Genomic DNA, 122032 nt, shown 5'->3' on the forward strand with positions numbered 1-122032 from the left:
GCCCAGCTTGCTCAAGGCCTCATCCAGCCTGGCCCTGAACACCTCCAGGGAGGAGGCAGCCACAGCCTCCCTGGGCAACCTGTGCCAGTCTCTCCCCACCTTCACTCTCAACAATTTCTTCCTCATTTCCAGTCTCAATCTCCCCTCTTCCAGCTCAAAGCCATTGCCCCTCATCCTGGCACTCCCAGCCCTTGTCCAAAGTCCCTCCCCAGCTCTCCTGGAGTCCTTTCTGGAAGCTGCTCTGAGGTCTTCCTTCTCTTCTCCAGGCTGAACAGCCACAACTCTCCCAGCCTGTTCCCACAGGGGAGGTTCTCCAGCCCTCTGTGATCACCTTGGTGGCCTCCTCTGGACCCTCTCCAGCAGCTCCAGGTCCTTGCCCCTGGAGGCAGTGGTGCAGGAGGGCTCTCAGCAGAGCAGCACCCACCTTGAACTCTTCGTCACCATGTGACAGCTCTCAGAGCCTGCAAGCTGCAGAGGAGCTCCCAGGCTGCCCAAGCTGAGTGAGATGCTTCTAAAGCAGCAGGAAGGGATCAGATTGGGAGGAGTTGATAGGTGATGAGCTGCTGTCAGCCCAAACTGCTCCACACTGTGAGACACAGGACTGCCACCAGCACCTTCACTGCTACCATCCATCAGCATCTCCTTAAACCCAGCAGGCTGCACTCAGCCATTGTATTTCTCCCACTTTCCCCTCTGGAAGCTTCAAGCATCTCCCGGTGACATTGTGCTACACCCCCTTCCTCTCCCTGCCCTTTCATTTCTCTCATCAAAGCTCCTTTTCATCTCCCACCTCCTTGCTGCAGGGGTTGTGTTCCCATCAGCAGCCCGCAGAGCCTCGCTCTGTGCTGGGAAGTGATCTGCACCCAGGCGTAGGTGGGGAGCAGGCACCAGCCTGGAGCCCTCCCCACAGGCAGTAAACGCCTGCAGGAGGGCAGCTCAAAGGCTCCTGAGCCTCAGGAGCTCCCCATGACACCCACAGTCAGCAGAGCAGAGCAGGGTGAGTGCAGGGCTGTGTCTGTCAGGCAGGCACAGGCAGAAACAAAGAGGGGATCCTGCCCCTGGACTCTGCTCTGCTGAGACCTCACCTCCAATCCAGCCTCCAGTTCTGGCTACAAGGATGCCCCAAGGGCTGGAGCAGCTCTGCTGTGAGGCCAGGCTGAGGGAGCTGGGGGTGTGCAGCCTGGAGAGGAGAAGGCTCCAGGGGGACCTCAGTGAGGAGCAGTGATGCCAAAGGAAGAAAGGAGGATGAAGCTCTGCTGGGCTTGCCAGGCAGGCACAGCCAGAGGCTATCCCAGCTTCCAGGTGTGCTGCTCCCACCATCAGGGAGCAAAGGCAGTGCAGGGTGAAAGCAAGACTCAGGAGAGGGAGAAGAGAGAACAGCTTGAGTGAGGCAACATTTTCAGTCTCCTTGGCAAGAGCAGAGCCATCCCTTCACTCCAGACCAGTTGGGGTTGTGTCTCTGGTTTCTTCCAAAGGTCAGAACATCAGTGCAGGGCTGTGGGGGTCTGTGCATCTCTGCAGCTCCCTGACAGGAGGTGGGAGCCAGGTGGGGGTTGGTCTCTGCTCCCTAGTAACAAGTGACAGGACAAGAGGAAAGGGCCTCAGGTTGCACCAGGGGAGGTTCAGGTTGGACAGCAGGAGAAACTTCTTGACTGAAAGGGTTCTCAAAGCCTGGCACAGGCTGCCCAGAGAGGTGGTGGAGTCCCCATCCCTGGAGGTGTTTGAAAGAGGCAGAGCTGTGGTGCTGAGGGCCATGGTTAGCTCCAGCCTTGGTAGGGTTAGAGGATGGTTGGACTGGACGATCTGAAAGGGCTTTTGCCACCCAAACCATTCTACATGTGCTTGAAACAACTCCTCTCAGGGAGCTGTAGAGAGCAATGAGGTCTCCCTCAGCCTCCTCTTCCCTAGGCTGAACACCCCCAGCTCCCTCAGCTGCTTCTCCCCAGCCCTGCTCTTCACCAACTCCTAAGTGTGGATAGAACAATCCACTTCTTTCTTTTGAACAGAAAAACCCCAACAGGCTGAGGACAGCAGAACCTCAGCTGTGAGCCCTGGGTGTTTATAGGATGTGTCATACCCAGCTGCAGCCATCCAGAGTGGAAGATGCCAGTCTGGCTAACTGGTGAGGGGCTGGCAGCATGCAGGCTCTGCTGCCCTGGTTGCCCTCCAGTCTGTGCGTCTACAGTGCCAGCTTGTTTGGTGACCTGAGCCACAGAGCAGGCAACAGCTCCTCTGCTGCATGCCATCAGCTTGGCTCTACTGTGATTCTAAAGCTGACAAATGGCAGCAAACCATGAAATGGAGCAGGGCAAGGCTGCTGCCCAGGCCAGGCACTGCCCTGGGTGCTCCCTTTGGCTGGAGGGAGGTGGAGGTGGTGAGAAACACCACTGGTACCTGGGGCTGGCTGATGGTCATGATGGGACCATGCCAACATTTGGAGGCTGTACTGGATTTAAGCCTGGGTGCCAGCTCAACTCTTCTTGGATGTTAGCATTCCCTTTCTCCTACCTAAAATCCACTGAAGCTAACAACTGGGCCCCCACACCAGCACAGTACTTGAGCACAGGCTGAAGGCCCACTGAAAGAAACCAGGATCATAGAATCACAATTTGGCTGAAAAGCTCTTTCAGATCTTCAACTCCAACCATCCTCTAACTCTGCCAAGGCTGGGGCACAAGCCCTCTGGGCAGCCTGCCCCAGGGCTCTGAGACCCTCACAGTAAAGGAGGTTGAGGTGGAACTGCCTATGGTCAGGTTCATGCCCACTGCCTCTTGTCCTGCCACCAGGAGGACTTCTGCCCTGTACCATCAGAGTGGCTGCCCAGGTTCTGTCCTGCAAATGCCTCAAGCCAAAGAAAGCCCAGAACAGCTTCTCTTGTAACTGAGAAGCTGGGCTGCACTCCGTGCCCCAGGGAGGGTTTGCTTTCTTAGGTCTCCTGTGCCTTGGAGATCCCCGGGTCTGACACTTCCCCTTTTGCCCTTCTGGAGAGGTGTGCAGCCCAGGCACCCAGCACGGGGCCAGCCTGGGGCATGCCCAGAGACCTTCCTGCTTCCCACTGCACACAGGGGGAAAGACCTCTGCAGAAAGCAGGAAGAAGGCCTTTGCTGGAGCAGCTTCCTGCAGAAAGTCAAAGGCAAAGTCAGAGCAGCCAGCCCAGGCACAGGTAGCTGCAGCAGGGGGGCAGTGTCAGGCTCGGCCCCTGCGCTGCGACCGGAGCGCTCCACCTGCTAATCCCTGCGTGAGCAACCGGAGCTGGCACCAGCGGCAGCCACTTGTCTGACCTCGGCACTTGGAAGCGATGGGCAGAGCAGCAAAAATCTGCGGTGCAAGGGCTGGCTGCCCTGGCTACAGGGGGCTCGCTGTCAGCAAAGGGAGCCAGGAGGAGAAGCCAACCCAGACAACAGCTCTGCGGAGAGCTCCTCCCGCAGCCCTCCAGGCTCAGCAACAGCCCTGTGGGATCAGCAACAGTGCTGCGGGATCCGCAACAGCCTGCCGGGATACGCATCAGCCTGCCGGGATCCACAACAGCCCTGCCGGGATCCGCAACAGCCCTGCTGGAATCCGCAACGGCCCTGTGGGACCCGCAACAGCCCTGCCCAGACCCGCAACAGCCCTGCCGGGATCCGCAACAGCCATGCGGGATCCGCAACAGCCCTGCCCAGACCCGCAACAGCCCTGCCGGGATCCACAACAGCCCTGCCGGGATCCGCCACAGCCCTGCCGGATCCGCAACAGCCCTGTGGGATCAACAACAGCCCTGCCCGGATCTGCAACAGCCCGTCGGGATCAACAACAGCCCTGCCCGGATCCACAAAAGCCCTGCGGGATCCGCAACAGCCCTGCCGGGATCCACAACAGCCCTGCCCAGACCCGCAACAGCCCTGGCAGGATCCGCAACAGCCCTGCGGGATCCGCAACAGCCCTGTCGGGATCCGCAACAGCCCTGCCCAGACCCACAACAGCCCTGCCCGGATCCGCAACAGCCCTGCCGGGATCCGCAACAGCCCTGCCGGATCCGCAACAGCCCTGCGGGATCCACAACAGCCCTGCCGGGACCCGCAACAGCCCTGCCAGGATCCGCAACAGCCCTGCGGGATCCGCAACAGCCCTGCCTGGATCCGCAACGGCCCTGCCCGGATCCGCAACAGACCTGTGGAATCAGCAACAGCCCTGCCCAGACCCGCAACAGCCCTGCCGAGATCCGCAACAGTCATGCGGGATCCGCAACAGCCCTGTGGGATCAGCAACAGCCCTGCCCAGACCCGCAACAGCCCTGCCGGGATCCACAACAGCCCTGCCGGGATCCGCAACAGCCCTGCCGGAATCCGCAACGGCCCTGTGGGACCCGCAACAGCCCTGCCCAGACCCGCAACAGCCCTGCCGGGATCCGCAACAGCCATGCGGGATCCGCAACAGCCCTGCCCAGACCCGCAACAGCCCTGCCGGGATCCACAACAGCCCTGCCGGGATCCGCCACAGCCCTGCCGGATCCGCAACAGCCCTGTGGGATCAACAACAGCCCTGCCCGGATCTGCAACAGCCCGTCGGGATCAACAACAGCCCTGCCCGGATCCACAAAAGCCCTGCGGGATCCGCAACAGCCCTGCCGGGATCCACAACAGCCCTGCCCAGACCCGCAACAGCCCTGGCCGGATCCGCAACAGCCCTGCGGGATCCGCAACAGCCCTGTCGGGATCCGCAACAGCCCTGCCCAGACCCACAACAGCCCTGCCGGGATCCGCAACAGCCCTGCCGGGATCCGCAACAGCCCTGCCGGATCCGCAACAGCACTGCCGGATCCGCAACAGCACTGCGGGATCCACAACAGCCCTGCCGGGATCCGCAACAGCCCTGCCAGGATCCGCAACAGCACTGCGGGATCCGCAACAGCCCCGCCGGGATCCGCAACAGCCCTGCGGGATCCGCAACAGCCCTGCCTGGATCCGCAACGGCCCTGCCCGGATCCGCAACGGCCCTGCCGGTATCCGCAACTGCACTGCGGGATCCGCAACAGCCCTGCCGGGATCCGCAACAGCCCTGCCGGATCCGCAACAGCACTGCGGGATCCGCAACAGCTCTGCCGGGATCCGCAACAGCCCTGCCGGGATCCGCAACAGCACTGCGGGATCCGCAACAGCCCTGCTGGGATCCGCAACAGCCCTGCCCAGACCCGCAACAGCCCTGCCGGGATCCGCAACAGCCCTGCTGGGATCCGCAACAGCCCTGCCCAGACCCGCAACAGCCCTGCCAGGATCCGCAACAGCACTGCGGGATCTGCAACAGCCCTGCCGGGATCCGCAACAGCACTGCGGGATCCGCAACAGCCCTGCCGGGATCTGCAACAGCCCTGCCGGGATCCGCAACAGCACTGCGGGATCCGCAACAGCCCTGCCTGGATCCGCAACGGCCCTGCCAGGATCGGCAACAGCCCTGCCCGGATCCGCAACGGCCCTGCCGGGATCCGCAACGGCCCTGTGGGATCCGCAACAGCCCTGCCAGTATCCGCAACAGTCCTGTGGGATCCCCAACAGCCCTGCCGGGATCCGCAACAGCCCTGCCGTAATCCGCAACAGCCCTGCCGTGATCCGCAACAGCCCTGCCGGGATCCGCAACAGCCCTGCCCGGATCCGCAACAGTCCTGTGGGATCAGCAACAGCCCTGCCCAGACCCGCAACAGCCCTGCCGAGATCCGCAACAGTCATGCGGGATCCGCAACAGCCCTGTGGGATCAGCAACAGCCCTGCCCAGACCCGCAACAGCCCTGCCGGGATCCACAACAGCCCTGCCGGGATCCGCAACAGCCCTGCCGGAATCCGCAACGGCCCTGTGGGACCCGCAACAGCCCTGCCCAGACCCGCAACAGCCCTGCCGGGATCCGCAACAGCCATGCGGGATCCGCAACAGCCCTGCCCAGACCCGCAACAGCCCTGCCGGGATCCACAACAGCCCTGCCGGGATCCGCCACAGCCCTGCCGGATCCGCAACAGCCCTGCCCGGATCTGCAACAGCCCGTCAGGATCAACAACAGCCCTGCCGGGATCCGCAACAGCCCTGCCGGGATCCGCAACAGCCCTGCACAGACCTGCAACAGCCCTGCCGGGATCCGCAACAGCCCTGCCGGGATCCGCAACAGCCCTGCCCGGATCCACAACAGCCCTGCCGGGATCCGCAACAGCCATGCGGGATCCGCAACAGCCCTGCCCAGACCTGCAACAGCCCTGCCGGGATCCACAACAGCCCTGCCGGGATCCGCCACAGCCCTGACGGATCCGCAAGAGCCCTGCGGGATCCGCAACAGCCCGTCAGGATAAACAACAGCCCTGCCCGGATCTGCAACAGCCCGTCGGGATCAACAACAGCCCTCTGGGGATCCGCAACAGCCCTGCTGAGATCCACAACAGCCCTCCCAGACCCGCAACAGCCCTGCCCGGATCCACAAGAGCCCTGCCGGGATCAGCAACAGACCTGCCCGGATCCACAACAGCCCTGCCGGGATCCACAACAGCCCTGCCAGGATCCGCAACAGCCCTGCCCGGATCCACAAGAGCCCTGCCGGGATCGGCAACAGACCTGCCGGGATCGGCAACAGACCTGCCCGGATCCACAACAGCCCTGCCGGGATCCACAACAGCCCTGCCAGGATCCGCAACAGCCCTGGCCGGATCCACAACAGCCCTGCCGGGATCCGCAACAGCCCTGCCCGGATCCGCAACAGCCCTGCCGGATCCGCAACAGCCCTGCCGGATCCGCAACAGCCCTGCGGGGTTCGCAACAGCCCTGCGGGATCCGCAACAGCCCTGCCGGGATCCGCAACAGCCCTGCCTGGATCCGCAAGAGCCCTGCCGGTATCCACAACAGCCCTTCCCGATCAGCAACAGCCCTGTCCGGATCCGCAACAGCCCTGCCCGGATCCGCAACAGCCCTGCCTGCATTCGCAACAGCCATGCCAGGATCCGCAACAGCCCTGCCGGGATTCGCAACAGCCCTGCCCAGACCCGCAACAGCCCTGCCGGGATCCGGAACAGCCCTCGGGGGATCCGCAACAGCCCTGCTGAGATCCACAACAGCCCTCCCAGACCCACAACAGCCCTGCCCGGATCCACAAGAGCCCTGCCGGGATCGGCAACAGACCTGCCCGGATCCACAACAGCCCTGCCGGGATCCACAACAGCCCTGCCAGGATCCGCAACAGCCCTGCCACGGCTCCCTGGTGCCTGCAGCCTGTTTGATGGCCTGACCAAGAGCAAAAAGCTTTTGTTCCACCCTAGCTCACACCTGTGCATGCAGTGCCTCTGATCTCAGGCTGGGATCCACTTGGCTGGAGAGCAGCCCTGGGGAAAGGCACCTCGGGGGCCTGGTGGGCACCAAGCTCAGCATGAGTGAGCAGTGAGCTGCAGGGGCACAGAGAGCCAGCAGGGTGCTGGGCTGTAGCCCCAAGGGCATCACCAGCAGGGAGGAAGTAGTCATTGTGCCACCCAGTGCTGGGCAGCCCACAGCTGGAGCACTGCCTGCAGTGTCCCCAGTGAACAGGAGAGCTGTGGCCAGGCTGGGAAGTGGCCAGAGAAGGGCCAGGAGAGTGCTCAGAGGCCTGGCAGCCCTGCCTGGGAGGAGAGGCTGAGAGAGCTGGAGGTGTGCAGCTGGAGAGGAGAAGGCTGAGTGGAGACCTTATTGCCATGGCGCACAGAGGGTGGCTGCCAGGAGGATGGAGACAGGGACAGCAGAGCCAGCACAGCCAACCTTGTCAAATGCTGGGAGCACAAACCACCTCCCCAGTAGTGTGAGTGGAAGAAACCCTTGCCAGTCACCTGCATGAAGCCTCTGCCCTGCCAGGGTACTTCTTGGAAGCCTCTGGTACAATCCAGTTCTAAGCTTCCTAACTGTTCCCTCTTTTGCATCAGTGGATTTGCTCCAGCACCCAGAGCTGCATCACATCTGCAAGCACCAGGGGGGGCTCAGATGCCCTCTGAGCCACACAGCTCAATAACATTAACAAACCCAGGGGCTGAGCCCCACACCTTGGCCTCAGAAACCATCCCAGAATGAGGGTGGAAGCACTGCAGAGCTGAGAGGTTTACAGAATCACAGCAGCTCTTTTGTTAGAGGAGACCTCCAAGCTCCTGCAGTCCAACCCTCACCCCAGCACTGCAGGGTCACCACCAGATCAGGTCCCTCAGCACCAGCTCCACACACTGCTGAACACCCCCGGGGATGGGGACTCCAGCACTGCCCTGGACAGCCTGTGCCAGTGTCTGAGAACCCTTCCAGTGCAGAAATGTTTCCTGACATCCAGCCTGAAGCTGCCCTGGCACAGCTTGCACCCATATCCTCTGGTCCTGTTGTTTGCCACCAGGGAGAAGAGGCTGAGTCCCCTCCCTGCTACAACCTCCCTTCAGGGAGCTGCAGAGAGCAATGAGGTCTCCCTCAGTCTCCTCTTCTCCACACTAAACACCCCCAGCTCCCTCAGCTGCTCCTCCCCAGCCCTGTTCTCCAGACCCTTCCCCAGCCTCATTGCCCTTCTCTGGGCACACTCCAGCCCCTCAATGTCCTTCCCATAGCGAGGGCCCCAGAACTGAGCCCAGGACTCAAGGTGCTCCCAGCCACTCACTGCACTGGCTGCTCTTCCCTCTGTGTATCTGGACCCTGAGTGGAAATCCAGCCAGAAATCCCTCTGGATTCAGCCCGATGGAGCTGAGCCCAGGGCTGCCCTGCGTGCTTGTAGCAGCCTCTCTGGGTGTGTGTTCACAGTGACAGCCAAAGGCATCTTCCTATGGCTCCCTTAACTGCTTATTGATCCCCAGGAGCCTCAGAATGGATTTCTGTGGCCAGCTCCCCCCCTGCCCAGCCCGGGAGGTCCCCTCTGTGCCATAAAGCAGACAGCTCACTTAGAGCTTTATTTACTGCCCCACAGCAATTAAGGCATCCTGCCTCCATTTATAGCCAGCACACACAGCTCCTCCTAACACAGCCCAGGCCCCAGCCACTCTTGGGCGCTTTTCTTTCCAGGTGTAAAAAAAAAAAAAAAAACAACAACAAACTAAGAGCAACAAAAAAAGGCATTTTGAGGGGGGGGTCTCTAGCCCAAATTCAAACATCATCTGCGATCAGCACATGGAGCATGGAATCCATTTCCCTCTCTCTGGGCTGGAAAGCATCTGTCTGCCCTGAGACTGGATCCTGCAGGAGGGATGAGGGTGAAAAGGAGGTTGGAGGCAGGTGGGGGTTGGTCTCTCCTCCCCACTCTCAGGTGATAGGAGGAGAGGAAATGGCCTGGAACTGTGCCAGGGGAGGATTAGGTTGGAGATGAGGAAAAATTTCTTTGCTGCAAGAAAAGAAGGCTCCAGGGAAACCTTATAATGGCCTTCCAGTACCTGAAGGGGGCTACAAAGAAGCTGGGAAGGGTCTTTGGGCAAGGGCTGGGCATGACAGGACAAGGGACAATGGCTTTGAGCTGGGAGAGGGGAGATTGAGACTGGAGAGGAGGAAGAAATTCTTTCCAGTGAGGGTGGTGAGACACTGGCACAGGTTGCCCAGGGAGACTGGCTGCTTCCTCCCTGAGGTGTTCAAGGCCAGGTTGGATGAGGCCTTGGGCAACCTGGGCTGGTGGGAGGTGTCCCTGCCATGGCAGGGGTTGGAGCTGGATGGTCTCCAATGTCCCGTCCAACCCAACCCATCCTGTGATTCTCTGAGGTGGGAGCACTGGGATGGGCAGTGTGCCAGTGTAGATTGGGAGCACTGGGACAGCCACTGCAGTCCTGTGGTGGTACAGCAGGTTGATGGCATAGACTCACAAACCACAGCACATCCAGGGGCCCTCTGCCCTAGCACTGAAATGAGTTTCCCCAAGGAAACCTTCCCATGTTTTCCAGCAGCTCTCAGTTTGCTCAGAGATGATCTGCTTTATACATCTGCACCATAGGTTTGCACAGAGCTGACCTTTGAGAGCTGCCCCCTGCTCTCCTTGGCTGTTACACACAGACTGGAGACGAAGGATTTCCAACCAGTGGCTCCAAGATGACCTGTGGCTAAAATACAGGCCTGGGGAATGGAGAAAGCAGAAGGGCTCAGAAAGTCAGGGGCTAGGGAGAAAGGAGCCTGCAAGGTCACTCTGCAGCAGCCTCACGAGATGCTTTCCCCCAGCCCTGCTCTTTGCTCGTCGTGATGCAGGCAGAAGCTCTGCTGACCTCTTTCAGAATCACAGAATGCATTGGGTTGGAAGGGACCTTTAAAGGTCATCTTGTCCAACTCCCCCTGTAGCAGGCAGGGACATGCCCACCTAGATCAGGTTGCTCAGAGCCCCATCTAGCCTGTCCTTGGATGTCTCCAGGGAGGGAGCCTCCACCACCTCCCTGGGCAGCCTGTTGCAGTTTCCCACCAGCCTGTTGCAGTTTCCCACCAGCCTCACAGTGAAGAGCTCTGCAAGGTGTGCTGAGGTCCCCAAGGACAAACCCCAGAGGTGCAGTGGTGACTTCAGTGCCAGCAGCCTAGAAACCACTGACCACTTTGGGGCTGCTCAGCAGAAATGCTGCAGGAATTGGGAAAACATTCTCCAGGCCTAATGGGCCTTGAATAGAAGCTGCAGGTAGCTTGAGAACTCTGGTATTAAGCCTCTATTAAAGCAGCTCAGAACCACCTTGAGCTTCCAACTGCCAGCTGATGACTCGTGGCAGAGAATTTCGCCGTGCAGGGTATTAACATTTAAAACATCACGAGAGCCTCAAACGTCCTGACGCTGTCTCATGACCTTTAAGTCAACCAGATTCAGGTTTCTTTTCCTTTGACTCTTGCTGCACTTTTGGGATGGAAAGAAAAGACTTTGCTAGGCCCAGGGAGCAGTGCAGGGAGCCATCACCATCCAGTTCTTCCCACATTTACATTTCTGGCCCCCTAAGCTCAGCTCTGGTAAGTGCCAGCTGGTTTTTAAAGAGTTCTTTTTCATGCAGATGCATTGTGATAACCTTTGGGTTTAAGGCAGTTCGGGGAAGATCTTACAGTAAGGTTGGGGTCAGCCTCCCTTTGAAGCTCAGCCTGACTTGAACCAGCAGTAAGCAGGTCCTGAAGTCTGCCCAGCTGACTCATGAAGGAAATCTCTTTCCATTGAGCCAGGAGTGGTGCTGCACAAGGTACAGGGAAAGTTGAGCACTAAGATTCAGAGGGAGAAATCAGAGAGTTCCCTGATGCTGAGGTCCAAAGCACAGCCCCACACCTCCCCAGGGCCCTGGGCACAGGACACCCAAGCACTCCTCACTCAAATCTTTTGCCATCTTTTTGCCTTTGGTAACACATTGCCCTGAAGAACCAAGCCCAGGGGCAGAGGAAGCCTTGTGTCCAACTGCTGAAATTTGTTGGCTGAAATCAAACTTCAGAGCCAGGGGTCTGAGGGCTGCACTATAACACAGAGCAAAGACCCTTTCCTGCTTTGCTTCTGCATCGCCAAGTTGTGTTTTAGCTAAAGCCCCATTTCTGCCCACCACCATGGCTGGAAACAAGCCAGGGGGCAGGCTCTGGTGCTGCTCTCCCCATCTTCCTCACCATCACAACACCCCTGGTGCTGCTCTCTTCATCTTCCACACCATCACAACACCCCTGGTGCTGCTCTCTCCATCTTCCTCACCATCACAACACCCCTGGTGCTGCTCTCTCCTTCTTCCTCACCATCACAATACCCCTGGTGCTGCTCTCCCCATCTTCCTTACCATCACAACATCCCTTGTCGCTCCACGCCCTTGGCTGTACCTGCAGCCACGAGCAGGCAGGGACCCCTGACTTCTCCACCTTCAGACTGCAGCCAGGCACAGAAACCCATCCCACGGCTCTCTGCCCAGCCGCCCCCTGCACTGCTCTCCGCTGCCGCCCCCCGCAGCAGGGCTGGCTGCAGCCGCAGGCGTGCAGCCGCTGGGAGCCAGCTCAGCAACACCCAAGCAGCTCAGCTGGCTCACTCTGTCTGTCCCTACAGATAAATATACACAGGGCAGAGTCAGCTCCTCTCGGGAGCCCTCCAGCTCCTGTTACTGGAGCTCCCCAGCGCGCCGCGGCACGCTTGCAGCCGGCAGCCTGGCACGGCACGCAGCAGATGGCCATGACTTGGCACAGGGCTGCTGCCAGCCCCCAGCTCCTTGCCTCACATGACGTGCACCGTGCCACCTGGGCCTCCTGGGTACCTGCAGGGCAGGACACTGCACAAGCTGGGGCAGGGGCTAGCACAAAATTGTCCCCAGAGTCCCCAGCTGGCGATATCCTCACTCCTCTGTCTGCCACGCATGGTACTGCTCCTGCTCGTGAGGAAGGGGCTCGGGGAGCTGTGGGCACAAACTGGCAGGGGAATACACCTTGAGTAACACTGAATGGCAGAGGGACCACAGGACCTCAGGCAAACCCTCAAAAGTCTTGCTTGCACCCAGTAATTACCTGCTTGTGCTCGTCCTTGCTGATGCAGCTTCACCCTGCTGCATAGCTGCCCAGAGCTCCCAGGAAGTATCTGCTGCCACTGTCTGCCCCTCAGGTAAGGGCACAAGGGACAGAAAACATCAGCGTGAGCCATGTGGCCAGAGCTGCTGGAGGAGCAGGCAGCAATAGCAGGGGCAGAAAGCAGGTCCTGCAGCTGGCTGGCCTCCCCAGGAGGGGCACAGCCACCAGCCATCACCCCGTGGGGCTGGGGACCGGCTGGGGAGCCAGGTCCTGCAGCCTGGCTGCAGGGAGCTGAAGCAGGAGAGAAGGTGGGAGCAGAGGTCCGTTGGGTCGTTTCCCCCACTGGGGTGTTTGTTTCCCTCACTGATGAAAGGGTTTGCAGCATCAGCAGTAAAGCTGAGGGGTTTGTGCCGAGGGCAGTAGCCAGGCAGTTGCAGGAGAGCCCCCGGGGTAGCAGCACAGGAGGGGCTGGGTGATGCCTTGGTTTGGGAATTACTGCAGGACTCCCGAGAGCCTCAAGTGCTCCCCTCGGAGCCTGCTCCCAGCCCGGCTCAGAGCAGCTCCATAAAAGAGGAGAGGCAGCAGCGCTCCAACTTCCTGGGGCTCGGGAATCTTCCTGGCTCAGGTTACGGCCGTGTGTCCTTGGCTCCTCTCTGTACAGTCACAAACACTGTAAGGAGAGCCAAGGGAAAAGGCAGCCTCTGTCCCCTGGCACAACCCAGCATGCCAGCTCCTGGGGCTTGAGACCTGTTGCCTTTGACCTGAGCAGCCTGTTTGCACAGCCCTGCTCTCTGGGGATGCTCCCTGGCTTGCTGCTCAGGACCAGAGGAGCTGTGCTGCCTCCCAACGCCTCCCATTGCTCCTAGGCTGCTCCCCAACATGGCCCTGAGGAGTCAGTGGCCAGGTCCCCCCAAAATGACTCCAGATGAACCAGTATCAAGGAATGAATGGTGCTGGCTGAATGCCACAGGATCACAGAACGATGAGGCTTGGAAGGGACCTCTAGAGATCACCAAGCTCAACCCCTCTGCCAAAGCAGGGTGACCCAGAGCAGACTGCAGGAGATGGAATTCGGGCCAGCCTGAGAGATGGAAGCAGAGGGGGAGGCTGGCAGGGAGCAATGCTGCTGCAGGACAGGGCTGACTCTGGGGATGCCTGTCATGACCAGAACAGCTCCTGCAGCATGGGGAGGATGCTCCTGAGCACTGCCACTGCACAAATGAACAATGATCACAATACCTGGGGGGTGGGGAGGAGGGGATCTGCCATCTGACCCAGCCACAGCTGCAAAGACCAAAGAGTCAGCAGCCCGTGTCCGCCAGCCGCTGCCCTCAGCTTACACTTGGCCATGCGGCAGGCAGGGGCTGGCTGGGGTGAAGGCTGCTGCTGAGCTAACCAGAGGTGTGCTGGCTCCAGCACCCACAGCGCTCCACTCCTTACTGGTGAAGCTGTTCACAAGCAGGAACCACAGATCCACAGAATGGGTTGGGTTTGAAGGGACCTTCAAGAGCATCAAGAGTTCCAACCCCCTGCCATGGGCAGGGACACCTCCAACTAGAGCAGGTTGCTCAGAGCCACATCAGGTGTGACCTTAAACACCCCCAGGGATGGGGCCTCAGTAAGTCAGCTGTGGACCCAGCAGCAGCAGGGTGTCAGCTGGCACTTAAAGCACAACCTGAGGCAAGGTGTGCTGTGGCTCATGCAGAGCACTGCCCTCCTTCCCCTGCTTTGCCACTTTCTGGCAGGCTTGGGATCAGCTTTCTGTGATCTTAGTGACCAGGATGGATTCATCCCAAGTGATGTGGTATCAGGACATGACACTGCCCCAAGGCCCTAATTTCCAGGGAACTAATAAGTAGCATGAATGATTCATAGACTGGTGGATTAGGGCTTAAAGCTCATCCAGTTCCAACCCCTGCCATGGGCAGGGACACCTCCCACCAGCCCAGCTTGCTCAAGGCCTCATCCAAGTTGGCCTTGAACACCTCCAGGGAGGAGGCATCCACAGCCTCCCTGGGCAACCTCCAGACCGTGCCTCCAGCAAGCACCTCCAGCTCTCCTGCTAGAAGAATCAAAGGCTTTCTGGGGAAGGCAGCCTGCAGTTTTCCCTGCAGCCCAATGGGATCCCAGTAACCTAATTCCTGCTCTACCCTGGTATGGGCTCTCCCCTCCCACCAGCCCTGTGGTAAATACAGGTAATCATCTCACCCTGATAGCTCCTCTTGTTCTCTGGTCACTCAGTCATCTCCCTGGGACTCAGGTGAGCCTTTCAAACCCTGCAGCAAATGCAGAGTGCTGCCTTTATTTGAAAATCACCCAAAAGCTTTCTCCTCTCCCCCTGCTACACAGACATTTCTTTTAGCTTCAGAAATACCCTGGCACAGGGACAGACCTTGCTGCTGGCCATGCCCTTCTCTCAGGCCACTGACAGGCTTCCTGTGCAGGAGAAATCACAGGGCCCTGTGAACCCCTCAGCCAAGGCTGCTGCAGGGGGAGGTGGCAGCACCCACCCCAGCAAAGCCTCCACCTCTATGCTGGTGGCACTGCTAGCAAAACATGGCCAGAAATCTTCCATTTCCCATCTCAAGGCATCCTTTGGATGGGATTAAAAAAAAAAAACAAAAACCAAAAACACAGAAACCAAATAACAGAAGAACAGGGCCCCTCCAGAATGCCAGCTCCCTTCTGCCTGCTAAGCACCATTCCTAGGGTGGCAGAAACTGCTGCAGAGGATGGGGAGACACTGGAACAGGCTGCCCAGGAAGGTCATGGATGCCCTTCATGTAAGCTCAGAGATTCACAGAATGGGTTGGGTTGGAAGGGGCCTTAAAGCTCATCCAGCTCCAACCCCCTGCCATGGGCAGGGACACCTCCCACCAGCCCAGCTTGCTCAAGGCCTCATCCCACCTAGAAGGGTTGGACCTAGAGGTCCTTTCTAACCTGGCACTCTGTGATGATTTATTTCTTTCTTTCCTGTCACTGAGTCATCATCTTCCTGGAGCTGGAGGTGCAGGAACCTCCTGGAGGAAGGAGGTTAAGAGCAGACCTGGAGAGGCAGCAAGGAGCAAGGCCAGGACAGGCAAATGACTGCTGATGGGCAGCAGCAGAGTGTAGTGGACTGGCAGTGCAGGACCTGGGCAACACTCAAACAGGATTCAGCTGTGCTGCTGAGCTGTGCCACCTGGGAAGGGGAGGGAGAAGGGACCTGCCAGAGCAAGGGCTGCCCCTCAGAGCTGGGGTCATGGGGAGGAAAGGGTGCTCCTCACTGGGGGGGCTGGGTGACAGGTGAGAGGGGGGTGCTAAAGGCCACCAGGCAGATGGTCAAACTGTGATTAGAAAGTCACTGCAGCCATAAATCTCAGGGACCTGAACTGGAGACAGGCAAGCCCCAGATGGCTTGGAAAGTCTGCCTGGCAGAGCCCAGCACGTCGCAGCAGGCATCTGCCCCTCGCTGCCTCCTCTGCAGGCTGAACCACCTTCAGCTACCTCCTCACAGCCAGAGTTCAACCAGGGACACCTGATCCCAAACCCACTCCAATCCATGACCCAAAGAGCAAAACCTCCACCCCACACCCCACCAGCAGTATTCTCCATCCCCAGCACAGGACTCCTGCTGCACTGCTGGGGTTGGTTGCAATGCCCCAGCCCCGATGCTCCCTCTTGACAGGGATGCTGCAGGCACCATACAGGGTGCCACAGAGGGTGCAGCACCATGCAGAGGTGCAGCAGCAAAACTGGGTGGAGGAAGGTTCCCCCACAATCACAAGCACTATTTCTGGATATGCTGAGGAGCTGCTTAGGGCTGGATTTGCAGGTGAGCACGGGAGTGCATTGTCTGTCCCCGCTTTGGAAGGGGATCCAGAGCAGAGAAAGGGCATGGGCTGGGGAGAGGACAGGATTTATATAGAGATCCAGGGGGAAAACCAATGTCTGCAAACACCAGGAACCTGACACCAGGCAGCAGTACCAGCTCCTGCTGCCGATCCAGGACAACAGCTCACCAAGCCCACGGGCAGCAGAGCCCACACTGCTGCCCAGAAAACACCCGTGACACCCACAGAAAGGCACCTTGCCCATGCCCAGCTTCCACCCCCCGCCTCAGCCTGCCGTGGGCCTCCCATGCCCCCGCAGCCCTTCCCAACGCTGCCAGAGAGTCCTTGAGCACACAGGTGCCATCGCTCCCCCAGGCCACCGGCCAAGCCGGGCAGGGCTGGCAGCGTGGGTGGGCTGAGGGCCAGCGATAAAATTAGAACCTGCCTCCCTGCCAGCCTCTTCTGCAAGCTGCAGGTACCAGCTGAGCCCAGTTGCTACCCAGACTGTAACTCTTCTTGTGCCCATTTTGCAGTTTCTAGAAAGCTGGGGGCTTGCACAGTGCTTCCTTTTCTGATCAGCCGGCTCCAGCTGCCGAGGGCACAGCTGGCAGGCTGTTGTGGGCACGAGCAGGCTGCTGTGGGCACTGGCAGGTTGCTGTGGGCACAGGCAGGCTGCTGTGGGCACTGGCAGGCTGTTGCTGTGGGCACGGGCAGGTTGCTGTGGGCACAGGCAGGCTGCTGTGGGCACTGGCAGGTTGCTGTGGGCACGAGCAAGCTGCTGTGGGCACTGGCAGGTTGCTGTGGGCACGGGCAGGCTGCTGTGGGCACAGGCAGGCTGCTATAGGTACTGGCAGGTTGCTGTGGGCACGGGTGGGCTGCTGTGGGCACGGGCAGGCTGCTGTGGGTACTGGCAGGTTGCTGTGAGCACGGGCAGGCTGCTGTGGGTACTGGGAGGTTGCTGTGGGCACGGGCAGGTTGCTTTATCTTTTTGTGGGGTCCTTCGGGACAGCCTGGCTCGCACCCTGCAGTTCCCTGCGCGGCTGCCACGTTGCCTGCCAAGCAGCCCTGCGGAGCCGCAGCCTCCCCGCTGCACCTAGCCCCCTTCCCTCCGCCGCAGCTGCTGCCCTCTTCCTCCAGCAGTTATTGTTATTATTTATGCTCCTAAGCATCCTTTAAGTTTGTGCCGGAGGAGAGGATCAGAGGAGAAAGCCTTTTAAGGATTTCTGCCAGCGCTGGGAAGCAAATCCCCCCCTCCCCCCAGCCAACAGAGCTGCCGGGGGATTTGAGTGCAGACAAGTGGCTAAAGCCAAAAAGGGCAGCGGAGGGGAGGGGGAGCTGGGGGCACGCTCTGAAACCAGAACCCCCCTGCGGGGCACAGCTCCTTCCTCTGCTTTAGGAAACGGAGCCCTCCTGCCATTTCCCTCCGAAGGTGACTAGTAACCTCTTCATTAGGGTCGGCGTTGGCAGGGCACCGATGGTACAGCTGGCAGGGACCACCGGGGCTGCGGCTGGGCAGGGAGCGCGGCTGTGCTGCCCGGGGGGAAACAGATACCGCGGCTCGCAACGGCGGCTCTGCGGCGGGACCCCTGCCCCGGCCCTGCTCTGATGGGTATCATGGACTTTAAGGCAGATCCCAGTGCAGTATCGATCAAATTGCTGCTCACTGTCCACCCCGAGGAGGCAGCCAGCAAGCAGAAAAGGCCGAGAGAGGGGCAGACGGAAGGCAGCCAGAGCCCAGGTAACGTCCAGCTGCCGTCAGGGGGAGGGAGGGGAGGGCTGCAGGTGCAGCGTCGGCTGCCCGGGAGACACCCAAAGTCGTATGGGCTGGAGAAGACCTTCAACAGCATCCAGTCCAACCAGTCTCTAACTGCCACAGCCGGGGCTAAATCATGGCACTCAGCACCACATCTCTGCCTCTTAAACACCTCCAGGGATGGGGATTCAGCCACCTCCCTGGGCAGCCTGTGCCAGGCTTGGAGAACCCTTTCAGCGAAGAAGTTTCTTCTGCTGTCCAACCTAAACTTCCCCTGGTGCAACCTGAGGCCATCTCCTCTCACCCTGTCACTTGTTACTGGAGAGAAGAGACCAACCCCCACCTGGCTCCAGCCTCCTCCCTGGGAGCTTTCAAGCAGGGTCTGGGCTTTTGCCCCCCACTCTCTTTTTCCTCTTCCTACTTTGCAGACACGATGCAAAACCTCAGCCTTCAAACCTTTCCTGTAGGAGCCCAGCGTGCCTGCCCTGGGCCTCCTGCTGCAGGACTGCCCTCGCCTGCACAGTGCTGCAGGTCCTCTGTTGCCCACTGCCTGCCTCTGCTGCCCACAGCCCAGGCCACAGGAGGGTGGCACACACACAGACACGAATCTGGGGACCAGGTCTGCACTTTGCTGTGCCCTGCAGTGGCCCCGAGCTGCCTCCACAGGCTGAGCTGTGCAGCAGGAGCAGGGGCAGAGCTTGGCAGTTGCAGCTCATCAGCCACTACTAGAGCAGAGTGCAGGGGCAGAGCTGTTTTGTTTGAGGTGTGCCTGGGCTTTGTCTCCCAGGGTGACTACCCTGAGCTATTTGTAGCTGCAGTTGGGGATAGTCTCCCTGGCCCAACTCCTACCCTTCAAGGGATCTTCCAGAAAGCTAAGCTTGCAACTGTGACACCCTCCTTGCAGAGGTGACAGTAGAGAAAGGAACATTCTTGCTCTAAAACCTTGGCTAAAGCCTAGATTTTCAGCCAGCCAGTCCCAGACTAAGGAAGGCAGGCCAAGGTAGCACAGGAGCTCTGTTCATGCTGTTTCTGACACAGCCTCCAGCATCCACCCAAACACAGAGAGCCCTCTCAAAGCAGCTCAGACCTGGACTATTGCACTTTCCTCCTCCTGGTACTTCATACGCTAGCAACAGGGGCTGCAACGAACTCTGCAGGTGGGACAGGCAGGTGGATCCCAATGAGGTCCAAGTTCAGCTGGAACGTTATGTGAGAGGGTTCAGGGTGCTCAGCCTCCAGTCAGTGCCAGAACCTCCCCCCAGGCCAGCCTGCCAATCTCAGCTTTATGTTTTGTAGGTTTGCAGGATGATGGAAAGGGAAACAGCAGATCACAGTCACCTCAGGGGAGAGACCTCCAAGGTATGTCACCTTCTGACTCGAGGGATCAGCTAACCAAGGCACACAGAACCCATCTGCAAGCTTTTGGCTCCCAGCTGTGCCTCCCTGAAACAAGCCAGCCCTTTGTGGGGCTCCAGTGGGCACAGGTGAAGGGTCTTGGGCCATCTGCCATGGGGAGCACCCCCTCCATGCTCTCCTCTGTGACCTGGATGCACTCTGGTGGCACTTCGAAGCCCAGGCACAGCACCTGCAGGGGGTCTCCTGCACGCTGCCATGAGGCTTGCTCAAGTCCCAGGTGCAGAGAGCTCTCATGTTTCACAGCCAGCTGATGGCAGGGGAAATTCACTTCCCCAAACTGTTCTGGTTGCAGGCAGAGCTTCCAGAGACTCCCCCAGCACTCACACAGCTTCAGCAGGGGCTGGGGTGCACAAGAATCCATTGGGTTTCAACCCACCTCTCCATGAGTCCCTTCTCCACCTCCCCCCACTCAGAGAGTGCTGAGTGCAAGGCAGTTGTGGTTGCTCCAAGAAGGATGTGGCTGCTTGTCCTGAGTGTTCCCATGCTGGTTCCTGGCTGCTCTGCCCTGAACCAGCTTAGAATGAACATCTGAAGAGCTCACCCCGCCTGCCAGAGCAGCTCCCAGGCAAGGGAATCAGAGCATCCTGACCTCGTGTCTAGCAAAGAAAGGGGCAGAGGTAAAGCAAGGCAAGAGGTGATGGTACCACACAGTGGGTCCTGGCTGTACCAGAGAGGAGCTTTGCTTCCTCAGGCCAAGCACCAGCAGCACACAGAAGCCACAGCTGTGCTCAGTACTGTGCTGGATAGGAGCCCTGGACCATGGCAGCTGTGGGCTCAGGATTTTGTGTCAGTCCTGACTCACTGCTGAGGGAAGACTCAAGTTTAATCCCCCTCTGTGCCAGGCACTGAGATGTTTTCCTTTGTGCAACCAGGCCTTCAAGTCTCCAAGGACCCCTGCAAGCAGGCACAAGCTCTTCCTCCATACTCCAGCAAAGGTAAGTGGTGACCCAAGGCACATTGGTTCTTCAGAGCAGGTTTCTTCAAGGAGCTCCCACTTCAGTTTTTTCCATAACAGAATAACCTCAGAACACCCTAAAAAAGATAAAAAGCCCCAAAGCTTAATCATTTGGTGATCCTGAGCATGCAGGATTCAGAATGCCAGGGGAGCCTGGAGCCTTTCAGTGTGGATGCATGGAGCTGGGTCCTGGAGCAGCTGGGTTCCCACCATCCCCCTGCCCACCAGGACATGGCATCAGGAAGCATGCCAGGAACAAACAGAATGGGAGGGCCTGGTAGGGACCTTTGGAGGTCACTGAGTCCAACCCCCATGCCATGGCAGGGTCACCTAAAGCAGCCCACACAGGAACATGTCCAGGTGCATTCTCAGTGTCTCCAGAGATGGAGACTCCTGCCAACGACAGAGGTTCACAGAATGCATTGAGTGGGAAGGGACCCTCCAAGGGCATCTTCTCCAACTCCCTGCACTCAGCAGGGACACCTCCAGCTAGAGCAGGCTGCCCAGGGACACACCCAGGCTAATCTTGGATGTCTCCAGCGATGGAGTCTCAGCACCTTCCTGGGCAGCCTGTTCCAGTCTCTCCCCAGCCTCACTGTGCAGAACTCCCTCCTGATGTCCAACCTAACTCTGCCCTGCTCCAGCTCCAACCACTGCCCCTCGCCCTATCCCCACAGCCCCTTCTGAACAGTCCCTCCCCAGCCTGCCTGCAGCTCCCCTGCAGATACTGAAATGCAGCTCTGAGGTCTCCCTGGAGCCTTCTCTTCTCCAGGCTGAACAGCCACAACTCTCTCAGCCTCATCTTGAGAAACAAAAAAGGGACTCCTAAAAATATCAAAATCTGCAAGCACTCAGCCTGTCAGCACAGAGCCATCCCTTTGGCAACCAGCTTCAGCCTTCCTTCCAGATCAGTGACCAAATCCAGCAGGCACCTCTGCTCCTGCCACCCCCACAGCACTGAGCCAGGCTCTGCAGTTCAAAGCCACCTCACACCTCTGCAGGTTTTTGTGCCCTCTGCTTGTGGCCTCTAAAGGACAGCAAATTTTGCAGCCCCAAGGTGCTTCAAGCTGCTTGATTCCAAAGCAACCTGTGTGACCCCAGCTGGGCAGCCATGAGCACACTGAAGTCCTCCAGGAAGCCTTGGTGGTTGCAGAGCCTCTGAAATGGTTGCCCAGACACAGCCTCCTTCCACCACCTCAGCTCACCCTCCTGAGGCACTCCCCAAACCCTTCCTTGAACTGTTCTCCACGAACCTTCAAACCCAAGAGCCTTGCAGGCTCCCACATGGGGTTGTGCTGGAGCACCACAGCCTGCAGAGCACAAGTCCTGTGGCACACCTGCCCCACAGCCATCTCTGCCAGGGCATTGCCTCTTCCTGGCAATGGCCTTGCCAGAACTGTCACTGGCACAGCTCTGAGCCTTTTCCTGCTTGGTTCCAGGAAGCAGCAGTGCAAGGAAGGGATTCTCTGTTGGCTGAGCTCCTTCAGGAGCCACTGCTTGTGGTGACAAACCTCAGCTGCCACACAGCCCTGGCTGAGGACCTCTGCTCATTTCATTTCTGAGCTGCTGTCACCTCTCAGGCTATACCAAGCTGTCCTTTGGTTCTGGAGAGTTCCAAATGATGCTGGAGCTGCCCCCACACCTTCTGCTGCACACTTTCTCTACAGGCTGCTTTTTTTTCCCCAGAAACCCAAGAACTTTGGCACCTTTGCACTCACCAGGGCTGCTGCTGCTTTTGCAATGCCTTGGCAGGCCCCCCCTGCACTTCTTCTCCACGTCCTGCTTAGTTTCCCCTTTCTTAAGGAGTTCCTTCACTGTTCTTTGCAGGAACCCAAGTGACAGTGGAGATCCATCCCAAGGACAGTCCCCCACAACTCTTTAAGAAACTCTCCTTTGGAAAAGGTACAGCCTGGGCTGGAATTCCTGGCAGTGTGAGCCAAGGGGGGTGGGGGGGAAGGGAGGGAGGGGGCACAGCCTTCCCTTTGCAGAGGCAGGGAAGGGAAGAAGCCCAGGAGCTGGAGGAGGTGCTGCAGGCAGGAGTGGGGGTGATGTCTCTAACCATGCTGGGGTTGTTGCAGGTCCCAGGAGGCTGTCCAGTCTGAGCACTCAGGACAACAAAGGTGAGACTCTGCTCTGCCACAGCCTGTCCCCAGCCCAGCCCCTGGCCAGGAGGATGCTCCCAGGCTCCCTCCTCCCTCCGGAGGCTCCAGGCTCTTGAGAGGATGCCACAACCTCTGCTCACTCTCCCTGCCAGGCATATGCTGCTGCACTCTGCCCTCACCTGGGACCTGGGGTGGAAAATCCTTTGGCTCCTGGGGCAGGGGGAGGTCTCCTCTTCCTCCAGCCCTGGGCTGGAGTGGCTGGTGACAGTCTGGGGGCTGCAGCTCTCCTCAGAAATCCTCCAGCTGCTGCAGAGGTCTCTGCAGGGTTATCATCTAACAGCTCTGGAGCTCATCTCTCTTCTTCCATGCCTGGGGGGTTTGGCCACATGGTGGGCAGGGGTCAGATGTCCCCAGCCCTCAGGCTAGAACAAGAGATGCCTGACTGCTGGGGAATGTGGCCCCTGCAGAGCCAAAGCACATCAGGGAGGGCACTCAGAAGGCACTGCAGTCCAGCAGCTTTGCCACAGCCCTCTCCTCTTGGCACCCACGTTCCTAAGGGTGTGACACCCATGTCCAAATGCAAGGGCACAGGCAAGGAAAAGCCTCAGTTCCAGCCCTTTCCACCCAGTCCTGCTCCCCAGAATCACTGCTTTGTCTTTTTTTCACTCCTGCCAACAAGGGCTCACCTCACACTCCCTCTGCACTCTCCACTTTGCCAGGTTTCCAAAGGACTGAGGCCCTACGGCCACCAGGAGGAAAAGACCTGCATGGCAAGTACCAGTGCATGGCAAGTACCAGTGCATGGCAAGTACCAGCTGCATGGCAAGTACCAGTACATGGCAAGTACCAGCTGCATGGCAAATACCAGCTGCATGGCAAGTACCAGTACATGGCAAGTACCAGCTGCATGGCAAGTACCAGTGCATGGCAAGTACCAGCTGTATGGCAAGTACCAGTGCATGGCAAGTACCAGCTGCATGGCAAGTACCAGTGCATGGCAAGTACCAGTGCATGGCAAGTACCAGCTGCCCCCTTGCCCACACTGCTGGCACAGTGGGGCACAAGCCAGTTTCCTCTCTGGAAACCCTGGAAGCAGTCCTAGAAGCAGGGCTTGCCCTGCTGCAAACCCAGACTGAAGCACAGGGGCAAAGGGTTTAACTGTGAGCCTGGAGAGGCCACAGCTTGAGCCCTGGGGGCACTTCTGGGTGCCAGAGGACAGGAAAGGTGCTGGAGGGTGTCCTGAGAAGGGCAATGAGGCTGGTGAGGGGTTTGGAGGGCATGGAGTACAAGGAGCAGCTGAGGGAGCTGGGGGTGTGCAGCCTGGAGAAGAGGAGGATGAGGCAGACCTCATTGCTCTCTCCAGCTCCTGAGAGGAGGCTGCAGCCAGGTGGGGGTAGGGCTCTGCTCCCCAGTCTCAGGTGACAGAAGGAGAGGAAATGTCCTGAAATTGTGCCAGGGGAGGGTTAGGTTGGAGAGGAGAAGAAACTTCTTGGCTGAAAGGGTTCTCAAAGCCTGGCACAGGCTGCCCTGGGAGGTGGCTGAATGCCCATCCCTGGAGGTGTTTTCAAGAGGCAGAGCTGTGGTGCTGAGGGCCATGGTCAGCCCCAACCCTGGCAGAGTTGGATAATGGCTGGACTGGCTGATCTGAAAGGGCTCTTCCAACCAAAAGGATTCCAAAACACTTTTGCAGGTCAGGAAGAGACTTTCTGGCCACCTCCCCAGTGGGATGAGGCTGCCAGCAAAGGGGCCAGAGCTCATTGGGGGTAGATGGAGGAGGCAGGTGATAAATATGGGTTTCAGGAACACTGCTGCTTCCCAGCTAGGATAGAATCCCCTCAGATCCCCAGTGCTTCCTGCTCCCCCTGAGCAGGCTGTGGGGGGACACCTTGCTGGCTCAGCAATGAGCCAGAATGCAGCCAGGCAAAGCCTCTGTGCCCCACGTGCAGCCCAGGGCCCTGCACTGCTTGTCAGCTCTGCAGCACCCTTGGGTTGCCTCTCCCAGCACTCAGCAGTCACACAGCAGCATTTTCACTTTGTCATCTCCTTCCAGCCCCTTTTTTTCCAGCGAGATGTCAAACCCAGAGGTAGCAGAAGAGCCTCCCTAGCCCGGAGTGGCTGCAGCAGCAGGTGGCATGGGCAGAGCTCAGCTGTGTCGGAGCAGCAGGGGCCGGGGGAGCTGTCCCCAACACCCTCAGGGCTGGGACAGAGCTGGGCTCAGGGCTGGGACAGCTCCTCCGAAGGCTGCCTCCGGTGGTGCCTGATACATACGGGCACATTATTAACCCTCTGCTCCCAGCACCAAGACACAAGGCCGAGGGGTAAGGCACAGCAGCTGCAGCTCCACTGACTGCTTCCCATCACCCCCCGGCTGCTGGAGTTCCTGCAGGACCCTTCCCCACGCAGAACTCACCCTCCCAGCAGCACTGCTGGAGACATCCAGCTACTTGCTGGCGTTTTTGTCAGTCCTGTTCTTGCCAGAGCACAGATTTTCCCTTCTACCTCCTGCATGGCATCCTGGGATTTTCTATGCTGTTGGAGAGGCAGGGGCACATCCCACCCCAGGACTGCCCAGATTATGCCAGACCAGACAGGAGGGCTCCTGCTTTCCAGGCAGCTGGCAGGGACCTTCCCCGACGGTGCTGGTGCCCTCTGCTCCCTGGGCAGCCTCTGATGGATGCCTCTGCAGGGCAGGCAGGAGCCCTGCAATGTGCTCTGTTCCAGTGTGCAGCCAGGAAAAGCTCCCCGCTGCCCTCACTGAGACACTGACAGCTTCTTTCTCCCCAGCATATCCATGGGACAGATCCTCTTTGAAATCCCTGCCAGTGGATCTGCAGCAATTTGAGAAGCTGGATGCCTATGCATTAAAAGTAAGTCTTGCTTTGGCCTCTGTCCCCTCCCAGCTCCCCTGGAAATCTGGCTGCCAGCTCTGACCCCAGCTCAGGGCTGAGGCTCAGGGCAAGAGCCTCAAAGGCTCCTAAACAAGTGGGAAGCCATCAGCAGCAGAGATCCCAGCCCGGGAGGGAAGCTCTGACCAGATAAAGCACACTCAGAACATGGAACTTTGTGCTCCTTTGGGTTAGTGAAGCTGGAGCCAGCAGCCTCCCACTAGAAGGGGTCTCAGTGGAAGAAGGAGGAAGCAGGGAGGAAATGAGACCTACCCCAGCAACCTCCTGAGCAGTGCTCCCTCCTCACCCACAGGTGGACGTGAGGAGCAGCGTGGAGGAGCTGGTGAAGGCCCTGCTGAAGCAAGCCCACAGCGACCTGGAGAAGGTCCGAGCCATCTGGACGTGGATTTGCCACCACATAGGTGGGTTGAGGCCTGCGGCTGAGGGGGGCAGGCTGCTGCTGGCACCCCTGGCATGCTTCTGTGGCAGTCTCCTGCCTCTCTTGGGGGACAGCTCCAGGTCGGGGGGCAGGGGGGGGAGGCTTTCTGGCTGTGTTTATCCAGAGATGGGTTCGGAGGTTCTCTCCACATCTCTGCTGCTGCAGCCCAGGCCCTGCAGCCCTTCTGTGTCCATTATTTCATGAGTCACAGAGCTGTTTGGGTTGGGAAAGCTCCCTGAGACCATCCAGTCCAACCAGCAACCAGCCCCACCATGGCCACAGGGTCTGGAAGCCCTCCAGGGATGGGGACTCCACCACCTCCCTGGGCAGCCTCTGCCAATCCCTCACCACTCTTTCTGTAAGGGCATTTTCCTCATCTCCACTCTCAGCCACATGATGAATCTGCTCCTTCTGCCCAACTCATCCAAAGTTATAACCCTCAGCAAGTGAAGCATGGAGCCAGGCTGCCAAGGCTTGGGTGTCCTATTCAGAGCCATGCAGCACCACCACACCTTCCAGCTCCACCACACCTTCCATCCCCACCACTGTCCTGAGTCCACCACTCCCCCCATCCTGCCCTCCCCAGCAGCCCCTCCATGCTGGTGCCTTTGCTCTGGGAGGGTCTTGGCACAGTGCAGGTACCACAGGGAACCATCAAGCAGCTTTGTTGCCCTTCTCTGGACCTGCTCCAGCCCCTCAGTGTCTTTCTTGGAGTGAGGACCCAGAGCTGAGCCCAGTATTTGAGGTGTGGCCTCACCAGTGCCCAGTCCAGGGGCACAATCCCTGCCCTGGTCCAGACCTCTCCCAGTGCTCTGCAGCTCTGCTGGTGGCCCTGGGACAGCCCAGATGAGGAGCAGCAGCTTTCCCCTGCAGCCAGCTGGGAGCAGCTGAGGCTCTCACACAAGAGAAGCAGTTGCAGCACTTGATCCAAGCACAGACACTGCCTGCTGCCAGCTGATTTTTCCCTTCCACAGCATTACAGGGGGGAGGAATCAGCTGACACAGCATCTCTTTGGGCTTTGTCAGAAAATTCTGTTTCTATCTTAAGGAAGAGGTTGTGGCCACGACAAGCTTGGTCAGTCTTGAATTAACCCTCCAGGGCAGTTCCTCAAGCCCTGGCTGAAGGAAGCCTGCCCTACAGCCCTCCTGCACCCACTCACAGCAATGAAGGTTTCCTATCTTCCAGCTCCCCATGACTCACCTGCACCAAATCCTGACAGGTACTTCCCCACAGGCTCCTTCCCAGGTGCATGTCACAGCAGTTGGTGTAAAGAGTGCACAAAGCTCAGAGGGTTCCCTTGTGGGGAACAGGAGCTGGAATCCTGCAGGCTGTTGGACTCCATCCCTGGCAGTGTTTAAAACAGGCAGAGATTTGAGAACCCTTTCAGGGTCTGGTTCAGTTTTGAAGCCCTCCTCCAAGAATGATATTGAGGTCCTGGAGAGGGTCCAGAGAAGGGCAGCAAAGCTGGGGAAGGGTCTGGAGAACAGGGCTGGGAAGGAGCAGCTGAGGGAGCTGGGGGTGTGCAGCCTGGAGACGAGGAGGCTGAGGGAGACCTCATTGCTTTCTACAGCTCCTGAGAGGAGGCTGCAACCAGGTGGGGGTTGGACTCTGCTCCCAAGGAACAAATGATAGAAGGAGAGGAAATTACCTCAAACTGCAGCAGCAGAGACTTAGGTGGGAGATTAGCAGAAACTTCTTCCTTGAAAAAGTTCTCCAAGCCTGGCACAGGCTGCCCAGGGAGGTGGCTGAATCCCCATCCCTGGAGGTGTTTCCCAGAGGCAGAGCTGTGGTGCTGAGGGCCATGGTTAGCCCCAGCCTTGGCAGAGTTGGAGACTGGCTGGACTGGATGATCTCTTAGGTCTTGTCCACCCCCAGCAGCTAAGTGGTAGTCTGCAGTGCAGAGCTCCCTGGTCTCTGGCAGCTCTCCAGATGTGGCTTCCCTACCGCAGAGCACTCCTTGTGCAGCCTCAGTTCCTCTCCAAAAGCAGAGTTTTCCTCACACCTGGATTCAACTGCTGGATCTCACCCCTGGCTGAGGGCAAGTGGTGATGAGAGAGGGGCCTGGTCCTTCTGCCCCTCCAGCCACCCAGGACACCCCTGTGCCACACGCTGCAGCTGCCCTCCCTGCCGGGCGCTGGCAGAGCTGAGCCCCGAGCCCAGCTGCTGCCCCGGGCTGTGGGATGAGCTTCTGTCTGTGTTCCCTCCCCAGAATACGACGTGGTGGGCTACCACAACAAGAGCCAGCTGGCCAGCAGGCCCCTGGATGTGCTTCAGGCAGGGAAGGGCATCTGTGAGGGGTACGCAGGGCTCTTCGAGCACATGTGCAGGTGAGTGAGGCTCAGCACCTCCGGGGCCAGGGGCAGCTCACAGCCACTGCCCCTCTGCCTGTGCTGGCTGCCTTTGCACTGACTGATGTGGCCTCAAGCAGGGTACGGAGCTTTAGCTTTCAAACCACGCTGTGGAACACCAGCAAGTCCTAGGAAGGTCAATTTTGCTTCCTCCTCCACTCCTCCGCCCCCCTGCCCAGCATCATTTGCATTGTGCCATCTGCTGAGCTTCACTGCATTACCATAATGGCAGCTGAGAACACTCAGCTAATTCGGTTAGAGGCAGCCAGGGTCCTCCTCTGAGGAGCTGCAAGTGAAGGTTAAAAGCATGGCAAGACTTCCAGCCTGCTCCCATGCAAGACAGAGGCACTGGCTCAGAAGGAGCTTTTCCCAAAGCCTCTGGAGATGCCCTCTCCCCTTCACTGCAGCAGCATCCCGGGGGCACTGCCTCACACTTGCTGCTCTGTTTGCTGCAGTCAGTCTCAAGGTTCATCACCACTGAGGCCACTGCCCAAGGAAACCCTCAAGCAGCACAGCAAGTATTAGGAGGGTGGGGAGGCACTGGAACAGGTTGTGAATGCCTCCTCTCTGGAGGTGTTGGAGGCCAGGTTGGATGGTGCCTTGAGCAGCCTGGTCTAAGGGGAAGCCCATGGCAGGGGATTGGAACTGGATGGTCTTCAAGCTCCCTTCCAGTTCAAACCATTCTGTGAATCCATGAATGCAGTAGCTGAAAACAAGGAAGGTGCCTGGCAGGTTTGGGAACAGCCACACATAGCAGGCTGATCTCAGAGCAGAACTCTGAACCTAATGACTCAGGGACACAAGGCTGGAAGGGGCTTCCTAGCTCCAGAGAGCAATGGTGGACTCTAAAGCAAGGCTTGCAAGGTGTTCTCCCAGGGAGCACCTCCTCAGCAGTCACAGATCACAGATGGCATTGGGCTGGAAGGGTCCCTTCAAGGGCATCTTCTCCAATCCCTGCAGTCACAGGGACACCTCCAGCCAGAGCAGGCTGCCCAGGGACACATCCAGGTTGAGCTTGGATGTCTGCAGGGATGGAGCCTCAACCACCTCCCTGGACAGCCTGTTCCAGTGTCTCCCCACCCTCACTGTGCTGAACTTCCTCCTGCTGTCCAACCTAACCCTGCCCTGCTCCAGTTCCAAGCCATGGCTCTAAGCCCACTGGCACACTCAGACACTCCCTGGCACACTCAGACACCCCCTGGCACTCAGCTCCAAGGAGGCCCCTGAGGAGCTGATGGATCTGATCCACCTGATCCCAGAACTGATGTTCTGCTGAGCTTGCTCCTCCTGTGGCCCTCCCATCAAGGTATGCTGAGAGCTGTTACACACAAGTCCCTGCTGCACCTCATTGTTTGCTTCCAGTCTTGCAGGCATCCAGTGCATGAAGCTGTTTGGCTACTCCAAGGGGAATGGGTACAAGATGGGGCAGACCTTCACAGGGGACTCTGACCATGCCTGGAACGCTGTCTACCTGGATGGGAGGTGGCATCTGCTTGACAGCACCTGGGGCAGTGGCTCTGTGGATGATTCTTTCACCAAGTTCACCTTCAGGTAAAAACCTTTCACCTGTACAGCACCAAGGCAGAAGGAAAGCTGAGGGGTTTGCACACTAGTGGGAAATCTGATGTCCCCCAGCAAGACCTGAGGCCCTGGGCAAGGTCTCTGTGCTGCCTGCTTGAGGGGTGAGCAGCAGGCTGCATAACTCTTGAAGCTATCACATCTTCAGCTCATGCAGTGCTGGGTGCCACTTGAGTCCTGGCTGCCAGCTGCCTGGCTGAGGAGGCCTCCACACCTCCAACCAAGAGGCTCCTTCCTCAGGAGCCCAAGGCTGCAGGGGGTAGTGCAATACCCTGGTGGTATCCAAGAGCTCTCCATATGCTGCTCAGGGAGGTAGCTGAGGCCCCAGCCTTGGGGATACTCAAGGTCAAGCTCAGTGAGGCTGTGAGCAACCTGCCCCAGTGGAAGATGTCCCTGCTGACTGCAGGGGGCTGAACTGGGTGAGCTTTGGAGGTCCCTTCCAACCCAACCCATTCCGTCAGTCTGTGATTCTGCTTGCCCTGGAAGAGCAAAGCTCAAGTTCCTTCTCTGCCAGGAGAACTTCAACCTCCATCTCAGTTTCCCAGCAGCCCAAAACATTCCAACTTGCTCCTGCTGAAAGCAGCACCCCACAGTCCTGGAAGGATGAACCACTGGCCATCCCTCACTCTGCTTTCATCCCTCCCAGGTACAATGAGTTCTATTTCCTGACCCACCCAGCCCTGTTCATCAACAATCACTTCCCAGACAACAGCAACTGGCAGCTTCTGAAGCCAGCCCTGACCCTGAAGGACTTTGAGAACAACTTTCTGCACAACAGCAACTTCTACACCTTAGGCCTGCTGGCTGCACGCCCCCAGACAGCTGTAATCCAAACAGGTACCACCCTGCACCCCCAGACAGCTGTCATGCACACAGGTACCACCCTGCACTCCCGACAACTGGCACCCAAACAGGTACCACCCTGCACCCCCAGACAGCTGTCATCCAAACAGGTACCACCCTGCACCCCCAGACAGCTGGCACCCAAACAGGTACCACCCTGCACCCCCAGACAGCTGTTACCCAGACAGGTACCACCCTGCACCCCCAGACAGCTGTCATCCAAACAGGTACCACCCTGCACCCCCAGACAGCTGGCACCCAGACAGGTACCACCCTGCACCCCCAGACAGCTGTCATCCAAACAGGTACCACCCTGCACCCCCAGACAGCTGGCACCCAAACAGGTACCACCCTGCACACCCAGACAACTGGCACCCACACAGGGTTGGACTGGGTGACCTGGGGAGGTTCCTTCCAACCCATTCTGTGATTTCTCTACCCTCCAGCCAGCAGCACTGAGCTATAGAGCGCAGAGAGGTTGTGGAGTCTCCTTTTCTGGAGACTTTCAAACCCCCCTCTGGATATTCCTGTGCAGCCTCATCTGGGTGACCCTGCTCTAGCAGGGGGGTTGGACTGGATGATCTCCAGAGGTCCTTTTTCATCCCTATCCCCCTGTGATTCACCTTCCTCAGAGGCTAAATGAGCTGCAGGGATTTAAGTGGGCAGCTAATTTATGAAGCCATTCACACAGAGTTAAACTGAAGGGCAGCAATGTTTCAGGGCTTGATGTTTTCTCGGAGCTGTTTGGGAACAGGCTCCCAGGGAGGTAGATTATCTCCTCCCTGTGTCCTCTGGGGGTCCTGCACTTTTCTCTCCAGCTCCTTGGACCAGCTACTGGCCTAGCAATCAACTCTAATCACATCTAATTAAGCCCTTCTGGAGCACAGTACTGATGGCACCTTCAGCTCCCTTGCCCACAGCCCTTCTGCAGGCCCAGAGCTCCAGCTCGGTGTTATCAGAGCAGGGCAAATGTCCCTCTCCAACACCAAGGCCACTCTCCACTTCAGCCCTTTTGAGGGACACTGCCAGCAGCTGGCCAGCTGTGGCCTCTCAGCCACAGCTCTTGACCTCCCCGCTGCAGCAGCAGCAGCTTCTGGGACAGCTCAGCGTCCCCAGGTCAGGCTGTGCATGCAGATGGAGGGGCTGTAGCCAGCTCCACTTTCTGTTCTGTGCCCGCAGTCAACGGCAAGGCCTCGGTGTCGGTGGACTGCCGCGCGGCCACGCTCTTCACCTTCAAGCTGCGGGGCATGGCGCAGCAGGGGCTGCTGACCCTGAAGAGGCAGGGCATGCAGCTGGACATCTACCCGCAGAAGACAGGCAGCCACAAGCTGCAGATTTTTGCCAAGCCCTCCAGGGCCTCGGGAGACGTCTACCAGTGCGTGCTGGAGTACCTGGTGGAGTGCCGGTCGGTGGATGCGGCGCTGCAGCTGCCGCGGGAGCTGCTGCAGCCCGTGGGCCCCAGCTGGCTGTCGGAGCGCCAGGGCTTCCTGAGGCCCTCGCACCCCGGCCCCGTTGTGCACACCAATGACGGGCGCTGCTCCCTCACCTTCACGCTGGGCAGGGACGTGCTGGTGCTGGCGTCGCTGCAGGGTGAGGGGGGCAGCCTGCCTGAGGAGCTGGGCATGCAGCACGTCATGGCGGTGCGGCGCGGCGCCCAGCTGGAGCTGAAGGTGCAGCTGCCCCGCGCCGGCAGCTTCGTCCTCAAGCTCTACGCCAAGAAGAAGTCGGAGCCCGGCAACTACGACTACGTTTTCAACTACCTGCTGAGCTGCCTGAACGCCGAGGTGCGGTGGCCTGCGTTCCCCCTCAGCTACAGCAAGTGGGGGCAGGACTACGAAGTGCTGGAGCCGCTGGCCGGGGTGCTGCCGGCCGCCCGCAACGTGCGCTTCAGGCTACGCATGCAGGGCGTGGCCAAGGTGCTGGTGCAGGCCGAGGGCAGCTACCCCCTCACACACAACAGAGGCTACTGGGAGGGCAGCTGCAGCACAGCAGGCTGCAGGGAGGTGTTTGTGATGGTGCACGAGAACGCCAACCACAGTTTCTACTCACACGTCCTCAAGTACCAGGTGGAGAGCCAGTAGTACTCTCTGCTGCCCCTGCCCTGCAGCAGCCAGCCTGCCCCACGCCAGCCCCGCTGCAGGAGCTGCCTCGTCCCTCCTGCTAGGCTTCTGCAAGGCCACAAGTCCAAAGCAGCAGCAGCAGCAAATCCTGGCAGCAAGAGAGTAGCATTGGAAGAAGTGAACCCAAACCCTACCCAAAGAGCTGGCAGAAAGCAGGCAGCTGCCTGGCCAGGGGTTGTTCATGGCCACCGCTGACTGCTGGGCTGCAGGCTTTGGCCCCTAGGGAAAACCTTGCACTGGTGCTCCAAGGAGAACGTGCTGGGGCAGGATGAAGAGAGCACTCTGGCTCCCAGCAGCAGTGTTGGCCATGAGGGACTCCAGGCTCTCTAAAGTGACTTTGTCTGTCCTGAACCAGGCTGAGTAACACACCCCAGGGCCAGGCATGGGGAAGGAGACACAGGGTGAAGCTCTCTGGCACACTGCATTGTCTTCCAAACCTCAATGCCACCGCCAGCTGACTTCACACTAACCACACCACACAAAGCCATTTTCACCTCCTCTGTCAGTGTCTGAAGGGCAAACCCTTTGCTTTCCCTGCAGCCCTGACCCTGCAGTCACCTCTCACACAGGGAGGAGTTCCCAAACCTGAACCACAGGAACATAGAGAATGAAGTTCTCCAGACTCCCTCCTCACTCCGACTCATCCATACAATCCTGCAGCTGGGATGAGGTGAGCAGCAGGCTCGGGGCCACTGCTGTCCTGCACACAAAATGCTTTGGTGCTGTATTCCTGGAAAACCCCAAGGTGCAGGGGCAAAGGTGGCTCTCAGTCAATGCCAAGCACAGGCCCCAGGAGCAATGTTTTGTACAGTTAGAAAGGGTTCAGCTGTCCATCAGCACTAGTGTGACCCCAGAGCTGTGGTGTTTGAGCTTGAATCGAAAATAAACCTGGTTTGGTTTTGCATTTTCTTTCATTTCCCAATCCACAGGGATGCCTCTTTCCACACACACCACCAGGTCTCTCCCTGCAGTCCCCTTCCAGCGACTGGGTGGCAAAGTGACACAACATCAGAGAGCTGCCCACCCACAGCAGGCTCCTTGCCTCCAGCCCCATGGGCTGCAAAAGACCCCCAGGCTCATCCAGAACAACCATTCCCTCACTCTGCCATGGCTGGAGCTGGGGCCCTCAGCATCACAGCTCTGACTGAAACACCTCCAGGGGTGGGGACTCAGCCACCTCCCCTGGGCAGCCTGTGCCAGCCCGTGCCAAGGAAATGCACAGAGGGCTTACAAACCTCACACTTCGAAGCTGCAGACCCAAAGAGGCCAGGCTGGACGAGGCCTCAGGCAACCAAGTTTACTTGAGAGGTGTCCCTGCCCATGGTGGGGAGGTTGGAGCAGATGACCTGAGGTCCCTTCCAACCTAAGCCACTCCAGGCTTCATTTGCCCCCTCACAGCAGAGTGTCCCAAGGCCCTGCTGAACCCACAGGAGAAGAGCTGCAGCACCCTGAAGGCAGACAGAGCCTGCAGCAGATTCCCACTTCCAACGTGCTGAGCTGGAACCAAGAGAAATATTCCAAGTAAGTGTCCACAGTTTTGTTTCAAACAGGAAGCAAACCTCTGGCTCAGCCCTGCAGAGGTGTAAGAAGCTCTCCAGTGCTATGGAAGGCACAGTTCCAACACACAACAAACACCTCTCCAGCTTCATTAATCACAACCCTGCCAGGGCCAGGCGACCATTGCAGAAGGTTTTTGACACAGCAGAGCAGAGCAGTGTGCCTGAGAAGCTGTGCAGCCCCAGGTGAAAGCCCCTCAGTAGCTGTCCTGGCTGTGGCATCTCCCTGCAAGGCAAACAGCTCTCTCCCTCCTCCTCTGCTGCTAAGTGCAGGCTCTGAGCACAGCCAGGGCTGCAGCTCCAGAGCAGCTCTGCACAGACTCCTCTCCCATCTCAGCACTGCCAGCTCTGCCCTTTCAGGCAGCCCTAGGCCTGCAGAGGTTTTGCAATCCCTCCACCACCACGAGGTGCAGGCACTCTGCTGTGTGCCCTCAGATCAGCTCTGCAGCATCTTGCTCCTCCTGAAGGTAAATTCAGGTTTTGTGGCCATGTCCTGCTCTGAGCTGAACAGAGCTGGCCCTGGCCAGGGATTTGACTTCCCAGCTCAGGCTCTGCTCAGTGCTGCCACTGCCTGCAGCTCAGGGCAGCCCTACCCTGCCAGGGGCTGCTGCCAGCAGAGATTGCTCCATGTGCCCAGATGGCACCAAGGGCACTGCCACACCTTGTGTGCTGCACCGGGGTGCAGAGGAGAAGGCTGCAGCTGCAGGGCAGGTGACCTAAGCTGACAGACAAGGGACTGCATCCCATGGATGTCACATCTGGTACAAAGCTGAGGGAGCACCAGGCTCAAGGCTCTGCTTCACTGGCCAGTGTCCAGGGAGGACCCTGCCCCTCATCCTGATCTGTGTGTTCTGAACCCATTCTGGGATTCCCAAAGAAGAGTTCTGTTCCTTGAACACAGCTGCTCTGACTGGGGAAGGAGTCAGACAGAGGTTGATCAAAATCCCTAAGAGGAGCCACAGAGGAGTACATCTGTGTGGACAGGAAAGGAGGGTTTCCCATTCTGGTTTATTTCAGGGCTTTCACACATCTACAAAATATACTAAAAAAATCCTTTGCATTAAAATTAGTACAAAAAGAGACCTCTGAGGCAAGCTGCCTCAGGTGTTTGTGGTGTAACAGCCTGCATCAGATGCAACACATTAGAGAAGGGTTTGCTTTCCTCCTGTCAGCAGGGCACCAGCAGGGCAGCCATCACCCTGATCCAGCTCCAAAGGCAGCTGGTTCCTAGGCACCTTCCCAGGCACAGCTTGGCCCCAGCAAGCTGAGCAAGCAGCATCACTGCTGTCTGAAGTGCCTCACGATCTCCTCACTGGCTTTTTCCAGCTCCTCAATGTGACTGTTCAGGCACTCAGTGATGTTCTGGGATCTCAGCTCCTCCTCTTCCAGGTACCTTGCAGCTATTGCTCCCAGTGAAGCTCTAGGCAGGGGGTTCTAGAAGCAAACAAAGAGATGAGAGCTGCAGTGCAAGTGCCAGGCCTTCCTCTCAGCTAGCAGGAGAGGCCTTCAGTTCAGGGAGGTGACTGCTGCAGCAATCCAGAGCGGTCCCTGCAGTGCAGGCAGGTGGTGCAGCAGCAGCCTGCAGCCACCCAGAACCTCTGTGCTGAAACACTCAGCCTCTGACACCCCCTCACAGCCTCTGCTGTAGACCCAAGCCAAAAGCTGAGGCAGGATCCTGAGGGGACACAGTGAGGCACAGCAGAGAACCAGGAGCTGCTGGAAAGAGCTCATCCAGCACTCTCCAAGAATCCAGCAGTGGATTCTGCTCCCTGTGGACTGTTGCATGCTTACAGAACCACACAGAGAAGGACCTGGCTCCTCCTGCCAGATGGGAGCCCAGTCACAGCCTCAGCTGCCCAGTGGCAGCTTCTACACAGCTGCTTACCAGGGGCATAGATGCTCTCTGATGCTGTGAGCTGCACTGCACAGCTGCTTCCTCTGCAGAACCTTTGTTTCCATCCAGCACATGGAGCACAGAATCTCTTCCCAGCAAGGTGCCCACAGCAGGTGGCTCTCTGCAACTCCTCCTGCTGCTCTGGGACTGGAGCTCACTCACTGCAGGGGTCACGCTTCTTAGCTCAGCGGCCTCCCACTCCTGGAGCCCTCCTTGCTGGTGCTGACCATTCTCCTCAGCCTTGTGATGTGCTCTCTCTGCTTGTCGGTCCTGTTCATGCTGGGGGTCCTGAGCTGTCCTGGAAAGCAGGTTGGAACCCCACTGAGGGAGGGTCACAGCCCCACCCCAGGGGGAGGGTTTGCCTCTCAGCAGCTGAGCTCCAGCAAACTCTAACACACAGGCCCCTGCCAAGGCAAACTGCCTCTTGTTCCCAGTACACATCCAGTCTCTAGGAGACACCAGGAGCTAGAGGCTGCCTGCTGCAGTACTGCAGAAGACAGGAGCACAGCAGGCTGGGCCAGAGCTCATCTGTTTCTGAATGCAAGGACAAAGCGAGCCCTGCACCTGGGGAGGCACAACCCCAGGCATCACTACAGGCCAGAGGTCATCCTGGCAACTCCATGGAGAGGGACCTTGGAGTGCTGGTGGGCAGCAAGTTCCCCATGGGACAGCAACGTGCCCTGGTGGGCATGAGGGCCAAGGGCATCCTGGGATGCAGCAAAGTGTGGGCCAGAAGGGCTAGGGAGGGTCTCCAGCCCCTCTGCTCTGCCCTGCTGAGACCACAGCTGCAATACTGGGGTCCTTCAGCACTCACCTGCATTGCTCATCCCTGGCCCCATCTTGCACCTGCTGAGCAGGGCCCTGGGCTTCATCCTGGCAGACCTGCTGAGTGAGTTCCAGTTTTGCCCTGGCCTCTGCCAGCTCCTTCTGCAGCTGCTGGTTCTCAGACTTTAATCGATTCAGTTCAGCAGCACAGTCTCCACTGAGTGCTCTGCAGGTGACATCTCTTCCCTAAGGGACACAGGAGGGATGAAGTTGAAAGACCTTGGAGCCAAACCCTTGAACACCTCCAGAAGGAGGCATCCACAGCCTCCCTGAGCAGCCTGTTCCAGTGGCTCCCCACCCTCACTAAAGTTTCTGGTGTTGAAGGCCAGGCTGGATGAGGCCTTGAGCATCCTGGGCTGCTCAGGGAAGTGGTGGAGTCCCCATCCCTGGAGGGGTTCAAGGACCTGTGGCCATGGCAGTTGGGGCCATGGTTTGGTGGCCATGGGGGTGCTGGATGAGCTCCAAGAGCTCTCCCAACCCAGACAATTCTGTGGCTCTAAGCAGGACAAACTCAGATTCAGTTAGAAGATTTCACCCAAAGGGTCTCGAAGTCTTTGGTCAAGGACTGAAGAGAGAAGGAAACAATTGAGATAGCTCCAAACCAGGAAGGTATTCCAAGCCTTGGGATCCCTTCTCGAGGCAGCAGCAGAGTCCTTCCTCACCCTGTGCTGCACTGCTCTCCTCTCTGCTCGCTCAGCTCTCAGCTGCTGGGGGGCTGGTGTGGAGCCGCTGGCGGCGGCGATGCTGACCTCTCGCCGGTGCAGCTCCTGTGTCAGTCTGCAGATTTCCCTCCTCATCCCTTCCAGCTCACTCCTGTGGATCTGTTCAGCTCGAGAGAGCTGCTCCTTCAGCTGCAGGGAGACAGGCACACACCTCCCACCAGCTCTGGAGAGGTGGCACAGCAGAACAGCCACAGAACCATGCAGGAACAAGGGGAGAGCTGGAGAACAACCTCCTCTGTGCCTGCTTGGCCTTCCCGAGGGAAAACCTTCCTCAGCCCCATCCCTCCCCACTCCAGAAGCTGCCACCTGGCACACAAGTGACACGCTCAAGAAGCCCTACCTGCTGCCATCAGCTCCTGAGCTCCCCACTCCCCTCTGTGACCAACAGCAGGCCGGGCAGCTCCGTGACCCTCGGAGCAGAGCCCTGCAGTCTGCCCTGTGCCTTCCCGAGGCAGAGGGGACAGCTCCAGCCAGACCTGCCCTCTGTGCACTTGTCCTGAGCCCTCACAACTGGCACTGGCTTGTAGCAACTCCAGCTCCCCATGGCAGAGCTCCAGCAGCTGGCTGTGCAGAGGGTAAAAATGCCTCTGTGTCCTCCCAGCTCCCTGTGCTGAGCGTCAGTCCCTGCACAGTGAGAGCAGAACCAGTGCCCAGTCACTGGCCACATCCAGGCTTGACTTTATTTTTAGTACCTCCATTCTCATTGATCTCTTTTCCAGTTTGCTAAGTCCTGGCCCATTCAGCTGCTCCCTGGACTGAAAGCCCACAGGCCTCCATCCTTCTGGTCCCCCCTGTGCATACCTCAGCTGGGTTGGTTTGTGAGCTGGCAGACCTGCACCGCCTGCCACGCTCTGGCAGCACACCAGGGATTTGTTCAGTGACACAGCAGAACAACAGCCTGGCACCATTTCTTCCCCCCTATCCCACTCCATTAGCCAGAAACGTTCAGCACCCTCAGCTCCAGGGTTTTTCTGAGCATTACAAGCATTTTAGCAAAGGGAAGCAGCTGATCTCTGCCCAGCCATGTAAATACTGCACATATGGTGATTTATCTCTGTGTCACCTCAGTGCCTCCCAAGTATATAAAACAGAAGCAACCATAATCAATCTTTCTTTCCTCCCCAGCAGCCTGCAGCAGGTTCATTTGCTGTGTGGCTGTTTGAATGTGTAACCAGGCAGGCATGCCTGGCAAGAGCTGCTCCCCTCCACGCTCGTGACAGAGGAAATAAGATCTGCACACCACTGAGCTTTGTCACTCCACTCCAGTAAGGCTTCTGCTGTAAGCAGGCTCCAGTGGAAGCTTTCACACCAACTGATCCAGACCATTACTCAAAGTCAAGGCTTTTGGAGGGCTGCCTCCCCTGGGTGCACACAGCACCAGGCTGTGCTCCTCGTGGCAGCTGAGCTGCTCCACCTCTTCCAGCCCTGGACCCCACATGCAGGCACTGAGCTGCAAGCAGCCTCCTCCCTCACAGGTGGGTCAGGACAGGTTTGAAGTGGGACAGAGGTACTGCAGCCAACCCCATTCCCTCCCTCTCCTCTGTCCTGCTGGCAGGCTGCACCAGGCTCAAGCTCAGGATTCCAGAGCTCCAGCACTACCTCAAGGACCCCACTTTGCAGAGAAGTGCTGTGTGCCAGGCCCAAGAGATGCTCAGAGCAAACCACACAGCCACAGACAGCTGCAAACCTCTGCTCTCCTCCTTGGCCAGGTCTGGCCTTACCCTTCAGCACATCACTGCCTCCACAGGGCTCCTGGCCTTTGCTCCCACCTGGAGCTCTGCTGCCTGTGCACAGGATCCAGGTGGGAAGAGCTGGCCCCACAGAGCCCTTCCCCCTCCCCAGGCACACAGCAGGGTTACCTTTTTAACCTCTGCCTTTGCCTGGGCATGGTGCTCTTGCAGGGACTGCAGCTCTTGGGTGCTGCCATCCAGCTCTTCACTCAGCTCTGCACACCTTGCAGTAGAAGACAGCAGGCTGGGGGCCAAATGTAAAACTACAGATTAGAACACCCCCAGGAGGAGGAGGACCTGGCCAGAGAGACTTTCATCTTCCAAACACTCTGCTGTGTCTGTCAGAGTAGAAAGCTTACTCCTAAGCTAGGAGTTCCTCACCAAGCCTTTGCTTTTGTTTCCCAAAGTCACTTCCAGGAACCTGCTCTAGCAGGTGGTAGCTGCTTCTGGGTTGTTTCTTTACTGTGCTAAGCTCCCATGCAAACCACAAACTCTGAGAGGAAGACTTTGCTTCTAGTTCTTAGTCTGCAGGAAGGTTTAGGTCTGGTTCTTACCAGGTGACCAACAAAGACTCCTGAACCTGTTAGGAATGGAGGCTCTGAGCCTAAGCAAGCTGCAGCACTGCAGACTCCCAGAGTGTGCAGTGAGAAGCAGCCACCCAGCAGCACCTCACTGTGAAGCTGCCAGCTGAGACATTTGATTTCTTGAGCCCTGTAGTTCTTTAGCCAGGGCTTCTCTGGCTGAATGCAGCAGATCAGCTACCACAGCACCACCCAATCTTCCCTGCACAGCCCAGGGAGGCAGGCAGCTGCCTACCTGTTCTCCAGACGCATCAGCTCTGACTGCAAGTGCTGCTCCTCCTCCTGGGCAGCAGCCAGCTGCTCCAGCATTCTCTGCAGCCCTGGCTTAGACAACTGCTCCTGCAGGCACTCCTCCAAAGCCCTAAGCAGGAACAGCAACTGTCAGCCTGAGCAGAGAGCCTGTGTGGCACTAGCACAGGGGAAACCACCAGCACCTCCTTGGAATTCTCTGGAAAATATGCAAAATCCCACAGGAGGTGACACCTCTGCCACTGTGAGTAAGTAAAGCTACCAGCTGGATGAGTGAGTGCCCCCTGTTCCAGTTCTGCCTGGCTACCCCCTACCCCTGCCCTGCTGCTGGCTCTCTGGAGCCAGGCAACCTCCCTGCCACCAGCAGAGATCCAGCTGCCAGCAGCAGTGTGGCTGGCAGGGAGCACACAGCAACAGCTCTGGACGTGGACAGCAGAACTCTGCAGCTCCTACCCATGGCCAGTGCAGAAGGGGAAGGCCAAATGACTTTGTCCCACATGCAGCTCCCTTACCAAGCCCCCAGTCTGCCAGCACCACCAACAGGCAGGTTCTCAGCCTGTTGGTCTCCTGCACTGAGAATGACTCAGGGTAAAACACCCCAAACCTCCAGGAAGGCAGCTGAGCAGGGAGCTGATCCCTCCCACACTGTTTCCCACCAGCTGGATCCAGATGCAGAGCAATTGGACAAATGCTGGGAGGAGGCAGAGCCCTGGGGAGCCCCTGGAGTGAAGCACTCTGCACAGCAGCCAGCACACAGCCAGCTGTCTGAACACACTCCCAGCACCCTCAGTGGGTGACCTGGGGATCCAGAGCTGGACTGAGGAGCACAGGGAGCAGGGAGGTTACCTGATGAGGAGCTCCTTGGTGTGAAGATTTTCAGTCACCCTGGCCAGCTCCTTCTGCAGTTGCTCCTGGTGCAGCTTGGAGCTGTCAATGAAGTCTTCTTGAGACTGCAGGGTGGCTCTGAGTTCCATCTTCTCCTCCTCTAGCACCTGCATGGGAGGGGAGGAGAAATGGCAGTGGCAAGATGGACCAGATCAGTTTGCTAGGATGTGAGGAGATGCTGATCAGAATTTGAAGGAACCCTGGGAAACATGCAGAGGGTGCAAAGCCAGCTCTGAGGTGCATCAGGAGCTTCCCAAAGGCTCCAGGGTGAGAGGGGAGCTGGAGGGTGAAGAGCCTTTCTCTTCCTTCTCTCAAGCACTGCTTTGTATTCCATTTCCTCGCAGTTCCTCCACTGACCTCTAACATTTTCTTGGATTGCCTTAATTCCTCTTGAACTCTTTGCTGATCTTCTAGAATCATCTGATTGTTCTCAGTCAGGTCATCCACTCTCATGTTCAGCCTCTCCACCTCCAGCTGGTTGGCACAGATGGCATCATTGGCCCTCTCCAGCTTGCTGGTTAAGTGCTGGATTTCCGAGCAGCTGGCCAGCTCCACCGACTCCAAAGCCTGCTTCCCACTGGCAAGCTGGGTCTAGGAGCAAGGGGTTTGCATTAAGGCTACCTGACAGGAGACAGCTGGAGCACAACACCACCCAGCAGCCACTGATGCCTCTGTGTAACAAGGCAGAGCCTCCAAGCAGCCCTGCCACCTGTCAGAGAAGCAGGGAGGGACCTGTGCCAGGGGCACACGGGGGGCACAGCTTCCAAGGCAAACAGAACAAAACATGAGAGGGCTCCCAAAAGGACTTCAAAGAGAAACTGGGAAAAGAGGAGTTCAGACCACTCAAGCTGCCCAAGTATGACCTAAGAACAAAGCTGCCTCCTATGTTTTGCTCTAAGGCCAGACCAGGAGAAACAGCAGTGTTTAAGGTTTGTAAACCAGAGTCACAGCCTGGCAGGGGCTGGAAGGGACCCCCAGAGATCAGCCAGTCCAAGTCCCTGCCAGAGCAGGGCACCCAGGGCAGGGCACACAGAACACAGCCAGGTGGGGCTGGAAAGGCTCCAGAGCAGGAGACTCCACAACCTCTCTGGGCAGCCTGCTCCAGGCCTCCAACACCCTCACACCAAACAAGTTTCTCCTCCTGCTGAGGTGGAGCCTCCTGGGTTCCAGCTTGTACTTGTTGGTCCTTGTCCTGTCACTGGGCACCACCAAACAGAGCCTGGCCCCTTCCTCCTGACATCGATCAGATCCCCTCTCAGCCTTCTCCTCTCCACACTAACCAGCCCCAGTTCCTGTTTCAGTGCTGCACAATAAGGAGAGCTCCTGTGTGGCCCTGCCTGGCAGCCTGCACTCCAAGGACACATCTGCTGTCACACAATGGAGCTGTCAGTGACACAGGGACAGCAGCCAGACCTTCTGCTCACTGCCTCTCTGCATTTGGAGATGTACCAGTGCCAGCCTCTCACAGAGCCCTGTCACAGCCACCTTCAAGCCTGTCATCACAAACTTCCTCCTTGCAGGAGCTTCCACTCAAGAGCAACTCAGGAGCCCATTAAGTGTGAAGCCCTCAGCAAGAGCTTCTTCTCAGTGTCTGCTGTGATTGTGTCACTGACTGCACAGCTGTGCTCCAGGTCACCTCCTCTTGCTCTGCTGCAGCTCCACTACCTCCCTGAGCCACCAGCTCCTCAGCAGCAGCAACCCCACCTCTGCCTGCCCCTAAGAGCCTTTAAATAACAAAAAACCACACAAGGGAGAGGGGCTGACAGCTGCTGTTACTGCAGTACCCTGCAGCAGTATCCATGGCAGAGGAGGCTGCTCCCCACCCCCTACCCTGAGCTGCACCTACCAGTGCAGGTTCAGCTGCTGGCAGCTCTGCAAGGCAGCAGGAGCCAGCAGCTCAACAGTGTCACATGCTGTGGTCTGTGCCTCCTCCTGCTACCTTCTCTGCTAATTGGAGGGGTGTCAGGGGCAGCTGCACCAGGTTTGTCTAACCCCTCTTGACAGACTCCAGAGCTCTTTTCCACACAGCACTCCCACAGGTAACTCTCATTCCAGCAGGACAGGAGGAGGCCTTTGAGTGGAAATCCTCAGAGCTCTCATCAGCCTCTGCTCCCCTCCTTCCTGCTGCCACAAACAAAGCACAGTCTTTCAGCACACTTTAATCCTACCTGAATGAGCTCAGACTGCTCAGCCAGAGCCTTCCTCTGTGCCTCCAGGGATGCCAGCTGCTGCTGGTAGAGCAGGCGCTGCTTTTCCCAGTCCAGGGCCTTCAGACGGAACTCCTGCAGGGGCAGCAGGGAGGGTTGGGAGCACTGTGGCCATGCAGCTCACGAGGAGGCATCCTTCCAGCCCACAGCCACCTTTGCTTTGGCCCTCCAGCAGCTCCTCCACAGCAGGGAAACCATTAGCCAGCCAATTGCTGCAGCCCCTCAGCAGAGCAGAGCCCTCACAATCTGTGCCTGCCTCACCTGCCCCCTCCCAGGTAAGCTCAGTGCCAGCTATGGCTGCTGGCTGATGCTGGGAGCTGCCAGAGCCAGGCTGCAGCAGGGACCTGCTGCCAGAGCTCCAGCAGCTCACACTGCCTCCAGCTGCCACAACAGGCTGCTACTGACAGCACCACGGTGACAGGAATGAACAACAGCAAGCATCACAGCCTGGCAGGGGCTGGAAGGGACCTCCAGAGATCATCCAGTCCCAGCCCTTGCCAGAGCAGGGCACACAGAACACAGCCAGGTGGGGCTGGGAAGGCTCCAGAGAAGAAGACTGCACAACCAATCTGGGCAGCCTGCTTCCCAGCCTCCTGCTGAGCTGGCACCTCCTAGGTTCCAGCTTGTACCTGTTGCTCCTTGGCCTGTCCCTGGGCACCACCAAGCAGAGCCTGGCCCCTTCCTCCTGACCCCCACCCCACAGCTATTGATAGACATTGATCAGATCCCTCACAGCCTTCTCCTCCCCACAGTAATCAGCCCCAGGGCTCTCAGTCTCTCTTCACAGCAGAGCTTTTCCAGTCCCTTCATCATCCTCACAGCCTTCACTGGACTCTCTCCAGCAGATCCTTGTCTCCCCTGAACTGGGGAGCCCAGCACTGGACACAGAAAAAATTGAGCTCCACACAGCAGATGAGACAGGGTTGAGAAGAATCCTCAGGTTGGAAGGGACCTCAGAGACCTTGTATTCCAACCTCCTGCCATGGGCAGGGACACCTCCTAACATGGCTTTGAACACCCCCAGGCAGGAGGCAGCCACAGCCTCCCTGGGCAGCCTGTGCCAGACTCTCACCACCCTCACACTGCAGAACTTCTTCCCCAGCTCCACTCTAACCCTGCTCTGCCTCAGCTCCAAACCATTCCCCTTGGCCTGCCTCCTGCAGAGGCTCCAACACAGGGACTGCCTTTACTGCACAAGCCTTCAAGCAAGCTCCAGCTGGAGAGTGGATGGAGAGCTCTCTAAGCAGGACTCACAGCCTACCCCCTCTGCCTGCCTGCTCAGTCACAGTGCAGCCCCAAGTCCCTCCACAGCCAGCAGCTCTGCCTGTCACTTGGCCTTCCCTGCCTACCTCCAGCTTCCTGCTCAGTCGGCTCATTTCCAGCTGCTCCTCCCCTTGGCTCTTGTTACCTTCTCCTCTAGCTTCCCTCAGGTGCTTCTTCTGCAGCTTCTCATAGCTCCTCCTCAGCCTGGACAACTGCAAGGAACAGAGTGAGAGACACAACTGTGCTCAAGGCCCTGAGGCAAGAATGAAACTGGCAGACAAAAAATGACTTCACACAGACCAGTGCCCTCACCAAGGCCAGAGGGCTTGCAGGTGAAGCCTCCTGTCTGGCCCAGGAGCCTGCTGTGTGCAACAGGACTGCAGAACATGCCAACGTGTGACAACAGCACGATGCCACTGAAGCTGTGCCACCAGCAGCTCCACTGAGACCTCTGCCTCACCACTGCTGTAAGCAGGACAGATGCAGGTTTAGATGTGGCTGTTGATGCAGCAGGAGCAGGGCAGCCCTCTCTCCACAGGCAGCTCCCACCACTGGCCATCTGCTGACACCAAACTGGGAGCAGGGCCTGACACCCCCTCAGGCTGTGCTGCCACCCAGTGTGACCTGGCCAGGCTGCAGAGCTGGGCAAAGGTGAAGCTAATGAAGTCCAACCAGGAGAAGTGCAGAGTCCTGCCCCTGGGGAGGCACAGCTCCAGGCACCACTGCAGCTGAGAGCAGCTCAGCAGAGAAGGGCCTGGGAGTGCTGCCTGGGAACAACTTATCCATGGGACACCAATGTGGCCTGGGGGCCAAGAGCATCCTGGGGGGCACTGAGTGTGGCCGGCAGGGCTAGGGAGGGTCTCCTCCCATTCTGCTCATCCCTAGTTACACCACACCTGGAATGCTGTGTCCAGGGCTGGACTCCCCAGTTCAAGAGGGACAGGGAACTGCTGGAGAGAGTCCAGGGGGGGCTGTGAGGGTGGTTAAGGATTGGAGCATCTCTTACAAGGAAGGGTGAGCCCTGGGGCTGCTCAGTGTGGAGAAGGCTGAGAGGGATCTGATCAGTGTCTGTGCTTGAGGGGTGGCTGTCAGGAGGGTGGAGCCAGGCTCTGCTCAGTGATTCCCAGTAACAGGACCAGGGACAATGGACATGAACTCAATCACAGGAGGCTCCATTTGAGTGTGAGAAAAAAACTTCCCTGTGAGGGTGCTGGAAGCCTGGAGCAGGCTGCCCAGAGAGGTTGTAGAGTCTCCTTCTCAGGAGACTTTCCAACCCCACCTGGCTGTGTTCTGGGTGCCCTGCCCTGGGTGCCCTGCTCTGGCAGAGGTTTGGACTGGGTGATCTCTGGAGGTCCCTTCCAGCCCCTGCCCTGCTGTGGTGCTGTGATCTCCTCATACAGAGGGGCACCTCAGGCCTCACATAGGGTGAGGCATCATTTGTTATGGGATTAAAAGCCACTTGTGAAGCTCAGGCAGGAACTGGAACTGTTGCACTTAGTGGGAGAAGGAAGATTTGAGAGTTGCCATCAAACAGAACATCAAGATGACTTCAGCTGTCATGTTCTGCTCAGCTACACTCTGGATTCCACAGCCAGGATGAATGCCAACACAAAATCTCTCTCCCACACCCACTGCTAGGATGCTGAAGTTGTACCAAACTGAGAAAAAAAAAAAAATCTTCTGGCCAACCTAAACCTCCCCTGGAGCAGCTTGAGGCCATTTCCTCTCATCTTATCATTTGTTCCCTGGGAGAGAAGACCAACCCCAGCTGGCTCCAGCCTCCTCTCAGGGAGCTGTAGAGAGCAATGAGGTCTCCCCTCAGCCTCCTCTTCTCTAGGCTCCCTCAGCTGCTCCTCCCCAGCCCTGCTCTCCAGATCCTTCCCCAGCTTGGGTGCCCTTCGCTGGAACCGCTCCAGCTCCTCAGTGTCCTTCTTGTGGTGAGGGCCCAAAACTCACCACACAAAGTATTTAACCCATCAGATCCTGTATCAGTTGGGAACTAAAACCTATTTGCTCTTTCTGCCACTGACCTCCTCCTGGAGTTTCCTCAGCTGCTGCTGATACTCTCTGGCCAGGTCCTGTTTACCCCTCTCCGTGTCCTGTAGCTGCTGGTGCAAGCTGGCAGCCTGCAGGAAGAGCCAAACAGCAAACAAAGCAGAGAAGAGACCTTCCTCCTGATGTCCAACCCAACTCTGCCCAAACCACTGCCCCTTGTCCTATCCCCACAGCCCCTTCTGAACAGCCTTCCTCTGGGACCCTGCAGATATTGAGATGCAGCTCTGAGGTCTCCCTGGAGCCTTCTCTTCTCCAGGCTGAACAGCCCCAACTCTCCCAGCCTGTCCCCACAGCAGAGCTTCTCCAGCCCCCTGACCACCAGGTCCATGTCCTTCATGTGTGTTGGGCTCTAGAGCTGGACAGTGCTGCAGGTGAGCTTTCACCAGAGCAGAGGGGCAGCAAAGGCTCCTCTGAAAATTGTGTTTCTGATTTGCAAGCGGCAGCTCCTCCTCTGCTCAGCACAGCTCTCTGCTGACTTAAATAGTAAAAACCCCAACCACCAGCACTGGATTAGACACCAGCCCTGGCACGAGCCCAGGCATGGCACACTGAACACCATGCTCAGTCCTGAGGCTGTCCTGTAAGCTGCAGAACACAGAGGCTGGCAGGAGCCAGAGGACAGCATGGGCCTGAGGTACCTCCTTCTGTGCCTCCTGCAGAGCAGCCCTGGCAGAGGCCAGCTCCTGCTCCCGGGCACTGATACAAGCTTCCAGAGCCTGGGTCTGGCTTTCCCATTCAGCTCTCTTGTGAGCCACCATGAGGTCGATTTGCTTCATCAGCTCCTGCAGCTCAGCCTCACAGGACGTCAGGAACCCCCCACTGTGAGAGAGAGAGAGCTCCAGGTTACAAAGCAGGCACCACCCCACACAGCCTCAGGGTCCCCCCAAAGGTCAGCAGAACAAAACTGACTTGCACCAAGGGCCAGCTCTGCACACGTCACAGCATGGGTTGGGCTGCAAGGGACCTGAAAATCAATCATCCAGCCCCACCCCCTGCCATGGGCAGGGACATTTCCCACCTCCCACCAGCCCAGGCTGCTCAAGGCCTCATCCAGCCTGGCCCTGAACACCTCCAGGATTCTGAACTCTCTTCAAATGAGTTTGCAGAGCAATACACGGAACATTTCTGTCTTCATCCCATCCTCTAAGGCAGAGTCCCACAGGTCAGATGTTCCTATCACAGAATCACAGTGCCAGGCTGGAAGGGCCCCCAGGGCTCCCCTGGCCCAACCTTCCCAGCTGATGGTGCAGCTGAAAGGAGCTGACCCAGGCCCCTGGCAAGCTGAGTCTGAAACCTGCCCAGTGGAGGGGACTGCACTGCTGCCCCTGGGTGATGATTCCAGTGCCTGACTGTGCTCATGGGGAACATTTCCCTCTGCAGCACAGTGGCAATCTCTCCAGCAGTAACCTGTGCCCAGCACCCCTTGGCTTCTCCTGGCACTCCTTGGAGCCTCCATCCTCCTGGCAGCCACCCTCTGTGCCCTGGGCCATGGCAGTAAGGTCTCCCCTCAGCCTTCTCCTCTCCAGCTGCACACTCCCAGCTGTGGCAGAGATGCACAGTTGGCAATGACCAAGAAAAGCCACAGGCAAAGCCCCTGAGAGGAGGCTGCACATTAGGGAGCTGCCTTCTGGCCAGGGAACCATTGGAGCCCTTCTGAGCACTCAGCCACCCTCACAGGACCACGCCTCAGTACCTGGAGCCTGTTTTATCCACACTTTGTGTCTGCCTTCCTTGCTCTCCAGGCAGAAGCATTGGATACCAAGTGTCAATCACCAGAGAACTCTCACAGCCAAGCTAGGAGCTCCTGGGACAGGAAGCTGACTCCACTGCAGCCCAAGTCCTGAGTCGGGGCTGGGGACAATGTGACCCTGCAGAGGGAAGCAGCTGCAGGGTGCTGGGGGAAGCTCCTGCTGGTGCTGCAGGAATTACTGGAGCCACTGCAGTAAACTACTCTAACACTTCACCCGCTGCTAAGCCAGGGGCAATATTAAGGCTTGCAAGATACAGCCCTGGGCACTGAGCTCCAGCATGACCTTCACTCGTTGCATTTGCCTGAAAAACAGGAAGCACAGAGATGGGAATCGAAAGGTTCATGGATTGGACTTTCTCTGCACGCTTCACAGCTTGGCAGTTTCCTCCAAAGGGAAAGAAACACTTCCAGAAGCAGCCAAAAATCAGCTCCATTTGAAGTTCATCCCACCCTGCAAGTTAACCCAAAATTAGCAGCTATTATGCAGAGCAAGAACATTTCCTCCCCAGCACCTGCTAATGTAAAGCTATGTCTGAGGCTGACTTCTGCAAGCAGCTCTCTGTGGAAGACAGAGGATCAGGAACTCTGAGCTACAGGAGTGACTGTGGAAACAGCATCAGTGACCTCTGCTACCTGCACACATCAAACCTTCTCTTGCCATTCTTGGCACTACAGCCTCTCAGGGACCCAAAAGTCCAGAGACTTCCACCTGAGACACAGCACCAAAGGATCCTTCAGTGAAGAATGGAACTCTGCAGTTTCAACACACAATCAGATTGGGTTGGAAGGGACCTCCAAGGGTCACCCAGTCCAACCCCTGCACTCAGCAGGGACATCCTGCACTAGAGCAAGGTTGCTCACAGCCCTGTCTAGCCTCACCTTGAACATCTCCAGGGATGGAGCCTCAACCACCTCCCTGGGCTACCTGTTGCAGTGTTCCACTACCCTTCCGGTGCAGGACTTGTTCCTCACATCCAATCTCAATCTGCTCTGCTCTCATTTCAAACCATTGCCCCTGGTCCTGTTCCTGCAGCCTTCTTGTAGCCCCTTTGGGGACTGAAAGCTGCTCTGAGGTCTCCCTGGAGCCTTCTCTTCTCCAGGCTGAACAGCCCCAGCTCCCTCAGCCTGTCCCCATAGCAGAGGTTCTCCAGCCCCTGATCATCTCAGGGTCACAATCAGATGTTTTCAATAGAAACAGAGACCACAGTCATGCCTCGTTAACCTTGCAAGGCTGTGACCAAGAAAATATTTACTCACACTCTTAATTAATGTTACTCCTGACATCAGAGGGCAAGAAAGATTAACAGCACCAGCACAAATTCATAGAATGGTTTGGGCTGGAAGGGACCTTCCCCCTGCCATGGGCAGGGACACCTCCCACCAGACCAGCTTGCTCAGGGCCTCATCCAGCCTGGCCCTGAACACGTCCAGGGAGAAGGCAGACACAGCCTCCCTGGGCAACCTGTTCCAGTCTCTCCCCACCCTAATACTCAAGAATTTCTTCCTCATCTCCAGTCTCAATCTCCCCATCCCAAGCTTCAATCAAGCAAATTCCACAGCCCTTACTTGAGCCAGGGAAGCTGTCTGACATCAGAGGATTCCACTCTGAGTGAGATGGGAGGTTTATAGTTACATGATGTAAATGACTGATGTGCCCTGCTGCATACATACCTCCCTTGCACATTTCTTTGCATTCCTTCCAGCAGAGCCTCCATCACCAAGCCCTGGTGGCCTCAGCTGCTTGGGAAGCACACGACAGCAGTGCTCACTCACAGCCTGAGAAGGCTGCAGAACAAAGAGAAATCCACAGAACAAAGTTAAGACAAGAGAGAATCAGTACAGGATTAGAGCAAAATAGTGACCACTCTCATGAACCCATGAGCCCAAGACCTGCCAAATAAAGGCAACAGTTTCCCACCCCTGGTGCCATAAAACAAGTGGCAGAGGATTGCAGCAGTAGTGACACCCTTTAGGTTCCCAGTCACTGAACCACAGAATGTTAGGGGCTGGAAGGGTCCTCTGGAGATCTTCCAACCCAAGCCCCTGCCAGAGCAAGGCACACAGAACACATCCAGGTGGGGTTGGAAAGGCTCCAGAGGAGACTCCACAATCTCTCTGGGCAGCCTGCTCCAGGCCTCCAGCAGCCTCGCAGCGACAAAGTTTTCCCTCCTGTCCCCCTTGGCACCTCCTCTGCTCCAGCTTGCCCCCAGTGCCCCTTGTGCTGTCCTTAGCCATCCCTGCGCAGAGCCTGGCTCCAGCCCTGAGGTGCTGAACTGCCACTGCTGGAGGTGCCACCTGCGGGAGGCCGGGCAGGGCTCCGCTGGGACCCCCCCGAGCCAGCTGCTGCTTCCCCGGGGCCGGCGTTCCCTCGGCTCACCCTCTGCAACTCGCAGCCTCAGTCCCTCCCCAGCAGGAGCCTCCCCCTTGAGCGACCACCGGCTCCGGTCGCACACATCCCGCCAGGGGGAAGCTGGGGCCCAGGGACCCCCTGCGGCGGCCAGGCAGAGACAGGAGTGGGCAGGGGAGCTGGGCTGGGTCGGCTTGGGCTGGGCGTATTCTGCCTCTGCTCTGCTCCCGGCCTCTCAGTCGCCGCCCGTTGCCTGCCGCCCGCTGCCCGCCTAAGGCGGCGCAGCGGAAGTTGCGTTCCGAGCGGGCACTGCGCCTGCGCTCCGCCGCCGCTGTCGGAGTGGGGCTGGGTACGACCGCGGCGCCCGGGGGAGGGCGGACAGCGCCGGCAGGGCACCGGGAGGGGCAGGGGGTGCATCGCTGCTCTTATCCGAGCTGCGGTGCGCACAGGCCTGTCCCAGCGCCCAGCACTGCGGGGACAGCCCTGCCGCGCCCGTTCCGTGCATAGCACCGGAGCGAAGCGCGGCCGCACGGCCCCGGCGTTCCCGTGCCGCCTTTGAGGTTAACTAACTACCGGGAGCTCCGTGCCGGCTGCTGTCCTGTGGGAGCCAGGCGGGGCAGGCTCTGAGGTGACGTTGGCAGGGGGGCAGAGCACTAACGGAACGGGCACAGAGCGGTGGCGGTTGGAAGGGTCCTTTGGAGATCAGCCAGGCCATGCCCCTGCCAGCGCAGGGTCACCTGGATCAGCTGAGACAGCACCCAGATCAGATGAGAGATATCCTAGGCCAGCTGAGAGAGCTCCCAGATCAGATGAGAGATCTCCCAGACCAGCTGCCCGAGATTGTGTTCAGGCAGGGTTTGAAAGTTTCCAGAGAAGGAGACTCCACAACCTCTCTGCAGCCTGCTCCAGGCCCTCCTGTATTTCAGTTGGTGCCCACTGCCCCTTGTCCTGTCCGTGTGCACCATCTAAAGGAGCCCAGCCACATCCTCTTGCCCTGTACCCTTTAGCTATTGATCACATTGATAAATCCCCTCTCAGGCTGCTCTTCCCCAGGCTAAGCAGTACCCAGGAGTTCACAAGAACCCCCTGGAATGATGACATCAGCTGAGAGTGGAAGACAGGTTTTGTCTGGCTCACATTTCCCCTTTTTCCTGGACTGCAGGTTTTTGCCATCATTTGAGGTGCCATCAGATGCTCTGTGCTGACTCCAGGCTGGCAGAGGTGTGGGCAAATCGTGGCACCGACAGGGGGCTGAAGGCAAGCAGGCAGCAAACAATCAGCAACAACTCTGTGCAGAGCCGGACAGCACAGGGCAGCTCCAGGTCCTCGAGCTCACTCAGAGGAGACTTCTGAAGGTGAGTAGCTCTGAACACCTGTACATCTCTGTCATGAACTGGCCACTTCTGTCTGTCCATCTGAGCTGCAGAGCCCACTGCAGTTCCCTTCCTTAAGTGCTCTGTACAGGGGAAGTGGATTAGGACAACCAAAGGTTCTCCAGCAAAGTCTAAGCTTAATAGAAATAGGATCAAAAGTGGAGCGAGTGTGCAGTGCCAGCTCCAGCACTGGCACCTGCTGTGTGTCCCAGGTCTGGCTGCAGGGATGGACAGCGAGGTGCAGCGGGACGGCAGGATCCTGGACCTGATCGACGACGCCTGGAGAGAGGACAAACTGCCCTACGAGGATGTGGCCATCCCCCTGGTGGGTGAGGGGCTGCCTGTGCAGGCCACACTGCTGTGTGCAGCACAGCTGCTGCCCTAGGGCAGCACAGAGAGGGCTGCTGGTGCCTCTGGGCTCACACTGCTGTGTGCAGCCCAGCTGCTGCCACAGGGCAGCAGGAGAAGGCTGCTTGCATGGCAGCCAACTGATCCAAAAGGCTCCTGGCATAGAGCTGACTCTTCCCTTGTCCAGCGGGCTGGTCACCCCTGTGTGCAGATGCTGATGAGATGTTTCTCTTCTGACAAATCTCCTTGGAACTGGAATGCCCTTCCCATTGCACTCTTCTGGGTTTGGCAGCAGAGAGAAGTAGAATCGATCACAGAATGGCTCAGGTTGGAAAGGACCTTAAAGATCATCTACTGCAACCTCCTGCTATGGGCAGGACACCTCACAACTAGACTCAGCTGCCCAAGGCCTCATCCAGCCTGGCCTTGAACACCCCCAGGCAGGAGGCAGCCACAGCCTCCCTGGGCAGCCTGTGCCAGACTCTCACCACCCTCACACTCAAGAACTTCTTCCTCAGCTCCACTCTAACCCTGCTCTGCCTCAGCTCCAAACCATTCCCCCTTGGCCTGTCTCAGACACCCTCAGCAAAAGTCTCTCTGCAGCCTTCCTGCAGGATCCTTTCAGGTCCTGACAGGCAGCTCTGAGGTCCCCCTGGAGCCTTCTCCTCTCCAGGCTGCAGACCCCCAGCTCCCTCAGCCTGGCCTCACAGCAGAACTGTTCCAGCCCTTGGATCATCTTTGTGGCCTCCTCTGCACTCACGCCAACAGCTCTGTGTCCTTCTCATGCTGAGGACACCAGAAGGCAAATAAAATATCAGTTAAACCAATCCTCCTCACTGTATTGTGAGCACCTCCATGTTGCACCTGGTAGGGGTCTCTGTCTTCTGCTGCTGCTAGAGCACAGCCACAGCTGAGTTCAGCATGGAGAAGGATGAAGGATTTCTCACCTGCCACAGGAAAGGAAGGTTACAGAAGCAGTTACCTAACAGGAGCTCTGCTCAATGCTGTTGGCAGCAGCAGCAGAGCTCAGTGCAAGCCAGCAAGGGAATAGCTGCACCATGCTGCATTTGCTGGATGTTCTCCTGCCCTGTGTGTGCAGGCTGAGGCTATAGCAAGGCCCCAGGTTTCTGGGAAACCAATTTACCTTTGCTGTTCAGCCTCACCTTCATGTGAGGAGAGTCTTGCTCCTAGCTGGGCTCAGCAGTGGTGCTGAGTGGCTCTGTGCACCACAGGGATTGTTCAGCTGCAGCCTCTGGTCTTGGTGCTGCACTTCTGTGTTTATCCTGTGCAGCCTCAGCTGCTCCTTGCAGGATGTGTGGGATTCATTGTACCTCTTGTTTTGTCCTCAGAATGAGCTCCCTGAACCAGAGCAAGACAATGGTGGCACAACTGAGTCTGTGAAGGAGCAAGAAATGAAGTGGACAGATCTGGCTCTGCAGTACCTCCATGAAAATGTCCCAGCCACAGGCAACTGATGAAGCCCTTGGGCTTCAGACAGGCAACAGGAACTGCCCTGCCCTGCCCTGCTAAGCACTGCTGCACAGGCTCCTTTCAGGAGGAAACAACTCTGCTGGCACAGGCTCTGCTGCTCTGAAAGTGGCTCTGCTCACAGTGACCAGGCCCAGCTGGGGATGAAGCAGCTGTGGGCAGCTGACTGCTCAGAGCTGCTATCAGACTGTGCCCTCCCAGCCTTCTTTTCAGCTCTCCTGGTCACTTGTTCTGCAGTTGGTGCCAGTTTGATCTTCAGTGTTCTCTACATGTGATAAATGAAGTCTTTTGTCCTGTCTCAGGTTGTTGTTGATTTCATACCTCCAGCTGGACCCTGTGGTTCTGGAGGCTTTTATCAGGAAGGATTCTTGTGTATGCATAGAATCACAGGATGGGTTGGAAGGGACCTCCCAAGGTCACCCACTCCAACCCCTGCACTCAGCAGGGACATCCTGCACTAGATCAGGTTGCTCACAGCCTTCTCCAGCCTCACCTTGAGTGTTTCCACGGCTGGGGCCTCAACCACCTCCCTGGGCTACCTGTTGCAGTGTTCCAGCAGCCTCCTGGTGCAGAACTTGTTCCTCACATCCAATCTCAATCTGCTCTGCTCTCATTTCAAACCAGTGCCCCTGGTCCTGTCCCTGTAGCCCTTTGGGAACAGTCCCTCTGCAGCCTTCCTGCAGCCCCTTCAGGTCCTGGAAGGCTGCTCTGAGGTCTCCCTGGAGCCATCTCTTCTCCAGGCTCAACAGCCCCAGTTCTCCCAGCCTGTCCCTATAGCAGAGATTCTTCAGCCCTCTGAGCATCTTGGTGGCCCCCCCTGGACCCTATGGTTAGAGTTCAGCCCTGTCAGTTGTTACCATCTTTAACTAGGCTGTGGCTGGGAGGGCTGTGTGGGGCAGGTGTGAGACACTGCTCAGGAAGACTCAAGAGCTGGAAGTTCTCTGCACCCACAGGTGGTCATCTGAACTCCTCAGGCCTGGATGGCAGAGGACATCTGCAGTGCTGCCATCCTGGGTGTGTTTGCCAATCACAGGCTGTAAGCAGCCTCATTTGTGCTGAGATGGAGGCTGCTTGTGTTCCTGAGGAGTGATGGAGGGTTAGAGGGAACCACCGATTGACAGCCTGGCAGGGGCTGGAAGGGACCTTCAGAGATCACTCAGTCCAAGCCCTTGCCAGAGCAGGGCACCCAGGGCAGGGCACACAGAACAGGTGGGAGCAGGAGACTCCACAACCTCTCTGGGCAGCCTGCTCCAGGCCTCCAGCACCCTCACACCAAAGAAGTTTCTCCTCCTGCTGAGCTGGCACCTCCTGGATTCCAGCTTGTACCTGTTGGTCCTTGTCCTATCTCTGGGCACCACCAAGCAGAGCCTGGCCCCTTCCTCCTGACCCCCAGCCCTCAGCTATTGATAGACATTGATCAGATCCCTCTCAGCCTTCTCCTCTCCACACTAACCACCCCCAGGGCTCTCAGCCTCTCCTCACAGCAGAGCTGTTCCAGTCCCTTCATCATCCTCACAGCCTCCCCTGGACTCTCTCCAGCAGGTCTCTGCCTCTCCTGAGCTGTGGAGCCCAGCTCTGGGCACAGGATTGCAGCTGTGGTCTCAGCAGGGCTGAGCAGAGGGGCAGGAGACCCTCCCCAGCCCTGCTGGCCACAGTTTGCTTGCTGCACCCCAAGATGCCCTTGGCCCTCTTGCCCACCAGGGCACATTGCCTGCCCAGTGTCCCAAGAGGAACCTGCCAGTGCCAGTGTAGCACCTGCTCAGCTGCCAGCAAGAGCTCTCTGAGAGGGGAAATGGAAACCTGTGGGAAGTGCTGGGGGAAAGAATCAAGAGGGACTTGTCCCCAGGCAGTGAATTGTTACCTCTGGCTGTGCTGGGGAGAGGCCAGGCCCTCTGCAAGGCTCTCTCTGGTCCCTGGGTCTCACACTGCTGCAGTAGGTAGAAGCCTTCTGTTCCCCTTGCATGTCTGATGCTGGTCTGATGCCTTCACACCATTGGCAGAACTTCCTAGGCAGAAAATATTTTGACAGAGTTGAGGATTTCTGGTAGAGATGAGAAAGGAGCTGGAATTGAGACAATCTTTCCCATGGTTCTGTTTTGCCAGAGCAGCAGAAGCAGCCATTCCCAGAGCCTCCAGACTGCACTGGAGTGCAGTTCATCCTCTCCACAGCAGCAGCCCCAGCTTTGCCTCTGTGCTTGCCAGCTGCAGCCCCAGCCCAGCACTTGCCCTGTGAGCTCAGCTGTGAGTGCTGAGCTGCAGGAGCATGGGCAGCTCCAAGTGCTTGTGACAAAGCTGAGGTGTGGCTGGGTGCACAGCTCTGAGGTGGGAGCCCTGCCTGCACTTGCCTGAACAAGCAGGAGCTGCAGGCAGGCAGAGGTCTGGGCTGGCTCCAGAGTGAGTCAGGTCCAAGCACTTGCTAGGTGCAGCATGGCCCAAGGAAACAGCTGTGCAGCTGGGAGAGCTCAGCTCCTCCTTGTGTCATCACCAGGGAAAAAGCAGAGCCTGTGCTTAATGAGGTCTGATCCTCCCTTTCCCTGGCCCACATCAGAAGGGTTTGCTCAGAAACCAGCAGGCAAGGCTACCAACAGCTGCCTAGGCAGCAGCCACCCCTGCTCCCTCTGCCCCTCCCCTCTCCCACCCCTGTACAAACTCCACTCTCATCTTGTCCACTGTGCCACCAGATCTGCCAGCTCCAACTGCAGACCCCTGACAGTTGTCTTTGCATCTCTCACCTTCCTCCTGTCCAGCAGGGAAGAAAAGAAAAAGCTTTTCTTGCTTGAACTAGAGCTGAATTCCTGAGGTTCCAGCAAGGCTGGAAGGAAACGTGGTGGGATGCGAGATGTATGAACCCCATCCAAGGCAGCAGCTGCTCTCAGCGGAGACCCAGACTGACCCCAGCTGCTACCTTCCCTTTGTCACAACAAAGTCCTCTGCTCTGCTCAGACCCCACCTGCAGCACTGCCTCCAGCTCTGGGCTCCCCAGCATGAGGGACATGGCCTCATGGAGAGGGTCCAGAGGAGGCCACCAAGATGATCAGAGGCTGGATGAACCTCCCCTGTGGGGACAGGCTGGGAGAGTTGGGGCTGCTCAGGAGACCTCAGATCAGCCTTCCAGGACCTGAATGGAGAGCTCCCTCCAGGAGAGCTGGGGAGCAACTTTGGACAAGGGCTGGGAGTGCCAGGATGAGGGACAATGGCTTTGAGCTGGGAGAGGGCAGATTGACAGTGGAGAGGAGGAAGAAATTCTTTGTAGTGAGGGTGGGGAGAGACTGGCACAGGTTACCCAGGGAGGCTGTCTCTGCCTCCTCCATGGAGGTGTTCAGGGCCAGGCTGGATGAGGCCCTGATCAACCTGAGCTGGTGGGAGGTGTCCCTGCCCATGGCAGGGGGCTGGAGCTGGATGAGCTTTGGAGTCCCTTCCAACCCAACCTATTCCATGGATCTCTGAACCCAGGGATCTGCCTCCTGCCTGTGGGGCCAGGGTGTCAGAGAAATGCAGGACCAGAGTGCTCAGGAGAGGCAGAGAGCTGTGGCAGAGTTGGGCTCATCAGGAGAGCTACTGAGTAGGGCTCTGTAAAACCAAGTGCTGGCCCTGCCCAGGTGCTCATCAGCCTTCAGAGACACTCAGGGCTGTGCTGCCTTCTGGCATTCCCTGCACAGCACAGCCAGCCAGCCACAGCCTTCATCTCAGCAGGTGTGGGCAGAGTGATGCCTACAGCATGAAGCCAGAGCTTTGTGCCTGGGTAGTCACTGCCTGGGCACACTGCATCTGCAATCAGGGCAGCTGGCAGGAGGGGAGGTGCCCCACCTGTTTAAGAAGAAGCTTAAGTTGTGTAACTACAGACAGGGCTTCACTTCTGGGCTGGCAACTTCCTCCTTGCACCACACCTGCTGTGGGTGGCAGAGGAAAAGAGCAAACTCCTGTCAGAGACAGCAGGCACATGCCAAGGGCACTGGGAGCTGCAGCAGCTCCGTGTGGCAGTCCACATGCTGAGCCTGAGTCTTGTGTTCATCTGCCTCTGGAGTGGGCTGAGAACAGGTAAGGGACCAAGCATTTATTGTGAAGGCTTTGGTGAGCCAGACCTAAAGGCTTCTGGTGCCATGCTGCAGTGCCAGGCATGCCTGGGTTCGGTATGGAACCTTGCTTTGTACCCCTGCCAGGGGTGTACTAGGGCAGCTGGAGCTGGGTGGGCACTGACCTGGAGTAGAGAGCCTGGAGAAGGCTCCAGGGAGCTGCCTTCCAGTACTCTGCCCCAAGCTGTGCTCTGAAGATGCTCCTCCTGCTGTCACAGCACCTTGGAGGAGAGTCTCAGTCTGAGACAGGAGGGGTGCAGCTCCCACCCAGGAGCAGCAGTTCCACAGGAGGCCATGGCCACTGCTGCAGGAGCTGGGCTGGCAGAGCTCCTTGCCCAGGCCTGGTGTTTGCCATCCCATTTCACACAGCAGAAAACAGGACAGGGGGAAAACAATGACCTGCTGAGCAATTTTGGGTTCAAGGGCTGTGTCCAGCTCTCATGCCACTGCTAATCACCCTGCTAATTAATCACCCCCTTCTTTGTCCCATCCCAGAGCACAGGTGAGGCTGGGAGGAGCAGAAGAAAGGGGTGTGGGGGTCACACACATGCTGCCGCTGTCCACTTTGGGACCCTCTGCACTGATGCCCAGCACTGCAAGTTCTTCCCCAGCCATTCCTGAGAGCTTCCCAGGCAGGAATGTGGTTTAATGGCCACGGTAGTTTTAGGCTGGCAGTTGGACTAGATGATCTTAGAAACCTTTCCCAACCCAACCAATGCCAGGAGCCTGTGAATCCAGCAAGCTAATGGCCACACCAGGGCTGGAATTGAGCTCCTGGGCTAATGCCACAGAATCACAGAACCCTTTGGGTTGGAAGGGACCTGAAAGATCATCCAGTTCTAACCCCCTGCCACAGGCAGGGACACCTCCCACCAGCCCAGGTTGCTTCAGGACCTTTCCTGGTGAGCAGTGGTCTGTTGGACACAGTTCCAGGGTGTAAGTGTCCTCCTCACTTCCCTGTTTGCAGAGTTAAGCTCCATCAGCCCCTGCCCGCTGCAGGAATTGGGGCAGGGCTGCTGTGCTTACCAGGGTGGAAAGCAGAGCCAGCAGAGCTGGCTGCCCTCAGCTGGCACCTCTGGTACCACATGGGGTGGAGGCTGGGGTCTGCAGCAACCTGCCAGAGAAGATGGCAGCTCTCCTCCCACTGCTAGCACTGAGCTGATGTTGTTAATCCAAACAGATCCAACAGACTTGGTCAGCTCTAGCAGGGCTTGTCAGACAGTGCCTGTGCTAGGGACCATCCACAGCCAGGCAGCTTGCTGGAAGCTTTTCCTCACCAGGAGGTTTGGGCTGCTCTGCTGACAAGCACAGTGCTCCCCTGGGCCAGCCTCAGCCAGTGCAGAGACACAGGAGCAAGGGAAGCAATCAGTGCAGTCCTGCACCAGCCAGAAGGGATCCTTGCCTGGCACTCCTGTCTGTGCCACCACAGCTTCAGTGGCAGCACAGATGATGGACAACACTCACAGGATCACAGAATGCCAGGGCTTGGAGGGGACCTCCAACCGCACAGACAGTCCAGAAATCATCTCCAGTGAATCACAGAGCCACAGAGCGGCAGGGGTTGGAGGAACCTCTGGAAATCATCCAGTCCAAGCCCCTGCCAGAGCAGGGCACCCAGGGCAGGGCACCCAGAACACATCCAGGAGAGGCTGGAAATCACCAGAGATGGAGACTCCACTACACAATAATGCAATAATATAACAACAATAGAGCAGTAATGCTATCTGGTAACACTCCCAGCAGCTAAAGCAGCCTCTAGCTGTTAGTAAAAAATAACTCCAGTTGTACTTTTTATGTTGCAGTAGCACCTAGAGGACAGTGGCTGAGCACCACTCTGTGTGCTGCTGCATGGCAGCCAAAAGGGTCCCTGCTCTGCCAGCTCCTTTGACAGCTCCACAAGAGCAGAGGCATAGCACAACTCTTCCACTGCGTCTCTGGAGCACCTTGACCATGTAAGAACAAGTGACTCAAAGTGGTCAAGAGAGCAGCCAGGTCACCCTCACTCCTGTGAGCCTGGCCCAGAGTCACACTGCCCCTGGGACTGAAGCAGTACAGAGGCAGAACACAGAACCCTAGAAAGGCTCAGGTGGAAGGGACCTCAGAGCTCATCTGCTCCAGCCCCTGCCATGGGCAGGACACCTCTCAGCTAGACTCAGCTGCCCAAGGCCTCATCCAGCCTGGCCTTGAACACCCCCAGGCAGGAGGCAGCCACAGCCTCCCTGGGCAGCCTGTGCCAGACTCTCACCACCCTCACACTCAAGAACTTCTTCCTCAGCTCCATTCTAACCCTGCTCTGCCTCAGCTCCAAACCATTCCCCTTGGCCTGTCTCAGACACCCTCAGCAAAAGTCTCTCTGCAGCCTTCCTGCAGGATCCCTTCAGGTCCTGGCAGGCAGCTCTGAGGTCCCCCTGGAGCCTTCTCCTCTCCAGGCTGCGCACCCTCAGCTCCCTCAGCCTGGCCTCACAGCAGAGCTGCTCCAGCCCTTGGATCATCCTTGTGGCCTCCTCTGGACTCTCTCCAGCAGCTCTGGGTCCTTCTGGGGACACCAGAGCTGGAGGCAGGATTGGAGGTGAGGTCTGAGCAGAGCAGAGCCCAGGGGCAGAATCCCCTCTCCTGCCCTGCTGCCCACACTCCTCTGGCTGCAGCCAAGCACACAGCTGCCTGAGGGCTGCAGGAGGGCACTGCTGGCTCCTGGGGAGCTACTCAGCACCCAACACCCCCAAGGCTCTTTCTTCAGGGTGCTCCCAACCCACTCTGCACGCAGCCAGCTGCTGCTCAGTGGCTTGACTGAGGGCTCATTTTCCACTGCTCCTGCTCCACTCTCCAGATTTCAGCCCAGCCCTGCTGCAGGAAGGGCTCCAGGGAGTTCCAAATGCTAACATTTATTTTCTGAATTTATGGCAGCATTTAAAAATATCCACTTGGACCTGACTGCAACATCCTTTTAGCCTATTAACTTTTATTTCTGTAGCTCCTGAGACTTCTGCACAGCAATTAGCAGAACTCTGGCAACTGAGCAGTGCTGGGCAAACAACATCTCTAGCAGCCTCATGCTGCTGATTTCCACAGGAGGAGGAAAGGCAAAGCTGCTCACAGGAGCTGAGAGTTTCACCCTTTACAAACTGCAGTCTGCAGAGTGCTGGAGATTTGCTGGAGCACAATTAGATCCCAGCTGCAGGACTCCTAAAGCCTCCCACCTGCAGCACAGCCTTCCAGCAAGGATCAGGAAGATTTCTCTAGCAACCGCAGCCTGGACAATGACTGCAGCCCAAGCTGTGTGTGTGAGAGACTTCTCTCCCACAAGGTTCCTCAGCAAGATTAAGGGGATTAGGGGAAAGGGTTGTGAGCCAGGAGGAGGCTACAAAGCCTGGGAGGGCCTTCCTCAGCAGTGTCTGTCTGCTGGCAGCTATTGCATCCCTGCCATGCCCTCTCCAGAGGCTGTACTGGGCTCTGGAGGCTCAGCTGGTGTTCTGCTGCCAAAGCAAAGTACAAATCAGGCTTTCACATGGCAGACAGCATCGCACCCAGCAGCACTTGCACACAATTCAGTCACTGCAGCTGTGCCTAAAGCAGCACCAGGACCACAGCTCACACTGGGCAGCAGCAGGCAGCATCTGCAGGTACAGATGAGGCACTGAGCTGCCCCTCACCACAGCAGGAGCCTCTGCAGCCTCCTGGCTCCAGACTGGAGCTACAAACCATGAGCAGAGCTCTTGACCCTAAAATCTGTCTGGGGTTAGGTAACCTAACTTGGCCATTTCTTTGGCATGCCTCTGGCAACAGTTGGCTCTTTTCTTTTGCCACCAAGAGCAGGTGAAAGCAGGAAGCTACCAGCCAGGTTAGGTTACCAGCATCTGGGGGAGCTCTCAGACCAATGCAGGACCCATCCTGCTTGCCAGTCTCTGCCACCACCTTCACACTAGCAGGATTCCTGGGGCGAGTCCCTGCCACTTCCCAGCTGCCAGCAGAAGCAGGACCGTGCAGTTCCAGGGCATGCTGCCCCCGGAGCTCTGCTTGCTGGCAAGAAAGCCACTTTTAGGGTAACTGCAGTCACAAAAGGGATGGAAAGGAGCAGCCCTGGCCCAGCCAGCTCACACCTGTGCCGTGCATGGCTGGCAGACACATGGGTGCTGACCTGAGTTCTGCCACACTGTGTTCTTTGCAGTCCCCGGGCAGCCATGCCCTGCATTCACAGCTCTGGGCATCAGCAATGCTCTGATGGGCACAGACCTGAAAGTGAAGCTGCTGCTCTACACCAGGCAGAACCAAGACTGTGCTGAAGAGCTGAACTCAACAGCCTCCAGGTACCTGGACGTGGCCAGGAGAACCACCTTCATCATCCACGGCTACCGGCTGACTGGCTCCAAGCCGCGCTGGCTGCCCGGCCTGCTGCGCCTGCTGCTCGCTGCACAGGACATGAACATTGTCCTGGTGGACTGGAACCGGGGGGCAACTACCCTTAACTACAGCAGTGCCTCCAGAAACTGCAAGAAGGTGGCTGAGGTTCTGAAGAAACTGATCGATGAGATGTTGGTAAGTGGGATGCTGACAGCACGTGACAGTCCTCAGGGCTCCCTGCGGAAAGGGCACAGAGGAAGCTCAGCAGGGGCAAGCGTAGGGTCTGGCACCTGGGAATACAGAACCCAGGAGTGCGGGTCAGCCTGGGATCCACCTGGCTGGAGAGCAGCCCTGGGGAAAGGCACCTGGGGCTCCTGGTGGGCACCAAGCTCAGCATGAGCGAGCAGTGAGCTGCGGGGACACAGAGAGACACAGGTATGGCCCTCCAGTAGTAGTGCTGGCTGGACTCTGGGAGGCTTCTCAGAGGGGAACACACCAGGGGAAGGTGGGAAAGGCAGGGAGATGCCTTTACCTTGCTCCCTGGGTATTTGTGACGCCCTCCTGTGCCTCAGAGCTGTGACCACATCTGTTCTTACCTCTCAGATTGAAGGAGCATCGCTCGACTCCTTCCACATGATAGGAGTGAGCCTGGGAGCTCACATCTCTGGCTTCGTGGGGCAGATGTTTGCTGGTGCGCTGGGAAGGATCACAGGTAAGCCTGGCAGTGCCCTTGCTCTGAGCACAGCTGCTGGCAGCAAGTGGAGCCATGCCCCTGGGTTTGGTTGCAGGCCTGGACCCAGCAGGTCCCCTGTACAGAGGAAAGCCACCCGGGGAGAGGCTGGACCCCACGGACGCCCAGTTTGTGGATGTCATCCACTCCGACACCGACAGTAGGTGACAGCCTCCCCCCACCCCCGAGCCACCCCAGCACTGCTGGGCAGCACGAGGGCCTCAGGCAGGCAGCAGTGCTGGGGCCCCCTGCTCCTGGAGCCCTGTGCTCCTGGGGCCCCTCCAGCACTGCAGTGAGGGTGCTGTGACTCTGTGCTGCCCACACTGCTGGCAGCAGTCCCTCGGGAGCTGCTGTGCCATTGCCCTTTCAAACCAGGCTGCTGTCCTACAGCAGCTCCTGGCCTGGCAAGCATGTGGGCACTGGCACAGCAGGGCCCTGTTGCCACCACAGCTGCAGGCTCAGGCTGCCACCAATCACACAGCATCTCCACAGCAAGTCCCACAGCTCAGTGCCCTGCACTGCACATTAGCCCTGCCTGGCCTCGGGGCTCCCTGCACGATGCTTCCACTCTTCATCCCACCTTCTGTGGGCTAGACCCTCCTCCAGGGCAAAGCTGGCACCTTCCTCAGCCCTCTCCTGTCCCAGCTGGTGCACAGCATGTCTTCAACTCCACCAACCAAGCCTCCACTATGCTCCCATGAGCATCCTACCCTACCACTTGGCTTTCCCACCACATCACTGCCTTGCAAGATCCTGGCCCTCAGCAGCACAGCAACCCCCAGTGCTTCCCAAACCTTCCCCTCTCCTGCAGGCAGAGCCATGAGTCCCACTTTGTGCTGTCACACTCACAGGCTTACTTTGGGTAGTTGCTACCACTGCTAGAATTCCACAGCTGGGTCACAACCGCTTAGGCACCTGCCCAGGAGATGAGTGACCCTGGCATGTCATGGCAGGGGTTTGGAGCTGAAGGAGCTTTGAGGTCCCTTCCAACCCTGACAGTTCTGTGATGTTCCTGCACAGGCAGGCAGCTCACAGCTAAACAGCTCGTGTTTGGTCCATCAGTTTCTTATGCTTCATGGATTCATGGATGGGTTGTGTTGGAAGGGACCTCAAAGCTCATCCAGCTCCAACCCCCTGCCATGGGCAGGGACACCTCCCACCAGCCCAGCTTGCTCAAGGCCTCATCCAGCCTGGCCTTGAACACTTCCAGGTAGGGCCATCCGTGACCTCCCTGTTCCCTGTCTCCCCACTTCCTTCTGCATGTTGTGGTTCACCATTGCCTCCCCCCTGCTCTGTCCCTCTGGCAGGATTAGGCTACAGAGAGCCCCTGGGCCATGTCGACTTCTACCCCAACGGCGGCGCCGACCAGCCGGGCTGCCCACTCACCATATTTGCTGGTAATTAACTCTGGTTTGCACCAACACTGACAACATGCTTCCAGTCAGAGGAAGAGGAGAAAGCCAGGGAAACAGCCTCACTGCTTGGCAAACGTGAAGGCCACACTCTGGGCAAGCCAGGAGAGCAACCTCTGCCCAGCACTGAGCAGTGCTGGGGAACAGGAGTTCGGCTGCTCTGCACCAGGCACCCCTCCTGCTCTGCTGCAAGTGCAAATGGGGTTATTAATCCATGCAGAAAGTAATCAGAGAGATTTGTGCCTTCATTTTGTGATTGTGTTTAGAGACCCCCTCGGGATTAATTCTGCTGTAATTCCATAGAAGGTGCACAAAGCCCCAGGGACCAGCAGTGCCAAGGAGCTGTTCAGAGAGCAGCTTCAAGACCAATGTGGAGTAGGAGTTATGCCAAATCCAATGGGCCCTGGCAGTGACCAGCAGTGCAGGCTGGCAGGTAGAGCCCTAGTGCTGAATGCAAGAAAGCCTGGCAGCAGAACTGCATTTGTGAAAGCTGGGTGGAGAAGTTGCCTTGCAGAAGGAGAGGCAGTGATGTGAACTTCCCCCTGAGCAGACCCAAGAGAATCCATCTGGGAAGCTACCCTAAAAGAGCAACCCATAGGAAATCACAGACTCACAGAATAGGATGGAAGGGACCTCAGAGCTCACCCAGTTCCACCCCCCTGCCATGGGCAGGGACACTTCCCACTAGCCCAAGTTGCTTAAGATCTCGTCCAGCCTGGCACTGAACACCTCCAGGAGTTCAGGAGGCATCCACAGCCTATCCTCACTCTCAAGAATTTCTTCCTCATCTCCAGTCTCAATCTCTCCTCTCCCAGCTCAAGGCCAGTCTCATCCTGAAACTCCCAGCCCTCGTCAAAAGTCCCTCCCCAGTCAGGCTTCACTCATTTTGCTGCTCAGGCAACAACCTTTATTAGCTGTGTCTTTCTAAAGAGTTTTTGTTAACCAAACTGTAAAGCCAGGAGCAAAAAAAAAAAAAAAAATTGCAATATTCAGTTGTTAGGCCTGAGCTGAGAGGAGAACAGCTGAGACAGAGTTAGAGAGGAGATCAGGAGGAAATTCTTGACTGCATTTCTCCCCCATGCACCATGCAGGGCTGCAGTACTTCAAATGTGACCACCAGAGATCTGTCCTACTCTTCATGGCATCCCTGAGACAGAGCTGCAACATCACTGCCTACCCCTGTGGCTCCTACAGGGACTACAGGGATGCCAAGTGCACCAGCTGCCAAGCCTTCTGGCCTCTGCCATGCCCCATCCTAGGTAAGGCTCCAGGGCAGGGAGAGCTAAAGAGCTTGGAGGAAAAACCTTTGGGGAAAAGGACCTGGGAGTGCTGATGGCCAACAGGCTGACTGTGAGCCAGCAAGGTGCCCTCCTGGGCTGCATGAGGAGTGTGGCCAGCAGGTCAAGGGAGGTTCTGCTCCCACTCTGCTCTGCCCTGCTTAGGCCTCACCTGCAGTGCTGGGTCCAGTTCTGGGCTCTCCAGCTCAGGAAATACAAAGAAATGCTGGAGAAAGCCCAGCACAGAGCCACTAAGCTGCTGAGGGGCCTGGAACAGCTCTGAGCTGAGGAGAGGCTGAGAGCTGGGGGTGGTCAGCCTGGGGCAGAGGAGGCTGCTTACAAATATCTGAGGGGTGGGTGTCAGAGGATGGGCCCAGAATCAAGACCTGGGATACACTGGAGTCACAGAAACAAGGACTTAAAAGTCCTTTAGTTGCAGAGTGTGAAGGACAGGGACATGTTCCTGCTCAAGCAGAAACTTTTCTAAGGAACTGTCAGCACCACAAAGCCTCCTGAGCTGTAAAGAGGGCAGAGAGGGCTGCTCAAAGCAGATGCTGGGTTTGTGTACCTGAGCCACAGAGTTCTCCCCAGCCTGGCTGGGGTAGTCCAGCTGCAGGCAGCTGCTGCTGAAATGTTGATGCCAAACAACCTGACACTTGCAGGAATGAACTTTCAAAGCTAAGGAATGACTTCCATTCTGCAGAGCAAAATGAAATCCTTCTTGACCACGGGTACCAGATGTGGAAAAGAGGTCAGCCTTAAAATAAGTGCACAGAAAGCAGCCCTGGGCACTGGACAGGAGCCAGCAATGGGCACTGGCAGCACAGAAGGCCAAGGGCAGCCTGGGCTGCATCCAAAGCAGTGTGGCCAGAGATGGAGAGAGGAGATCCTGCTCCTCTGCTCTGCTCTGGGGAGACCTCACCTGCAGGGCTGGGTCCAGCTGTGGGACCCCAACACAAGAGGGACATGGACCTCCTGGAGTGGGTCCAAAGGAGACCACCAAAATGATCAGAGGCTGGAGAACCTCTGCTGTGGACACAGGTTGAGGGAGTTGTGGCTGTTCAGCCTGGAGAAGAGAAGGCTCCGGGGAGACCTCAGAGCTGCCTTCCAGTACCTGAAGGGGCTCCAAGCAGGCTGCAGAGGGACTGTTCCCAAAGGGCTGCAGGGACAGGACCAGGGGCACTTGTTTGAAATGAGAGCAGAGCAGATTGAGATTGGATGTGAGGAACAAGTTCTGCACCAGGAGGCTGCTGAAACACTGAAAGGGGTTGCCCAATCCCTGTGCAGTCAGTCTCTGTTTCATCTCCACCCTGTGCCCTCCAGGTTATCATGCCCACGAGTGGAAGAGCTCTTTAGCCCAACAGAGCCAGCCAGTGCCAAGACTGTTTTTTGACACAGCAGACCAAGAGCCATTTTGCAGTAAGTGCCTAAGATTTCTGAGCTGGGTTTGTGTGCATTGCCTCCTTCAGCACCAGCCAAGCAGAGCTGGTTAGTTCCAGTGGCTGCTGGACAGAACTGTGCCCATCCTCAGGCATGTCCATTCCATCCCTTCCCTGAGGTGCTGCCTGCTGCTCACCAGGGCTGTGCAAGCACTGGCTCCCCTGCCTGGCCTGGCAAGCAGACTTGCCAAGGACATGCAAATGAACCGGGCAGCTCCCAGAGCATGGTTCAGAACAGCTCTCCAGCCTGTGCCCACTCAGCAGGGAACAGTGACCTCACAAACACTGAGCAGGTGAAAAAGCTGCCCTGGGCAAAAGCCAGAGGCACAGGGAAAGGGCTCAGGTGAGGGGGAATTGAAAAGAGGCTTCACTCATGATCCAGGCCAAGGGCCAGAGCTTGCATTTCAGTCACAGCCACCCCATGGGGGCTCCAGGCTTGGGGCAGAGTGGCTGCGAACTGCCCAGCAGGGAAAGCCCTGGGGGTGCTGCTCAACAGCAGCTGGACATGAGCCAAGGGGTGCCCAGGTGGGCAAGAAGGGCACCAGCAGCCTGGCCTGGAGCAGCAATAGTGTGGGCAGCAGGACCAGGGCAGGGATTGTGCCCCTGGGTCAGCACTGGGGGGCCACACCTTGAGTGCTGGGTGCAGTTCTGGACCCCCACTGCAAGAAGGACACTGAGGAGATGGAGCAGGTCCAGAGAAGGGCAACAGAGCTGGGGAAGGGTCGGAGAACAGGGCTGGGGAGGAACTCAGTGGGCATTGGTGGTGCTAGTTGACAGCTGGACTTGATGATCTTAAGAGGTCTTTTCCAGACTTAATAAAACAATGATTCTGTGGTCACCCAGCCTGGCAGGGCTCATGGGCTGAGCTTCAGTGATGGCCAGCAGTGCAGTGAGTCACAGGTCAAAGAACAGATGATTCACACAAATGAGGGAGGCTGAGAGCACAAATGGAGGGGTTCAGAGGGGACAGGAGAAAGGAAAGGCAATCTGAGAACAGATGTGAAAGGCAATGTGCTAAAAGCTGCACAGAAAGAAAAGGGAAAAGCTGCATGCCACTTGTGCAAGCCTTGCTGTTGTGCTTGCCCACCACAATCTCTGCAGGGAAAATGCAGGTGGGAAAGGGAAAGGCATTTGGGAGTGGAACTGAGCAGCTTGTGTCAGATGAGCAAAGAGGAGAAAGAGGGCAGGGGCAGGTCAGGGCCAGGGAGGCACACAGCTGGGCAGGGAAGCAGCCCAGGCGTGCCCAAGCCTAACCACCCTGCTCTCCTCTCCCCTCAGTCTATCACTACCTGGTGGATGTCACTACATGGAACAAGGACACCAGAAGGGGCACCCTCAGCATCGTGCTGGCTGATGGCACTGGGCAGAAGGCAGAGTCTAAAGTGACCCCGTGAGTGCCAGCAGGCTGAGGAGCTGCAGACATCGGCTGGGGGCAGGCAAAACCTCCTGCTCTGACTGCACACTGCAGGGCAGGGGCACCTCTGAACATCCACTCCAACCCCCTGCCAGCAGGAGCACCCAGGGACGCTCACCCAGGCTCACTCACCCAGGGACACATCCAGGCAGACTTTGAAAGCCTCCACAACCTCCCTGGGCTGCCTGCTCCAGTGCTCTGCAGCTTTCCAAGCACACCAAGTGTGGAGCTCACCTTGGGGTTGTTGTGACCCAGGTGCAGGACCCTTGCTGAACCTCATCCAGTGAGCCTTGGCCCATGGCTCTCACCTGTCCAGGTCCTCTGTACAGCCTCCCTGCCCTCTAGCAGATCAACACAGCCACCCAGCTTGGTGTCAGCTTGCTGGGGGTGCCTCAATGCCCTCAATAACTGAGTGCAAAAGGAGCTGAGCAGGGTCACAGCTGGAGACCTGAACCCATCACAGCCCCTCCCTGGAAATCGAACTCCTGCCGAGCTCAGCCCTGCCTCCCAGCAGTGCCTCTGCTCTTACCCTGCATGCAGTGACAATGGTGCTGCTCCCTCTGACTCTGACCCTGGTCTGCTTTCTCCCCAGGGAAGCTGCAGCCTTTCAGCAGTACAACCAAATCACTTTGCTGGTTGGATTCGACCAGGACATTGCAAGTGTGGAGAGAATCTCCCTGATGTTCTCCACAGGCTCTGTCCTTGGCCCCAGATTCAAACTGAGGATTCTCCAGATGAGGCTCCAGCCCCTGACAAACCCAGACAGGTGAGCAGAGCTTGACAAACCCTTTCTGCTGCTGCAGGCTGGGCAGCAGGAGAGGGATCTCACAGATTCCTGGCCTGGCCAAGTATGTCCAGGAGAATTAGATTTATTTCCCATGTGACAGTTCTTGTACACACATCACAGAGTCAAAGAATGGCTCATGTTGGGAGGGACCTCAGGGATCATCTTCTCCAACCCCCTGCCAAGGACAGGGACACCTTTCAGCTAGACTCAGCTGCCCAAGGCCTCATCCAGCCTGGCCTTGAACACCCCCAGGCAGGAGGCAGCCACAGCCTCCCTGGGCAGCCTGTGCCAGACTCTCACCACCCTCACACTCAAGAACTTCTTCCTCAGCTCCACTCTAACCCTGCTCTGCCTTAGCTTCAAACCATTCCCCCTTGGCCTGTCTCAGATACCCTCAGCAAAAGTCCCTTCAGGTCCTGGCAGGCAGCTCTGAGGTCCCCCTGGAACCTTCTCCTCTCCAGGCTGCACACCCCCAGCTCCTTCAGCCTGGCCTCACAGCAGAGCTGCTCCAGCCCTTGCTTGGAGCATCTCTGTGGCCTCCTCTGGACTCACTCCAACAGTCCTCTGTCCTCTGTGTGATAGGGACACCAGACCTGGAGGCAGGATTCTTGGGAATAAATTCCACCTTGGGTGCATGCCCACACTGCCTGAACACAGAGGTTGTCCTGCTGCTGAGATGCTGAAGACATCTCAGTAATGCTCTGACACTTTAACCTCTGCTCAGGAAAATGACCTCTGAGGAGCTGCCTGTGCCTGACCTCTGGGCAGATGTCCAGTCCCCCAAACAATTTATATCCCAGTTAATTTGTATGTCCAGTCAAGCAGGGGGATGAATTTATGCCTGGAATTCCAGTATCTAGGAAGCTGCCCACACCACCATGAGGCACCTGGCAGGGCATTTGCTTATCAGATTCCTGCAGACACTTCAGTCACTTGGCTAACCTCTGCCTGCCCTGTGGCCTTACCTTGAGCTTCCTGGATCCCTAGGGTGCCTCTAGAAGATCCCTGCCTGAGCTCAGCAAGCTCACCTTGTGTGTAAGGACCCTGTGGGCACCACAGAATGGCAGGGATAGATGGAACCTCCAGAGATCATCCAGTCCAAACCCCTGCCGGAACACGGCACCCAGGGCAAGGCACACAGAACACAGCCAGGTGGGGTTGGAAAGGCTCCAGAGAAGGAGACTCCACAACCTCTCTGGGCAGCCTGCTCCAGGGCTCTGCCACCCTCACAGTACAAAGGGTTCCATCTCATGCTCAGGTGGAGCTTCCTATGGTCACTGGGGACCACTGAGGAGAATCTGGCCCCAGTTCCCTGTCACTCACCCCCATCAAGCCAGACCATGCTTTAAGTTTGGGTTGAAGCAGGGATTGCATAGCAGTGGGAAAGGTGAAGCCAGCCAAAGGGCAGAGATGCAGGACACGTTTCCCTGCCCTTTGTGAAAGTCTGAAGCCCTTATCTGAGCCTCCTAACAGGGGAAGGCTGTGTACAGCTAACAGGCAAAGTCCTCCTGCAGTCCCTCCTTGCTGACACTCCCTCCTATCCCACCACTCCACAGCCACTTCCAGACACACCACATCCAGTGCTGCCCAAGCGCTTCCCAAGGCTGCCCGCTCTCCCCAGGGAGTTGCTGCCAGGCTGTGAGGACAGTTTCATGCCTGCTTGAACACCAGTCAGAGCCACAGGGAGGGGTGTCCTGCCCCTCTCCTCCCCTGTCCCAGGGTTAATGATCAAGTCAAAGCCCTGCCTCTGTTTCTCAGCTGGCCTAGCTGTCAGCCAGCTCAGCGCCTCGTCCCAGCTCAAAGGCAGCACAGGCTCTGATGCTGGCAGCAGGGAACAAGCAGGGACAGGGCTGGAAGGACCAACCCATGGGGTTGGGGTTTGTGGCCTTTCTTCCACCAGCAAAAGCAAAGGAGAATGAAAACGTGCTCAAGGTGTCTCTGCTTTAGCAGAGTTTGGACAGATGACCTCTGGAGGCCCCTTCCAGCCATTCTGTGATTCTGTGTGAACTCAGGCTTAAAGTCAGCCTCCCTTTAGGTGGGCTTCAGGCAACGGATCTTGAGAGTGTGACTGACTTTTAGGGCAGCCTGCAGCATGCTGTGAGCCCTGGCTGTGGGTGGCACCAGGCCAGTTTGTTACTTGTGCCTCTTGTTGACTGTTTCTCTGCAGACCCCAGCTGTGCAGATACGACCTCGTCCTGAAGGAGAACACCAGAAGCACCTTCAAGCCCATCCCGTGCTGGAGCAAGAGCTAAAGGCTACATGTGTTAGCTGTGAACATTCTATCTGAAGGTGGTGGACGCTTTCCCAGCCCTGGGAACTCACCTGAAGGCGTCCCGAGGGCCGGCACTGGCGGGGGCTGCTCGGCAGGCAGAGAACTGCACGCAGGGCTGCGGAGGTGGCAAACAAATAACAGCGCTGGGGGGTTCTGAGCACAGCTCTGCGCCCGCGTCCGTTCCCTGCTCCAGTCAGTGCAGGATCCCACCCGGCCCTCAGCGTCACCGAGTCCCCCACGGGCACCAAGCCCTCAGCGTCACCGAGACCCCGCGGGCATCGACCGAGCCCCAGCGGGCACCGAGCCCTCGTGGTCACCCCTCGCGGGCACGGAGCTCTCAGTAGCACCAAGCTCTCACGCTCACCGAGCTCTCAGAGGCACCGAGTCCCCCACACCCACCTCTCCCGACGACGGAGCTCTCAGCTCGGCGGCGCCCTGAGGGGCACGGAGACCCCTAAACCACGGCAATCCCCGGGGGGCCACGCCCGGCCAGCTCCTCCCGACCGCTCCGCCCCGCGCCTGCGCGTCCGGAGGCGCTGCGGGCCCGGCGGCAGCGGCGGTGCCCATCGCGGGATGTGGCGGCGGCTGGCCGGGCTGCTGCTCGTCTTTGCGGCCGCCACGGCCGCGCTCTGGCTGTTGTCGGCCCGGCTGGGCTCGGGGCAGGCTCGCAGGTGGGTGCGGGCGCGGTGCGGGGGGTCCGAGGCGCGCCGGTGCTCCGGATCTCCCCCGCGTTCTGCGCTCCTCCCGCAGGCCGCTACGGTTCCCGTCGGACCTGGAGGAGTTGCGGGAGCTGGCCGAGGCGCTGCGGGAGTACGAGCGGCAGCACCGGGGCACGGCGCTGACCCTCTTCTGCGCCGCCTACCTCTACAAGCAGAGCTTCGCCATCCCCGGTTCCAGCCTTCTGGTACGGCCGCACGGCGGCGGGGCCGGGGCGGGCGGCGGGGCTAACCCATCGGAGAGGCTCTTTGCCCTCAGTCCCGGGGCAAGTGCTGCTTGCCGGGGCAAGGTGCAAGGTCAGTGCCTTGCGAGGTGAGCCCGGGCCGTGCCGGGAGGGCACGGCGCTGCCCTGTGCCCTGCAGGACCGGGAGCGCCCCGGGTCGAAGGGACTCGGTTGTTGCCGAGCTCTCACTCTGCGCTGTGTCCTGGCAGAACGTCCTGGCTGGAGCACTCTTCGGGCCGTGGACTGGGCTGGTGCTGTGCTCGGCCCTCACCTCTGTGGGAGCCACCTTCTGCTACCTGCTGTCTGGCACTTTTGGGAAGCAGTTCATTGTCTCCTACTTCCCCGATAAAGTGGCTCTGCTGCAAAGAAAGGTAAGAGGCTCAGTCCTGCAGCCACCCGCAACTCCCCTGCTGAGGTTGCCCTTTGGGGTGATTTAGGGAAAAAAATGACTGCATGTAGTAGGTGCATCAGATCACTTAAGGGCCTCCTTTGACATGACCCAGGAGTAGACTCTTGGGAGCAAGGCTGTTTGCAAAGGGGCTGCATGGGCTGCCAGGGAAGATCAGAAGGGAGAAGCTGTGCCTGGGAAGCCCCTGTGCTCCAGAACTGCCTGTGCTGTGTGGTGCAGCTGCTGCTGGTTCTGCTGTTGGCTTCCCCATCTCTCATGCGGGTTAGATCCCATTCTCACCACTTGCATGGAAGGGGCTGGCTCCCAGGAGGCTCCCATCCGTGCACAGAGTTGCTGCTTCTCATGAGTTCTGAGCTGATGTTACCTTGCAGCAGGCTGGAAGAAAACTTGCACTCACCTCTGTGCCACAGACACAGCAACGTCACTGCTGCCTGCAGGGTAGAAATGACTTGGAATGTTTCCTTGGCAGGTAGAAGAGAACAGGAGCTGCTTATTTTTCTTCCTGTTGTTCCTGAGGCTGTTCCCCATGACACCAAACTGGTTTCTGAATCTCTCAGCTCCCATTTTAAACATCCCTGTGTCCCAGTTTTTCTTCTCTGTTCTCATCGGTAAGGCCTGGGGATGCTGCCTGAGGGGCAGCCTGACCTTGCCTCATCCACAGCCCTGGGTAGCACCCACCTGGACCTAGGGAGGGGCAGGGGTGCAGCTGTGGCTCTGCCCCATTGAACCATTTGCCTTTGTGCTGCCCTTGTGCTCAGAGGGCTCAGAGCACTGCTCAGTCTGTGCACATCACCCACACAGCAGTTTCAGCTCACTCCCCCTTCTCTGCCCTGCTCAGCAGCCCCCTGTGACTGGCCTTGGGCCAGGAGCTGTAGGAACTAGTTTGCGGGGGTGGGGATTCACAGAATGGGTTGGGTTGGAAGGGACCTTAAAGCTCATCCAGTTCCAACCTCGTGACGTGGGCAGGGACACCTCCCACCAGCCCAGGTTGCTCAAGGCCTCATCCAGCCTGGCCCTGAACACCTCCAGCAATGAGGCATCCACAGCCTCCCTGGGCAACCTGTGCCAGTCTCTCCCCACCCTTATGCTAATCTTTTTGCTCTGGTTTTCAGGTCTCACACCCTACAATTTCATCTGTGTGCAGACAGGAGCCATTCTGTCACAGATCACCTCCCTGGATGCCATTTTCTCCTGGGACACACTGCTCAAGCTGCTGGCCATGGCTGTGGCAGCACTGATCCCAGGGACCCTCATCAAGAAGTACAGCAAGCAGCACTTAAAGCTGGATGGAGATGATGCTCCAGTGCTCAATGGCAGGAAGAGCTCCTGATGGCTCAGCTGCCCCAGCTGCTGGGGGACTTGCCAAGGCTGCAGGTCTCTGTGCCTGGGGGTTATATTCTGCATGCTTTGTGCCACCATGGACCAAGGGCAGTGGCGGTTTTTAATCCTTCTTCTCATCTGAGAGGTGTGAGGGTCTCCAATGAACGCTGAGCCCTGCATGTGTCTGCACCAGGAGTGCCATACAGCCTTTGTCAGCACTTCAGTTCATCTGCCTCTTTCCTTTGCACCAGTTTGTGTCTCCAGTGTGCCTCAGGCTGCTGGCAGCCCACTGCACATGTCAGCAATGGGGAAAAGACAATCATCAGGACCAGGAGCACCTCACAACACAGGCAAATCTGAACCCTTCATCCCCCCCAGCTCCTGAAGGCAGATCTGAACCCTTCCCCCCACCCCCAAGCTCTTGAAGGCAGATCTGAACCCTTTACTCCCTCCCAGCTCTTGAAGACAGAGGCCAAGGACTGCACTCCTTGTGGTTTCCGTACCATCCTGAGTCACAGACTTTCCCTGGGCTCCCATACATCCCACCAAGCCCAGTTGTGAGCCCAGCTGGTCCTGGTGGTGGCTGATGTGGCAGCAGACAGCTGCTGCCTGCTCTGAGCAAGGCAGGCTGTGGCTCTGCCCTTGGCACAAAGAAGCCCACAGCACAGGGGTTGTGTGGAGCTGTACCACAGCTGTTTCTCACCACCACTCCAGGAGGAGCATTTCCCAGCTGCAGGCAGGCTCTGCTCCCTCCTCTGTCTGTCCCCTCCAAACCCATCCTTTCTTAGCATTTTTGGCCTCTCTTGTTAGGTGCAGTAGTAAAAGTACAAAGTGGAGCAAAAAGTGGTCGGGCCCTGGTCTTCCTCTTTTACCAGGAGGCTGCTGGAACACTGCAACAGGTTGCCCAGGGAGGCAGTTGGGGCTCCACCCCTGAAAGTACTCAAGGTGAGGCTGGACAGGGCTCTGAGCAACTTGATCTAGTGGAGGATGTCCCTGCTGAGTGCAGGGGGTTGGACTGGGTGACCTTCAGAGGTCCCTTCCAACCCAGACCATTCTGTAGGAGAGCTTGCAGAGCTGCAGGAGACTTCTCCCCTGTCATTCAGACACTCAGGAAGTGTCCCGTGCAGCAAACTCATTCAGGATTTGGGAAGAGCTAGGAGCTGCCTTACAAGCATCCTTGACCTCTGAAGACAGAATATTGCTCCTGAGGCCTGGCAAGGGCTGCTCCTCCTCACAGACTAAAGGGAAAAACCAAGAAACCAGGAAGGAGTGGATGTGCCTGGCTGGAAGCAGTGTCCTCGAGAGGCACCTTTAAACCTCTTTGCTCTTCTATACCCAGGAGGTTTCCAAGCAAGCAGGGAGGCTCTGTCCCACTGGCTGGGCAGATTTGGTGCTCCCATGCTCCTAGGGCTTGGGTGCTGGCACTGCCCTGGCTCTGCCCTCCATGAGTTTGCCCTCCACTAGGACAACAATCTGATGTGGAAGGGAGCAGCTGGGAGCCAGCAGAGAGCACTGGGGCAATGCCTCATTATCAGACTCAATGCTTCATTAACAGACTCAATGCCTCATTAATTGAGCACCTTCCCCACCAGCAAGGCTGGAAGGAGTGGGACAGCAGAGTTCCCAGGCTGCAGGTTCTCTCCCTGGCTGGCCAGGGGCACCTGGATGCTTGGGTGGGTTACATGTGTCCAGCTCAGCCCCTGCCCACCCACCTGGAGCTCCTCCAGTCCCAGTTCAGCTGTCTTCAGGGAAGCACAGGCTGCTCACTGGCACTGATCCAGAGGCCTCTTGAGAGTATCCCAAGGTTCCCAGCAGCCCTTCCCAGGTGAGCAGACCAGGCTGAGCAGGCTTGAAGTACACTGGCTCTTTATTCCATGCATTGTTTGCTTTGATAGTCATTCTTGTTCCCATCACTGTACACTGGGCATACAAAAGTCAAGTTTGTGTCAGGAATGCGCAGAGCAGGGAGGAGAGAGATGAACACCAGTGGGCAGGGCCGAGGGGAGACGGGTACCGGACACGATGGTGGGGAAGGCAACATTCAGCTGTGGAGAGGAGTCTGGGCCAGTGTCAGGAGCTGTCAGCAGCTGTGAGAGCTGCACCAGGGCAGGCAGGCTGCTGGAAGGGGAGCCTAGGGTTTACTGTCCTGCAGCTGCAGTGGTACTGCGAGGAAGAAGCAGCAACCCCTCAGCCCCATGCCCCCTGAGGAACTGCAGCAGCAGTACCCATCCAGCAAGGTGCAGACCACAGCTAGGTGCAGTTCTGGGTAGGTTTCACTAAGGGGAAGGCTCTGGGGAACTGACAGCAGCCATCCTGGGCACACAGGGGGCACTGAGGTGCCCCTGCCCACACATGGCCAAGGGCATGAGGGGTGTGTGCAGGGGAAGGCTGGGGTCACACCTCCACGGGCACAGGGCTCTGCACTCAGGCAAGGGGCACAGCTCTAGTGGCAGTCCCAGAGGGACACTTCAGGGAGGAGGGCGATGCTGGACCCTTACCAGCACAAGTGCCTGGGCATGGAGAGGAGCCCAAAAGGGTCAGCTCTGCTTGCCAGGCTGCACAACAAGCCAGGATGGGCAGCAGTCACACACCCAGGACAGCTGGCCTGGAAGAGTCCCTAACTCCACACATCAAAGCTGCTGCACTTCTCTGCAAGCCCAGAGGAGCCTTACTGCATGGTGGAGAAGCTCTAAGCAGAGGCCATGACTACCAAACCCCATCTGGATCTTTTAGTTAGAGGCTGAATCACCCCAGACTGAAGGCCCTGCACAGAGACTGCCAGGCCTGAGCCAGAGGCAGCTCTGCTTTGGGCCTGTTGCTGTAGGGCTGTCCTAGGACACCAGTGCTGCCCATGAGCAGTGGGCACCACAGGGCTGTGGGCTGGGTTCTCAGCCCTGCCTGTGGGAGCTCAGCACACCTGCCAGAGCTGAGTGGCATAAAGGGGGCATAAGGCCTGGCATCTGCTGGGGGGGGCTTTGATGCCAGTTCTCAACCTCTCTTTATGCCAGTTTGGTCCTCCCCTCTGTGTGCCTCTGTCACATGCAGCCAGCTCTCCACTGCTCAGTTCCTGCATCCCAGCCCCCAGCCCCCTGACCTGAGTCTCCTCTGCCACACCAAAGCCTCTCACACAACAGCAAAGTCAGCCACAGCCCTGCCACCTCTTCCTATTGCTGGCCAAGAGGCAGAACATCTGGGAGGAGAAATGGGAGATGGGAAGAGGAAACAAGGAACAAACCAGAGCAGGGCTTTGCTCCTCTCTGCATTTTCTGCTTCCACTCAGAACTGATTATTGCTGCTGCAGGTCGGAGTGAGCCAGTCCCTCCTTTCTCTCCAGCAGCCTGTTTGGTCCTGCACAGGTGATCCACCATGGAGATCCACTGCTGGCCACTCCTGCTCTGGTGCCTGCTGCCCTCCTCACTGCCTGTCCTTCTGAATGCTCCTGCCAGGGGACTTGTGAGGGTTACTCACTATGTGATGGGTTCAGAAGCCACTTGCTCCCTCAGCACCACTCCCCACCAGCTTGGGGGCTGCCAACTGCCAGCAACAGGAGCACCTTGCAGCATCGAACAGGAGCAGTGCACAGGGCCCGGGGGGCTGCCTTCATCCATCCTCCTTGGGCCAGCCTCTGCTTCTCTGCCCCAGTATGACAGCACCCTTGAAAATCACCAGAGGCAGCAGCTGCTGACAGCTGCCCAGAGCAGCTCTGCTCCCAGCCACCCCAGGGAGCAGGTCATACAAACAGATTCCAGCTGTGCTGGCAGGGAAGCCAACCTTCTGATCTACAGAAATGATAATAAATAATAAAATAACATCATAACTTAAGATCTGTTGTAGTCCAGCTACAGAAAGTTAAAAATCTGGGATAATTTAACTGGTACAATACTGCTCTCTGCATAAGTAAGACATTTCCTTCATTGTGCCATCAGGCTATAAATTACCACAGGTAAATCCAAACCAACCTCTTAACACAAAATGTAAACAAACAGCAACAGAAGTACCTGGCCATGGCCCATGGCTGCCTTCATCCCAGGCTGCTGCACCCAGCAGAGCAGTCCTGTGCCCCCTGGCATGGCACAGCACACCGGGAAGGGCAGGGGGGAAGCTCCTGCAGGGGGACATCAGCTACAGGAACAGGGGAGGGGGACTCGTGCTCTATGGTTTTGTTCTCTTTAAATAGTGACTCAGAAGAGTAGTGTTGAAGGGAAGGCACTATGAGTTCTACCAGAAAACAGCTTCTCCTCGGTTCCATCTTCACCTCCACCTGCAGGACCTCAGCTGAGAGGAGAAGAGAGGCCTTGGGGTACAGCTGAGCCACAGCTGTGCCACAGCCACCAGCCAGACCCCTGTGCAACCTGCTCTGCACAAAGCCTGACAGAAGGGCAGGCAGCCTGAGTGCTTCCAGGCGTGCAGTGAGGGAGACAGAGCAGGGCTGGCCTCCTCTCCAGTCTGCCCCCTCAGCACAGAGCTCTGCTGGTGACCCAGGGGCTGCTCCTTCAAGCCCAGCCCAGGCACAGCCAGGAGGGGGCTGGGGCTCTGCAGCTGTGCTGCCCACGCCTCGCCCCTGGCTTTCCAGTGCCGGTCTGACTGATCTCCTTGAGCAGCTGAAGCAGACAGGAGGTAAGAAGAGGAAGTAAACTGGGAAATGGCACACTGCAGCTGCAAGGTGTTCCTGCCCGACCGGAGCTCAGCACTGCCAGCGTGAAGCGAGGAGGGTGTTAGGAAGTGCTCTTGGACCAATCTGGAGAGGAGGAGGTTAGAATGCAGCTCAGGATCTCACCACAAAATCTGATTAAAAAAAATAAATAAAAAAGAACTAAAACTCCTTAAAAGAAACCCCACTGTTACATTCCTGGGGATGCCTCCACTCAGAAGCCCCTGGAGGGTAGCACCTCGGCAGCAGCTGTCTCCAGGAAGGTCTCCACCTCTGGATCAGAAGGCCCTGGCCGGGCACTGCTGGGCATGCTGGGTTCACAGCTCACCCTGGGGAAGGGCTCTTGTCCTGCCTGCTCATTTGTAGGGCTGAGTGCTTTAGTTTGCTTGATCTGTTCTCCAGCCTTCAGGGCCACAAGGCCTGGTCCCCTGTGGCAGCAGCAAGAGCTTCCCCCCGTGCCTGCACACCCAGCTGTGCAGGCAGCATCCCAGGACGTTCCTCTGCCATGTGCTTGCTTGCTGAGCTCTTTGTGTTTGTTTTTTTTTGCAATAGGTCTGTGTGTCTATAAATACAATCCACTCTTTACAGTAAAAAGTGTTAAAATGTCAGAAAAATAAATATCCATGTTACAGTAACTAGATTATTCAATAAAATACATCCCTGCCATTCTTGATTGAAATGCTCCAAGAGAATTAATTCCATTTGGACATTTTCCAGAGATTCAGATTATTGCAAATCACTCCTGGGGTGGGGAGGAGAAGCAGCTGCTGCTCCTCCTGCAAAGTGTGATGAAGGGGCATGAAGTGGAACCTCAGGGAAATCGAAATTCCAGTACCAGGAAGTCTTGGGGGAGATCTGTGTTACCAAGTAGCAGAGCTGCAGGGCTTGTTGGTCCTGACGGTGGCATCGGAACACTCCCCCTCAGAAGAGTCACAATCTGAGTCTGCAAACTGGCCTGGGGGCTGCAGAGCAAAGGGAGAGGGGCAGGCTTCAGCCACAGGATCACAGCATGGCTCAAAGCATCTGCTTAGGAGAGACCTCCAACACCACCCAGTCCAGACTCTGACCCAGCACTGAAGGATCACCAACAAGCCACGCCCCCGACCAACAAGCCACGCCCCGAGCATGTTCCTGTCCCACACCACCCCCATCTCTAACAGCAGCCATCATCATCTCCTGTCACTTGTCTCCACCCAACCACAGGACAGCAAACAAACATCTGGCCAGGTGGATTTATGAGCTGGTGCAGTAGGCTCTGCCCTACCCCTCCCAAACAGCAGACAGCAAAAGGAAGCCCAGAAACCCAGCTTCAGCAGCAGGGCTGCCCTTGGGGAAGCCTGAGGCAGGCAGCTTGCAGTCTGTGCCTCATGTGCTGTGCTCTATGCCACTCAGTGCCTGCAGCCCTGCTGGCCTCCCAGCACACGCTTCCCTGTACCAGCAACCCACACTCAGCCCTGGCTGTGCTGCTTCCCCTCAGCCACTCCTCTGGCCAGCAACACAAGGACAGAGTAGCTGAGCAGCTGCTTTCCTGTTCTGCATCTACCACACTGCTTCCACCGTTCTGCACCCTGGGCTTCTTCCCATGCCACTTTTCCTTCTCCCTCAGCAGGACAGGGACAGCCCAGCTGGACAGCTCACCTCACAGCTGTGCTCCTCTGCACAGAGCTTGCCCAGAGACATCTGAGTCTTGACCCTGCGCACAGCGCACTCCTTGTCCGACAGCCCGTCGGACTGCGTGGAGATCTCGATGGGGATCTCGGGGGTCTGGGACAGCATGTCCTCCAGCTTCTCAGCCAGCTCATCCTCCAGCTTGGTGGCCAGCTCGTCCTCCAGCCTGGTGGCCAGCTCGTCAGGGCTGTTGGAGTGGTCGCTCGTGTTCCCCTCCTCTCCATCAGACACAGAGAAGTTCTCCGAGCTGAAGGTGGAGTAGGACTGGCAGCTGCTGATGCAGCGGTGAGGTCTGCAAAGCAGGAGAGGGCTTCAGCTTGTGCTGGGGCTAGGAAGGGTCTCCTGCCCCTCTGCTCTGCCCTGCTGAGACTACAGCTGCAATACTGTGTCCAGTTCTGGGCTCCCCAGCTCAAGGATCTGCTGGAGAGAGTCCAGCAGACTACAACGTTGATGAGGGGACTGCAACACTTCTGCTGAGAGGACAGACATGCAGGGACACCTCCCACCAGCCCAGGCTGCTCAAGGTCTCATCCTTGAAAACCTCCAGGGGGGAAGGTGTTCCTCATAAGCTCTAACCTCTTCTCTCCCTGGATCACCTCTGCACTACCAGCAGCTGCTTTCAGAAAGATACAGCACTGATTCCATGATCTCTGGAATGTGAAGGCCACTGTCACCTAGGCCTAGGCAGCAATGTTCCCTCAAGCCTTACTTCATCCGCCATGTTGTCACCCAGCTCTTCAGTCCTCTCTGAACTCACCTGTTGGAGTCTGCCCCATGGCAGCGACAGTTAATAGACAACAGCTGGAAGAGCCCACAAGGGTCTCCACATCCAACAGGTCTGGCTGTGGATGTCCCTCTCTGGAGGTGTTCAAGGCCAGGCTGGATGAAGCCTTGAGCAGCCTGAGTTGGAACTGGATGATCTTTAAGGTCCCTTCCAACCCAACCCATTCCATGAATCTAGGAATGAATCTGGGGGCAGGCTGCAAACAGTGAGCGAGCACCAGGGAGCAGCTGAGGGAGGAGGGATGTACCAGATGTGGTTCTCTTCTTTTGCCAGCCCCTCCCAGAGTCTCAGTGCTGGTGTGCAGCTGCTGGGCAGCTCTGCTGAGTTCGTCCCTAGGGAGGAACCACGGAGAGAGAGAGCAGGGGAAGAGGGACCAGAGTGAATTCACCTTTTACCTTTGTCTGCGAGGAAACTCCACTTCACTGTCCACTTCACCCTCCTCCTCTTCTGAAGAGTCATCACCACTCTGGCAGAAAACAAGGACAAGAAAGTTGTCACCTCTGTGAAAGGACAAACGTGCAAGCTGTCCCCTGACCCTCCAGGATGAAGTCACTGTGGCTGCAGCCATCCAGACAAGAAGGTAACCTCTGTACCCACAGCCAGTGCCTCAGGCACTCAGCAGCAGCTTATCTCAGGCACTCTGAACACTGCCACTGCTGCATCTGCAGGAACTGGCTGTGGAACACAGGGGAGCACTGCAGCAGGCCCCCAGCACTGCAGCAGGTCCCCAGCACAGGGTGCTGGATTTTCACAGGAGCAAACTAAGCAATCAGCACCACACTGGCATCCACAGCAGCACGGAGCTGACCTGGCACTCTGTACAACTGCCACTTCTCCTGCATGACCCCTGCACAGAGCAGGGCACAGGGGGGCACAGCCTCTGCTGCTGGGTCTCATCAACTAGGACAAGCTGAGGCTTGTTCCATTCTCTGCCTCAGTGAGCACAGAGCCTTTGACCATTTCCTATCCAAATCCACCCCTGCACTCTTGGTGTTTGCAGTCTCCTGCTGTCCTTCCCAACCTGGCACCCCCTCATTCAGATCACAGATTGCACTGCTTTGCAAGGGACCCTTCAAGGGCAACTTGTCCGACCCCCATGCAGTCACAGGGACACCTCCAGCTAGAGCAGGCTGCCCAGGGACACACCCAGGCTGAGCTTGGATGTCTCCAAGGATGGAGCCTCAACCACCTCCCTGGGCAGCCTGTGCCAGTGTCTCCCCACCCTCACTGTGCAGAACTTCCTCCTGATGTCCAACCAAACTCTGCCCTGCTCCAGTTCCAAACCACTGCCCCTCGCCCTATCCCCACAGCCCCTTCTGAACAGTCCATCCCCAGCCTGCCTGCAGCTCCCCTGCAGATATTGAAATGCAGCTCTGAGGTCTCCCTGGAGCCTTCTCTTCTCCAGGCTGAACAGCCCCAACTCTCCCAGTCTGTCCCCAGAGCAGAGGTTCTCCAGCCTCTGATCATCTTGGTGGCCTCCCCTGGACCCCCTCCATCAGCTCCAGATCTCTCTTGTGTTGGGGTCCCACAGCTGGACCCAGCCCTGCAGGTGAGGTCTCCCCAGAGCAGAGCAGAGGGGCAGAATCCCCTCTCTCCATCTCTGGCCATGCTGTTTTGGATGCAGCCCAGGCTGCCCTTGGCCTTCTGTGCTGCCAGTGCTGATTGCTGGTTCCTTTGCAGCTTCTCCCCCACCAGCACCCCCAAGGTCCTTCTCTGCAGGGCTGCTCTCAACCTCATCACCCCCAGCCTGTATTGGTATTGAGGGCTGCCTTAACCTAGGTGCAGGACCTTGCACTCATCCCATCCCCTTGTAACACAAAGGATCTCCTCCCTTCATTCCAGGCCCAAACCAGTGCTCTTGGCCTGGTACTCATCCACTTTTCCTTCTCTCCTACTCTCTAAATTCCACTCAGATTCTCTCACCAGCTGTTCCCTGGATGGAAGCAGAAGGAATCAAGAAGAACTGCTGTGTACATCTGTGCCATAACATCTTTTGGATCCCTGCAAAACCTCCATAGGACCACTGAGAATGATGACTTTCAGTCAAGGGGGACAGTTCCTGGCAGGTGCAGCAAAAGGCACATCTTCAAGTCCATAGAATGCTGAACTCCTGCTCTGAGGCACAGCAGCAGTGCCACAGATTCCCTTAACATCACCAGGGGAATGCATTTCCCCAATCTTTTCTGTTTGAGAAAGGCTTGGAAACATTTTGGGGTTGTTTTAACAACAAAAGTTCAGCTCAAAAGTTTCAGCTCAGCACCTGCCTGACCTGGAACACAGAGGGACCCAAAGCAGATCTGCCAGCCCTCACTGTGAGCAGCATGCTCTGACATGCCCTCAGCTTGGAGGGCATCTCATACCAGCAGAGGTGAGGGAGCTGTGGGTGTTCAGCCTGGAGAAGAGGAGGCTGAGGGAGACCTCATTGCTCTCTACAGCTCCCTGAGAGGAGGCTGCAATGAGGTTGGGGTTGGGCTCTTCACCCAAGTACCCAGAGAGGGCAACAGGCAATGGCCTGAAATTGTGCCAAGGAAGGGCTAGGTCGGAGAGAAGGAAAAATTTCTTTGCTGCCAGAGTGGTCAGGGATTGGCATAGGCTGCCCAGGGAGGTGGTGGAAGTGTTCAAGAAGCTGCAGCTGTGGTGCTTTGGGAGGCAGTTTAGTGGCCATGGCAATTGGGCTACGGCTGGACTGGATGACCTTGAAAGTCATCTGTGATTCTCTGAGCTAAAGTTCCATGACTCAGCCTACTGCTACCTGCATGTGGAACACCCAGACAGTGACCTCTGCCTCACAGCTTCTGCCAGAAAGGAAGAAAAGGTGCAGATTTGGTGTTTTTTCCAAATCCCTGTGCTCTGTCCTCACCTTTTGAAGGGGTCTTGCCTTGCAGGGTAGCACTGAAGCAGCCAGGTGCTGGGGCGTGCCTATGGCAGCGGCTGGGTCGCAGCTGCCGAAGTCCCGCCCCTCGCCCCTCTCCATGCGCTCTGTGCTCTCGTACAGAGCAGGCGGCGCAGGCGACTGCCCGCGGCTGGGCGCTGTGCCCGCCGGCTGCCCCTGCCCGAAGTCCTCCTCCCCGCACTGCAGGCAGGAGCCGTAGGGGTCTGCCTGGCAGCACTGCCAGCGTTCGGCCGTGCCCCGCGGGCTCTGCAAGCTCCTCCGGCAGTCTGCCTGTACGGCGGCCGAGATGAGATCGGGGCTGGATCCGGCCATGCGGCGCTGAGCGTGGGTGCTGAGCGGGCTGCGCAGCGCGGCCGCAGGGCCGAAGTACCGCAGGTTGTTGGCGCAGTTGGCGATGTCCTGCCCGTGGCCGGGCTGCTGCGGGTGATGCGAGAGGTGGGGAGGAGGAGGAGCGGGAGCCACCTCCTCCTGCGCGGGCTGCGCCCGCAGGACGCCTGGGAAATCGCTGGAGCTGCCCTTGCTGTTGCCGCGGCGGTGGCGAGGCTTGCCCCGGTACCGGCTCTTGCCGCTCAGCGTCGACATCTTGGGGCTGCCCGAGACCGGAGAGCCGTTGGACGCCGCCTCCGCGCTGGGGATGCCCTCTGAGCGCAGCAGGTCTGGCCTGCGGGCAGCAGAACTCACCGTGAGCCACCAGCCCCGAGCCACGGGCACCCTCTGCTTTCTGCACCCTGCCGGCTGCCCTCCCCTGCAGCTCTGCACTTGGCTTCCTTTGATCCTCTCCACTCCATGTCCTTTCTGTTCAGCCCATCACACTCCACACTCCTTTCTTGCTGCTTTTCCCAGTGACTGACTCAGACTCTCCTTTTTCTGCCCTTACTTTGATGTTCTGCTCCCTCCCAAGCCCCTACTGCAGGGCAGGTCTCTCACCCTGTGCTCAGCATCTGAAGGCTCTCAGCCTGCTCGTTTGAGAGGCTCTTGCTTCAGCAGTGATTATTCACTGTTAACCAGGTCTCTAACTCCTGGAAACCCTAGAAAATGGAAGAATAAAAGAGAGCTGCTCTGAAATAGAAAACAAAACCAAAAAGTCTGACTTTCTGAAAGTCATGCAGAAGGGAAATAGCTGCCAGGGCAGCAACAGTTCCCAACTCTCAAATCCCAATTTAATTTCCTAACAGTGAATCCATCCTCTTGATGTCTGGCTGATTGCCACAATCCTTCACCCTGCTTATCACCACTCAGCTCATGCTCTTTGCCTGGATGCCCTTTAGCTGCCTCCTGTCAAAGCACTGCCATCTGTGACAACCACCAATGGGCCCAACACTTCCAGAGCTGCCCAGCTAGGGAGGAGAATTAAACATCTGTGGTTGTGAGGACCAGACCAGGCCCCAGAATGACCACTCGTCTGCCTTGCCCTGTACTCTCAGCAGATTCAAAGAGCAGCAAGGGGCCTGCTCACCTCAGTGAGAATCTGCTGCTGGCTGCTGCCACAGCAGGAGGTTAAGAGTTCTTACCTCTTAGCCTGGCTGCCTGCTTTGTGGGGGACCCCCTTCCTCTTCATCAGCTTCTCCACGGTGTTGGGATGGATTATTGGTCTGACTGGGTGCCGTTTGTAAGTCCCAGGGTATTTCTTTTCCACTGCTTGTTCCCTCCTGAAGCATGGGAGAAGACAAAACCCAAGAGACTAGTTCCCTCCCATTCAGCTGCAGCTCCTGTGGGGCAGAAACAGCTGCAGCATGAGCAGGCTGGGTGCTGCTGCTCTGCCAGGGCTGGGTGCCACACAACACTTTCTGGGGAAGGACAGCAGCTACCTTCTCTGTGAGATCAGGCAGTGGGAATGGGGCCTGCTGCAGGCCAGGAACAGCAGTGCTTGCTCTCCGGGCTGCAGCAAGGAGAGTGTGGCCAGCAGGTCTGGGGACCTTCTTTGCAAAGGGGCCAAAGGATGCCAGTACCAGCTGGGAAAGATGGCTTGGTGTCAGCCAGGAAGCACTGGTGAAGATCTGTGCACTAAGTGGTCTGCAGCAAGATGCACCCAAAGGCAGCAACCTGCTCTCTGTTTGCCAGCTCTTGCTTTATCTAGGGCACACCAACTCCAGGAGCAGCTGAGGAACCTGGGGGTGTTCAGTCTGGAGAAGAGGAGGCTGAGGGGAGACCTCATTGCTCTCTACAGCTCCCTGCAAGTAAGCTGCAGTGAGGCTGGTGTTGGTCTCTTCTCCCAAGTAACCAGTGAGAGGATAAGAGGAAATTGTGGGAGGGGAGGGTTAGGTTGGAGAGGAGGAAAAGTTTCTTTGCTGAAAGAGCGGTCAGGGATTGGCACAGGTTGCCCAGGGAGGTTGTGGAGTCCCCATCCCTGGAGGGGCTCAAGAAGCTGCAGCTGTGGTGCTTTAGGATGCAGTGTAGTGGTGATGGTAGCTGGGTTATGGTTGGACTCAATGACCTTGAAGGTCTTTTCCAACCTCCATGATCCTCTGAAGTCTGCAAGCACACTTTCAACATGAGGTGCTGTGTTTGAACCTCCTGCAGGCACACTGTCCCATGCCTGGCTTGGCACCATGCCCAGGGGTACATACTTGATGAGCTCCTTCTCCCGGACCTCCAGCTGCAGCATGATGGCACTGAGCTCCATGTAGAGGTTGTTGGCTCTCTCCAGCTTCCTCTCGTAGTGCTCCCGGATGTCCAGCGCATGTCTGAAAGGCAGAGAGGCCACAGCTCCACAGCTGCTCCCAGGGACCAAGACAGGGCAAGGAGGAAAAGGCCTCCTAGAAGTCAAGCAAGGTGACTGTGTTGCACAGAGCCCCAGGCAGAGCTTGCAGTGAGGACTGAGAGCAGGGCATGATCAACAGCAGTCAGTGCTGAGCAGTGCACACTGCACTGCTCCCTGAGGGGCTGCAAGTGCCTCACACACAGCCACAAGCCCTGGGGCCAAGCCCTGATCAGCACCTGGGGAGATGGGGACAAGACAGTTTCTAAGGTGTTCAGGAAGCTGCAGATGTGGTGCTTTAGACTGCAGCTTGGTGGTCATGGTAGCTGGACTCCATCACTTTAAAGGTCTTTTCCAACCTGAATGATTCTGTCAAGAAGTGGGGGAAGAGGTCACCTGTTTGTTTTCCATGAAAGGCAGCATGAACCTACGGCTGCCGCGTGAACCTACAGCTGCAGCATGAACCCTTGGCTGCAGCATGAACCCACGGCTGCAGCAGTGCTGCAGCAGACAACAGGAGCCACAGCTGACAGATGTGACCATCAGAAGCCCCCTAGGGCTAGGGACCCCTGATCCCCAGCTCCACCAGAGTAGTGAAGAAGGTTTGCTTTGGTTTCTCAGGTCTGACCCATAACTGCCATTGCTGGCTCATGCTCCTGTGTCACAACCACGCTTGCACATCTGGCACAGAGGTAGTGTTTGTCTGTCCTAACAGCCTGCTCTCCTGTTCACTTCTCTGGAACTAATTAACCCAGAGAAAGTACCAGGGCAGAAGCAGCTCGGGGCACACTGTGAGATGCATTTTCCACTGAGAAGGACACATCTGCCTCAGTGCTGTTCTCCCAAACAGCAAATCCCAGGCAGAAACATTCCCTGGCAAACACACAAAGTCTTGGACCCTCTTGCAAGCTGCTCAGGCTGCTCAGGACAGGGACAGTTGCCACTGCTCCCCTCTAGCTTGCCCTCAGCCAAACAGTGCTGAAGGTCTAAGGCAGGAACTTCCCTCTCGGTGCTCACAAGGAGATCAGGCTAGCCCAGTTTATGCCACCAGCAGCCCTCATCACAAGAGGAGCACAGAGACAGGCAGGGGCAGGAGCAGCTGGGCACATGGAGCACAGGCTCTGAGCAGGGCAGGAGCAGCTGGGCACATGGACCCCAAGCTCTGTGAGCAGGGCAGGAGCAGCTGGGCACATGAAACACAGGCTCTGTGAGCAGAGTTGGGGCAGCTGGGCACACGGACCCCAAGCTCTGTGAGCAGGGCAGGGGCAGCTGGGCACATGGAGCACAAGCTCTGAGCAGGGCAGGGGCAGCTGGGCACATGGAGCACAGGCTCTGTGAGCAAAGTTGTGGCAGCTGGGCACACGGACCCCAAGCTCTGTGAGCAGGGCAGGGGCAGCTGGGCACATGGAGCACAGGCTCTGAGCAGGGCAGAGGCAGCTGGGCACATGGAGCACAGGCTCTGAGCAGGGCAGAGGCAGCTGGGCACATGGAGCACAGGCTCTGTGAGCAGAGCTGGGGCAGCTGGGCTCATGCAGCTGCCAATAGGAGGCTGAAGTGTGCAGTAATCACAGGAGGCTGCCAACAGACCTCAGCTCCTCCCGGCGACGCCGGATCAGTTCCTCGTCCAGCCGGTGAATGCAGGTCCCTTCGCTCTTGATCTTCTCGAAGTGCTTCTTCACTTCTTCTCTCCACTCAGCCTAGGGAAGCAATTCACTGTCAGGGTTTTACAAAGGACTGAGATCCTTGGCTGCACCAAACAAAAATTCTTGGGCAAGACTCTGCAGAAAACTGCAGGTTTGTGGGAAAAGACTTTTGTTAGCAGAGTTGGTTTGGATGAGAGCATCGCAGCATATTTAGTTAAGCAGCTCCAAACTGGATCCCCAAAGTTGTGCTCCAATTAGATCATTCACAACAGATCTGCAGCTCCTAGAGAGGGTCAAGAATTCCTAAAGCTCTTTTTCATCCCAAGACAACATTTCCTTCCCCTTTGGCATTTAAAGTGAGAAAAATGCCAAATTCTAAGATTCCAAATCTTCACTTCCAAGTCCTAGAGAAGGCTCCAGGGGGACCTCAGAGCTGCCTTCCAGGACCTGAAGGGATCCTGCAGGAAGGCTGCAGAGGGAGTTCTCCTGAAGGTGTCTAGAGACAGGTCAAGGGGGAATGGTTTGAAGCTGAGGCAGAGCAGGGTTAGACTGAGGAAGAAGTTCTTCAGTAGGAGGGTGGTGAGACTCTGGAACAGGCTGCCCAGGGAGGCTGTGGCTGTCTCCTGCCTGGGGGTGTTCAAGGCCAGGCTGGATGAGGCCTTGAGCAACCTGGGCTGGTAGGTGTCCCTGCCTACGGCAGGGAGTTGGAGCAGATGAGCCCTGAGGTCCCTTCCAACCTGAACCATTCCATGATTTTATACTCTTGACAATGCTGACTGTCCCTGACTGTCCCTAGGGTGATGCTAACTCCATCTGCCCCTTGAAGCCCTGGTTCTGGCGGTCTGAGAAACACCCACAGCCTGCCACACCCCTCAGCACTGCAGACAGCTCTATGCTGCAGACAGGGTCATTCCCATTCCCAGCATGGGAGCAGACCATAGCTCCCTGGATAGGACTGAGAGGACTCTCTAAGGACACACTTCTAGATCTTCCCAGAAGTCCCAGTGTCCCTCGTCTGCTTTGTAACAGCTTTGTGCCACTGCCCAGCCCATCTGCACTACCAATCAATGCTTCCACTCTGAGCAGCCTCATGGCCTCCTGCACAACAGTGCTGGAGAACAGCTGGGAGCAGAACATCCACAGTCAGCAGTCTCAGGGAGAAGGGAATGAGGCAATGCTGAGTTTCTGGCTAAGGCTGGCAGAGGTCTCAGTTTGTGAAAGCTTCGATCTCCATCAGTTTCCATCTCCCTGGGAGTCAAACTGAAACCATGGATTCAGACTTGTGCTGTACACAATGTAGGCTCCACAATCAGATACCTGGAGCCAAGCCCAGCCCCAGGGGGCTGCAGCCCCTGCAGTTACCTGTGACTTGAAGTACGTTTCCTGAGGAGTCGCCAGCACATCCGCAGAGGCAATGTCCAGGTGCATCAGCGTCTGACGGAAGGAGGGACGGTTCCGGGGCTTGCTCTGCCTGCAAACAGCCAGGGGTGAGGGCACACTGCTGCCTTCCCTGCCCTTCTGGAGGGGCTCCTCACTGGGACAGCCTCTGGCTCATGCTAAAGGAAGTGTTGTGCATTTCTGCCTTGGGGAAGGTGAGTTTATTGGGCTGCCCTTGCTCAGCTCTTGGTGCCTGATGAGCTGTTCTGAGCAAACAGGAGAGCTGAGAACCATGTAGAACAGGAAGGGTGACTGCCAAGTGAAAGAGGACACAGACTGGAATTTCCCCACGTTAAAATGGGAATTCTCCCTCCAGTACAAACTGAAATTTGCCTTCAACAAGACGCAGTGTCTGGAAACACCAAAGGTGTCTGTGGCCACACAGTACCTGCCCAAGCCCACCCCTGCTGCAGTGCACTGCCCAGCTCTGCAAGTCCACCCCAGAGTGACAAATCATTTCCTCTCACCCTGGCACCTGCCTCAAGAAATGTTACCCCAACTTTCTTTCCAGCTCCTTCTCCCTTTCCACAGAGCTACCTTTTATCACCCACTTTGCTACAACAAAGCAGCCACCTCTGCATGGAGGTCATCTTCCTGCTGCCTGCTGCTGAGGCACACTCACCAAGCAGCTCAGGGGTACCTGGCACCCTGCTGGCACCCTCACTGAGCTCCTCTCCCCCACACTCTGCTGTTCACCTTCTTTCCCCTCGCTAACCTTTCCCAGCAGTGTTTGCCCAGTCCCTTCTCTGCCCATCCACCCAGAACACCAGACAGGCTCCTTCCTACTTCCTCTGAGCTCCAAACTTCCTTCTAGGGCCCAGCCTGCTGCCACAAGGAAGCAGAATCCAGCCTGTTCAGCCTCCTGGCAGTGTGAGAGTGCTGGAGAGCTCTGCACTCTGAGCTCAGCACTCCCACCCTGACTCTAGTCTGACTGTGAGTCTGGAGCTGGGAGCCACCCCAGGTCTGTGCAGTGCAGGGCTCAGGTTCTTACCAGGTCTGCTTCATGAGGATTTTGAAGCCATCTGGGCAGGTGGAAGGGACAGGAAGGTGCAAGCTGTTACTGCCCACTCCCCAAATGATGGCTGAAGAGTCCACATCCTTGTAGGGAATCTCTCCTGTAAGCAGCTCCCACAGAACTACCCCAAACGACCTGATGGAGAAAAAAAAGCAGGAGAAAAGCTGCTGTGGGAATTCAGCTGAACACAGACATCTGGAGCTTGAGAAAAACCACTGTGTGTGGTGGGCCAGAGATGTCTGATCTGAGATTGCTCTGAGTGCAGCAGTGATTACATGCTGGCCTTTAACCAAGGGTAAACATTTCACACAGCAGGTAACTTCTCCTGCTCTGCCCCAGCACTGGGCTCAACACCAACCCAGACTGGTTTTCACACACACATCTCTCCCCTTCCCTATTTTTTTGTGAGCTTTTAAAACTCCTGACAGCACATTTTCAGTGTAGATGAAACCCTCCTGCTGTTAGATGAACAGGCAAGTTAGCTTCTCTGAGACAGGCCTCTGGCTGTTCCTGTTGGCCACCAAGATGATCAGAGGCTGGAGCACCTCTGCTACAGGGACAGGCTGGGAGAGTTGGGGCTGTTCAGCCTGGAGAAGAGAAGGCTTCAGGGAGACCTCAGAGCAGCTTCCAGTACCTGAAGGGGCTCCAGGAGAGCTGAGGAGGGACTTTGGACAAGAGCTGGGAGTGCCAGGATGAGGAGCAATGGTTTGGAACTGGAGCAGGGCAGAGTTAGGTTGACCATCAGGAGGAAGTTCTGCACAGTGAGGGTGGGGAGACACTGGAACAGGCTGCCCAGGATGTGGCTGAGGCTCCATCCTTGGAGACATTCAAGCTCAGCCTGGATGTGTCCCTGGGCAGCCTGCTCTGGTTGGAGGTGTCCCTGGGACTGCAGGGAGTTGGAGAAGATGCCCTTGGAGGGTCCCTTCCAACCCAGTGCAATCTGTGAACATGAACAGATCATTTCCTACTGGCCAAACCAAACCAGAAAGTGTCTTTTGAAGACCACACAACAAAAGGCTCTGCAGCTGCTGTGGGTTTTTTTTTACACTGCATTTACCTTTGTTTTTTTCCCCTAGCCCCAGACCCCTCTGTTGCTCTATGTGCTCCCAGGTGGGAACGTCCCAGATGTCAGACTCAGCACTGCAACTGCTGCAGTGTGGACACTGAGAAGCAAATGCAGGATGGGTAAAGGTCAGCACAGGCAGCTTTCTCCTGGGTACTGCAGAAAGGAAGGCTGAAGGAAGGGAAAGTTGGGAGAACCCTTCCTGGAACAGAGCCTCCTACTGCAGGAACTGACAGACGGAGGGAAGAAAACTCCTTCTGCCTCTTGTGGTGAAACGATCAGCAAGGACTAAGCCCTTCACTTGGAACTGCTAACAGCTCTGTGCTCTATTTCCTATCCCCACCCAATACAAGAGCACAGAAACATCAAGGAGCAGACATCTCACAGAGCACTCACCAGATGTCCACCTTCTCCGAGACAGGCTCGTTGCGGATCACCTCCGGGGCCATCCACGCCACAGTCCCCGCAAAGGACATTTTGGTACTTTTGTCACTGAGCTCTTTAGAGGTACCAAAATCTGAGATTTTCACTGCGTCTGTGTGTGTGACTAAAACACTGGAGAAAGTGGGGAGAGAAGAAAGACAAGAAATAAGCATTTACAACTTAGTAAATCCCTTCTGAATCAGCGTGGTGAGGCTGTGCCCTTCAGCACTGCAGAGTGAGCAGAGGAGCTGCAATTTCACCCTGGGAGCACTCACTTGCTCTGCACTGCTTGTGTGTCATGCCTCAAACGTGTTCCTAAATGCTAGAAGTCAAAAACAAGCAGTCTTGATAAAACTGCAAATGTGCAAGTCATGGAGGTTCACTACAGCTGAGGAGCTGTCACAGTTTTAGCCAGGCTGTGGCCTGGACTGAGCTAAACCATTATCTTATGCACTCTCACAGTCCTGTCACAGGACAAAGAAGTGATCAACATCTAGGTGGTAAGCCAAACACCAGGTGAATAAGCAGCCAGAAAGTTTGAGTTAGAAAGCAAGAGAGAAATGATAAAGATGCATTCCAGAACACCAGGGAAAGAAAAGAACAACCAGGAAGGAGGGGAGATTGAGACTGGAGATAAGGAAAAAATTCTTGCCAGTGAGGGTGGGGAGACACTGGAACAGGCTGCCCAGGGACACTGTGGATTCCAGAACGGCTCAGGTTGGAAGGGACCTCAGAGATCATCTCCTCCAGCCCCCTGCTATGGGCAGGGACACCTCTCAACTAGACTTGGCTACTTAAGGCCCCCTCCCTGGAGGTGTTCAGGGCCAGGCTGGATGAGGCCCTGAGCAGCCTGGGCTGGTGGGAGGTGTCCCTGCCCAAGGCAGGGGGTTGGAGCTGGATGCTGTCTATGGTCCCATCCAGCCTGAACCCTTCTGTGATGAAGCAGGGGGAGACTCACTTTGGTGACTTGAGGTCTCTATGGATGATCTTGTGGAGGTGCAGATAGTTCATCCCACTTGCAATCCCTGTGGACCAGTCCACGAGCAGCCGGGGGGTGACCTTGCGGCCGGCTCGCAGCACCTCGTAGAGCTGCCCATGGGCACAGTACTCCATGATGATGCAGTAGCATGGGGCCTGAGTGCAGACTCCCCTGTCACAGAAAGCACACAGCTAGCCAGGGCCAGCAGAGGAACAGTAACCCCCAGCTGGACTCTCTCCAGCAGATCCCTGTCCCTCCTGAACTGGGTAGCCCAGAATCAGACACAGTACTCCAGGTGTGGTCTCACCAGGGCAGAGAAGGAGGAGAACCTCCCTGGACCTGGTCTCACCAGGGCAGAGAAGGAGGAGAACCTCCCTGGACCTGCTGGCCACACTCTTCCTAATGCACCCCAGGAGACCACTGGCAACTCTCAAAGGGGGCAACCAAGGTGCAGGGGAGTAATCTGTTCTCTGCCTGGGCAAAGCTCTGCTAACAGCTCTCCTGCCAAGGGCAATGTTTCCTGCCTGCTCTGCACAGCAGGAACCTCATCTGTGGCAGGGATGGATCTCCTCCAACACCCACACCTGCAGATTTGCAGGGCTCACAGCAGGCACCTGCTGAGCCTGCACACCAAGTGCAGAACCGGGTGAGAGTGGTGATCAGAGCAAGGATGTCCACCTGTGCTGTCCACTGGCTTTGGCCAGGGTCCCTCAGCAGAGGGCTCCTCCCCAGCTGAAGGAGTGCTGCTAACAAGTCTCTCTAAGCACCTACTTGAAGGCAATGATGTTGGGGTGCTTGAGCTTCCGCAGGTGCTTGATGTCTGTCTCGTTCTGGTCTCTCACTTTCTTGATGGCCACCTCCTCGGCCCGGAACTTGCCCAGGAAGACAGCTCCCTGCGCCCCGCTGCCCAGCCACTGCAGCTCCGAGATCTCCTCGAACGGCACCTCCCAGGTGTCTGGGCACAGGCAAGAGAAGGGCACAGCCTCAAAGGTCAAGGCCACAGAAACGTTCTGCTGTCAGATGGCACCAGGACAGCACCTCCCAGGTCCCACCTCCCCTGCTCAGTCTCAAGGTGTATGAGGGAAAATGGCCTCAAATTGTACCAGGGGAGGGGTAGGTTGGAGAGAAGGAAAAATTTCTTTGCTGTCAGAGTGGCCAGGGATTGGCACAGGTTGCCCAGGGAGGTGGTGGAGTCCCCTTCCCTGGAAGTGTTCAAGAAACTGCAGCTGTGGTGCTCCAGGACGTGGTTTAGTGGCCACGACAGTTGGGTTATGGTTAGCCTCAATAATCTTGAAGGGCTTTTTCACCCTGAATAACTGTGATTCGGAGCCTGAAGAAAACTGTGGGACACTTTCCCTGGATAAAAAGTTGTCCCCTGGGAAGCTGGGGACAGCCTGGGCTGCATTCCTTTCCTTGGCACCCCCCCCCCAGCAGCCGCAGCTTGCTCCCCGGCTCACCTTGGGGCTGCAGTTTGTAGTCGGTGGAGTAAGCCTTGCCGATGATGTTCCAGACGGGCCGCAGGCAGCCGAACAGCCCCTCCAGGAAGCCGCCGCCCGCCCTGTTGAACTGCACCTTCACGTCCTCCGTACCGCCGCCGCCGTCCCCCTCCCCGGCGCCGCGGGGTCCGGGCGGGCCGGCGGCCTCGGGCTCGTCGTGCTCCCGCAGCTGCAGCACGCTGTTGGCGAACTGCTCCCGGCAGTCCTCGCTGATGCTGCTCAGCACGGCCGCGGTCACCGGGCTGCCGGCGGGCTCCGGGCTGCCGGCGGGCACCGCCTGCACCGAGCCCCTCTCACGCACCTCCTCGATGAGCTCGGGACACGGCTGGCTGCCGGCAGCTGCCTGCTCATCGTGGAACCTGCTCAAGTCCTTGTCTTCACAGAAGGCTTTGCTGATGGAGCTGGGGGAGGAAGACAAGCCCAGGTGCTCCTGAGTGCTGGCCATGATGCCGTGGGTGTGCATCAAGGAGATGGGCAGGGCTGGTACTTAGGGAACTGGTACAGCACGGTTCAGAGGTGACACTCGGAGCCAGGACCTGAAGGAAAGGGAAAAGAGCAACTTTCACGTTTTGATTTACATATTTTCCCTCTGAGCACCCTGGCAGAGGTGAGCTGAAAATTAACCAGACACTGCAGACAACTGCTCATACCTGGTAAACAATTACAGCCCTCACAGCACAGGAACTACTCCAACAGGAGCTCCACTCCGTATACCCTCGGCAAGCTGTGGCTGGAACTGCCCAGGAAACACCCACCACAAGTTTTAAACCAAAGCCTAGAGGTCAAAGCTGTGAAAGACCTTGCAGCTGAGAGCTGTTTCTGCATCGTTCCTGTAGCAGCTGCCAGACTGAAACTGCCCCCAGGAGTTCCCCAGCTCAGCTATGGGCCGAGGCCAGTCCCTGCTCCTAGGGCTGGCACAGCCCACAGGCTCAGACTGCTCTGCCAACAGCAGGACAGAGCACCAGAGACAAAGCACAGCAAGGCAGGGTGTCTGAAACCTCCCAGGGATGTTTTGGAGCTGCTCCCTCACAGCCTCACCTAACCAGGAGCACAGAGCCACACAATGCTGAGCATTGGAAGGGACCTCCAGAGATCATCCAGTCCAAGCCCCCTGGCAGAGCAGGGGCACCCAGGGCAGGGCACCCAGAACACATCCAGGTAGGATTGGAAAGGCTCCAGAGAAGGAGACTCCACAATCTCTCTGGGCAGCCTGCTCCAGTCCCTGGCCACTCTTCCAGCAAAGAGGATTTTCCTCCTCTCCAACCTAACCCTCCCCTGGCACAATTTCAGGCCATTTCCTCTACTTCTATCACCTGAGACTAGGGAGAAGAGACCAACCCCCACCTGGCTCCAGCCTCCTCTCAGGGAGCTGTAGAGAGCAACACTGATGCCACCCTCACCATCCCCTCACTGTGTGACCTGCTCACTGACCTCCCTCCTTCCACAAGCCTGAAGAGCATCTTCTCCCCCTGGTCTCTGCCTTCTCCCTGCATGAAGCTCCTCATGGGCTCCATACAATATCAGAGCTGGTGTCCCTTTAACCCAGTGCCTCCACCTCTTGCTGTGTGCTCCACTCAAAGACCTTTTCCACCATCCAGCTTTCTCCAGAGCTGGGCTGACAGCTGGGGTCAAACTGTGATAGCTGCTTCCCTGCCAAAGCCCTTCTCTGGGGCAGAGCCGCTGCTGGAGCAGGAGTCTCTACGTTTGTGGCAGAGGAATGAAGAGCATCCAGCCTGTGACATGGAGCACAGCCTGGTTCTCAGTTCCAGAGGAAGCAGAGAGGCAGCATCAGAAATGGCATTATCAGGAAAGACTCAGCAGGTCAGCCCCTTTGGTACCAATCCCAGGTTTTGCAAACAGCCACTGCAAGGAAGAAAGAGGTGGCCAGGGACATGCAGCCAATGGAAAGGGAACAGCTCAGGCCCCTAACTTCTCAAGATAAGGTCATCACAGAGATGGGAGATAAGCCTTCAGCTTGGACTATGAAAAGCTCCTGCCCCAGGCTTCAGCTCCTCTCCAGCAGCAGGAGAAGCAAATAGGAACAGCCAGGAGCCTGGTTTGCATTCCCACACTTCTGCCTGATCACAGCACGGATGCATAAAAGCTTCACTGGAGTCACAGAGTCCCAGAGTGCCAGGCTGGAAGGGCCCCCAGGGCTCCCCTGGCCCAACCTTCCCAGCTGATGGTGCAGCTGAAAGGAGCTGGCCCAGGCCCCTGGCAAGCTGAGTCCGAAACCTGCCCAGTGGAGGGGACTGCACTGCTGCCCCTGGGAGATGATTCCAGTGCCTGACTGTGCCCATGGGGAACATTTCCCTCTGCAGCCCAGTGGCAATCTCTCCAGCAGTAACCTGTGCCCAGCACCCCTTGTCTTCTCTTGGCACTCCTTGGACAGAAGGAGTCTCCATCCTCCTGGCAGCCACCCTCTGTGCCCTGGGCCATGGCAATAAGGTCTCCCCTCAGCCTTCTCCTCTCCAGCTGCACACCTCCAGTTCTCAGCCTCTCCTCCCAGGCAGGGCTACCAGGCCTCTGAGCATCCTCCTGGCCCTTCTCTGGACACAAAATCACATAGGCTGTAAACTTCATTCTTCAGGAAATGAAACCCTTAAGCACAGTGCCCTGCTAGTGTGCCTGCTGCTGTTCCAGCTCCAGGGCAGAAGAGGCACTCCAAAGGTACAAAACCATTTTCAAGCTGGCATGATGCAGCCTTATTTAGGCAATTACATAAGCAGCCTAATTTTTCAGAGGTGTAATGAACTCCTTGTCCTGGGAGCATGAGATGACAGCATCGACTTTAAAACAACTTCCTCTAAAGCCTGCCTGAAGCAGCCCAGCTGCATAGGCTGGGGGTGAAAGGCCATTTCTGCCACAGTGCATACGTGCTGACTTAGTGGGGAAATGACAGCATCTCCTGCACTAAATCCTGCAGTGTGCAGCCTCTCAGCACAGTCTGATTGAACAGAGACAAATCAGATCACAGAATGGTTTGGGTTGGAGAAGCCTCTGAGCTTACCCAAGTCCAACCAGCACCCCAATGGCCACCAAACTACGGCCCCAAGTGCCATGGCCACACCTTTCTGGAACACCTCCAGGGATGGGGACTCCACCACCTCCCTGGGCAGCCTGAGACCTGTATGAGAGGATGACTGGGGGGGCATGGAACAGCTCTACTGTGAGGAGAGGCTGAGAGCCCTGGGGCTGGTTAGTGTGGAGAGGAGAAGGCTGAGAGGGATCTGATCAATGTCTATCAATAGCTGAGGGGTGGGGGTCAGGAGGAAGGGGCCAGGCTCTGCTTGGTGGTGCCCAGTGACAGGACAAGGACCAACAGGTACAAGCTGGAACCCAGGAGGTGCCAGCTCAGCATGAGGAGAAAGTTCTTTTGTGTGAGGGTGCTGGAGCCCTGGAGCAGGCTGCCCAGAGAGGTTGTGGAGTCTCCTGCTCTGGAGCCTTTCCAACCCCACCTGGCAGTGTTCTGTGTGCCCTGCCCTGGGTGCCCTGCTCTGGCAGGAGGGTTGGACTGGGTGATCTCTGAAGGTCCCTTCCCACCCCTCCCAGGCTGTGACTCTGTGACTCTGCAAATGCCACCTTAACTCCTACAGTAAAGAGCAGACCAAGTGGAGTTCTTTCCTAGCAATAATTGTGCTGTAGCAGTGGCATGAGATACACCTCTGGTGTCCTGGGTGCCCACCCACAGGGGTGGACACAGGAAACGACGTATTTCTACCCATAAATCCTGCACCCTATAAGGCCATCTGCAAAGTCATTCTCTTCCTCTTTCTTCCCTCTCTGCTCCCACGGGAGATGTCCTCTCTTATCGGGTAATGCCAGGGGAGTATCCTCAAGGCCTCTTAGGCCTGTCTAGGCCTAATGCCAGGAGGAGAATGGGGGGGGGGGGCAGTCTCAGACCTGGCCAGCCTGAGACTTGCCTAGCAGCGGGAGGGGGAAGAAAGAGCCCTGGGGGGTTTGGGTTTACCCTCAGGTGGGAAGAAGGGAAGGATTGGGAAGCTTTTGGGAATTCTGTGAGGGGTTCTGTACGCTTTGGGATACTCTTTCTCACTATGCTTTGTAGCTTGTAGTTCTCTGTAGCTTCACCAATTGCTTTTCCATTTAAACTTTCCATCACTCTCCAATCCATTTGTGTGAGTCTCATTCTTTTGTCCCTTTCGGGGCAAGAGACGATCTGTCTGGCCCCAAACCAGCACAAGCAGTCAAGCCAAAGCTGCAGGCTCTGAGTGTAGGAGGATCTTTTGCACATTTCAGGTACTCAGATTTCATGGAGTGCTGCTGCACAAGCAGACTGCAGAGCGGCCCCTCTGATCAGAGCTGTCCTGGAGAGTTCATGCACTCTGCAGCCAACAAATTCATTGTGTGGCTGTAAGGAAGGCTGAGGCTCAGTGCAATTCTGTCCCATCACAACTTCTAGGAGATTCCACAGAACCACAGAACTAACCAGGTTGGAAAAGACCTTTGAGATCATCCAGTCCAACCTATCACCCAACACCATCTAATCAACTAAACCATGGCACTAAGTTCCTCATCCAGTCTTATTTTAAACACTTCCAGGGTTGGTGATTCCACCTCCTCCCTGGGCAGCACATTGCAATGGCCAAGATTCCATTTCCAAGCAAAGCATTTTTCCAAGGCAAAGTCCCAGTGTGCCCAGACAAAAGCAGCTTTCATCCAAGAAGACTTTGACCAGGGGCTTGTAGTGACGTGACAAAGGGGAATGGATTGGAGCTTGGAGAACAGAGGTTGAGACTGGACATTAGAAAGAAATTCTTGAGAGTGAGGGTAGGAAGAGACTGGCACAGGCTGCCCAGGGAGGCTGTGGCTGCCTCCTCCCTGGAGATGTTCAGGGCCAGGCTGGATGAGCAACCTGGGCTGGTGGAGATGTCCTGCCCTGCCCATGGCAGGGGGTTGGAACAGAGTCAATCAAACAGGAACACATCCAGGTGGGTTTGGAATGCCTCCAGAAAAGGAGACTCCACAACCTCTCTGGGCAGCCTACTCCAGGGCTCTGCCACCCTCAAAGAGAAGAATTTTTCCCTTCTGTTTAGTTGGAAGCTGCTGGGTTCCAGTTTGAGTCCATTGCCTCTTGTCCTGTCCCAGGACACCACTGAGAAGACTCTGGCTCCACCTCTGGAGACATAGCAGAGCTATGGTCCTTGCATGGCCCATGATGGAGGTTTCTCCTTTAAAGAGCAGTGCTGAAAACAGAGCAGCAGAGCCCAGCTGGAGCCACAGCACACAGCCAGGGCTGGCATGCTGGGCATGCTGTGGCAGCACAGAGCAGGCAGCGCTCGCCTGGCCTCCTCTCAGCAGATGGCTGTGGGCAGAGCGAGCTGGGCCTCTGCAGCACAGCTTCCCCAGCCTCCAGCAAGCATCTCCTGCTCTCCCACTACGCACAGGGAACAGCAGCAGCTGCCTGCCCCGGGACTGAGGGCTGAAAAAGAGCAGCTGGCAGGAACTAGCTGGCTGACACAGGGCGACTTGCAGGCCAGCAAAGATCCCAGCACACAGCACTGCTGGCACTCAGGCCCTGCCTGGCACTCAGGGTCACCTCCTGCTAGCTCCATGAGACACAGCAAGGCAAATGCCCCTTGCTGCATGGTAACACCACTGCAGTTCATGAGTGTCTCATCTCAGGAGTAGCAGAGTCACAGAATGTTGGGGATTGGAAGAGACTTCCAGAGATCATCCAGTCCAAGCCCCTGCCAGAGCAGGGCACCCAGGGCAGGGCACCCAGAACACAGCCAGGTGGGGTTGGAAAGGCTCCAGAGAAGGAGACTCCACAACCTCTCTGGGCAGCCTGCTCCAGGGCTCCTGCTGAGCTGGCACCTCCTGGGTTCCAGCTTGTACCTGTTGGTCTTTGTCCTGTCACTGGGCACCACCAAACAGAGCCTGGCCCCTTCCTCCTGACCCCCACCCCTCAGCTATTGATAGATATTGATCAGATCCCTCTCAGCCTTCTCCTGTCCAGACTAATCAACCCCAGGACACTCAGTCTCTCCTCACAGCAGAGATGTTCCAGGCCCCCAAGTCATCCTCTCCTTCAAATCACAACACTCTAGAATGGTGTGGAACCTACAAACCCTGCAGGAACGTGATTGAAGTGCAGCCCTCCTGCTGCACCCAGCCTGCAGCTGAGCCCTCCTGCTGCACCCAGCCTGCAGCTGAGCCCTCCTGCTGCACCCAGCCTGCAGCTGAGCCCTCCTGCCCTTCCAATCCTCTCTGTTTCTCCATGGAGTAATTTTTACACCAGGTTGACTCCCTCAGTCCTCCCCCATCTCTTGACCTTCCACACTGTACTTCAGCACCCGGAAGCACTGAGAGCTGCTGACTTGCCAAGTGCCAGAGCCTTGGCTGCTGAACTCGGAGGCTTTCATCAGACAGGAGCCCAACAAACTTCCTCTTGTCCTGGTCTCCAGTGAGCAAAACGCTGCACGAGTGGATCAGACACTCCCCACCTCCTGCTCTGCAACTGCTTGGAATATACATTTGGGGTGTGCTGCTTGTTTTGAACAGAAATTGTAACAGCAGGTGGACTAAGAGGGAATGAATTTTGCTTTCAGTGGGATTAGGGTTGGGTTTTTTTAAGCCACATTATTCCAAGGAAGGAATCACAAAGGAACATATCCTGAAGCTTCACCAGAATTGCCCTGCGTTTGCTTCCCTCCTCCAGGAAAAAACAACAAATAATGAAACCCTCACAAACTGAAACCCAAACCCCACAAACCCACACCCACAGCAACCCACACCCATGCTAGCTAACCAAACCAAACCCCAAGGACAAAACCAACCAAACAAAAAGCCACAAAGAAAAACCCAAACAAAGCCACAAACAAAAAAACCAAACACCCAAACAAAACCCAAAAAAATTAAAATAGAAACCCAAACAAACAAACCCCAAAAGACACAAATAAACAAAACAAAAATCCACCCAAACAAAACCCCCAAACAAAACAAATCCAAATACCCCCCTGAAACCACCCAAAACCCCAACGCCCCCCACCTCAGCTCCCTCAGGTATTCCCAGCTGAGCCCTCCCCACTCAGGACCAGACCTACACAACAGCTTCAGGGATGTCAAGCACTCAATGTCTCCCTCCAGCTGTGCTGCTCCTTCAGGGGACCATGTCTGTGCCACAGCCCAGCCCCACCTCACAGCTACTCAGCCGTCATCACTGACCCATGGAATGGGTTGGGTTGGAGGGGACCTCAAAGCTCATCCAGCTCCACCCCCCTGCCATGGGCAGGGACACCTCCCACCAGCCCAGGTTACTCAAGGCCTCATCCAGCCTGGCCCTGAACACCTCCAGGGAGAAGGCAGCCACAGCCTCCCTGAGCAGCCTGTGCCAGTCTCTCCCCACACTCACCCTAAAGAATTTCTCCCATGGGGGTGTGGGGGAAGAAGTGCTCAATTCAGCCTGAAGAAAGCCCCAAGGAGACCTTAGAGCAGCTTCCAGTACCTGAAGGGGCTCCAGGAGAGCTGGGGAGGGGCTTTGGACAAGGGCTGGGAGTGCCAGGACTGAAGTTCTTGTACCAGTGCAGCAGAAGGTGGTGCCTGGTTTGCTACCATTACCCCAAAGGCAGGTGGCTGGCAGACTCTTCTTGCTCTGAAGAGGAGGCCCTGGCTGGAGAAGCCCAGCAAGGGCTGCATCCTGCAACAGAACCATGCAGTAAATCCTGCAGTGCATGCAGGAGGCATTACGCAACATCACTGAGTGCCTGTGGCAGCAGATTATGCAATTCTGGAGCAGAAGAATGCACAGCCCTGGAAGAACACAGGAGCATGCTCTGCAGATCCAAAAATACCTTGCAGAGGACAGAGGAGGCCTCTGTGTGCAGAGCTGATCCCCAGGTACACAAAGCTGCTGCTGGCAGGGGCTAGGTGCTGCAGGCTGCCTGCAGGTGGGGCAGGGCTGGGTCCTGCTGCCACTGGCACCACTGGGGAGGCTCCTGGAGCAAGAGCCTGGGCTCTTGGGCTGCCTGCTGCCCAGAGGGGAGTTGCTGTTGCTAGTTTGAGCTTTTGCTTTATTTGTTGTTCAAGCCAAAAAAGAAGAATTGGATGCTTGGTTCCTTTATTCTAAATTCATAGACTGGTAAAATGGGTTGGGTTGGAAGGGACATCAAAGCTCACCCAGCTCCAACCCCTGCCATGGGCAGGGACATCTCCCACCAGCCCAGCTTGCTCAGGGCCTCATCCAGCCTGGCCTTGGACACCTCCAGGGAGGAGGCAGCCACAGCCTCCCTGGGCAGCCTCTGCCAGTCTCAACCTACCCTCACCACAAAGAATTTCTTCCTCATCTCCAGTCTAAATCTGCCCTCTCCCAGCTCAAAGCCATTGTCCCTCATCCTGGCACTCCCAGCCCTTGTCCAAAGTCCCTCCCCAGCTTTCCTGGAGGGAGCTCTCCATTCAACTACTGGAAGGCTGCTCTGAGGTCTCCCTGGAGCCTTCCCTTCTCCAGGATGAACAGCCACAGCTCTCCCACCCTGGCCCCACAGGGGAGGTTCTCCAGCCTCTGATCATCTTGGTGGCCTCCTCTGGACCCTCTCCAGCAGCTCCAGGTCCTTCTTGTGCTGGGGCTCCAGAGCTGGAGGCAGTGCTGCAGGTGGGGTCTGAGCAGAGCAGAGCAGAGGGCAGAATCCCCTCCCTGTGCTGTTGCTCTCCCTGCTCTGGCTGCAGCTCAGCACTCAGCTGGCTCTGGGCTGCCAGGGACCACTGCTGGCTCCTGGGGACTTTGTCACCAACTGACCCCCCCAAGGCCTTCTCCCCCAGGCTGCTCTCAGCCACTCCCTCCCCCAGCCTGGCTCTGTGCTTGGCACTGCCTGACCCAGCTGCAGGACCTTGCCCTTGTTGAACTCCATGTATGTCCATTTGCTACTTCTCCTTCCCCTCACTCTGGCTGTTTCGGTGCTGCATGCACACAAGTTTCACACACAGTGTTCTGCTGTGTAGCTGAGCACTGACCTCCTCCAGCCTAGCTCAGCTGTGCTCTTGTAACACATCTAAGTCTGCAGAGGCAGCCTGCCCCCTGAGCAGCCTGTAAGACCTCTGAGTTACTGCTGGAGTTGGTCTGAGATCAAAGTTTAGAAACCACCTTGAGCTACACTCTGCTCTTTCAACTTTCCAGCTGTCCTCAGACAGTGTGAGAAGAGGGCCAGTGCCAGCTGCAGAGGCTCTACCAGTCAGAGGGCAAGGTCCTGCAGCTGGATCAGGCCAACCTCAGGCACAAATCCAGACTGGATGCAATGTGGGTTGGGAGCATCCTGAAGAAAGTAACTTGGGGTGCTGGGCAGCTCCCCAGAAGCCAGCAGTGCCCTCCTGCAGCCCTCAGGCAGCTGTGTGCTGGGCTGCAGCCAGAGGAGTGTGGGCAGCAGGGCAGGAGAGGGGATTCTGCCCCTGGGCTCTGCTCTGCTCAGACCTTACCTCCAATCCTGCCTCCAGTTCTGGTATCCCCAGCAGGAGAAGGACATAGAGCTGCTGGAGAGAATCCAGAGGAGGCCACAAGGATGATCCAAGGGCTGGAGCAGCTCTGCTGTGAGGCCAGGCTGAGGGAGCTGAGGGTGCACAGCCTGGAGAGGAGAAGGCTCCAGGGGGACCTCAGAGCTGCCTGCCAGGACCTGAAGGGATCCTGCAGGAAGGCTGCAGAGAGACTTTTGCTGAGGGTATCTGAGACAGGCCAAGGGCGAATGGTTTGGAGCTGAGGCAGAGCAGGGTTAGAGTGGAGCTGAGGAAGAAGTTCTGCATTGTGAGGGTGGTGAGAGTCTGGCACAGGCTGCCCAGGGAGGCTGTGGCTGCCTCCTGCCTGGGGTGTTCAAGGCCAGGCTGGAAGAGGCCTTGGGCAGCCTGGGCTGGTGGGAGGTGTCCCTGGCCATAGTAGAGAGGTTGGAGCAGATGCGGTCCAAGCTCTCTTCCAGCCTGAGCCATTCTGTGGTTCTATGGTTCACAGTATGAAAGAACTTCTAAAACCCAGACTTGAAGCTCTTTTCTCTCCTCATCCTTCAGAAGTCCTCACTGCTTTCTTAGCCCGTTCAAGGTCCATGGTTTGTTACTAAATAAAAACAACAGATTAAAATATTTCAATTTAAATACTTCACAGCTGCCAAACCCAGGCAGATCTCCACGTGCAGGGCTCAGCTGCCTGCCAGCCTCTCTGACACTGCCACATGAAGCCATGAACATGTTCCAGTGCTAGCAACGAGCAGGATCCTGCAACTCCCCCCACATACAGAACTGAGACCTCCTCTTTCCCTCCAAGGAGCAGCATTCAGATTAATTAAAGTTTGCAGGACCTTTGAGGATGAAGATCAATAACCAAGTGCTGCTTTCAGGAATGCAGTGAAGGAATCAAACTCTCTCTTGCATTCACAGGAGGGGGGGCAGGCTGCTCTCAGGTAAATTCCCTCCCAGGCTTGCCCCTGGTTTTGTAGTATCTGTGAATCATTCAGTGCCTGCACAGCACCTTGGACATGTCACAGCCAGGCGCACCACCCTGCCAGCACCAGCAGCTGCTGGGCTGCACACCCAGGAGCAAGGGAGCTCAACAATCTTCATTACAGTATGAAACTGCCTGAGGTACCTGCAGGCACCACCCCCAGGTACCAGAGTGTGTGCTTCTGATTCATGGAATGGTTGGGTTGTAAGGAACCTCAAAGCTCATCCAGTTCCAACCCCTGCCATGGGCAGGGAGACCTCCCACCAGCCCAGGTTACTCAAGGCCTCATCCAGCCTGGCCCTGAACACCTCCAGGGAGGAGGCAGCCACAGCCTCCCTGGGCAACCTGTGCCAGGCTCTCCCTACCCTCACTCTCAGGAATTTCTTCCTCATCTCCAGTCTTACTCTCCCCTCTCCCAGCTCAAAGCCATTGTCCCTCATCCTGGCACTCCCAGCCCTTGTCCAAAGTCCCTCCCCAGGTTTCTTGTATCCCCCTTCATGGAAGCTGGGAAGGGACTCTTTGCAAGGGCAAAGCTGATGGGAAGGGGACACTTGGGTGACACTTGCAGAGCAGGGCAGTGGCACTGGGTTGCATTTGGCAGGCACAGTGAGCACAGAGGACTGCTGCTGGACAGAGCAGCAGGCAGAGTGCCCTGCTCAGAGCCTCTCCTAAGCCTCACTGCTAGCACAGCCTGAGAGGAGAGAGCAGCACCACAGAGCTCACAGAGCCACCAGGGCTGTGTGTGATGGTAACACAACTAGGACAGCACAGACGAGCAGGCATGGCCTGGAGAGCCCTGGAGCAGCGTCCAGAGCCTGACATGGCACAGGCCACCCAGCACCCTGCAGAGACTTCCCACAGCAGCACTCAGCACCTTGGTTCATCCCTGCTAGAGCACTTTTGGCTACAGCTGCTAAACCTCCTCGGGCACGCGGGGATGTTGAGTTAGGTTGTCTGTGTTTCAGCTCCAGTACTGATTTTGGTGTCCTGCAATGGTGGGGTTGGAAAGGATCTCCAGAGATCACCCAGTCCAGCCCCCTGCCAGAGCAGAGGATCACAGGATGTTAAGGGCTGGAAGGTCACCCACAGCAGACTACACAAGATCATGTCCAGAAGGGTTTTGAAAGCTCCCAGAGGAGACTCCACAACCTCTCTGGGCAGCCTGCTCCAGGGCTCCAGCACCTCGAAGGAGAGAATTTTCTCCTTAAGTGCAGGTAGGACCTCCTGTGTCCCAGTTTGTGCCCTTTCCCCCTTGTCCTGTCACTGGGCATCACTGAAAGGAGCCCAGCCCCATCCTCTTGACCTTTAGCTATTCATCAGCACAGAGAAGAGCCCCTTTCAGGCTGCTCTTCTCCAGGTTCAACAGCCACAGCCTCTCATCACAGAGATGCTGCAGTCCCCTCAGCATCTTCATGTCCCTCTGCTGGGCTTTCTCCAGTAGCTGCCTGTCTCTCTTGAACTGAAGAACCCAAAACTGGACACAGTGGTCCAGGCGTGGCCTCCAGAAGCTAGCAGAGTAACAGGTTGGGAACAAGAAAGAAGAAACATCCTAGGAATGAAGAAAATGTTCCCCCCAGAGAAACCTCCACTCCTTCTGCCCACAGTGCTAGAAGGAGTCCAGTCTCCCACCTCTGTCCACCAGGACTCTCTCCCTTCCTTCCATCCAGCACCTCCTGCTGAGCCAGAGATGGCTCCCACAGGGTCACTGGAGGGTGCTGAACCCCTCACACTGCACACAAAACCTCTGCCTCACCCTGGCCTCCACCCAACTGCTGCTGCCTTTGAACCTCTGCAGTGGGTGAGAATGGGCTGCAGCTGGGAACAGGGCAAGCCAGAGAGCAGCCTGCGTGGTGGGCTCCAGCTCCCAGCCCATCCCAGAACTGCTGTGCCAGCTGCCACCTTGACATTCAACCCATTTTGTGCTTCAGGTGGAACCCCTCCTGCCCCTGCCCAGGCTGGGAGACTGATCTGCTATAATGTCACAAAGCCACCAAAGCCCAAAGGCCTTGTGCAGGACATTTGCCAAGGAGGGATTAAGAGAACCCAAAAGTCCCAAACTCCTGAGAGGTGCAAGCCTCTCCTGAGGGTGCGGAGGTGATGCTCAGATGATCTGCTTTGAATCAGTGACAGTTGAGAACTCCCTGAAGTTGTAGCGGCAGCAAGGCTGCTGCTGTCTTCCTCCAGACACAGGAGCTGAGGTGAGAGCTTGGCTGAAACCCTCTCTGCACAGCAAGATTGAGAAGCGTTCCGCTGCCCACCCTGGCCCCAAGGACCAGAGCTGGAGGAACCTGTGCTGGATTTCAATCTGTGAACATGCAGCCTTTGTTTTGAGACAGAAAAGCTTTCTTCAAACACTGCCATTTTGAGGAGTCCTGAAATCCACTCCACACCTCTCACAGACCACAGATTGCATTGGGCTGGCAGGGACCCTCCAAGGGCATCTTGTCCAATCCCTGCAGTCACAGGGGCACCTCCAGCTAGAGCAGGCTGCCCAAGGACACATCCAGGTTGAGCTTGGATGTCTGCAGGGATGGAGCTTCAACCACCTCCCTGGACAGCCTGTTCCAGTGTCTCCCCAGCCCCACTGTGCAGAACTCCCTCCTGATGTCCAACCTACCTCAGTTCCAAACCATTGCCTCTTGTCCTATCCCCACAGCCCCTTCTGAACAGTCCTCTCCAGCCTTCCTGTAGCTTCCTTCAGATACTGAAGTGTAGCTGGAAGTGCTACCAGATATGAACAGCTCCACTCTACCGTGGGACAACAGGAAATCCTCCTGCACCTTCCCTGCCCTGCCACTGCTCAGAGCAGAAGCCTCTTCTAACAACTCCTAACTGTGAACTGCATTACCTATGAAGAGTTTTTAAATCAATCCCTGCTCACTTTTCTGATGCACTGGAGATAAGCCACTTACCAAATCTTTACAACAAGAGACAAAAGAAGGTTAAAAACACAACCAGGGAAAAAAACCAAAACCCAAGTATATTAAAATGCAAGTTTCCAGAGAGCTGAGGAATAGAAGAGCCCTTGCCATGCATTCTGTACAGGGAGGTATCTCCCAGTGCCAGACACAGGGGTCACAATTAATGCCAGCTATGAATTTAACTACCAGGGAGCAGGGGACAAAGGCAAACCTGAATGACAGAACTATTCTAGATCAAAGAGTCAGACCAGAGGCCCAGATCCAGGAAACCCAACTGGTGTTCAAGGAAAACAAACCTAAAAAGCCTCCACTACACCAAAGCCAGGATTGATTTGTTTGGGGTTTCACAGCAAGATCTGTTACAGCCCCAGAGATGCACAGGGTTTTGTCTGTCTAGAAACAAAATCCTGCATCCATCTGGGGTCACAGGGAAAAGGGCAGGAACAAAAACTTCCAAAGGAATGACAACTTTACCCTCCACATCCCAGGGCATCTGTGGCTGCACTCACAGTGGGTACTGTGTGCCCACGGCTGTGGGTCAGACCAGCTCAGCCTCTCTTCCCTCTCACATTTCAATCACCCTTCTGGGGGTTATTTCTAATATTTTCATATTTTCTCCCTCAAAACTGTCGATCAAGATAGGCTCCTCCAGTCTGTGCTGAGGAGCAGGCTGCCTGTTGATAAAATCAGTGCATCCAAACACATGGCTCTGATGTCATCCTGCTCCGGAGCAACTTAAAATACCCGATGCTCTGTGGGGCCAGAGCTGGCTGAGCTGCTGCAGTACCTGAGCCATGCATCCTCCCAGACAAAAAATGGAAGAGCAGCTGCCCTCACCCCCCTGGCAGCCAACATGACCTCAGACTTCAGCCAGGTAAGCAGGAGCTGCCCAGCGGTGCCTCAATGAGCAGCAGGGCGACTGCGGTGCTGCCCCAGGCTGCTCATCTGCCAGAGGTAAGAGCCATGTGTGCAGCACAGCAGGGACAGCTCCGGCTGCCTGCAGCCATAAAGGGACGAATTCCTGCCCAGCTGATAGGGAAGAACCCAAACCAAACAATGCAGCTCTTCTCCATCTCCAAAATCACATTAGTTATTATTGGCTTACAAGGGAGGAATTGTTTGATTAGCCTGCAAGGAAAAAAATTACAACTGTCTTAGAAGGCAGAAAATACAATTCCGTCCCTGGCAATTTCCCTGCCGTTCCTGTGCATTCCATAAATATCCCTCCTGCTCTGCCATCCCTTCCCCTTTAAAAGGGGGCACGGGAAGGTAACGTGCAGAACCGCGACCGGCAAATGTCTCGCACGGCGAGCGGCACAGGGCCGGGCAGCCGGGGCCGGACGGACAGACGCCGCTGCCGCCTCGCCTCTCCCCTTCCCTCGGCATCATTCGTTCCCCCCTGTCGCATCACGACCGCCACATCCATCTGTCCTTCTGCAGCAGGCGGTGCAAGGCCGGCACTGACCGCAGGCACACACAGACACACACAAAGAGCCGCCTCGCCCTGGGTACTCACAGGGGTGCCAGGCTGCCAGCTGATGCTGCTCCATTTTCTCCTTTTAAAAAGATGGAAGGGAAGGGGGGGGGAGGGGGGAAAGGGCGAAGGAAGTGTTGCAAAATAAAAGGAAATTCCACCCCCACAGCCCCGCAGCCTGCTGCAAAGGAGCCGAGCGGCGCTGACGTCACGGATTCATGAATGGATGGAGCGGGGCCGCTCCAAGCCTCGGCGGCCGCCGGCGCCGCGGGACAGCCAATCCCCGCGGGCAGCGCCGCCCGGGCACCGCTGCCTGCCCCCTGGGCACCGCTGCCGGACCCGGCCGAGCCCCTGCGAGCCCCGGGACTCGCCGGCGAGGGCGGGGGGAGAGGACGCTGAAGACAATCTGCTGGGAAGCGAAGCGAAGCCTCTGGGTAAGATGGCACCGCAGCTGCCACTGCGGAGAGCAGCGGCCGAGGGCATCCTCCGGCGCCTGCCAGGCCCCGCTCGGCGAGCGCTGCCCTGGGCTCAGCGTCGTGCCCGCAGCGTGTCAGACCACAGCCAGCTGCTGTGCCCGGCACAGGGCTCTGCCCATCGGAGCAGCACCTCGGCGGCTCCTGCTCTCCCGGCAGCGGTTATCGCAGGGGCTGAAGACGAGCACGGCCTGAAGGAGGCTGCAGGGAGAACAATGGGAGGCTTGTGTGTGGCTGCTGCTGCACCAGCCCCGGCAGAGCCAAAACACAGCACTCACACCGCCGGGCACCCAGCTGCTCCCCGGGGCGGGCACAGAACCGGGCACCACACGGCTCCACAGCCACTGCTGGGCACCACCTCCAGCCATGGCACAGAAGCCACTTGCAGGTCCAGCTCCACACCAATAGGCACCTCCTGTGGCAAGGACACGGGGGGCATTTCATGGAGTCATGGAAGCAGAGCATAGTAGGAGATGGAAAGGATCTCCAGAGATCATCCAGTCCAAGCCCCTGCCAGGGCAGGGGCACTCAGGGCAGGGCACACAGAACACATCCAGGTGGGGGTGGAAAGCCTCCAGAGAAAGACTCCACAACCTCTCTGGGCAGCCTGCTCCAGGCCTCCAGCACCCTCACACCAAAGAAGTTTCTCCTCATGTTGAGGTAGAACCTTCTGGGTTCCAGCTTGTATTTGTTGTTCCTGGTCCCCTTATTGGGCACAACCAAAAAGAGCCTGGCACCTTCATCCTGACATTAACTCCTCAGATATTTTCTAGATCAGAAACATCAGAGCAGCTCAAAAATCATCAGTGAGCCATGGTGAGATGTTTAGGTCTCCTTAGAAAGGAAGGCAGAGAGCAGACCATGGCTGCCACCCCTGTCCTGTTAGGAGAAGGCATCCCACTACCTCGAGAACATGAACTGCCGAGGCTAAGGAAGCTCCAAACACTACCCTTACAGATTTTTATTTTCATAGAGCCACAGAATTGAGTTGGAGAAGCCCTTTAAGCTCATCCAGTCCAGGCATCAACCCAGCCCCACCATGGCCACTAAACCATGGCCCAAAGTGCCATGGCCACAGGTTTCTTGACCACCTCCAGGGATGGGGACTCCACCACCTCCCTACGCAGCCTGTGCCAATCCCTGACTACTCTTGAACCAAAGAAATTGTTCCTCATCTCCAATCTAAACCTCCCCTGGCACAATTTCAGGCTACTTCTTCTCCTTCATCTGAGAGAAGGGAGCAGAGCCCAGCCCCCACCTGGCTCCAGACTCCTCTCAGGGAGCTGTAGAGAACAATGAGGTCTCCCTCAGCCTCCTCTTCTCTGGGCTGAACACCGCCAGGTCCCTCAGCTGCTCCTCCTCAGCCCTGCTCTCCAGACCCTTCCCCAGCTTGGGTGCCCTCCTCTGGACCTGTTCCAGCCTCTCAGTGTCCTTCTTGGAGTGAGGGCCTCAAACCAACCCCTGAAGGAACATGGGCCAGCTCCTGGGACACAAGGAGAAGCTCTGAAAGTCCATCAGGAAAGCAAACAGTGCTAAGAGACTGGAGCCCATCTCCTGGCTGCTACACAGGCAGCAGATACAGCAAGGAGCCTGCCCAGCCTGGCAGCCCCTGGCCAGCTGCAGGCAGCACACAGACACCACCCTTGTGTAAGGGGAAGCTGCTCACTGAAGTGTTCCTCCTCAGGGGAACTCTGCCACATGAACCTGCATGGACTCAGACTATATCCTCAAAAATGGCTTGCATAGGTGGGAAGCTAATTCAGGGAGGAAGTGAGGAAGCTGAAGAAGTGATTAAAAAAATACAGCACAATTCCCCAAGGTCACATTTTCTTAGAGGGGAAAAAAATCACCTGCACAAATACAGAAAGCATTGCTGAGCAGCTGGGCTGCAGATAAAGTTTTAGGAGAGAGGAGGTCCCAGACTAAGCACTAATTATAAACATCAAAACCAAGACAACTTCCATCCATTGACAAGAGCAGGATGCCTGGGCTGCTCAGCTTTGGGAAAGTCCATTTTTAAGTCAAGAAAAAGAGAAGTCACCAAAAGACAAGACTGGTGAGCTAGCTCAGGATGAGGGGAATGGCTCTGAGCTGGGAGAGGGCAGACTGAGACCGGAGATGAGGAAGAAATTCTTGAGAGTGAGGCTGGGGAGAGACTGGAACAGGCTGCCCAGGGAGGCTGTGGAGGTTCCCTCCCTGGAGGTGTTCAAGGCCAGGCTTGATGAGGCCTTGAGGAACCTGGACCGGTGGGATGTGTCCCTGCCCATGACAGGGGGTTGGAACTGGAAGGTCTTGAAGGTCCCTTCCAAGCCAACCCATTCTGTGACTCTGCAGAGCTCTGGCGTGACTGAGGCTGCTCAGTGCGCAGGGAGCACAAAGCTGAGCAAGATGCAGGACACTGCCATGGAATACAGGAACTGTCCCTGCTGAGCAGGAGCCTTCACAGCTTGCAGAGTACAAAATGCAACAGACTCAAACTGCAACCAGAACAATTTACTTAGGCCACCAGAAGAACTTTTCTAAATGCAGCAGTCTAAGGAGGAGATGTTGTGTGCTGTATCACAGAGCCACTGACTGGTAGGGGGTGGAAGGGACCTCAGAGATCATCCAGTCCAAGCCCCCTGCCAGAGCAGGGCCACCCAGGGCAGGGCACACAGAACACAGCCATGCGGGCCTTGAAAGCCTGCATAGATGGAGACATCCACAGCCTCCCTGGGCAGCCTGTGCCAGACTCTCACCACCCTCACACTGCAGAACTTCTTCCTCAGCTCCATTCTAACCTTGCTCTGCCTCAGCTCCAAACCATTTCCCCTTGGCCTGTCTCAGACACCCTTAGCAAAAATCTCTCTGCAGCCTTCCTGCAGGATCCCTTCAGTCACTGGCAGGCAGCTCTAAGGTCCCCCTGGAGCCCTCTCCCCTCCAGGCTGCACACCCCCAGCTCCCTCAGCCTGACCTCACAGCAGAACTGCTCCAGCCTCTGGATCATCTTTGTGGCCTCCTTTAGACTCAGTCCAGCAGCTCTGTGTCCTTCTCATTCCTTCAAGATGAGTGGATCAGCTTGGTGTAAATATTCTCAAGAGAAATCAACCTGCTCAGTGCCTTCAGCCCAGACTCCCAGCAGCCAGGAAGCTATCAGCAGGTTTTGCTTCTCAGCTTACTGCTTTCTGGTGTCTGCCCCAGGAGGCTGCTGCTCCCCCACTGCAGAATACAGACCCAAGCAGAGTCCTCCTGCTCTGAGGCATCTTGACCCAGGACTGCTCTCTGCCCCAGGAATTATGGCAGCACTCCCAAGAGGTACAGCCATGACTAACAGATGTGGGGTACAGTATTCCACACAGGCAGGGGAAGGACACCTGATGACCAAAGGCCATCTGAAAGCTCCTACCCCTGTGTGCTAAGGGGTGCCTCATGGTGTGCAAAGGTGTCCTTGCACAGCTGCCCACCCCTCAGAGAATGAAACTGGCAGCAGTCAGCAGGAGCAGCCTGTCCCAGGCTGAGTCCTCTGCACTTAGAGACCTCTGCCTCAGGGGCAGCTCCCTGAAGACAAAAGCTTTCCAGGAATGTGAATTAGAAAGCTGCCAGTCAGGGAGATAGGTCAGGTCACTCAGACTAGGCAGAGGAAGGGTTTACATCCACCCCCTGCCAGCTGTGCCTGCCTCCCAGGGGGGTTTCTCCTCACCCCTGAGGGCTGCCTGTGGCTCACTGCTGCCTTTGTCTCCCTGCACAAGCTGCAGGCTCCTGGCTGCCTGCTGCATCTCTCACTCACTCCTCCTCTGCCCAGGTCAGCCTCTCAAAGGCTCTCTCCCAGAGCTGAACCTGGCTGTTGCCAGAGGGCAGCCACCTCCTCCATGATGTCTCTCCAAAGGCAGGTAGCAGAGCTGTGAGCAGAAGCACAAAGCACACAGCACACAAATGCTGCCTGCCCCAACAGTGCCAGGCTGTGGCTTAATGAATCCCCTGCAGCCCAGCAGCAGGGGCTGGGAGCCTGGAGAGCCAGGACAAAGGGATGGCAAAGAACCATGGAACTCTTGGGAAGGAAGAGACCTTTGAGATCTCCAAGTCCAACCGCTCTCCCAGAGCTCACAACCCACACTGCTGCTGAGTCACTGCCCCTGCACCACCTCCCTCAGCACCACGGCCAGGGGTGGGGACTCCACCACCTCCCTGGGCAGCCTGGGACTGCCTGAGAGCCCTTGTGGGGAAGAAATTGCTCCCAACACCCAACCTGTCTCTGAGGCAGGACACAAGAGGTGCACAAGCCCTGCACTGCCTGTGGCAACAGGTATCAGCCTCAGCTCAGCAGCAGCTGAGCCAAAGCCAAGCACCTGTGCAGAGCAAAGTCTGACACTGCTTGAAGCAGTGACATTGTTTGGGGAAGGAGAAGCAGCTGCTTGGAAACAAGGAGCTGAACCCTGGAGTTCTGAGATTCACAGAATGGTTTGGCTGCTGGTGGGGTCTCAGCAGAGCGGAGAGGCAGAATCCCCTCCCTCAACTCTGTTCTTCCATGACTGAACCTAGAACCTGCTCAGATTTCAAAATGAACTCTCTGGTTCCTGTGTTCCACTTACAGCAGCCTGGATTCCTGTCAGGCCATCTGCACTCTGCAGAGCATGCCAGAGCAAGCACAATGAGCAAGTACCCAACTAATGTAGCATAGAATGCGTGGGGCTGGAACCCCCTGCAGTCAGCAGGGACATCTGCAAGCAAAGCCCCAGACCACTTGAGCTGTTGTGGCTTCAGACCTGCTCCACAACTGCCTGCAATACTGGGCAGAGGAAGCACTTATGGAGGAGCATCCAGTCCAGAAAGCTTTGGGAGGACTTTGGAATGTCAGAAAGCCCAAGATGGGACTCAGGAAGATCACCAACCACCCACCAGACCAGCTGGCTCCTAACTGTTTTACACCTAGGCCCTGGCTGTTACTTTTGGAAGGAACATCTGCATGCCATAAACATCATGAACTAGACAAATCCAAAGCCTCAGAGCCAGGGAGTGCTTTGCTGTGTTTGAGAGTTCCTGACCAGCTCCTGTGGTTGAAGCATCAACAGCTGCTGGTACCTGATCATGCTCCCAGCTGGACTGACAGCCCATGTCCTCCTGGCTCACTGCACATGTGCCTCCTCTCCAGACAGGCCAACCAAGCTGTGCTCTGCAGCTGGACCACCAGGAATGCTTAGGACAGTCCAGCACTGAATTCTTCTCTCTAGAAAGAAGAGCAAGAAAACTCAGAACCAGTATTTAAATAAATGCTCCTGGTCACAGAACCATTCAGGCTGGAAAGGACCTTTGAGAGCATTGAGTCCAACCACAACCCAACCACCACCACCACTAAACTGTACCCTGAAGCACCACAGCTAATATGTGCAGGGCAGTGTCAGGAGGACAGAGCCAGGCTCTGCTCAGAAATGTCCAAGGACAGCACAAGGGGCACTGGGGGCAAGCTGGAGCAGAGGAGGTGCCAGGGGAACAAAAGGGAAAACTTTGTCCCTGTGAGGCTGCTGGAGCCTGGAGCAGGCTGCCCAGAGAGGTTGTGGAGTCTCCTCTGGAGCCTTTCCAACCTCACCTGGCTGTGTTCTGGGTGCCCTGCCCTGGGTGCCCTGCTCTGGCAGGGGGTTGGGCTGGGTGATCTCCAGAGGTCCCTTCCAGCCCCTAACATTCTGTGATCTGCAGCTTCTTGAACCCCTCCAGGGATGGGGACTCCACCACCTCCCTGGGCAGCCTGTGCCAATCCCTGACCACTCTTGCAGCACAAATTTTACCTCCACTTCAGGACATTTCCTCTCCTTGTATCCCCTGAGAGTGGGGACCAGAGCCCAACCCCCACCTGGCTCCAGCCTCCTCTCAGGGAGCTGCAGAGAGCAATGAGGTCTCCCTCAGCCTCTTCTCCATGCCCTCCAAGCCCCACACCAGCCTTGCTGCTCTTCTCTGGACACCCTGCAGCTCCTCAATGTCTTTCCTATCCTGTGCCCCCAGAAGTGCCCCCAGTGCTCAAGCTGGAGCACCCCTATGAACACATCCTGCTGGTCCTGTTCCTGTGCAGCAGAACCCCCAGCACTCAGCCTGCTCTTCAGGACAGGAGCTGGGAACAGCCTGAGAGCTGAGCAGGTCCAGAACCTCCTTCCTCAGCACTGCCACAGGCTCCATAATCCCTTCAGAGGACAATTCTAATCTACCTGAAGCAAGCAGCTCACAGCTTCCCCATTACAGAATGACAACCCTCAGGCTGGATTAGATTTCAAATAAGGTGCTCCCAGCTCATCTCTTCATGATTCCTTACACTTCCATTTATACCAAAACTCCAAGAGATGTGTTTTCCTGATTGTAAGCAAGCTTCAGGAGAAGCACAAATTATCCCAGTCCTCCTCCACACCCCCTCCCACTGCCTTCCTCCTGCAACAAACTGCCAGCAAAGGCACCACAAACGCTGAGGCTCCGCATCCCAGCAGGCTGCATCCTCTTCCCACCCCACAGGAATCCCAGACACTGCAAGATTGAATATGCCTTGGAAATGCTGACCAAGGAGTAGCCACAAGTCCTGCACAGCCTTTCCTAGAGCAGTGTGTTCCCCCAGCTGCTCCTCACCAGACCTTTCTCCAGACCCTTCAGCAGCTCTGCTGCCCTTCTGTGGACACTGAGCTCTTAGGAGTGCACAGGGGCTCTGCCCCACTTGGGAGAACGTGCATACAAGGAGGACAAACCCCACACCAATAGTCCAGAAAGCATCTCCAGTGAATTACAGAGCCACAGGATGGCAGAGGCTGGAAGGGACTTCCAGAGATCATCCAGTCCAAGCCCCTGCCAGAGCAGGGTACCCAGAACACAGCCAGGTGGGGTTGGAAAGGCTCCAGAACAGAGCCTTTCCACAACCTCTCTGGGCAGCCTGCTCCAGGGCTCTGCCACCCTCACACCAAAGAAGTTTCTCCTCCTGTTGAGGTGGCACCTCCTGGGTTCCAGCTTGTACCTGTTGGTCCTTGTCCCTACCACAGCTCAGCACTGAAAACAGCCTGGCCCCTGCATGCTGACCCCCACCCCTCAGGTACTGATAGACATTGATCAGATCCCTCTCAGCTTTCTCCTCTCCACACTCAACAGCCCCAGGCTCTCAGCCTCTCCTCATCACAGAGAGGGTCCAGGCCCTTCATCACCCTCACAGCCTGCCCTGGCTAACAAACAGAAGAACAAAACCTAACTACTGACTGCATTTTTTTCCCTCTCACCACCCTGGACCCAAGGAATTATTTCAAGCTAGCATTTCCCATCCTAACAACACAGCAGCAGAATTCTGCCTGCCTGGATCCAAGCACCAACCCCTGCAGAAGGGTTTGGGTGAAGGAACTGAACTAACAAAACATCCTTGAGTTGAGGTTCTCCCTGCTGGTGCTGGGGGCTGAGCTGTGCTGCAGGCAGCAGCTCTGGCAGCTTTGGCTTCAACAGAGCTGGAGCTCCATTGCTTGTGCCCAGCTTCAAGATGCTGCTAGCCACTAGAAGGTGGCTTTGCACTCACATCCAGACTTCAAAACATGAAATTTTGTGTCAAATACTCACAGGGAAGGCTGCAGAAAGAGTCTGGAAGTAACAGGTGTGGCTGATTTCATCGGGGAGTAAACTTTGTCCCCAGGCTGCTTGCTCTGCCTGGGTTAAGGCTGTTTCTGTACCATGCCTGGAGCCTTGGGAAGTTCCTGTCTGGAGTCAGCAAGGTGGGAGGGTTTGTTATTTTAACTGGTGGCTGATAACAGCTTATCAGCAAGTTTGCAAAGGTTAAACTCAACCCCTTGGTAGGGCAGAACTGCAAAGGAAGCAGAAGGAAAGTGGTGGCTTGGTGTTCACTGTCCTGCTGTAGCAGATCCAGTTCTGGTGACCCCAGCACAAGAAGGACCTGGAGCTGCTGGAGAGGGTCCAGAGGAGGCCACCAAGATGATCAGAGGCTGTGGGGACAGGGTGCGAGAGTTGGGGCTGTTCAGCCTGGAGAATAGAAGGGTCCAGGGAGACCTCAGAGCAGCCCTCTTGTGTTGGGGGTCCCAGAGCTGGACACAGTCCTGCAGGAGAGGTCTCCCCAGAGCAGAGAGGCAGAATCCAGCAATTCTCACACCCAGTCTGGATGGTTAGGACTCATTTCCTTTAGGTTCCTGCACCACCTTGGTGCCAACAGTCTGAGGTCTCAGGTGCCCCCTGCCCCAGGCTGCCTTCTCTCTCCCCTCTCCTGAAGAGCAGTCAGCAGTGCAGTGCTGCTGCAACCCACTCTAGTTTGGGGCTTTCAGCAGCCATGCAGCTCTGAAGCTGCTGGACCTCAGTCACAGAGCAGAGCAGACTGAGCAGGTCCTGCAGTAGGCTCTGACTGCTCAGAAGTAACTCTCTGTGCTGTCTTCCCTTCCAGCATGCTCAAGAACAGGTTTCACTCCAGGCTTCAGGCCACAGAGCAGCCTGGAGACAAGACCCAAACTTCTGAGGCTGTCTGAGTGCTCTGCAGAAACACAGCTCAGCCTCAGCTGGTAACCTGCTGCAGCTTTGTCTTACCTGCTCTGAGGAACAAGGAGCCCCTCCTCAGTTACAGCTCCTCAGCAGAGAATCACAGCCTGGCAGGGCTTGGAAGGGACCTTCAGAGATCATCCAGTCCAAGCCCCTGCCAGAGCAGGGCACCCAGGGCAGGGCACACAGAGCACATCCAGGTGGGGCTGGAAAGTCTCCAGAGCAGGAGACTCCACAACCTCTCTGGGCAGCCTGCTCCAGGCCTCCAGCAGCCTCACACCAAAGAAGTTTCTCCTCATGCTGAGGTGGAGCCTCCTGGGTTCCAGCTTGTACCTGTTGTGCCCTATGGGCACCACTGAGCAGAGCCTGGTCCCTTCCTCCCGACACCCACCCCTCAGATACGGATAGACACTGATCAGATCCCTCTCAGCCTTCTCTCCACACTGAGCAGCCCCAGAGCTCTCAGCCTTTCCTTGTAAGAGATGCTCCAATCCCTAACCACCCTCACAGCCTCTACTGGACTCTCTCCTGCAGTTCCCTGTCCCTCCTGAAGGCCACAGAAAACAAAGAAAGATAGGAACACCTGGGGCTAGCTCTCTGCAGGTCAGATTGAGGTAAAATCTTCCAGCTCACAGGAAATATTTAGCATCATTTATGCCAACAGCTGCACCCCATAAGCTGCAGTTAAGGAAGAAAACCAAAGCAGCCACACAAAGGGAAGATGGGCTGGGAGGGAGAGGGGCCAAGGCAGGACAATTTCAGTGTATTTCCTGCAGGAGCTGTGTCAAAGTGCAAAGCAAACAACAAATCACCAGGCTGTAGGAGGCTGAAAGACTTGAGATGGAGCTGTGAGGAGTCTCCAGCCCATAAATGTTTAATGTGAGCAAAGCAGCAGATTGGCAGTAAGCAGAGATCTGCTGCTGAGCTGCACACTGCTGCTTCAAGGCCTGAGTGACTCGAAGTGAGAGCAGAAGAGCAAAACTCAGCAGAGAAGAGAGTGAGGAGGTCCTGCCTGGCACTGCAGGGGCAGCCAGAACCAAGCCATTCCCCACTGCACAACAGAGCAGCACAGGGGGCAGCCACTGCTGGCACCTCCCTGCCCTCACTTGTGCAAAGCCTGTGACACTGTGACCATGGCATCCTGGTCACCAAGCTGGGCAAGCAGGGACTCCAGGGGTGACCACTGGCTGCTAAGAATTGGCTGGATGGCAGCACTCAGAGTTGTGTCCAAAGGGAGAGCAGTGGCAAGGGGGTCCCTCGGGGGACACCCAGCACAGCCAGCCACACAGTTAGCCTTGCCCGGTGCTCAGAAGGCCAACCAAGAGTGAGCAGCACTCCTGCTCCACTCACAGCTCTGGCAGCCTCAGCCCAGCTCCATCTCCACCAGCAACTGTGTCTTGCTCCTCTCCCATTCCAGCTCCTGCTGCCTCTCAGCAGAGAGTGAGAGCTGACACTTCCCTTGCCCATTTGTCCCTCTTGCTGAAGCCTTATTTCCACTGCCCTAATGGTTCCTGACTTAACTGGGCCAAGGAAAATTATTCTGGGCTTCAGTGTCCCAGCAGTTAGGCTCTTCTGCATGAACCCTGCCAAGCACTGCAGAGCCAGCCTGGAGCCCCAGGCAGCCCTTCCAGCACTCCCTGGCATTCAAAGTGTAATGGAATTGTCCATTTCTGGTGGGCATGGCTGGAGCCAGAGAGATCTGGACTGGACTTTCTTTTGACACAAACACCTCTCAGTGTTACCACAGCCAGAGAATTCTCTTCACTTCTACACACAGATTCATAGAGCCATGGAATGGTTTGGGTTGGAAGGGACCTTCAAGAGCATCCAGCTACAACCCCTGCCATGGGCAGGGACACCTCCCACCAGCCCAGCTTGCTCAGGGCCTCATCCAGCCTGGCCCTGAACACCTCCAGGGAGGAGGCAGCCACAGCCTCCCTGGGCAGCCTGTTCCAGGCTCTCCCCACCCTCACTACAAAGAATTTCTTCCTCGTCTCCAGTCTCAATCTCCTCTCCCAGCTCAAGGCTGTTGTCCCTCCCAGCCCTTGTCCAAAGTCCCTCCCCAGCTCTCCTGGAGCCCCTTCAGCTACTGGAGGTCTCCCTGGAGCCTTCTCTTCTCCAGGCTCAACAGCCCCAACTACTCTCCAGCCATTCCTCACCCAGCCTGGATCTGTGCTTGGGATTGCCCAGACCCAGCTGCAGGACCTTGCCCTTGGCCTTGTTGACCTCCCCATAGATGCCTTGGGCTCACCTCTGCAGCCTGGCCAGGTCCCTTCCCCCCAGTGTCAATTGGGCCCACACAGCTTGGGCTCATCCAGTCTGAACCTGCCCTGCTCAGCCCCCAGTCCCTCCACAGCACCCCAGGAAGTTCCATGGCTATCCAGCACCATGGCCATGTCTCAGGCACCCTGGGGGTTTCCCATCTCTTTTTATGCAACATGCAGAAGGGTTCTAGAACCCTTCAGAACAGAAAGCTCAATGTGGCACACTAAGGACACCTAGGCTAAGCCTACCAGCTTGGCCCTAGAAGGGCTTGGGTTGGAAGGGATCATCTAATCCCACCCTCCTGCCATGGGCAGGGACCCCTCCCACTGGGATGCAAGGCCTGGCTTCCAAAAGCTGGCCACACTGCTGCCCCCTCAGCCCCTTTTAGTGCAGGCTGGCACCTCCAGCTCCTCAGCATGGAGGGGAGGAATTTCCAAGCAGGCAGGGCACACACTCTGCCCTTAGCTCCGTGTCATCCAGTGCACAGTACCAACACCACTGCCCCAGCATCGGCTCTGAAGGGCTCCAGAGTGCATCTGTACCACCCCACTTGGCACAGCAAGGTGCAAAGCAATTGGTTTGACTCAGTGCTGGCAGCAGGGCTCTGCAGACTCCAGTGAGCAGCTCAGAGCAAAGCCAGGGCAGCCTTGCTGTGCCATGGCTCCTAAGTGCCTTGCAGAGCCCTGCCCTGCTCTGCCATGGCTCCTAAGTGCCTTGCAGAGCCCTGCCCTGCTCTGCCATGCCTCCTAAGTGCCCTGCAGAGCCTTGCCCTGCTCTGCCATGGCTCCTAAGTGCCCTGCAGAGCCTTGCCCTGTGCTGCCATGGCCCCTAAGTGCCCTGCAGAGCCTTGCCCTGCTGTGCCATGGCCCCTAAGTGCCCTGCAGAGTATTGCCACTGCTGGGCAGCC

General features: G+C 57.1%; 6 protein-coding genes across 7 annotated transcripts; 4 read left to right on the top strand and 2 right to left on the bottom strand.

The window, feature by feature from the left end:
* The first annotated feature begins 17831 nt into the window (after nucleotides 1–17831).
* Nucleotides 17832–32618, top strand: KY (kyphoscoliosis peptidase). The gene is made up of 11 exons (XM_054385777.1): nucleotides 17832–17955; nucleotides 20259–20321; nucleotides 22169–22243; nucleotides 22420–22461; nucleotides 23163–23213; nucleotides 25228–25310; nucleotides 25642–25750; nucleotides 27978–28095; nucleotides 29479–29667; nucleotides 30341–30531; nucleotides 31717–32618. The coding sequence occupies exons 1-11, from the start codon at nucleotides 17832–17834 to the stop codon at nucleotides 32616–32618; spliced, it is 1947 nt and encodes a 648-aa protein (XP_054241752.1).
* A 2864-nt stretch (nucleotides 32619–35482) lies between these two features.
* Nucleotides 35483–47436, bottom strand: CEP63 (centrosomal protein 63). Its single transcript, XM_054385778.1, has 11 exons — nucleotides 47263–47436; nucleotides 46600–46695; nucleotides 44656–44781; nucleotides 43268–43381; nucleotides 41457–41690; nucleotides 41061–41206; nucleotides 39514–39628; nucleotides 37595–37783; nucleotides 36922–37118; nucleotides 36099–36405; nucleotides 35483–35647 (listed from the first exon to the last, which is right to left on the bottom strand). Exons 1-11 carry the CDS (start codon nucleotides 47398–47400, stop codon nucleotides 35492–35494), a joined length of 1818 nt encoding a protein of 605 aa, XP_054241753.1. The 5' UTR covers nucleotides 47401–47436; the 3' UTR covers nucleotides 35483–35491.
* Nucleotides 47437–51047: 3611 nt separating this feature from the next.
* On the top strand, nucleotides 51048–54215 carry ANAPC13 (anaphase promoting complex subunit 13). Of its 2 annotated transcripts, none has more exons than XM_054386061.1 (4): nucleotides 51048–51070; nucleotides 51884–52076; nucleotides 52307–52419; nucleotides 53792–54215. In XM_054386061.1, exons 3-4 carry the CDS (start codon nucleotides 52321–52323, stop codon nucleotides 53915–53917), a joined length of 225 nt encoding a protein of 74 aa, XP_054242036.1. In that variant the 5' UTR covers nucleotides 51048–51070; nucleotides 51884–52076; nucleotides 52307–52320; the 3' UTR covers nucleotides 53918–54215. The 2 variants fall into 2 exon arrangements, with proteins under 2 accessions (XP_054242036.1, XP_054242035.1); XM_054386060.1 differs by lacking the exon at nucleotides 51048–51070 and adding an exon at nucleotides 51267–51349.
* A 3701-nt stretch (nucleotides 54216–57916) lies between these two features.
* On the top strand, nucleotides 57917–71652 carry LIPH (lipase H). Its single transcript, XM_054386055.1, has 10 exons — nucleotides 57917–57968; nucleotides 62169–62536; nucleotides 62945–63053; nucleotides 63130–63231; nucleotides 64379–64468; nucleotides 65575–65742; nucleotides 67084–67179; nucleotides 68478–68589; nucleotides 69206–69379; nucleotides 71568–71652. The coding sequence occupies exons 1-10, from the start codon at nucleotides 57917–57919 to the stop codon at nucleotides 71650–71652; spliced, it is 1356 nt and encodes a 451-aa protein (XP_054242030.1).
* Nucleotides 71653–72245: 593 nt separating this feature from the next.
* Nucleotides 72246–74351, top strand: TMEM41A (transmembrane protein 41A). Its single transcript, XM_054385779.1, has 5 exons — nucleotides 72246–72343; nucleotides 72423–72576; nucleotides 72822–72983; nucleotides 73491–73629; nucleotides 74134–74351. Exons 1-5 carry the CDS (start codon nucleotides 72246–72248, stop codon nucleotides 74349–74351), a joined length of 771 nt encoding a protein of 256 aa, XP_054241754.1.
* Nucleotides 74352–79852: 5501 nt separating this feature from the next.
* On the bottom strand, nucleotides 79853–95554 carry MAP3K13 (mitogen-activated protein kinase kinase kinase 13). The gene is made up of 13 exons (XM_054385978.1): nucleotides 95053–95554; nucleotides 94367–94550; nucleotides 93575–93766; nucleotides 92590–92748; nucleotides 91107–91265; nucleotides 90041–90149; nucleotides 88623–88732; nucleotides 86905–87021; nucleotides 85849–85986; nucleotides 84305–84998; nucleotides 81840–81910; nucleotides 80631–80952; nucleotides 79853–79954 (listed from the first exon to the last, which is right to left on the bottom strand). Exons 1-13 carry the CDS (start codon nucleotides 95552–95554, stop codon nucleotides 79853–79855), a joined length of 2859 nt encoding a protein of 952 aa, XP_054241953.1.
* Between the last annotated feature and the right edge of the window lie 26478 nt (nucleotides 95555–122032).

The sequence above is a fragment of the Indicator indicator genome, chromosome 13 (assembly GCF_027791375.1).
Source record: "Indicator indicator isolate 239-I01 chromosome 13, UM_Iind_1.1, whole genome shotgun sequence".
Taxonomy (NCBI): Eukaryota; Metazoa; Chordata; class Aves; order Piciformes; family Indicatoridae; genus Indicator; species Indicator indicator.

Bases quoted from the DNA above. Each gene is read 5' to 3' on its own strand.
- KY (XM_054385777.1), top strand. From the start codon at position 17,832: ATGGACTTTAAGGCAGATCCCAGTGCAGTATCGATCAAATTGCTGCTC. The intron at 23,214-25,227 runs GCAAGTACCAGT...CTTTCTCCCCAG, and splicing joins AGGAGGAAAAGACCTGCATG to CATATCCATGGGACAGATCC. The intron at 28,096-29,478 runs GTGAGTGAGGCT...GTTTGCTTCCAG, and splicing joins CTCTTCGAGCACATGTGCAG to TCTTGCAGGCATCCAGTGCA.
- CEP63 (XM_054385778.1), bottom strand. From the start codon at position 47,400: ATGAAGCAAATCGACCTCATGGTGGCTCACAAGAGAGCTGAATGGGAA. The intron at 37,119-37,594 runs GTGAGGAAGGAC...TGTGTCCCTTAG, and splicing joins GGAGAGCAGTGCAGCACAGG to GGAAGAGATGTCACCTGCAG. The intron at 35,648-36,098 runs GTAAGCAGCTGT...GTTTGCTTCTAG, and splicing joins AGAGAGCATCTATGCCCCTG to AACCCCCTGCCTAGAGCTTC.
- ANAPC13 (XM_054386061.1), top strand. From the start codon at position 52,321: ATGGACAGCGAGGTGCAGCGGGACGGCAGGATCCTGGACCTGATCGAC. The intron at 52,420-53,791 runs GTGGGTGAGGGG...TTTTGTCCTCAG, and splicing joins AGGATGTGGCCATCCCCCTG to AATGAGCTCCCTGAACCAGA.
- LIPH (XM_054386055.1), top strand. From the start codon at position 57,917: ATGCTGAGCCTGAGTCTTGTGTTCATCTGCCTCTGGAGTGGGCTGAGA. The intron at 63,232-64,378 runs GTAGGTGACAGC...TCCCTCTGGCAG, and splicing joins CATCCACTCCGACACCGACA to GATTAGGCTACAGAGAGCCC. The intron at 67,180-68,477 runs GTAAGTGCCTAA...CTCTCCCCTCAG, and splicing joins AGACCAAGAGCCATTTTGCA to TCTATCACTACCTGGTGGAT.
- TMEM41A (XM_054385779.1), top strand. From the start codon at position 72,246: ATGTGGCGGCGGCTGGCCGGGCTGCTGCTCGTCTTTGCGGCCGCCACG. The intron at 72,344-72,422 runs GTGGGTGCGGGC...CTCCTCCCGCAG, and splicing joins GGCTCGGGGCAGGCTCGCAG to GCCGCTACGGTTCCCGTCGG. The intron at 72,577-72,821 runs GTACGGCCGCAC...GTGTCCTGGCAG, and splicing joins TCCCCGGTTCCAGCCTTCTG to AACGTCCTGGCTGGAGCACT.
- MAP3K13 (XM_054385978.1), bottom strand. From the start codon at position 95,554: ATGCACACCCACGGCATCATGGCCAGCACTCAGGAGCACCTGGGCTTG. The intron at 85,987-86,904 runs GTATGTACCCCT...CCCATGCTTCAG, and splicing joins CGGGAGAAGGAGCTCATCAA to GAGGGAACAAGCAGTGGAAA. The intron at 81,911-84,304 runs GTGAGGACAGAG...GTTTTCTGCCAG, and splicing joins AGGCAAGACCCCTTCAAAAG to AGTGGTGATGACTCTTCAGA.